This window comes from Sus scrofa, chromosome 12 (assembly GCF_000003025.6).
Source record: "Sus scrofa isolate TJ Tabasco breed Duroc chromosome 12, Sscrofa11.1, whole genome shotgun sequence".
In the NCBI taxonomy this organism is placed as follows: domain Eukaryota; kingdom Metazoa; phylum Chordata; class Mammalia; order Artiodactyla; family Suidae; genus Sus; species Sus scrofa.
In genome coordinates this window covers 31,569,524-31,690,018 of record NC_010454.4, presented here as the reverse complement: position 1 = coordinate 31,690,018, position 120,495 = coordinate 31,569,524, and the positions used below count along the sequence as shown (strand labels likewise).

The following is a 120,495-nucleotide window of genomic DNA, read 5'->3' as shown; positions in this document are numbered from 1 at the left end:
GACAATGCCCAGGCTGCCTATAGCCTTCCATCTCTCACCTCAACCCTGGGTGTGTCATCCATGAGGAGGTAACACCAAATAAGGTAAGTCTGTGCCCTCCAGCCACGGACATTCTCCTGGAGAGAAGGAGGAGGGAAATTAGCAATTATATTGCAACTTAATTGCAATGTTTGTATTGGATGCTATTATTGGAGGAGGGAGTGATTAACTCTGCCCAGGGGAGTCTGAAATCCTCCCTTTAGAGGCAGTTTCACCTGAGACTTGAAGGGTGAGTGAGGAATTACCAGGGAGCAGGAAGTGGGGAACAGTGGGGAGAGAGAGGGTGGGGGAAGGACAACATTTCAGGCATAAGAGCAGCATGCGCAGGGGCAGGTGACGGGAGAACTCCGGGCAGGTCTCAGGAACATGGGATGCACATGGGAAATGCTGTGTGGGATGTCTGGAGGGGGAGATGATACTCAAAAATAATAGTAACAGCTCATATGGACTGAGGACCTCTTATATATGATGTCTCGGGAGACGAGAGAGAGAGGGAGAGAGGGGGTTTCAATTACTTTGGATAACAAGGAAGATGATCCTATATGCATGTGGATTTTTCTACAGCAAACTGAATCCTGGAGGGGTTTCTTTGTTCCAATATTTCCAGGGTGCTTTTTCCTTTCTTTCAACCCCTCATGAGCATATAACATCATAGAATTCTTATGGGAGGCAAATACTCCATGGTTCATCGGAGTTAATTCCTGGATTACTATATGAAAATGGAAATAGCACATGGTGAAGTATGTTATAAGTTGGTCAGGTGGGTCATCCAACAATGGGGACTATTATCCCTTGCTGTTGACATAGATAATCAAGATCAGAGGGTATGGAGACCACCATTCAGGCAGCCAATTCTCTCAACAAAGAATAAGCCCCTCCTTCATGCCAGATACTGAGGCTACAGCAGTAAGCAAAACAGACACCAAACTCTGCCTGGTGGGACCGGCATTCATTCTCCTTGGGGGAACACAGACTATAAACAAAAATGTCTTAAGTAAGCACAGAGCATGGTACTTGGTGCTAATTGCTACAGAGCAAAGCCAATGAGAAAGAGGCATGGGGAGAGCTGAGGGCAGGGGTGGGCTTGCGCTCATAGATGGGGCTCTAAGAGCAGAGATTGAGTAAAGACCTAAGGGGCTCTGATTACTGTTGAGAATTTGTTTTTTTCCAGTGCCTTTTGGCTTTTTATTACTTCACCTAATGCTTTAATTACTCTTGTGAATGGCATAGAGAGTTTTATAAGAAAAGTGGATAACTTGATCAAGTCACAAAAATACAAATGAGATATAATTTCCCTGCATCTCAATCATGGTAGTGATGCCCATCAAATACATGCTTTGTAGAACATGATTGAGGGAGTTGATTAGAAACTGTGGTTGACTTCTATGTGAGTCTAAACTTTGTGGGCACTTGGAAACAGATCACATGTGGGCACAGAAGGAAGCCTGTCAGGTGCACTTTAAGTGAGGGGAGAACAGCCTGGCAGTGAGGTCAGGAAGGCTGACAAAGACTGTCTCCTTTGACCAAACTGGAGTCAGCCTCCCAGGCGCTCTTGCTGACTACCCCTGACCTTGGACTCCAACCTTGACTGGGGTAGTCCAGTTTTAGCAAGAATCCTGCTGGATCACATTAGTGGAAAATCCCTGGCCATTGATAGCTAATGAAATCAATTAGCTGGGTTTCCCCCTCTGGCTCAAGAGGTTAAGAACCCAATGCAGTGTCCATGAAGATGCAGATTCATTTCAGTGGCTTAAGAATCCAGCATTAACACAAGCTGCAGCATAGGTCGCAGATGCAGCTCAGATCCCTGTGTTGCTATGGCTGTGGTGTAGGCTGCCAGCTGCAACTCTGATTCCTTAGCCTGGGAACTTCCATATGCTGCAGGCACAGCCCTAAAATAGATAGATAGATAGATAGATAGATAGATAGATAGATAGATAGATAGATAGATAGATAAAATTCCTCATCCCTCACCATTAATATCTTGTAACCCAGCCCCTGGATGTTCCATCCACTGGCCCCCTACCCCCACCCATGCTGCCCCACTTGTCGATCTCATATTGAGTCAAATCTCTTTCTCCTCCTCCAAAGCCCACTGCAGCAGCCCCTGAATGAAGTCTCCCCTTTCACAAGTGTCATGGATGATTTCGTCTTTAGCAGGGGAACTAAGTGGTGAACACATAGGGTCTTAGAAGCCACAGTAAGGTCCACAGGTATGTGTGTGGGGTTGTTAGTGGAGGAATTCCTTGAGGGATCACCTTCATCTCTCAGGGTTAGAGAAATCTCAGCACTGGGTTCTGAATAATGAACTGAATCCTGGCTCCTAAATAGTGGAAAGGACTTGGCAAAGTCCCTAAGTTTTGGCTTTTTTTTTTTTTTTTTTGGCTGCGCCTGTGGCATATTGAAGACTCCCAGGCCAGGGACTGAATTCGAGTCACAGCTGTGACCTACACCACAGCTGCAGCAACACCAGATCCTTAACATGTTACACCACTATGGGAACTCCAGTTTGTTTCTCTTTTTTTCATTTTTTATTTCAAAGGAGTTTTATGGCATAATTCTGTTATTTGCTCCACAAATAATGTATATTTATAAATTAATACATGCACATAAACAAAATTATTTTAAATCACTTATCATCACCATCCAGAAGTAAACACTATTAAGATTTTGATGTTCCAGAGTACCTGTCCTGGCTCAGTGGTTAACAAATCTGACTAGGAACCATGAGGTTGTGGGTTCCATCCCTGGCCTCACTCAGTGGGTTAAGGATCCAGCGTTGCCGTGAGCTGTGGTGTAGGTCACAGACACAGCTTGGATCCCGTGTTGCTGTGGCTGTGATGTAGGCCAGTAGCTCCGATTCGACCCCTAGCCTTGGAACCTTCATATACTGCAGGTGTGGCCCTAGAAAAGACAAAAAAAAAAAAAAAAAAAAAGATTTTGATGTTCCAGACTTTTTGTGTGGTGTATGTATACACCACACCAAAAAAATCATATATTGATTTTATTTGCTTCCTTTTAATTTTTTAATTTTCTGAATATAAGAGTAATAAACTATTTTTTGGAGTTCCCGTTGTGGCTCAGTGGTTAACGAATCGGACTAGGAACCATGAGGTTGAGGGTTTGATCCCCGGCCTTGCTTAGTGGGTCAAGGATCCGGCATTGCCCTGAGCTGTGGTGTAGGTTGCAGACACGGCTCGGATCCCGTGTTGCTGTGGCTCTGGTGTAGGCTGGTGGCTACAGCTCCGATTCGACCCCCTTGCCTGGGAACCACCATATGCCACGGTGTGGCCCTAGAAAAGACAAAAAGACACACACACACACCCCCACCCACCCACACACACACACACAAAGAGTAATAAACTATTTTTTAAACTAGTTTTAAATATTTTTGAGTAATAGAAATTTTGGAAAATAGAGAAAGAATTTTTAATTTTTAATCACGTATAACCTTACTATCTTACTATGAACATATTTAGTATTTTAAGGTATTATTCTGTCTTACAGCTATAATTCTTGAAATTTTTTATTTTAAAATCTGAAAACATAAAAAAAGTAAAAATTCATCACTAATGTAATAACCCCTGTTAAAAAGTAGATGTTTACCCTTCCTCAACTATTTCCTGAGTTTATACAAATACTTTTTACAAAAAAAGTGGGATCATATTTTATATACTGTGTTTTCATTTATTTGGGGGGGTGTTTCTCTGTAAAATGCAGATTTTAATAATAAGATCAGCTTCAGAGGGTAGCAAAATACTATAGAAGTATTAATTTAAAAATGAGCACCAATCTTAGAGGTAAAAAAATGGGCCCTTATATTCCCAAGCAGCCTTGAACTAATTGTTTAGGAGAGGAGATATGCAACTAAGTCTTGCGGGAGCTGACCTCCCCCCAACCAGCTGCCCACTCCCACCTCTCCCTGGCTGACCTTTGCACTTGAAAAAGAAAGCCGTTTTGTGCAGGGCTTATCTCTCTTCTGCCCCTTGATGTAACCTGTTTGTGTGGAGGCCTCCTTTTGGTAGAAATCTACCCTGTGTCTGGCCCAATCTTATCTTTTCTCATCAGCTTTAGGAACTTGAGCCAGTGAGAGATAAAAGGCTGGCTCTTCACAGATCTGTTTAAGGGGCTGTGACCTGGCCAGTAGAGAGGAAAGAGAAGTGACCTGACTGGGACTTAATGTCCTCAGTTCAAAAGGGAGGATTATGCTGGCACCTCAAAGGCCTATGCTGATGTTATTTGTGTGAAGCATCTAACACAGGACCTGACCATCAATAGGTGTGGAATTCCACGTCCAAGTGGTCTTCCTCATCAGGTGCTCCAGAGATAGTGAAATAGCTCTCAGCTAGGAAACAGGGCAAAGAGATACAGGGAGATGGCCCTCTTTCCCAGCTCCTTTTGAAACAACTCAGATTGAGACTCAACCCAGCCAAACTTGAACCCACGCACCTGGTGTCAGGACTTCCTGAAGCTCAGGTTCTCTATGTCTCAGCACAGAAGGAATCTATGTCTCAGCACAGAAGGAATTCAGCCAGAGGCAAAGTGATAGGTAAGAAGGACGTTTACTGAGGGAGATGGACAGAGTGTGGGCCTCACAGGAGGCAGGAGGCCCCAAAACACGGCATGGTGAGTCTTTATGAGCTGGGTAATTTCACAGGCTAATAAGTGGGAGGATTATTCCAACTGTTAGGAGAAGGGGCAGGGATTTCCAGGAATTGGGCCACCCCCTACTTTTTGGCCTTTTATGGTCAGCCTTGGAACTGATATGGTGCCTGTGGAGATGTCTTTTCGCTGCTAATCTTCAATCATTTGGGCCTAATCAGTTCTATCCAGTTTATGTCATACCCACAAGAGCTAGGCCATTCTTTTAAAGGTTCTGCCCTGCCCGCCCCGCCCCCTCCTGTTTCATTTTATTTCATGTTAGAGAAGAACAGCCCTCCTGCTGGCTAAGGCTCTTCCTGAAGCCCATCAGTTACAGAGGCCTTGCTCTGCCAACCACGTCCCCTCATTTTTCGACCTTCATCATAATCTTCTCCCCCAGGAACTTGACAGCACTATCCATCCCCATCTGAAAACTGCCCTGGCCTCCCTGTCATGCTGCCTGTTGATTCCCCCTGCATTTCTGGCCTGTCTTTCTCAGCCTTCTTTCCTGGACCATCCTGATCTATTTGACCTGAAATATTGGTTTTGTGGGGTCCTCCTTGGCCTTCCTGCTTCCCCTCTTCCCCCTCTCATCCTATGTGACCCCACCGATGCCCATGGTGATGGCCTCTGGCCCCAACCTCTCTCTTGTCTTCCAATCCCCAAACCCATTTGCATTCTGGCTACTTCCACATGGATGTCCCATACACACCTCAGTCTTTTCAAAGCTAAACAAATCATCTTTCTCCCAAACCTGATTCTCCTTCTGTATTGTCTAAGTAAGCCAGCAGTCTGATTATCTACAGTCGCCTAAGCCAGGAACCTGGGATCACTCTAAACTCTCCCTCTCTTGATTCTGACCCCAATTCCATCAATCCCTGAGTCTCATGCCCTCTGCTCGGGTCCCTCTCCAACTCTCCCCTCCTTCATCAGCACTAGCTGAGTGATGGCCTTATCCATTCTCAGCAGGCTTAGGAGGTAGCTCCTGACTGGTCTCCCTGCACCCACTCTACTCCTTCAACCTCACATGTCTCTCTTCTCATCTCTACGTTTCTGCCAGAGCATCCTTTCCAAAATGAGAATCTGACTTGATTCTCTGAAGTCCATTCCCCATGTTCTTCAGGATAAGCCTAGTCTGGACCTGACATCTACTTACCTGGAATCATCTCCTCCCACTACAATAAGTACCCTCAAGCCAATCAGAGTGCTTGCTGTTCCCCAAATATGCCACTGCTGCATCATGCTGCCATACCTTTGCACATGCTGGGCCCACTTCCTAAAATGTTCTCCCACCCCCCACTTCATCTTGATTCATCTACATGAAAAATTCCTAGTCTTCAATCCAAGTTCAAGTGTTTCCTCCTCCTGAAAGTCTTCTCTGACTCTACTAAGCTTAGAAAGGGTCCCTCTTTCACAGCCTCCAAAGGCATTCCACTATGACAGTTATTGATCATGCCACATTGTACTCATCTGTTTCCCACAACAGACCTCAAGGAAGTTTTCTGATCTTTGTACACCTGACCCTTAAGAAGTTCTTGACCTGTAGGAGCTACCTAGAACATATAGGCTTAATTGAAATAGTGCATGAATGATTAAATGAAGACTTGATGGTCAGTGGCATTTGTTGAAAGAGCATCAGTAGCATTGAGAAGACAAGAAGCTGGGAGACCAGGCTGTCAGATGAGCCATCAGCAGGTGTACTGAAGCCTTTGTAAGTGAAAGCAAAGACAGGTGAGTCTTGAGCCAGACTTAAACTCCATATGACCTTCATTCCTCCACCTGGTATCTATCTGGGTCACCTCTCCCTTCCATTTTGCAAAGCTAAGCCTGAGAAAACAAATTTAAGAAGGTTAAAAAAATTGTATTATAGCAAAGTTAAATTAAAGTGATTCTACTCCTCGAGAAGATCTGCTCTTTGAGCTGATGATCTGCCCCTCAGTATGGATATTCAAGGACTGACCACATCTCTTTCTCAGGACATTCCACTTCCTGAAGGATCTGTGCAAATTGATAACACCTGGGGTGAAAGCTGTGTCCAACCAACCAAACCAATCAGGAGGCATCCAGCTTCAGAAGATCTGAGTCCCATCCCAGCCTGGTGGATCACTGAGGTCCTTTCAGCTTTAATTTGAGGGAAACAGAGAATGCCAGGGCCCTGGCTATAGTAACTCACACACTCAGGTGAGTTTAAGGAAAGCTCTAAGAATAATAATATCTCCCAGCTTAAGATGTCCTTTTTGGGAAAATTTCCAGTTGCCGTCATGGCTATCACTCTACCTTCCCTTTCACTTTTCTTGGGAGGCCCATTTGGTGGCAAATAGCATAATTCCTATGTTACAGTTGAAGAAAGTGAGCCTCTTAGGAGAGAAATAATATCTCAAGATCATACAGTGAAACGGACGTCCACCCAGGACCAACACTCAGGCAAAAATACCTTCTTAAAGACTGCTTCACCAAGTCTTCTATAAGCATCATCTGCTCTTTATTTAAGTCTGGGGAAAAAATTAACTTTGGGAAAAAAGAATAGAAGCATAATTAAAGGATCTGGCAGGAGAATATAAAACCCGGAGGGAACAACTCATTCCTTTGTGCCTTTTTTTTAGCTGCTTGAGCACGCGCATGATTTTTCTTACTTCTTATTCCCAAATGTTCTTTTTTCTTTTCTTTTTTTATAAGTCGGTTCTGAAAGCACTGAAGCCCAAACCCTTCAGCACCTGACTTCCTTGGGGCCTGACCTTCCCTTGCTTCTTTCTGCCAGGGACTGACCAAGCCATTCAATTCCATTCTTTTCATTTAAAAAAAAAATTTATTATGGAAAATTACATATGTATTCAAAAGTACACAGCAACTAGAGTTCCCTGGCAGCTCACTAGGTTAAGGATCTGGCATGGTCACTGCTATAGCTCAGGTCATTGCTATGGCTCAGGTTTGATCCCTGGCCCAGAAACTTCCGCATGCCATGAGCAAGGCCAAAAAAAAAAAAAAAAAAAAAAAAAAAAAAAAAAAAAACTGATTTAAAATAAAGTACACAGCAACCCAACTCTGAAACTTTTGACAACTCTTTCAACAAATAATGCAACACAAAAAAAGCCTTGGCCTACATATGTATTTTCATCTCATTAGCCATTTTTTGGTCAACTACACTGAGATAGCAGGTACTCAGGACTTGAAGGAAAGCATTTGCACCCAGCTTTTCCTCTTCTGAACTGCATGGCTTTTGGAAAGTCGCTCTGAGGCTTGGTTTCTTTACTTGCAAAATAGGAATCACCAACACCATAGAATGGCTGTGACAATGAAATGAGGTAATGTCTGGGAATATGTTTTGTAAGTTATAAAATACTCAAACTGTGAAGAACAATTATTAATCTTTCATGAGGCCCTTGGAACATTGCCATGAGAAGGTGTGGTTAATATCCTCAGAATGCAGACCGAGGTTTGTGGGGCAGGAGCACTGTCATGCCCACCCTCTGCTCAGACTTGGTCCTGAACCGTCATCTCATGCCATTTTGATTTTCACCCACTTGACTATCAACCTCGCTGCCCACTATTCTTTTCCTTCTTATTTCAAGGACAATTTGTCCATCAATCTGTCTTCCCAACTTTACCCAGGTGCCTCTGGTCAGCAGTTCTGTTCTTCCACCCTGTCTGTATCAACTCAGGCTGCCTTTGTTTAGAAAGATCTCTTCCAAGTGGCATCTGTGATCCTCTTATTCCAGTAACATCCTGATTGGCAGCACTTCACCCAGTAGTCAGGACCCAAGCAGGAAAGCATCCTGGGCTTAGGAAGGAGGCAGGAGAGCAAGAACCCTCTTGCTGGGTCAGGCTCTCTCCTGAGGGTCAAGGAAGGACCCCACACACACACACACTTAGAAGGTGGTTTAGGGACCAGTGGTGAACAAGATGAAATCCATGACCTCATGAAGCTTCTATTCCAGAGAGGGAGCTAACTATAAATGAACAAACACATGAATAAATAATAAGTAAAATTAAAAAACAAATAATAGTTCAAATTGTGAAAGAAATTATGCAGAGTGAGACTGCAAGACTCTCCAGCAAGAGACTGGAGGTAGGGATGGTTAATTAAGATGTCATGGTCAGGAGTTCCTGCTGTGGTGCACTGGGTTAAGAATCCAACTGCAGCAGTTTGGATCACTGCCTAGGCACAGGTTCAATCCCCAACCTGGTGCTGTGGGTTAAAGGATTCTGTGTTGCCATAGCTGCGGCATAGGTCACAGCTGTGGCTGGGATTCAATCCCTGGCCTGGGAACTTCCATATGCAGCTATACAATTAAAAAGAAAAAGACAGCATGGTCAGAGTCATGGGTTGTGGCTTTAGTTTTAGTTTTGCAAGCTGCAAGTGCTTTCCCTAGCCTACCTCATGGTGAACAAGGAAGCTAAGTGTTCCACTTGCTGCTGGCAGCCATCCCATACCCTAAAAGGAGCTAGTTATAGGATTAAGCCATTGCTATAGAAAACAGAAAAGAAAAAGGGAAAATTGTGTCCTTGATGCTGTGGTTAAGCTACTTATCTTTGAACCCTGAAGCCCACCTAACTCTGGACCTCCTAGGTAACTGAGCCAACAGCTTGTCCAGGCCATTTTGATTTGGATTTTCAATACCCGGCAACCAAAGGCATCATGACTGATAAATGCCTCTTGTGGGTTATAATCCTCACCCAAGCAGCTTATCCATCAAGCCACATACAACTCTTCCCATGAAGATTCTAACAAATCTGAGCTTCCACTCCTCTTCTTATACCTCCATGGATGCTATTACCCAGGTGGGGCATTCTTCACATGTCTCTCTCTCTCTTTCTTTTTTTTTTTTTTTTTTCTTTTTAGGGCCACACTTGTAGCATATGGAAGTTCCCAGGCCAGGGGTTGAATTGCAGCTACAGCTGCCAGCCACAGCCACAGCACTGCGGGATCCGAGCTGTGTCTCTGACCTACACTACAGCTCACAGCAATGCCTGATCCTTAATCCACTGAGTGAGGCCAGGGATCAAACCCATGTCCTCATGGATACTAGTCGGGTTCGTTTCCTCTGTGCCACAACAGAAACTCCTCAAGTGCCTCACATTTTAATGATACTTGACAAATGTCTGTAGAGCTGAAGTGAGTCAATAAGCTAGAGCACTACTTCAAAGACAAGATGTTCCAAAATAAAACTCTGCAGCCCTTTCTAGGTCACAGAAAGCTTTCACATACCTTACTCCATTACAAGCCCAGGGGCCGTCATTGTTGCTGGTTTGTGGATAAAGAACCAGAGGAGAAGGGTCAAGTCAAGGAGCATGGCACTTTGATACGCAAAGGTTTTCTGACACCCCATCTCTTTTCTGGATTCTGCAAATAAGCTGGTGGACAGAGTAGATATTCAGGAAGGACCAAAGAGATGTTCATGGGCTTATTGACCTCAGAGAGCAAAGGTCTGGAGACAATGGTGTGGAAAATGTGTTTATCCAGAATCAGTCGGGCACTGGAGGGACCACATATTTGAGACAGGAACACAGGAACTCTTTTCTGTGTTACTTCAGCCAAAGCTGACTGAGTCCCTCCTTATTCATGGGAAAGTATGATAAAGGCTTGGAGAGCACCTTCCTCCCACTCCACCCTTATAATACCAGCAATAAATTTACTGCACTTTTTTTCATTGTGCAATTCATCTTTTTTAAAAAGTTATTTCATTTCCAATGAAATCTTAATTTTAGAGTAACTTGAGATTTACAAAAAAGTTGTGACAGTCGCATTAAGTTCCTATATATTCCCCCACCCCACCTCTCCTTATTATTAATATATTACATTAGAATGGTATATTAAGGATTCCATCGTGGCTCAGTGGTTAATGAATCCAACTAGTATCCATGAGGACGCAGGTTCGATCCCTGGCCTCACTCAGTGGGTTAAGGGTCTGGTGTTGCCGTGAGCTATTGCGTGGCCCCAAAATGACAAAAAAAAAAAAAAAGTATATTAATCACAATTAATGAATCAAAATTGATAAGTTATTATTAACTCAAGTCCTTACATTCAGATTTCCCCAGTTTGTATTAGTGCCCTTTCTGCTCTAAGATCTCCCCCAAGATCCATTTAGTCTTCATGTCTCCTTAGGCTCCTCTTGGCTGTTACAGTTTCTTAGACTTTCCTTGTTTATCATGATCTTGACAGTTTTGAGGCAGACTAGACAGGTATTTGTGGAATGTTCCTCAGCTGAGGTTAGTCTGATGTTTCTCATGTGATTAGACATGTTTATGGGTTTTGAGAGCGAGACTGATGGGGGTGACATGCCTTTCTTATCATTTTATACAAGGAGTGCATGCTGTCAACACGACCTATCACTGCTGACGTTGACCTGGGCACCTGGCTGAGGCTCTACTGGTCAGCTTTCTCCACTGTCAAGTTGCCCTTTTCCCTCTCTTTCCATACTGTGCTGGTAGGAGGAAAGTCACTGTGCACAGCCCACCCTAAGGAGTGGGCAGTATGTCCCCTCCTTGAGGGCAGAATATCAACATCAGTCATCTGGAATTCTTCTGCAGGAAGATGCGGCTATTCTCAATCCCATTTACTTATTTATTCAGTCATTTATTTCTGTCAGGATAGACTCAAGGGTATAATCCAACATTACTTTGTTGCTTAGATTGTTTCAGCTTTGGCCACTGAGCTCTTTCCATTGGCTAACTGCACTTTTACCCCAAGTATATATACTCTGATGTCTTTTTTACCTGAGAGCAATGAAGCAAAGAACCAGAACAACTGCACCCTGCTCCATCTCGACCACAAATTTCTGTGTCATTTTGAGCAAAGCTCAGCTCGTTTCTCTGTTTCTTCACCTGTACAGTGAAGTAAACACCCTCCCCTCCCCTTTTATCTCTGCTGCACTTGCAAAGCTAAAATGAGGGAGTGGGTAGGAAAAGACTCTAGAAAATTACAAACAAAACATGCAGATACATCATTTTAAATTTCGGCTTCCCCTCCCTACTCACTCTGTTAAGCTTCACCACTGAAGCGCTCAATAAATAGTTTCTGAGTGAATGAATGAGCGAGCAAATGAAAGAATGCATGCACACTTCCTGAGCTAGAACAATAGGTGAGCAAAGGAGAGGATGGGGCTCAGCCCAGGTGTGCCAGGCAAACCTGTCACCTCCACCTCATCTGAGTTCAGAGCCAGCTTCTCAGGTGGGCATGTGACGTGCAGGCCTCGGGCTCGGGAGAGTGGGGATGTGTCAGACACATCCTGCCACGAAGGAGTTTACAATCTAGCAGGGGGCCAGGCATGCAAACTGTCTGCAGAGGATGTCATATATCTCACAGAGGCCAGAAATGCATTTCTTTTCTTTTCTTTGTTATTTCTGTAACTTGATTTCATCTCTATAAAAGCCTCTACTCCCCCCCCCCCACCACCACCTCACCCACTTCTAACTGAATTCTTAGTCGAGCATCCTGGGCCTTCCCAGTCAATCCCATGTGTTCCACTTTTCTTTCCTAGCACTTCCTGGGGCTGCGTGTGAGTAAGTGTCATATGCTGAGCGGGCATTAGAGGTTGGGCAGGCACCTGTTACCACTGTGCTGGCCTCTGCATGATCCTCAGGTGTGGTTACCTGTGGTGTGCTTACCTGACCATCTGCTTCATCATGATGCAGACAGCACCAGGCTCTTCTCTCATACTCTGACTTGGAGACCCAGGGAAATCTGGAATTCTCCCAAGCAGCTTTGGAGCCCAGGACACTGAGTGGCTGCTTCCAACTCTTTCTGCTCTCAACCTCTGACATAATCATCTCTATCTGCTGCTCTCATGACACAGGGTGGAAGGAACACCTTCATAGCTGCCTGAGTCTAGATCTAGGCAGGGCTCCCCTACTCCTGGATATTCATCGCATCCCCTTTGAAGCTGGCTCTGGGGAAGAGGGACCCTTCTCAGGTACACTCACCTGCTTTCTTGTTTTCCTTCCAACCCTCTAAACTTCTTCTTGGAAGACAGAGGTGGATAGAGGGAGCCTAGCTCAACAAGTATCTGTTAAATCATTGCAGCTCAACCTGGATTACGACGGCGATCTTGACAATGTGATTCTTGCTCGTTAGTCCCACCTTGAACTTCAGAGCCATCTTACGTAGCTGCCTGTATACAGAAAGAACTCAAAAGGATAAAAGGGAAAAGCCAGCCATAGTAATTGGGTAACACCCAAGAGCCAATGCGAGTGCAAATCTGCATCTTCCCTCTCTAGGAAGGGAATATGATGAAGAAAGAAGACAGGGTGGCAGTTGTCTTCATCCGTGCTTCCTCTGCACTTCACCCCTCACCTGCCTCTCCAGGCAGCATGAACTCCTGCATCGAGGGAGGCGTTTTCTCTCTTCTCTGCGTTAGTGACCTTCAGAGGTTAAACGATACTAGGACCTTAGGTTTGCTTAACTTGTCACAGTTTCCTGAGCATTTTACCTCCTTCAGTGCATTACGTTATCACATCCCCATTTTACAGATGAGGGCCCTGAGGTTCAGAGAGGTTAGGGGACTTGGCTGGGACAAGCCAGATAATGACAACAATCACCTTACAGTCTTCTGTGGAGGGTACATTCAAAGGTAGCCTCATGACCTTGGGAGAAGGAACAAATGGCAAGGCAGCAAGCCCATCACTTTCTTTCAGCTTCAGCGAAATTGCCTTGATGTAACAATTGCAAGAGCACTAACTTTTCAGTGATAGCCAACAGCTGCTTTTCAGGTCCCTGGAGGGGACTATGTGATAACAAAAGGGTGCAAACTTGGGTGTTAATCATTTGTTCATTCGATGACATTTGTGAATTGTCTATTAGTGCTTGGATGTTTGTTCTAGGTGTCAGGGATGAAAAAGATGAATAACAAGATTTAGGAATTCACTCCCTAGCAACAAGAGACACAAATACGTGAAATACGATCTTTGTGCAAGTCAGAGATTGTTCAGCTCAGAGAGGGATAAGTCCGTCCTGGGAGAGGAGGTGGGAGCCTTCATGGAGGAGGAGCCTCTTGGGCTGACTCAAAAAAATGAGTGGGTTTTGCCACTTGGAGAAGATGAGAGACAGGGCCATGGAGGGAGAGGAGGTGTGGGGTAAGGTCCTGAAGCATGAAATGATGCGAAGTATCTAAGGAAATGCACTTCCCTGTAACGAAGCGTTCTGTGCAGTGGGGACGGAAGGAGATAAGATTGGAGACCAGGGGGAAAAAGCCAAGTCCTTAGAGGTAGGGCTGCCCCAGAGGCGGGGCCAAAGGTCAGGAATTTTTTTTTTTTTTTTTTTTTTTTTTTGGTCTTTTTACCTTTTCTAGGGCTGCTTCCCACGGCAAATGGAGGTTCCCAGGCTAGGGGTCTAATCAGAGCTGTAGACACCAGCCTATGCCACAGCCACAGCAACATGGGATCCAAGCCACGTCTGCGACCCACACCACAGCTCACGGCACGGCAACGCGGGATCCTTAACCCACTGAGCAAGGGCAGGGATCGAACCCACAACCTCATGGTTCCTAGTCGGACTCGTTACCCACTGCACCATGAAGGGAACTCCAAGGTCAGGATTTTGTCCTCAGAGCCATGCTGTCGGACACGGTAGCACTACCACATGTGACTATAGAGCCTTTGAAATAGCGTAGCCTGACTGAGAAGTTGATTTTTAATTTTAATTCATTTAAATTTCAGAAGTAGTACACAATTCAGTTACTGGAAAATGGTTAGGCATGTTTGGAACAGTTTGGATAAGTACACCAATGCTTTCAGTACACGTAAATCTTATGAAATCTAAATCTAAGTCAAGTAGTTTTAACAAAAACTTAACACTGAGTTGAGGTACACTGTAAGTGTAAAAATATATGTGAGGTTTCAATTCTTTGGCATAAAAAAAGAATAAAATATCTCAATGATTTTTATCTCATTTACATGTTGAAATTATAATTTTGATCTATTGAGTTTAATAACATATTATTTAAATTAATTTCATTTTTTAATTAAAATTTTTCTAGTAGCCACATAAAACTTCCATATGAGCCTGCATTATATTTCTTTGGGGATAGTGATGCTCAGACACTGAGGGAATATTGAAAAATTTTATGTAGGGTAGAGACATAATCCGATTTGCACTTGGAGGGAACATTCTGGCAGGAAAGGAGAAGACGCTCAGAGGAATCAAAGGCTGGAGAAAGGGACACAGTTAGGAAATGACTGTAATAGTTCAGATGTGAGGCGAGGAGGTCCTGACTTAAGAGGTTCAGGGATGGAGTAATTAGAGACATAATAATGAAGGTCAATGTAGAGTGTTCATCACATCACCTGGAGGGCTTGTCCCAGCCCCAAAGATGCTGTTTCTGAATGAGGGTGGAGTCCAAGAATTTTTATTTCTTGGATTCTGTTGCTACTGGTGAGGAAGTCCTTACTCTGAGTATCTCTCCTCTATGGGACTTGGCCACCAGTGGGGTACAGGAAGAGAGGGAGAGGAAATGGGAGAATTCTGCGAACTTGCAGGTTCCTGCTGTGGCTGTCTGGGTAGACAGAGACTAAAAGAAGCGATGCTTATTTGGGACAAAACTGGGTGGGTTTTCAGTTTGGAGTATATTGAGTTTGATGTCCCTGAGGAACCCCCAGGAGGAGACATATCATCAGTCATTGGATAAATGGGTTGGAACTCAGGAAAGAGATTGAGCTGTCATTCAATGATTGGAAGTTAAAGCCCTAAGCATAAGTTGCCCAGAGAGACAGTAGGGAAGGAAAGAGAAAACCCAAGGGCAGATTCCTGTTGATGGAGCTATGTTTTGATCAAAATCATTAGTGATCAAGAAAGATAAGATAGACATGAATTTCCACTTGTCATTTTTTAACTGTACGCCTCTTGTGTTTGATCATGGTGACCCAGGCTTAGGTAACAGTTTCAATGGAGTTTAAAATTCTTTTTAAAATTGGAGTCAGAAGTTAGCTATGCTTCACCCTGACATTACAGGCATTAATCAAAACCTTTTGTTTATGAATCTGATCATTAATAAAGTAGTCTTGGCCAAGACTCTCCTAAGCTTCCGTTTCTTCGTCCACAAAATTAGGATGCTGATACGTCTCCCACAGAGTTTCTCAAAAACTAGGGATAATGTATGTCAAGGCACAGCACCTGACACACACAGGAGCATGTCAATATAGGTAATTACCATTATTGCCGCGAGACCACCTTCTAGATGAGGCTGCATCCCTAACCAAGCCTACTGGATAGGGGCCAAGGAAAGAGTCACAACCCATGGAATTCCAGCCAATGCCCAGAGTGATTTATAGTCTACCACATGAGCGAGCAATCTCAATCCTGGGTATATATTCAGACAAAACTACAATTCAAAAAGATACATGCACCTTTATGTTCATAGCAGTACCTTTCAAAATAGCCAAGGCATGGAAACAGCCCCTAATTGTCCATTGACGGAAGAATGAATTAAGATGATGTGGTACATACCTAAAATGGAATACTACTCAGCCATAAAAAAGGACAAAATAATGCCATTTGCAGTAACATGAATGCAGCTAGAGATTCTCATGTTACATGATATAAGTTAAAACGAGAAAGACAAGTACCATATGATATCACTCACTTGTGGAATCTAAAATATGGCACAAATCTACAGAAGACCTAGCTCACAGACATGGGAAGCAGACTTGTGGTTGCCAAGGGGAAGGGAAGAGGGAGTGAGATGGACTGGGAGTTTGGGGTTAATAGACACAAACTATTACTTTTAGAATGGATGGGCAATGAAGTTCTATGGTACAGCACAGGGAACTGTGTCCAATCTCGTGGGATAGAATACAATGGAGGATGATATGAGAAAAAGAATGTATCTATATGTATGACTGGGTCACTTTGCTGTACAGCAGAAATTGGCACAACACTATAAACCAACTATAATTTAAAAATTTAAAAATAAATTTTAAAAAGTCAACAATAGCAGTAATAATTTCAGTATTACAATTATTGCAACTTTGGCATTCAGAAGGAAATACAATTCCTTAGAGCAGTGTGTGTACATTGCTTCATTGTAACTTTATGACAATTGAAGTGGAAGGAAGGTAGCCTTCCTATGTGCTAGGCCAGCCAGATATATTATTACATTTAATTTATCAATTTAAGGCCCCAGTGAATTGCACTAAGTGTTTCTTAGCAAGAGGAGCTGAGTCCCTGTGGTCCCAACAAATGCCACTGCTGAGGCAATCAAAAGCTAGTTGTTGCAGGGGGCCTGTTATCATGTATTCAGAGCAGCAGAAGGCTGGACAGAGTTCTGACTTAACCATTGGGCAGACCAGACCTGTGTAGACAAGCACAGCCGTTCTTTTGGGCATTTAAACCATTTTCTCCATCATCCACTCCTGTGCTCATTTTGTTTGAACTCCCCAGCATTCCTTTGATTTGCCTGCTTTTCTTCCCCCAGACAAAACCCTTCTCAACCTGAGAGAGCAAGTTCTCTTCACGTTACCTTTAATCTGAATATCAATTTCAGCATCTTAACCAGAGAGCCTTACCTGGCCTAGCTGCTTTGATTGAGGTGTGGTCTGGAAAAAGCAAAATTGAATTTGTGGGACCTGGCTGACATTTCTCCTAGTCCTCCTGTACTTTCCTTTCAAGAGAATTCTCACCTCTCCCCAGGTCCTGGTGTGCTAATGAATTAGATACTCTCTTCTGTTTCTGCTGGGCACAAAATGAGGCCCAAATGCATTTCCTAATGGTTTGTTTTCCAGCTGGGCTGAACAGAATCAAAGCCCCAACTAGCAGCAAGGGCCCGCAAGGGCTAAAAGAACAGACGAAGCTATTTAAAATGCTAGAAAAATACAATGAAATGAAATTGGAGGCCAGTGGAATTCTCTGTAGTTATTTTATTGAGTAGGAGGATATTACGTTTATATAAATGTATAGCATTAACAAATTATGTCATAGTAAGTTACTTACCAAACAATCAGCAATGTTCATGCTGCTTAAAAAAAGTCTATCTATGCACCCCCCCATCCAATCAATCTTTTCCTCCTTCCTTCCCTCCCAACCCTCCACCCCGCCACCAAGAACTCCAACTAAGTCATCAGCAGACTCAGCTATATCCTCAAATTCTCTGAGTATTCCCACACCTCCTGGCCCTGGTTGAGACCCTAGGCAACTGTGTGTCCCTCCCTCTCCTGCCGCTCGGGGTCTGATGGGAAGAAAACTCCCATCTTGGGGACTATTGCTGCTTCCAACCTGTCTTCCCCTCCCCTCATGTAAAACAAACGAACACAAAAGCATACAACAACAACAGCAAACCCAGCTCCTCTGGAGCCCACACTGTCCCACACTACCTTCCTCTCCACACCCTCCATTGTCACCTTCCCTCATTCACTGGAGCTTTAGCTATGCCTCCTGGTATCCACACCCCTAGCTTACTAACTACACATGCAGGTAAGCTGCTCACCCACTCACGGACCTTCCTTAGCTGCTCCTCTGCCCATGATTCCAACACAGACTCTACCTCCAGGAACCTACAGATCTGATGTTTAGAACACATCTTCCTATCCTGCCAGGAATTCTTCAGCCTCCAGTCTATTAATTCAACTGCTTATTTATTTATTTTTTTTCTTTTTCCATCTGCCATCTCTTGACCTCACTTCAATCTTCAGGACTTAAGGTTCATGGTTCCTCAGTATCACCACTCCCCTGCCACTGCCTTTAACCCTATTACCCTTCTCACACACACCTTACAAACTGAACAGTTTCTATACGGGTCCCTCCAGGAATGGCTACAGAAAACCACAAAATAGATAGTTATCAGTTTAAGTGAATAACTGACTTCAGCTGGGCACATCATGAGGGCTGGGATTCCCACTCTCTCTGACCAGCTTGATCTCACTCCTTTTGTTCCTGCCTCAAATTTCCTGGGCTTATCTCTTACCTTTTACTTTACAGTTAAAATATAGGCCGGGAGTTTCCTTTGTGGCTCAGCAGAAACGAATCTGACTGTATCTATGAGGACATGGGTTCGATCCCTGGCTTTGGTCAGTGGGTGGGGGATCCAGTGTTGCCATGAGCTGTGGTGTAGGTCACAGATGCGGCTCAGATCCTGCCTTGCTGTGGCTGTGGCATAGGCCAGCAGCTGTAGCTCTGATTCTACCACTAGCCTGGGAACTTCCATATGCTGCATGTGTGGCCCTAGAAAGCAAACAAAATAAAATATAAAATAAAATAAAACAGGCCATCATGGAGGAAGTGCTCTTTCCCTGACCAGTCAGAACACCTGCTTGTCTGCATCCATCTCCTCTTTTCTGTCTGGTCCAGAGGAGCAAGTGCCTACTCCTGCTCCTCTGAAAGCCCACCTTCTCATGTGCCAGGCTTTTCTCTCAGAGGTCATGCCCCTTCTCTACGGCATGTCATTAACTGCCCCATCTTAACTGGGTCACATACAATCCCATCTACACATGAACATTGTGCAAGAGTTCCCACCTTAAAAATTTTACAAACAGGGAGTTCCCGTTGTGGCACAGTGGTTAACGAATCCGACTAGGAACCATGAGGTTGCGGGTTCGGTCCCTGCCCTTGCTCAGTGGGTTAACGATCCGGCGTTGCCGTGAGCTGTGGTGTAGGTTGCAGATGCGGCTCGGATCCCGCGTTGCTGTGGCTCTGGCGTAGGTCGGCGGCTACAGCTCCGATTAGACCCCTAGCCTGGGAACTTCCATATGCCACCGGAAGCGGCCCTAGAAAAGGCAAAAAGACAAAAAAAAAAAAAAAGAAAGAAAATTACAAACTAGCAAAACTCCATCCCCTTGAAGCCCCACCCTATTCTCTTTGCTCCTTGTGCCTCATTCAGACCACGCGTGTGTCTCCACTTCTCAGCACATTCAGACTCCCCTTCACTCTTGTCCCCATTCTGGTCTGCTTTCTCCCCTCACCACTCCAGAACAGCTCCTCTCCAAGGCCCAGCAACTTCTTGGTCCTCATCTCACTCTGACGGTTCCCGAAGGGGCAGCGTATCCCTCCGACTTGGCTGTGATCAAAGGGGAGTTCTGGGCATCTCTTTCCCTGGTTTCCTCTCTTAGGCTTCTGGCTGCTCTGCCGTTTTGCCTGTATCATGCGGACACCAGCCTCCTTGATGGCTCTCTGAAAAGATTTTCAACAATGCTCTTAGGCATGGAGTTCTCCGTGACTCCAAATAAACTCAGAGCCGTGGAGTTTTCATTCTTATGACCTGCCTTTCCCTCCAGGCAGAACCCCTCTACCACTGCACTGGAGCTGGGTCAGAGACCCTCTCTCCCCAGAGAGACATCCCGGCTTTAGAAGCAAGTTCTGCAAGAAGGGAAAGTGGAAACCCTTTGTTATCTCTGCATAGAATCTCTGCCCTGCAAGTGAGCTGGGGTAGGGGCAACCTAGGACCCTTGACTTTCCAAGCCTGGAGGAGAGCTTCCACCCCACAAGTGGGGGCTGGATGAGGAGAGGGAGACCGGGTCCTTTAGCATGCCTATCTGGAACAGAACTTCTGCAAAATGGGCCTGGGGACCGCAAAACTCCAGCATCCCTCTTCTGGGGTCAAACCACAGCCCCAGACTGGGATCTCAGGAGAGATGGAGCCCTTGGCTGCTCATGCCTGGGGTAAAGTTTCCATAACATGGAGCTGGTAGGGAGCGCGATAGAACAGAATTTCACTGTTTAATTGAGATACCGTAGATTTTTTTTTTGTATTTTTTTTTTCTTTTTTGCCACGCAGGCTGTATGTGGGAATTCCTGGGCCAGGGATTGAACCTATGCCGCACAGCAGCAACCAGAGCCACAGCAGTGAGAACATAGGAGCCTCAACCCGCTAGGCCATCAGAGAACTCCCTGAGATACCACAGATTTTCTTGAATGGATATTTCTCCTTTGCTCTGTGCCTTTAGGACACTCCAGAGACTTTCAATGATGACTATTTTAAATAATATTCCCAGTTATTTTGTTATTTTGCTGGAGAGAAAGCCTGCCAGAGTTCTCCATTATTCCAAAAATCTCTTAGTTCCCCTTTATATGCCCACTGTAATGTCTCTTGCACGTTTGCCTAGCCATCAGCAGCAGCACAAGCCCCGGTATAACTAACTTGGGTTCAAGTTTCTATTCTGCCACGTGTTAGCTGTGTTACTTAGAATGAGTTATTAAACCAGTGGCAGCAGGGGAGGGTGGTGAGGGTAAATGAACATCTGAGCATGACATTTGGCTCAAGAATTCCACACCCGCTCAACCATCACATCTTAGTAAGCACTGCATGGTGACAGATTGCCACAAGGGGGCACCAAGAGCCAGGTACAATGATGAAGCACTCCAGAGATTTAGTTAGGTCATCCCAACACGTCCATCTGTAGGCCAACCAGAAGAAGGTATTTTTCCAGACAACAGAGGATGGAAGTGTTATTTTGTCTGTTTATTTTATAAACGCTTTACCACTTTTTTCCTCTTTGGCTGTGCCCACAGAACGCGGAAATTCCTGGGCCGGGGATCAAACCCAAGCTACAGCACTGACAATGCCAGGTCCTTAACCTGCTGAGCCACCAGGGAACTCCCAGAAGTTGGAAGTTGAAGACACTTCCTAAACATCACCACACCGCTTTCCACAGAAGATAGAAATTCAGGACCTTCCTAAACATCACCAGGTCTCTTCCCTGTGGAAACTGAGCTGGGCACAAGGACACATGCCGTGAAGAGGAAGGTCTCTGCAAGTGACCACTACTGTGTTCAATGTCATGCTCTAAGGAGCTGGGAGGATGTAAAAGTTCCCGCAAGGACCAATCAGATGTGGTTAAGTTGGTATTTAGTTATAAAGTGCCAGCCATGCCTGAATGGGGGCATCACCCCTTTTCTTTTATTCTGATTGAAGAGGGCCCAGGGGCTCTGCTGGGGATATCATTTGTTCAGAGGATCATAAAAAGTCAACAGGTATTCTGGAACAGAGAGGAGGAACCTTAATGAAGAGGCACTTAGCATGATTTATTTGGAGTGGTGTGGTGGAAAAAAGCATGGCAAAAGTCAGGGATGCCCGGCAATGTTGCAGCAGGCCAGCGCGAAGCCAAACTCTGTGACAGCAAAAACTCTTAATAAAGATAAATTGTTAGAGAAACCCCAAATAGTTAAGAAAAATAAAAATGAAGCCATTGTTCTGGCTGAAACAGGAGTATGGAACCTGAGTCTTCACCCTCTATGCCTCTTTCTTACCTTCTTCCTGCCCCCAAAGGGTGAATTGGTTATAGTTTTTAAAATCGGAGTTCCTGTCATGGCGCAGTGGTTAGCGAATCCGACTAGGAACCATGAGGTTGCAGGTTCACTCCCTGGCCTTGCTCAGTGGGTTAAGGATCCTGCATTACTGTGGCTTGGTGTAGGCTGGCGGCTACAGCTCTGATTCTACCCCTAGCCTGGGAACCTCCATATGCTGCGGAGCAGCCCAAGAAATGGAAAAAAGACGAAAAAAAGATAAAATAAAATCATGGAATTCCTAAGTGGTTCAGTGAGTTAGGGATCCAGTGTTGTCCCTGCTGTGATGTGGATTCAATCCCTGACTCAGGAACTGCTGCATGCCATGGGCATCGCCAAAAAAATCAAATCACATGTTGGGAGAACCTTGGGTGTATCTCTGTGTAACACGATGTGAAAACTCCTGAAATGGTCCAAAGACCACAGTGAGTGGATGGAGACCCAGGATAAAGGATGCCTATAGGGATGAAGATGATGGGGCAGAAGGGTAAGCCAGCACTTACGCCAGCTGTCAGCAGCCTTGCTCATCCCAGCTGCTGCCTGTGCCCTTTGCCCCCTCCTCCTTGCCCCACTTCTGTTCCCCCTCATTCTGCCCATTGTCTTACACAAGGCTCAGGACTTGAGCCATTCTTTGGCATTCATCTTGGTTCTCATCCTCGGTTATAATTCACATTTGGCTTTCATTTCCGGGAGACAACCCCGCCTGCCCCAGCCTATACGTGGGAACCCTAGTGTGGACTTAGGAGGTCACTACTTTTGCCAGAATTTTCTAGCTCCTGTGAAAATTAGGAAAGCAAAATGAAAGGAGCCTATCAAGTGATTGTATATGGAGGCCGAAATGTGTATAGTATTACATACTGTAACTATTTATATATGGAGGATATGCCATGTAAGTACTATGCATAGTTCTATATACTATACACATTTATATACGGAGGCAGAACTACTATATACTATGTATGTAAAATACACTATATATACTATATGGTATATATTATGTATATGGAAGCAGAACTACTAAAGGAAGGGGAAGAAGAAAGAAGTGTTAGCAATAAGCTAGTATTTATTATTAAGTGGTGGTTATGTACCTGGCATATTGTGGGGTTTTTTGGGTTTTTTTGGTTTTTTTTGTTTTTTTGTTTTTTTCTGTCTTTTTGCCTTTTCCAGGGCTGCTCCCATGGCATATGAAGATTCCCAGGCTAGGGGTCGAATCAGAGCTATAGCCGCCGGCCTACACCAGAGCCACAGCAATGCGGGATCCGAGCCGAGTCTTCAACCTACACCACAGCTCATGGCAATGCCAGATCCTTAACCCACTGAGCAAAGCCAGGGATCAAACCTGAAACCTCATGGTTCCTAGTCGGATTCGTTAACCACTGAGCCATGACAGGAACTCCGACCTGGCATATTGTTAAGATCATATATATTTATATTTATACAAATATAAGAGAAGCAGATAGGACTGGGATAAGTTTAAATGCACAAAGCACAATGTTTTTGGTGAGAGTCAGGCATTTTTCCTGAGTAAATACTCCTCGGATTGTTGCAAGACTTTGGTTCATTTCTAGAGTTCTGAGAATGCTGATTCTGATCATTTTTGTTAGGGTTCTCATGGCTTTTGGAAGAGAAGATGTTCCGAAGTCTCTGCTCTGCTGTGTGCAAGCTGGGGCCCCAGCTGCAGGACTTTCTAAGCAACAATATCATGTTCTCACTCACACTTGGCTTTGTAGTCATCAAAACTTCAGTCTTTTGTCATGAGCTGTTGGCTACTTTTTCCTGTATTTAGTTGTTTCTAAGGAGGTTTAAGCCTTTTTTGTTTGTTTGTTTGTTTGTTTGTTTTGCCTCAACCCAATCCACAGCAGCAAAATGCCACATCCTTCACCCACCAGGCCACCAGAGAACTCCCATAGGAGGCTTCAGATTTTTCAGTTCGCTAATTACATTTCATTTTTCTTCACCGTTGTTGTTTCAGGATGTCAAAAATTGTGAATACTGCCTCAGTAAGTATGATTTTTGGTTTCGCTTAAGTCTCGGACAAGGTCACTGACTTAAGTCAGAGAACATACTAGCCCATTGTGGCTTCATTAGGTACCCCTCCAGCGGGATTTGCAAACTATTAAAATCTTTTGGAATCTTTATCTGTTTCCAGACTGTGCCTCTAGCATTCCAACGTCTACCAGTGAGGTAACTTTTTCTCAAAAGGGAAGTTGGTGAATTTTACATGATTGATTCATAGCAAAATTTCCCAACTCTCTTGCTTCACTGTTTCTTCACTGTACATACATCCTTTGTTTCCAAAGGAACGTCCTACTTAGTGAAGCATCAGGGAGCCAGCCATCAGTGCCCCTTTTTGAAAATTGAGGCAACCTTGGTCTGCCCTCAAGTTGCTAGCGCCTTTTTCATCTTTCTCCACAAATTTCTCAAAGGACAATGACAGCTGGGTGAGAATTAATCTGCCGGCTTCACAGCCTTGTTCCTGGTGAAGGAAATTCTGACCAGGAGGAGCATGGTCTGGGAAAAGCCAGCTCAGCTGCATAAGCTGGTTCCAGTGTAGGCAGCCCATCGATCCTTCCAGGTGTGGTGTCATGGGCAGTCACTGAAACCAGAATTCCACACTGCATGCAGAGGGCTGTGGTGGGGTTCAGAGCTGGCATTGATTGATTGATTGATTGATTGACTGTATGAGAGCACCTAATTAATGATTAGTGGACTAGTGGATGGAGGGAGGAGAATCCAGTATTCCCCACTCCCTAGGAGGGGCTGGTGAGAAGAGCATGGGATAATAAGCCCCAGTTACATGGACTGAAATTCAGGCTGCAGCTTCTGACTTAGTCCCCGGGCAGGAGCCCTGACTTGGGCAACTGTGTAGGCACGGGGACACCAGCCCTTTTGGTCCTCCTGCTGATGTGTCCCTTGCCTGTCTCACAAACAGCTCAAGGCAGGGTGTGGCGCCTCTATAATTCCAGTCGAGAGGGGCAGGAGAAGACAGGAGACCCCAGGGAACACTGCCTTTGAGGATTTGCCTGGTACAGTGGGAAGAGAGTTTAAGAGTTAATAGAGATTGTGGTGAAACCCTTGGAAAGTTACATAATAACTTTGTGTTTCAAATTTCTCATTTATAAAATAAAGATAATCTCACCTCTCTTGCAGGATGGTTATGAAAGAAAAATAGGTGCATTAAGCTCTGAAAACACAAGCGGCCCCAAAAATTTTATTTTGGGGAATTCTATTTTGTAGGTGGGTTGCTTTCTGGGAGGAATTTCCCACCTTTACTACCAGATGGCGCCTGTGAGCACTGCTGCCCTTTCCAAAGGCTTTCCTTCCCGCCCCTTGGGTGCTCAGGCTGGTATTTAAGATACATTATTGCACACAGACTTTGTGTTTTTGATCCATCTGCTCCATGAAGAACTGTGAAACTCAGAAACATGTACTTCTAGCCAGACACCCATTTCCCTACTAGGATTTGTCAGTTGATAAGCTTTTGTGATATAACCAGGCAGTTGGATATTCAAAAGGAAGTCCAACACTTAGTTAGGAACCTGGCTTTTTGTATGTTTATCTCTATTATAAATTAACGAATCCAGAAAGAGTACAGAAATTCAAAATTCAGGCATGTGGATTTGAATCTCAGGGAGCTGAGCAACTCTGGACAAACTGTCTGAGCCTCAGTTTCTTCATCTCTAAATTGGTTGTAATCATTATGGCTGCTTCACAGGATTGTTGTAAGGATAAATGAGATAATATACATAGGATATTCAACACAAAACCTAATACATAGTAAGCATGTGCCGAATGTAAGCAGTCATGACTGTCAAGGGCATGAGCTTTGAGGTCAGACAAATGTCCATCTGATGTCTAGTTTTGACTTAAATGTTGCATCATCTTAATAAATAAGTTATGTAAACTCTCTGAGCTCCACTTGCCTTGCAAGTTGCAAGATTATCATGAAAATTACAAAAATGTGTATACAATGCTTTTCACTTTTTATTTGCCTCATGACCCCATTTCGGGTCGGCTTTGAGTTTACCCACTCAACAAAAAATTAGCCCAATGACTTTTTTTAAGTAGGTAACAAAATCAGGGGGAAGGAAAACCAGGGATGGGAAAAATGAGGAAGAACATGAGACAAGGTTAGGATCTTCGATCTCATCGTAAGAGTCTGTGTAATTGCTAGTGCTGAGGCACAAATCTGGCTTTGAGCTTCTTAGCATCCGAGGCAGTAAAGACAGGAAATCTGGTTAGTGAAATGATTCAGAGCCAAGATGAATGCAGAGGAGTTCTGAAGAAGAAGCCCGGCTATTCCTAGATCTGAGACTGAAGAGCACATGGTGGATACACAATAGACACATAAATGTTAGCCGTCCTCATCTTCAGCTCAGAGGAAAGAGTGAGTCTAAGAATAAAAGCGACAGGGAAGGGGTAACATTTGAGCCAAATAAGACTGAACAGAATTTTCCAGGTGCCTGGAGGGCTGGAGAAGAGAGGGAGCCAGTCCATTAGGGGAGAGGGACAGTCTCCGGACCATCCTCACCCCTCAAGCACAGGGGTAGGGGGTTGGGGTGGGGCTGGGTGGGGGGATACAGCTCCCATCAGGTTGAGAGGCACCAGCAGGACTTGCCTGAGGAAGCTGGAGGCAGTCTTGTCCACGCAGCTGCTTTGGTTTAGAGTCTCTCCCTGCTGGACATCTGGTGTTTAATGACAATCCTCAGAGGGAAGCTAGTTGTCTTTTTTTTTAAGTGTTTTGTTCTCTTTTCCTGAGAACCCAGCCTTAAGGCTCTTGATGGAAGAACATGGTCAGAATGGTTACAGAAAATGTTCCTTTTTCCCTCCAGGTCTTCGCAGCGCTTATAACCTGAGAAGGGGATTCTGGGAGAATCTGTGACATAACACTGAGAAAGAGGGTTTTTTTAGGCTGTAAAGACCCAGAGAACTTTTGGGGAATCATACGTATTCCTCCTCTTCTGGTGTCTCACTCCCTCCTCTCTGCTTCTTTCTCTTCCTTCATTTCTTCCAACACATCCCCACCACAACCCCTGTCTCTTGGTGGGAGAGGGTCGGGGATGGGATAGACCTGGCAGAAGTGTGTTTCCTCCTGCTTCAACCAGGCAGAGGGGACAGGCTCTGAGGAGCATCCAAGTTCCTACATTCCCCTGCAACTTTGTCCTAAATAAACTTATATGTAGAGACAGAGCTTTGCTGCTTCGAAGTATTTGTGCTCAGGAGGTTGAAAATGAGCTCATTAGTGCTTCCAATTAGGTTTGGATTTCTGAACACACACTTGGTATTTTTGCCTTGCTCTAGAGACAGTTGAGGAGTCCCTCATTTTCAGGACTTAAATTCCCTTTGGGCTCTGCCTGGCCTGCCCAGAATAGGCGAGGTGATCATGCAGCCCAGGGAAGTAGTTCACTATCTCTGCAATCAGCCATGTTCTAAGAACCCTCCCCAGGGCCACTTCTGGGAATGGTTCTGATCGCTATCTTTGTACCCTCTGTGTGACATCTGTGGCAGAGTCTACATGCTCTACCCAGGCACAGTAGAAGGGCCGCGGATGGGAAAGTCAAGACATCTAGGCTTCCGGCTATGACTATCACAGACAGGTTTGGTGGCTTTGGATAAGTCACTTCTATTTTCTGGTCTTCCTTTTCCCCATCTGTTACAAAATTTGCATGTTGGGAATTCCCGCTGTGGAGCAGTGGATTAAGAATCTGGCATTGTCTCTGTACATGGGTCACTGATGAGGTGCAGGTTCAATCTCTGGCCCTGCACAGTGGGTTAAGGATCCAGCAGTGTCACAGCTATGGCATAGATCACAGCTGTGGCTCCAATCTGATCCCTGGCCTGGGAACTTCCCTATGCCACTGGTGCTGCCCAAAAAAAAAAAAAAAAATATATATATATATATATGTATATATATTAAAAAATGTTTACATGTGGATTTTTCTGAGGAAATTGTTCATGGCTGCCACTGTTTTCTCAAAGGCTCTGTGACCAACAATGGCTAAGATCTGGACTTGTCAATTCACAAATTCTTATCATCCAACTTGGAGCGAGTCTTCGGCTCTGTGCTTCTAGGAATATTGTACATTTACCTGTTCTGCAGTTTTTGCCAACTGTTTACTGTGTACCAGGTCCTTTGATAGGGTCCAAAGATGCAAAAGTAAATAAGATACCTTCCAAAGAGACTACTCTCCCATGAGAGTGCTCAGGAATGCAGAGGTATGTGGAACAGGAGCCCTGCTGTGCCCACGCTCTGCTCAGACTTAGTCCTGAACTGGTCACCTCACACCACGTTGCTTTTTAACTTGACTACCAACCTTGCTGCTGCCCACTACTTCTTTTCCTTCTTATTTCAAGAACAACTTGTCAGAGTTCCCACTGGATCTGCGGCATCACTCCAGCACTGGGACACAGGTTCGACCCCCAGCCTGCCACAGTGGGTTAAGGATCTGCAGTTGGTGTAGCTGTGGGCACAGGGTTGAAACTGTGGCTCAGATCTGATCCCTAGCCCGGGAACTCCATACACTGTGGGGTGGCTAAAAGAGAAAACAGAGAGAGAGAGTTTAAAGGACAATTTGTCCATCAATCTTGTCTTCCCAAATGTACCCGGTTTCCTCTGGTCAGCAGTTCTGCTTTCCCTCCAGTCTATACCAACTCAGGCTGTCTTTGTTTAGAAAGACCTCTTCCAAGTGGCACTGGTGAGCCTCTCATCCCAGTAATATCTCCTATGAGGGAGAATTGTGATGAGATGTCTGAAACTAAAGATGGAAATATACTCGGGGCTTTGAGGAAGTATGGGGAGCCTTCCTCCCCACTGCCAGAGGGACATGAAGGGCTGAAAAGAAAGAGCCCTTCAAGTGGAGGGTATGCCCCCAGCCAGCACCAAAGACCATGGGCTCCCACTGCCCATCTCTCCCAACACCCTCCACATGGGGTCTCTCTCCTTGTGCTGCCAGCAATCTTGTTGGCCTTGTGTGGAAATGGGGTGTCATCCCTACTGTGTATTCCTCAGACCTGCATCTCCTGGGGGAGAAGTCCAAGATCCTTCAGGAGCCCCAGACTCCCACCTGACCATCTTTTCCTGCCTTTCCCAGGGCCTCTTGGGCCCTGTCAGGTCCATCATTGCAGGAGAGTGAACCATACAGATGCTGAAAGGTATGAATCAGAGTGGCTCACTAATCTTGCTCAGGGGTTGACCTTAGCAGCTCCCAGTGACCTCATGGCTCTGCAAGAAGCACTATTCAACAGGGCATCTACTTAAAAGAAAGGCAGAAACATTTATACTGGCACATAGTGGGCCAGAGGGGCAGGTGCTACAACAGACCTGGTTCTTGTCCTAGTTCCCTGACTTACTTGGATCCGAGCTTCTACAACCCATTGCTGCCCTATAATCCTGCTACCATCATCTCAGCCCTCCACTGTTCCACTTAACATCCACATATGTTCCACTATAACTGATACTCCGTATGGCAGCCAGAGGGATATCTTTAAAAATATGTCAGAACATGCCACTCCCCTACTAAAGCTTTCCAAATATTTTCACTGCACTTGGAGTAGAATCCAAACTCTTCACCAAGCCCTGTGACACCTCCCATGACTGGCATCTGCCCACCTTTCTAGCTCTATCCTGGACCCCTTCCTCCTCACTCACCAAGCTCACTGACCTTCTGTCTCCACATTGCAGTTATGGCCTTTCTGCCTCAGGGCCTTTACACTTGCTGTTCTTGTTGACTGAATGACTATTTACCCCTCTTGGTATGTCTTCTTCCTTTTCCGATTCAGATCCCAGCTTAAAAGATACCTTTTTTTGTTAGACTTCTTCCCTGAGGCGCTATCTCACCTAAAGATTCCCTACCCTATTCAATCACAGCCTTTTCACTCTGCTTTCTTTTACTCTATTTGTTGTCATCTGAAATTATCTAGTTTATTTATTGTGTGTCTCCCCTGCTCCACTAATGAAGCCTGTCTGTCCCATTCATTGTATCTTCAGCATCTAGAATAGGGTAGGGCCCATAATAATAATCAAATACTTGTTGAATGATTGGATAAGTAATGATGATAAAGTCATTTAATATATTGGAGCACCCAGTCTTCAGCTAAACATCTGCTCTTTCATTATCTTCAGAAAATTCCCTGAGATATTACCATCACAGCCACTTTATAGTTGAGGAAATGGAAAGTCAGATGAGTTTAATAATTTGCCTAAAATCATACTGTGGCCTGGACATTTATCTCTTTCAAGATGCTAATAGACACTTGGGGGAGAGAGGCAGAGGAGAGAAATTCTCTCTATTCTTCCAAATTTTAAATCCCACATCATGTTACCCATTCATCAGAGAATGGAATAATGCACTGCCTGTCTGGTCCATCCAAAAGCAAGATCTGTGGCCAGAACTCAGTCCCAGGGGGTGACAGACCCTCTTCCCATACACAGCTCTTCTGCATCTGATTCATTCTGAAAACATGCCCACAACTTCCAGTTATTTATTTATTGATACATGTATTCATCACCTATATACTCTTCACAGGTACAATGGTAGACACCTGGCAGCTCCAGGGAGAAAAGGAACCTCTATTCATGCTAAGGTTTTATCGCTGGTCCTCCCTAGAAATGGATGATGCCTAATAGGGCCTGTGTACCTCTTTTGATTAAAAAAAATGCATAGAAAATGCTTATTAGCTGGGATTCTAGCTTGGAGTAGGCAATCAAGGAATATTAGTGATGATGAGAAGGTTATTAGAACCTGGACTTCTTTTCTCAGTCAGGTTGCCTACAAGGGGGGAGGGAATTCAAAATACCCTTGGACACTGTAAATCAACTATACTTCAATAAAAACTTTTTTAAATGGAAAGAAATTTTTTAATTTAAAAATGCCCTTGGACATTGTAAATCAACTATATTTCATTAAAACTTTAAAAAAATGAATGAATGAATAAATAGATAATAGATAAATAAATAAATAAATAAATAAATAAAAATGCCCTTGGCATTTTTTCCCTTCCAGAGCCATCCCATTAAAAACTCCAGCTCACATGACTCCCACTGCCTTTTCCTAAATCCACAGCCTGTACAAGAACTGCAAGTAATAAGCATAATTTAAATGCTGTGTCTTTCCTAATTAAAATCCTTCCAGAAGGGAATGCCAGAGTTATTTCAGTCCATGTGCCAGAAGAAGTTCCATTATATTAATCCAAGCTTTTAGACAGAGCCAGAGAGGAGACGTGTCCGTTTGCGCCCATGTGTGCGCACATGCGCACGCGTGCGCATGGAGCATGAGTTTGGGGCACTATCAAGAACGCGTAGTTGGCTCTGAATAGGTTGAAGGCTACCTATTTTGAAAGGGAGCTGTTGATGGAGCCACCAGGGACTGCTTTCAGGGTGCCTAAGGATGGTGAGTAACCCTGGGGTCTGCCCTGGCCCTTTTAGGTGCTTCTGAAGGAAGCCACTGGATGGATTTTCCAGGAGATGATCCTGTCCTGGCTCCCTCCGTAGGATGCTCCATGTGTTTGGCGGCTCTCCTAGAAAACACTGGTTGCCAGAGCAGCTGTGTCAGCCCAGCTCCCCCAGAAAAGAAGGGAAAGCAAGCGGGGTGCCGATTGCTAACCCAGGGTCCTCTTTCCAGGGGACAACGCCCAAGAGCAAACCACAGAGAAAACCAAATCCAGATAGAGAGGAGATGACAATGGAAAGTCAAGGCGGAAAGGGAGAGAGGGCAAGAAAACTCCGAAGGGCAAGGAGGTTTAACAGGTTTAAGAGGCATTCTCTCTGAGAACAGGTTTTGCTTAGCAAGCGCAGGAGTAGATCTCTGTGTGGGAGACAGTAGGCTGAAGGATGAAGACACTCTGGGGACACTTTTCATGTCCAGAGGATTCTTCTTGCCCTGAGCCCTCATTGTAAACTGCTAATATTTTTGAAATACTCCTCCATGTATTTTCTCTTATTGACAAAACCATTTCTTTCCCAGCAGCTCTTTGGCCATATGGCCCCTGGGAAGGAGAAGAAAGCCATGGAGTGGTGAAGAAGCAAGACCGGATGTTAAGGGAACCCCACACCCAGCAGGAAAGACATTTGCAGGCCTGAGAAGGGGGCTTAGAAGAGAGGGATGAGAAGGAAAGAAGGTGTGGGTATTTCTGCTTCTCAGCTCTGGTCAAATACAGGTGATCAGGGGTAAGAGGGCACAAAAGATATTTAGCAGGGGTTAGAAACACCCAGATGGAGAAATAGGGTGTCTTAGCCCAGGCGGGCCCAGCACACTGCAGCATGGCCCCAGGGCAGCAGGCTGAGGAAGGTGTCCTGGAGGTCCAACTGGTGGAGACTTGCACACTCTAGCTGGGTGCAAGATACACACCTGAGAGTTCCTGAGGGAGGCATAAGCAGAAATCCATGAAGGACTAAGCTAGATCTGGATGATGGAGAAGATGACTTATCTGGAGGTCAAGTAGGGGACCCTACACAGAGCTCCAAAGGACAAGGTGGGATTCCTTTCCCAGACAGTACCCAGGAACCAGACCAGGAAGGCCCACAAGTCAGCACCTACTACCATGACCAACATATAGAACTGTGACCACACCCTGTTTCTGTAGGATGTTTTTTGTTTGTTTGTTTTTGGTCACAAGCATTGCATGCACAAGTTCCCAGACCAGGGATTGAACCCTCACCACAGCCGCAACTCAAGCCACAGCAGTGATCCTTAACCCACTTAATTCTTATTGTAGGGCCTGCACCCAGACACAACCTGGAGAAAGGGGATAGATATTTTGAAGGAAATTGCTCTGGATATTTGTATTTTGAATTGATTCGATTCTTATCCTAAAGAGAACAAGTTGAATGGTGGAGTCTTTTAAATTGGAGAAGAAATTACTTTTAATTGGCCAATTAAGTTTTCTGGGGACTCAAAGATGAAATCAATTACAGATACTTTTGAGAGCTACATTTTTTTTTTGCACAATTGAATTGCCATGTAAAAATGTTGACCTCTGTCTAATGATGCTTTTACTCATCCTCAAATGGATGTAGAGCCATTTTCACGTGTTATCATTTTTGAACTTGACATCAAATCAAAGTAGATGTTTTATACCAACTTGACAGATGCAGAAAAGAGAGGGTCAGTGATGGCCGGAGCCTTGTTCAAGTTTACCAACAGCGAAGTCAGCCTCTTGCAGGTCCATTTCAGTACACACTGCAGAGTCTTTGTCTACTGTAGTGGTTCTCAGCTGGGGCCATTCTGGAGACAAACTTTGTTGTCAGACTGTGAGGAAGGATGCCACTGGCACCCAGTGGATGGAGGCAGGGGATGCTGTTGAACATTCAGTGATGCAGAGCACAGCCCAAGTTAAGAATGATCTGGTCCCAAATGCCTAGTGCCAAGATGGAGAAACTCTCCCACATACATTATAGGAGGTTGATTCCAATGGGGGGAATTGTGTCTCTCTTTTCACACTTGTGAAAATGGGACCCAGAGCCAAGGTGATTACCACTTAATAAGGAAGATGCAACTGATAAGCCTTAACTTGCCAAAGACATAGCCTCATTGGAGCCTCATTTCTAACATGCTATGGGGGCGGAGGAGGGGGGGGCGGTAAGTCAAATGTTTTGTGGGGTCCAGAGGAATTTGTGAGAACCCTGGGCAGGCTGGTGCCTGGGGTGTACTCAGAACAGATAATTGTCAGCTTCCTTTCCTCTGTGCAGTACACTTATTTTCAGTAACAGTCAAATGAAAACAAATAATGGCCAGGAAGCTGAAATTTTTTTAAATTGAGTGTCATATATATAATCATGTCAGTAATGAAAAATAAGTATAAAGAAAAGAAAAAAAGAGCAGTATAATAATACTTTCTATTTATACTATTGCATTTTCTTTCAAAGGAAAAAAAGTATACCTGTATATTCGTCTGTTGCAATAATGAATATTATAGATTCTGTGTTCATGCCTTGATTTCTAAAAATCTGTCAATGATTTTGTTAATATTAGTCTTATTTTTCAAAACTAGCCTTCTTTGCATATTCATGTTTGGTAGACAGTACAGCCAGTTTTGTCAAGCTATCTTTACTCGTTGTTGACCAAATAATTTTTTGGGGGTGGTGCATGCAGAAATTTCTAGGCCAGAGATTGAACCCAAACCACAGCAGTGACAGTGCCGGATCCTTAAGTGTTAGGCCATCAGGGAACTCCAAAAAATAAATTTTTTTCATCTTAATTTTGAAATTTTTTTTTCACATAAAGCAACAGGTTTACAAGTAGGAATTTTTTAATACCTACCTAAGGATGAGTTTGGCTGAGATACATAACATATCCCATTTCTCAATAAATTCTAGAATTTGCAATACTCCTTGTTTCTTTGTTTCTCTTCAGGATTTACTCTAGCAGCTTTCCAAAGTCTCCACAGTTGAAAATTTCCACTAAAATTCTTTCAACAGAAATCTTTCTAATTTCAGTGCATTTGGTAAAAATTTTGAAAAATGTTTCTTCCACAAAAACAGAAAATGACTGAGTAACAGAGAACATTGACATCGTTTTAAAAATCACTTCTGACAATGAACCCCTTACTGCCTACACTCAGGGCTCACCTGTCCTGTGCCCTCTTCTCCCCCTCAGCGCCCCCTCAGGCCTGCCCACTGCCCAGCCCTTGGTGGACACTTCCTGGAGGAGGTGAGTTCCTAGTTACGTTGTTAGAGGAGGCCTGGGTGCTTCATGGAATCAGTATTCCACCAGTAGGTCTTTTTTTTTTTCACTCTTTGTATAAAGAGTATGAAAATACAGGAGTTCCCATCATGGCTCAGTGATTCCAACCTGACTAGTATTTATGGGGACACGGGTTTGATCCCCGGCCTTGCTCAGTGGGTTAAGGATCTGGCGTTGCCATGAGCTGCGGTGTAGGTCACAGACGCGGCTTGGATCCCGCGTTGCTGTGGCTGTGGTGTAGGTTGGTGGCAGTAGTTCCGATTGGACCTCTAGCCTGGGAACCTCCCTATGCCGTGGGTGCCGCCCTAAAAAGACAGAAAGCCAAAAAAAAAAAAAAAAAAGTATGAAAAAAGAGAAACACATTAAAGAATAAGAATGACAAACTGCACTAGTTAGGATCATGTTTGGTTTTCCATCCATAACGTAGTCTCCGCCCTTGAAGAGACTGATGTCTTTGTGGACGGGCTACGTTGTAGACACATGTATTATTGCAGGAAGTTAGTCAAGAGAGGGACAGCGGGAGAGCTCGGGTTGGAAGTGGGGTGAAATTCAGCTTGGGGAGTGACTGGCCCAAGCAGAAGACTAGAGGAGATTTCACCAGAAAGTGACATTTCAGTTTTTTCCTGAATAATGAGTAGGGTCTGGATACTGAAAGTAGGATCTGCTAAGACCTCCATTTCTCCATCTGCAAACCAAGAGGCAGATCATCTTTGGCCCTCGGGTCCACCTCGGAAATAGCGCAGGAGGAGACAGGGCCCGGTCTGGGAGGCAGAGCCTTGCTATAATTGCACTTAGCTGTGTGTGACATTCAGCAAGTCACTTTCCTTCTCTAGACCACAAAAAAAAAAAAAAAACGAAAGGATTTACCGGATGAAATAGCTCAAAGGTATCCTCTGACTCAAACATTATTGTGCAATCCTCAAAGTGCCTTGGGGTGGATTTCTGAGAATGGAAACTGGGCTTCCTGGTCACATAGACACTTCGGTGAATGGATATTGCTTACGAGTTGGCTGTGGTGTTTTCAAGGTCACAGTCAGGGGCCAGGAACTTGGGGCTTATCCTGTCCCATCCACCTGCCTGGGGCCTTGAACCTTGTCCCCACTTCCCCTGTATCCAGCCCTCTCATCCCCTCTCCATCTCCAGCACACACGAGGGAAGGAAATAAGAAGGGAGAGAGGGTATGAGGGAGGGGGCCGAGAGAGACAGAGAGAAAGGAACCATCTCAGGGCACACATAGCTCAAATCCAGGCTTCCCACCAACAACTGAGATCAAGACAAGTCTCATCTTTTGGTTCACTCACCCCCTCTCCTTTTTAAATCACTTTTCCTCTATTTCTGAGATTCATCTTCATTCAAAAGAAAGAAAGGCCCTTTGGTCTTTTAAGGGTAGCTTTTCATGAGGCCTTTGTGTGTGTCCGTTTCCCTCTGTAGTTCTGGGGAGGCAGCAGGGGGCAAGGGCACTGAAAGAAGGGTGACAAGGTTTCTGGATGCTGCAATGCTGCCCAGGGAGGGAGGTGGGATGGGCAGGAGACGGTGGGGGTGGGGGGAAGAGGGGGGGTGTCTCTGGGCTGTCACAGAAGGCCTGTCAAAGTACTCATGTTCTGGCCTTCAAAGCTAGGAACAGAAAACTTAGGAAGAGGAGAATAAGGGGACAGGTGGGGAAGATGCATTTTGGGGAAAGGCAGTCCTATTTCATATGAAATCAACCAAGCCCAGGTTCTCTCTCACAAATCCTAATCTGATCTCAGAGGTAGAGGGTGAGAGAAGCACTGGGTACAGGGTGAGGAGTCAGCACCCTGTAAGAGGTATTTTTTTTTTTTTAATTTATTTGAAATTTGGAATTCCCATCATGGCTCAGCAGTAATGTATCTGACTAGCATCCACGCGGATGCAGATTCAATCCCTGGCCTCACTCAGTGGGTTAAGGATCTGGCGTTGCCGTGAGCTGTGGTGTAGGTCACAGATGCGGCTCGGATCCTGCGTTGCTGTGGCTGTGGTGTAGGCTGCCCGCTACAGCTCTGATTAGACCCCTAGCTTGGGAACTTCCATATGCCATGGGGGCAGCCCTAAAAAAAAGACAAAAAGACAAAAAAATAAAAAAATAAAAAAAAATCATTTGAAATTCATTAATTATAGCTGAGGAAGTTGGGGCATATTTGCAGGGCTTTGAGGAGACTCGAGATGGACGCGACGAGGTCAGTACACTCCCTTAGGGAACAGAGGAATGTCGAAGCCACTCTGTAGCTCAGGCTGCCCCTCCTCTTTGAACTTGAATGAGACTTGCTCTCGCCAGCCCCCAGTTTCCTTATTTATTCTATCCCGAGCACCTCACAGCGTTGTTGAAAGGGCCCAAATGAGAAAACAGATGAGGGACCATTCTGCGACGCAGTGGTGTCCAGACACATCCGGAGCCTCAGCACGTGGAAGGAAGTCATTTCCTTCCCTGAGTGTGTCTTCCTCATGTGACAGGTTCAGGAAGAGATCTGCCCTTTTCTCTCCTTCCTTTCACCCCCCTCTCAAGTCACAGGAGGCTGTGGGATAAAGGACAGAAGTGGAGACGTGAACTGGATTGGAGCTTGAACTCATGCTGGAAGCTACTTACTCCCCAGGAAAAACTGTATAATTCCCAGCTGGCTGGGGCCTGCGTGTTCACCCTGAGGGAGCATGGCTCTGATTCTTTACATCCTGAGAGTCATTTTCAAGAGTGGCTTTGGAGTTCCTAGGTAGACGTGGCTTAGTGCCATCATTTGGGGAGTAGGGTGCAGCTAGAAGAGCTTGAGCCATGTTAGTAAAGAGCATTCTGGTTTTACCTAAGTACATGCTATTGAGGGAAAGCTTTCAGAAGTTAGTAGTGATCATGGGATACAAAATTCCATGAAGCTCCACACCTTTTTGAAACAGGAGGGAAGGGGACAAGGGGACAACTTTTAAAAGAATGACAGAGCTGTTAAGAATATGACAAAAACTGATTAGAACCCACTAGGCCCAAGATGGCAGAGGGTGTGACTTCCGGTGGGCCTTGAGACTCATTCTACCATTCTAAGCTCACCGTAACACCTTAGCAGTTAAATGACACATCCACAGGCACCATGATGGTTCAGAGGCGGACCATAAAAGATTAAAAATGGGGTGGTGGCCCAAAGTGGGCAATTCCTGGAAACCCCCACTCCTTCCCCAAAATAGTTGGAATACTCCTCCCACTCATTAGTCTATGAAATTACTTAGCCCGTTAAAAACTCACCGTCCCACATTTTGGGCCATTTTCAAGGCTTTTGAGATGGACCACACTCTGTCTATGGAATGTGTTATCTTCCAGGCCACTCCTTTTAAGATGGCCCACACTCTCTCAATCTATTTCTTACCTATCACTTTGCTTCTTGCTGAATTCCTTCTGCATGGAGACATAAAGAACCTGAACTTCAGTAAGTCCTGAGTCCGGAAGCATGATTTTAACTAAAAGATGGTGGGTTCAAGTCTCAATCTGGGTTTTGGCTGGGTTAAAGTCCCAGTGCATGGGTTCAAGTCCCAATCAGAATTGTGCGGTTTCAAGTTGATCTTGGAGGGTAAAATTAAAGATTGATTGTGGTTCTTAGGGAGCATGTTAATGTCATAGCAGGAGCATTAGATTGGGAGTTTGCAAACTTAAGATAGAATCCAATCTCCACCAGCAAATATTTTATTTCTCATCTTAAAATAAGGGTAGTAGATGAGAGATTCTCCAAGACTCCTTTTTTAACCGATTCCTTCTCCTCTGATGTGTTGGAGTAAGCCTCTCCTTCCTCCAGCTTCTTTACCTCCTGCAAGGTCAAGGAAAGGGGGAGTCAGGCAATATGAGGGAAGAGACTAATTCTTGTTGAGTGTTCAGTATTCCAGGTTGCCAGGTGCTTCATATGTGTCATCTTGCCTAATGCAAATCATGTTAAGAAGGCATTAAATAACTCTGAGGTTCATAAAAATTAAATATAATTCTACTTAAAAAAAACTTCTCTGTGGTGAATGCTCAATGAATATTTGTTTATTAAATAAATGGAGGGAGTTCTCATTGTGACTCAGTGGAAATGAATCTAACTAGCATCCATGAGGACACAGGACCAATCCCTGGCCTCACTCAGTGGGTTAAAGATCCGGCATTGTTGTGAGCTATGGTGTAGGTTGCAGATGCAACTCAGATCTGGCATTGCTGTGGCTATGATGTAGGCTGGTGGCTACAGCTCTTATTTGACTCCTAACCTCGAAACCTCCCTATGCCCTGGGTGCAGCCCTAAAAAAACAGGGGGGAAAAAAAAGGATATCAGAGATGGGATTTGAACATAGGTTTAATTCAACTCCAAAGCCTTAGATTGTTAATTCACAATTTGCAATTGGAATTACCTGAGGAGTTCTTTAAACTACTGCTGCCTGGGTTCCATCTACCCCAGTAGATTCTGAAAACAATTGGTTTGAAGTATGGCCTGGGAATCAGGATAGTTTCAAAAGCTCCCCAGGTGATTAAAATGAGCATCAAGTTTGTGGGGTTTTTTTTATTGTTGTTGTTGTTTCGTCTTTTTGCCTTTTCTAGGGCTGCTCTCGCAGCATATGGAGGTTCCAGGCTAGGGGTCTAATCAGAGCTGTAGCTGCTGGCCTATGCCAGAGCCACAGCAACGTGGGATCTGAGCTGAGTCTGCAATCTGCACCACAGCTCACAGCAATGCCAGATCCTTAACCCACTGAGCAAGGCCAGGAATCAAACCCGCAATCTCATGGTTCCTAGTCAGATTCGTTAACCACTGAGCCACGACGGGAACTCCAGCAGCAAGTTTTAAGAGCCCCTGTCTTCAGCTGACTCGAGGGAGTGGCTTCTCTGGGGTTAGGTGTCCCTCCTAGTTCAGGCCACCATGGATGGAGCTGGGGCTCACAAACTATATCAGCCCACTTGGGACTATGCAGGGAAGGTGGGCAAGGATCAGCAACTCTGAACAGTAGAGGGCTTGGGGGTCCATACAGCTTGTACAAATCCTGGCATTACATTTCTCTGGTAGTAAACTCTGCTCCAGAGATTCTGATTTCAGAACTCTCATTTCAGAACCACTCAGAGGCATGGTTTCTTTAGGTGCAATGGGAAAGGTCTCAAGCGAGAATGTTTGAATTGTCATGAAATGGATATGATTTCAGAGAGAGAGCAGTGGGTGATGGCTTGGAGCAAGATTTTACTTCTCTGCTCAGGAAGTGAACCTGGGCAGCCTAGTTGAAAACCAAGAATCCTAGCCACTAGACCAGCTAGAGGCCAAAAGTAGAATTGCCCTGATTCTTGCCCCCGTTTAAAGCAAGAATGTTTCAAGGAGGCAAAGACTGTAAAAACAGGTACAAAGTTTATTGTTAGAAACACAGCACAACATGTGGGAGGCACAGAGAAGTCTATTTATCTAAGGCAGAAGCAAAGCAGTAATACACAGCCAAGGGAGGAGTGTGGGTGCCGGTGTCCCCCTCAGTGAGGCGCGCACCAGAGAGGTGCTTTAAATCACTTCTGTGGGGCAGTTCTTCCAGGTCTTTGCTTCTCTTTGGCCAATTATCTTGCTTTATCTTTCACACCTATTCAGACCCAGGGCCCTCCACAGTATGCCTGTGCATCTTCTGGCCAAGATGGATTCCAAAGCAAGGTATGGTGGGAAGGTTATCTAGACTTATTATGGTCTGACAGCCCCCTCCCTTTCTAACCCAGAGTGGTCTCTCTACACATGTGTAGTTGGGGGTCTGCTTGACCCAAAGATGGGAAGTATGTGACCTCTTGGTCCTTTGCCCAAGCAGGATTTAGCTTGTCTTTTGATCCTATCTTTGCTGGTGTTTAACAAGTTCACAGAAGACAAATACCAATTATTTGCCTTGTGCCTGTTGTTATTTCTATCTTGAAGTATAGATAGGTGGCTGTTTGTAAATGTCTATCCCAGAGTCCATCTATCTCCTGCCTCAGGAAGTGCAAACAAGAGGCTAGTTGTAAATGGCTGTCTTCGATCCGGTCTCTCTCCTGCTTCTGATATACCTTTAGAGAGATAGGATGGCAACTTCTCTGGTAACTTTCTTCAGACACTTCCTCATCTTTTGAAATATTCCTTAAAATCCATAAGATAGAAGTGGCCTCAAGCCTTCCTTTCTGAGCCTTGCCTTGGCTCCATATCCCAATCAGAGTGTGCTAAGGGTCACTGCAGTGCTGTTGAACCAAGGGCGTGAGGGAAAGAATCAACTTGGAGAGTTTTCTAAGTAAGACAGGCTGGTCTTCCACAATTCTTAGAGGGGTGCAGGCATGTGTGTCTTTACAAGCTCCACAGATGATTCTTCTCTTCATCCTTGGCTGTGACCCACTGATCAGCTAAGGTCATGTAAGTGAAATCTCAGAGATGCCCTTGACTCTTCTACCAAACCCTGTGACTCAAGCTTCCTAATCTACCCACCCAGCTCACCCCTAGAGTCTTATTTGGAGACTAATGTAGGGACCTCCCTCACCCTCCAACTCCTCCATCTTTCATATAGTTGACAGGGTAATCTTTCTAATAAGGACCTTGCTTATGCCACTGTCCTGATCAGGATAAAGTCCAGAGGCCTTGGAATGCTGTGCAGGGACACTCAGGGTCTGGCCACACTTCATTTTCCACCATGATCCTCCTCGGATCCTAAAATCCTTCAAGGCTGTCCCTCCTAGGAGGGTTCTGGTTTCTCTGACCTCTGTCCCGCTCTCTGAAATATCCCTCCTCATCTTTTCCTGACAAACTTCGGCTTTTCCTCATTCAGCTCAACCATCACCTTCCCTGTGGAGCCCTCCCACACCCATCCTGGCCCCTGTCAGAGAGTGAGGGAGGCTTGGGGCCACTTCTGTCTTATGGATTTTAAGGTATATTTCAACAGATGAAAGTACTCAAAGAAAGTTACCCAAAAAATGTGCTATTCAGAGTTTCCGTTGTGGCTCAGCAGTAATGAACCCGACTAGTATCCATGAGGATGCAGGTTTAATCCCTGGCTTCGCTCAGTGGGTTAAGGATCTGGTGTTGCTGTGAGCTGTGGCGTAGGTCGCAGACATGGCTCAGATCCTGTGTTGGTGTGATCTGTGGTGTAGGCCAGCAGCTGCAGCCCTGATTCAACCCCTAGCCTGGGAACTTCCATATGCTGCACGCCTGGCCCTAAAAAGACAGAAAGAAAAAGTTGCTGTTCTATCTCTGTGAATGTACATTCATTTGGTGACAAATCAAACTTCCTAATTTGAGACTTGGACATGCAATTGTGGGATATGTGTGCACAGGCAAATTTTAAGGGAATTTCTAGATCTTCAACTTCTATGTGTACTTTTTATTAAATTGACTTGTCCAAGAAAGTGCTCATTGATGCTCCTTCTCCTTTCCTTTCCTCCCTTTTCTAAATCATACAAATTCCAACTGGCTTTTTCAAATGGATCTTGGCAGGTATCAAATCACTTGGGTTTTTGTACCTCAGTGGCTATGCTAAGAAGAGCCATGTCATGCTTTATTAAAATGCCAATATTTAGAGCAGCTATTGCTCATTTGCAACTATTTATACTTGTGATAAAAAATTTTACATGTCCGCTTTATAATGTGTAATGTGGGTTCACGGTTTAAAAAGAATTTTAGGGAGTGAATTAAAAAATGGGAAGATCAGGAGTTCCCATCATGGCTCAGCAGAAATGAATCTGACTGGCATCCATAAGGATACAAGTTCGATCCCTGGCCTCGCTCAGTGGGCTTAGGATCCAGCATTGCCGTGAGCTGTGGTGTAGGCTGGCAGCTACAGCTCCTATTGGACCCCTAGCCTGGGAACCTCCATATGCCATGGGTGAAGCCCTAAAAAGACCCCCCCCAAAAAAAAGTAGGGGGAGATCAGTGCTCTAAGAGATGTTAGACCTCATTTCTAGGGAGGTATCTGAATATCTGGGGTGAAGGACAGGGGAGGGACCAAGTGGTAGGGAGAGAAAGTCTGGGCTGGGGGAGGGATGAAGACTAGTCAAGCTGACCTGGAGGTAGAGGCTGGTCCTCCTAGGGCAGCTGCACAGCTCTAGACACTGTTCAAATGAAGGAACAATTGAGACAAGATGTAGGCAGTAGTATTCTGGAGATCAGGCTCAACAGGCTGGGCCAAACCAGGTGGGAAATCTTCCCAGGATGCAGGCAAACCACAAAGTCCTGCATGTGAGAGATGATGAGCCTGGGTTCCAACCAGCAACAATCCTCCACTTCCCAGCATGGGGAAGAAGCTGGCATAGACAGGAAGACCTCAAATAAGGATGTTATAAAACCTCAGAAGGTTTCCCAACCAGGGTTGGCTGGCCACTGCAATAACCAACCCCAGGATCTTAAAAGTTTATTAGTATAGAGTAGGGTTTGCCTCCCTCATGTAACAGTTCAGTGACTCATGGATCTAAGTGCCTTCCTTCTTAGTCTCCACCTTATCATGGCATTTGCTGGAGGCAGAAGAAGAAGAGAGAAAGTTGGGTAGCAATGTTTGTGGGCCAGGCATGAGGTCACACTCAGGAGCATTCCTGCTCATAGTCCATCAGCCAGAATTCAGGTGTTTGGCCAAACTAAGGGCAAGGGGGCAAGAAAAGGTGGTCTAGGTGAATGTCAAGGAGGGAAGGGTTTGTCAAGCTGCTGACTTACTTCTCACCCTTGACATAGACCCTGGGGACCTTGGTCTGGCTCTACAAGTGATTAGCAGTAACTAAAATAGGGAGAAAGAGATAGAGATACAGATCCATATCTACACAGATATAGGTAGAGATATAGACATAGACATGGGTATAAGTACAGTTATAGGTGTAGGCATAAGACACAGACATAAGTACAGGTATAGACATAATCATAAACATAGATATAGGTATAGACATAGACATAGGTGTAGGTATAGTTATAGGTGTAGGCATTAGACCTACAGATAGGCATAGATAATAGACCTAGACACAGGCAGAGACATAGACCTAGACTATAGATATGGATATGGACATAGACATAGATATGGACAGGGACATGGACATAGATATGGACATGGACGTAGACATATTTATAGACATAGACATGGACATAGACACAGGTAGAGGTAGAGGTATAGATACATAGCTGGGATACTGGGGCAGGCCTGAAGGCAGAAGTTAATGGAAGACTCTTGGGAACCACCCATGACTTCTAATCTCTGTATGACTAAGGGCCTTCCCTCACACTGCAAGGATCAGCCTTTTAGTACTGTTCAGTACATTCCTTAATGGCCTCCAAGATCCCAACAATATCAGAGGCAACGGAGTTGGCTTGAAATTGGTGATGCTTCATGAATCTTATGTGTAGACAAATAAATCTCAGAAGCACAATTTGGCTTATAAAGGGGTCACACTCTCTCCCATTTACTCATTCATGAAACAGGGATGTTGCCAAAACATAGCAGTGGCTCTTGAATCAAGTGTTTGCAGAATAAAAATGTATCCACTAAAATATACTACGTATAGATTGACTCTCTGGTAACACTTTGCTGGTTAAAATCAAATCAAGCAATATTTATTAATAATAACTATTATTATTACAAAAAGCAAGTATTTGTTGAACTCCTGTTACACTTTGGGCATTGATCCAAGTGTTTTAACTGCATGTTCTCAATCCTAAAAATGACCCCATAAGGAGAGTAGTAGTAGGCCCATTTTGCAGATAAAACTCAGGGCAATTTGGAGAATTTTCTATGGTCACACAGATAGTAAGAGATGGGATTTAAGTCGAGGTTTGCCTGCGCCAGGCTCATCCTCCTACCACGGTAATTGCCTTTGCTGAGTCCCTAACTGAAGTCATGGAGTAGAGTACCACAGAACGCAAACTCTGGAATAAGGCTTCCCATCTGGGCTTAAATTCCGCTTACTTTGTTTCCATGAGCCTGTTTCTTTATCTGTAGACCAGGAAAAATATTAGAACCTATTTTAGAGTATAAAAATTAAGTGAGATGTGGCAGGTACAAGGTTTAGGACTTGGTAACTTAGCTTTTCCTATCATATCAGGGTTTGCAGGATGAAAAGAAGTCAGAGAGGGGCCTTTGGACCTAAGGCTCACTTACTCAAAGCCTAGAGAGGCAGAGGATGCTGACCAACTTCTTCACTCTGGCCTTTCTCCTCTGATAGGATCTTTACGTTTATTACCAAGAAGCCACAAAGGCAAGATTTCAATAATTCCCTCCCTGTTCCGGCTAAAGAGGCCCAAAGAGGCTGCTAAGCCAGTGATTTTCAAAGAGGGAATGGAATTCCTGTGCTTTGAAAAGCAGGCCTTTGTGGTTGGGTGGATCGTTATGTTTAAATGTGAATGGAAGAGCCATCCCAAGGGCAGCATGTGACAGACCCTGGAGGCTGAGGGCTTGTGAATGAGTGGGCAGTCAACACAGCTGGGCTTCACATGGGTTCCTGACGTCTTAAGAGTCAAAAGTCTCCAGGCATGGAGCAGCCGTCATTTCCTCTGAGATATCTGAAGAAGCCAAAATATAAAATCAGTTGCTCAAAGAGAATCTTAGGTTATGGTCATTCATTGGACCTAATCCTCTGAGAAAGGTAAAAGGTGTTTGTTGATGAAATAGAGCTGAAGCTTGACTTGTAGCTGCTTAAACTAGAAGGTGCCACCTGGATGGACATCACCCAACCTGTGGCCAAAGCTCTGATCTACTAGGGATGTCAGAGTTTGGACCACACCTGTGCTAGGAATCACCTGTTCCCTTGCCACCAGACACCTGCCCCTTCTTCCAAGCAGAATGGTTTCCTGAGGGAACCAATGGTCTGAATATTGAACTGGAAAGAGTGCTCCAGATACACATTCTACTCCCCAGGCCCCCATGGCAGTTATTTATTTATTGAGGGCCGATGATATGCCAGAGACTATGCATTTATTACATCATTAGTTTTCCCATCAACCTTCAGGGGTGGAGAGTCAACCTGCCTCTCACAGATAAGGAGATATGGGTTCGAAATTGCTTAGTAGCTGTTCAAGGTCACACACCGCTAAGTGACAGATGTGAGTTGCTAAAATCCTCACCAGAACTCCCTGTTCTCCTGCCAGAGATGCTGAGATCCTTGGCCTGGGCTGCGGCCATTGCAGCCAGGGTTTGGAGCTCCCCAGGTGACTCTAATGAGCCACCTGGGCAGGGAACCACCACACTACATCAGCCTTCCTATAAACTTTTTTCACTCCATCTTGCATCACAGATTCCTTTGGCAGGTGGGGAAGCTATGGATCTCCTCTACAGAAAAAAAGAAATGTTATACACGAAAAAATGCATACAGTTTCAGGTAATTATGAAAGTTCTGAAGGGTCCACATAGATCCACCAAGGGTCATGAACTCAAATTGAGTCAAGTCTGTAAATCCTTGGCTCCCATTATGTGGCCACGCATGGGAGTTAGCTGGGAGCCTTTAAACAATTCAGGTTTCCAGGCCCCATCCCAGATTTAACTTATTCAGAATCATTGGATCTGTAGTCTTGTAATATGTTTCCAGATGATTCCTACACATCTAACCAGAAAACAATCTTCAGACTGGTTTTTGGAACTACCGTTCTAAATGACGGCCATTTGCTGGATCAGAACTCATTTCTGTCACTTCTTCCAGCTACTTAACCCTCAGAACCTTCTACCTTCTCTTTCATAGGTGGAGATAACAACTGTCCCTATCTCATAGGGTTGACATGGGATTAAATAAAATATTCCATGCACAGTGTCTGGCACCTAAGTACTCAATGTTAATTTATCACTCATTATGTAATATTATTACTTTATTATTGATGTAATTAATCTCTGTAAATAGCCTCTTGGTGATAGAAATGGGAAGAGCATCTGATTTCCAGCAGACTGTCAACAAAAATACATGAAAGACAGGAAACAATTCAAAGTTTATTAAACATTAAGAATAACAGATAAAGGTTTGGACTAAACAGCATAAACACCACCAATACCATGGTGTACAATTAAACTGACCTCAAGTGAACCTGTACCTGTGTAACAGATGCAATCTTTGCAGTGTTGCCAAAGGATGAGGTGGTGGATTATCGATGTTTGGTAAGGTGCTCCAAAATGAAAAGATTTTATGTCTCAACTATTCACACACACACACACACACGCACACACACATTCCTCTACATACACTTGGCTCTCTGCAAAATGTACTGACTTTACTTGCCAAGTCTAATGCACCAAGATCAAGGACATGGCTTTGCTCATTGCAAAAATGACATTATTAATTATAAAGAAAACCTAGAGATCTTGGGCTCCCCAGTAGGGGCCTAGGAGGCTGCAGCAAGAAGCTGGCAGACTGAGAGCAGGAGTCTACCCCTTCTGGGATTGCTCTAATTAATGCTGAGAGAGTTTGAGTTACCCTAAAAGGAACATCAGGGGGAAAGTAGATAAACTCTATTTCATTTTACAGAATAACATTTGTTTTACTTTGGGGTGGTGGGGGCGGTGAGAGGGACTCTACTTAAAATTCTTGACTCTTCCGAAAACAGACCTAAGACCTTTCAAATGTATGTTTAGAATTATTTCAAGTTCCCTCACAAAACCAAGGGGTTGGGAGGAACCTCTGGGCCATCTGGTACAGCGTCCTCCCTACCCAATGCCAGAATTCTATCTGCACGCTCCTCAAATAGTCCTGCTTCAAGGGATGGTTTCGCCACAGCCTGTTGTATTTGAAGATGAAAGGCCTCTCACAAGTCTTGCCCACTGCGGGTTTTGAATGGTCAAAAGGTGGCCACTTTCTCGAGGCAGAAATGATGACTTAGAACCTTCTTCCATCCCTTACCTACATCCTCAAGGTAGCACAAACCGAGAACAGGCTGACCAATTTTTGCCTTTCTCTGCAAGTCTAGTCAAAAGAGAGGATGATATGACCTTGTCAGGAAGTCCTAGGCTGCTCATTCCAAATCATGTCTAAATGATGTTGGGCATAATATGATTTGGATTCATTTTTAATGGCCAAGCAATTAATCTCTGCAAGATGCTTATGATAAAAAGGTGAAAAATGACAACAGGACTCTTTTAATAGCTGCAGTCTACAGAACTCATTTGACCCTAGATGATCCAAGTCATTCCAAATTGGGTCATGGCTTCCCACGCCATTTAGCAGTACTGCTTTATTTACTAGTTAACTGCCCCGACAGACAGCAGTGAAAGCAGGGTGAGTGCTCATGTGCCTGGTGACAATGACCTACATAGAAGGCACCTGTGCAGACTCCAAAGGTTTTACATTTTTAAGACGAGGTAAGTTACTGAAACCTCCTCTGGCATGCCAAAGAATAAGTTTTACAATGCTCTTTTCCTTTCTTCTGTGGAAAACATTTATGATGCTCTTTTGATACAAACAGCCTAATTTCAGAAAGACCAATGTTCCAATACAGGGTTTGTTTTTGTTTTGTTTTTTTTCTTTCAGCCATCACTTTATATGTCAATGAATTTGGATGGTCTTTAGTACAATCCTTCAACACTTTCCCACTTAAAGATATTTGTTTCTGTTTTTGTGACTATTTGACCACTCTGCTGCCATTAGTCACTTTACCTATAAAAAGGCCAACTCCATGTCCACTTGGTTCCCTTTCTGAATACCATTTATCACTTCTCTTTAGGTTTGCCAAAGGTTTTGTTTGTTTATTGTTTACCTGAACAATGCATTCCAAGTCCAATATTCTCCCACCTCCCGCCATAATCTACAGCTTGGGATAAAATGGATACCTCATAGGAATATCTTACTATTCAGATTTCCCAAGACTATGACACCATGAGAGGAATGCTGCTGATGGAATGACAGTGAGACCACCGGGTCATTAAAGAATTACATCTTCTGGAGGCAGGAAACTAGAAAATCCCATGGATGAAAGGGTATTTTAATCTAGCAGAAAATGTTTTTTTGCAACAACAGCAGAATCTCTTGACACAAGTTAGAGAAATGAAAGAACAGTCGTCTTTAAGGTCAAAACATCTATTAAATTACAAACCATACACATAGCACCGATATTAACCTTATGCTGTGTAAGATGCACGTGCCCACAGAGGAGAACAGAATTGTTTGGGATGCTTACAGTGATATTCCATTCCAGGAACTCACAATTTTGAAGTGAACATTTTTGTGGCAGATGCTTTTCCTAAAAAACACTGCATCATCCAATAAATATTTGACTAACATCCATTTTGTGCTTTTGGGTTACGTTAACTGACTTCTTTCTGAGACCTAATAAGAAATAAGAAAGCCCCTTATATATTTTAGAGCAGAATTCGTCACAGCAAGCTTCGATACTGTCATAAAAATTTAATTGAAAGCGGAAAACATGCTGATGTGTTGGTGATAGGCTTAAAATATTAAAGACTTCAAAAACCCCCAAGCACTTCTTCTCTGTACAACGTTGATGAATATATATCTTTGCTATATAATTTTAAAACATGGAATAGTTTTCCTTTTCTCTTTGCTATATATAATATATGTCTTCCAAAATACATTGTCAGTATTTATATCTGAAAAATACTGTACAAAAAGAACTTCCTATAATTACTCTGTATAAACATTAGACATTTAATAATCTCTCCTTTTGGTCTACAGTAAACATTTAAATTGATTGGATTAACCACAGTTTGTGACACACCATCCCCTTCTGAGGTACACACCAGTGTCTTTTACATTCATTTTTCAGAAGTCCACTTTATAAGAGCACATACGTTCAAAAGCAAACAGAGAAGAAACATAAGCTCCAGAATAATTAATTTATGAAGCATTCAAAAATGACACCACTAGGAAAAAGGGTTTTACAAAACATCAACTTATTAACTTAACTGATTTTTTTTTAAGCAACCAGGTATAATTCACAAAAATATATATATTACAAAAAATGGGGAAAACTGAATCTTAAGTAATTGAATTGTATTGAATATCAAGAGGGATGTGGAAAAAAGTTAACTAGAAAATTGGGGGTTGGGAGTCTGGGACAGGGGAGAAAACAAAGCAAACACATCAATATCAAAGCTGTTCCAAGATGCATTTTTGGGCTGTATACTGCTAAGTTAACCCCTCGTTCTTAGACCTGGCATTTCCCTCTGCTTCCCTGTCCTGGGGATGTTCTGGGCATGCTCAAATGCATTACTGTAATTTTTGTTTTTTAAAAGACAGTGAAATTCTTAGGTAGGGAAAATATCCTACGTCCACTAGTAATACTCAGGCAGCATGCTCTAGCGTACAATAGGATTATTGCTTTAGGTAGAAACAGTGCAAAAACACACTCTGTGTTCTATAATAGTACTCTTACTTGCTGGGGTTGGTAGAGTTCAAAGGAAACTTAGTAGATAGCAGTAAGTAAATATGGGATCTAATAAATCTAAACAGCACTTTAAATTTGAAGACGATTATCACCAAAACGGAAAATATGAGGAAAGCAACTTAAAACTGAAGAGAGCTGCAGTGTAGTGCTAAGTTATTCTGTGCACCTTATTAGCTGGGTAACTTACAGGTTAAACAGAAACAAGAGCCTGTGGTCTTGAAAACCGACATATACTATTTCACCAGGGCCCTTCTTAGTGGACCCAAGCAGAGGGTCCTGGAAAACAGGTAAGAGCCAACATGAAGCCACGCTGAAAGGGCAGGAGTGGAGGAAGAGGAGGGGGCAGGAAACCCTTGAGAGGTCTCTGCAGTCCAGTAAAAACATGGCACCTTTCATTTTAGGAACTAAAAGACCATGAGGGCTATCAAAATGGCAAGTGCAAAGGAACGCACACACACAAACACACACACGCACACACATACACACGAGCACAAGCACATACTCACACACACCATTGACCACACATGAGCACAAGCACATACTCACACACACATACACACACCAAAATGTGAGTCCGTTGTGTTGATGCGTCTGGTAAAGTGCTGATGTCAGGAAGGTCGGTCGGGTGCGGTGCTATCAGCCAGGCAGCCACTGTCCGGGGCCGCGGACGCCCGCCTACAGGGGCCCGTGCCGGGCCTCGTACTTGGCCAGGATGTTCTTGCACTTGCCCAACTCTTTGCGCAGGTCGGCCACCTCCTGGCGCAGCGCCGAGTTCTCCTTCTCCAGGAAGGACGCGCGGATGGCGATCTGGTTCTCCTTGAGGCGCCGCGCGTCGCGCGAGCGCTTGGCCGCCATGTTGTTCTTCCGGCGGCGCGCCCAGTACTTGTCGTCCTGCTCGGGGCGGACCGACAGACCGCGGTTAGACCTCGGCCGCGCGCCGGCCCCGCCCCGGGCCTCGCCCCGCGCCGGCCCCGCCCGGAGCCCAGGGGTTGCGCCCGGAGCCCAGGGGTTGCGCCCGGAGCCCAGGGGTTGCGCCCGGAGCCCAGGGGTTGCGCCCGGAGCCCAGGGGGTTCCGTCCGCAGATCGCGCCCCCTCCCCGAGGCCCTGGCAAAACCCGGGGTAACTGGCGGGGGCACTCCCCCACCTCAGCCCCATGCTCCCTGGATGAGGCTGATGCCTTCTCTCTCTTTGCTGAAACTGTTTGGAACCCTTTTCTTCCCCACGCACGTGGCCACACATGCTTCCTGCTCTAAGTGGATCCATTATTGTTGGAAGGCCACTGGGCAAGATCAGCGATTTAAATGCCGCGCCATCTCTAGGCTCTCATCCTATTCCAGTCTTCATCACCTGCTCACTCCCACGCGCACAAAAGTTTTATGCAGCGTTGTTTGTAGTAGAACAAAATGGAGAAAAACTCCTATTTATCGGTAGGAACTTTAATAACTACATCATGGTAGACACAGAGAACTGTTAAAAATAACCATCCGGCTGAACTGGAAAGATGCTCGGGATGTGCCACTATGTGCGGGAAGCAGTAGGTGATTTGCAGGTATGCAAATTTCCTGTTTAACTGTTCTCTAGGCCTTCTTAGCCTGAGTGCTGTTTAATTGTGGTCAATGTGAAAGCAATCCCTCCTTGCCCCCCATGGCTGCTCCCCCTGCCACAAAGGGAAAACCTTCGTAGGAGTACTAAGGTATGTAAGCCTTCCTTTCATGGTACCACCTGATGAGTTTTGCAAGCTTCTTTCAGTAACTTGCAGCAATAAATTCCTGAATCCTAGCAAAGCTAATACCTGCAGTAATGTGACACCCAGAATAAGGGTGAATGACTGCGACCAGTTCTTACCCTCCCCCAGGGTTCCAAGGGGCATTTGGCACTGGAGGAGGTCACATGGGTTGGGGCCAAGGCCCAGAGAGAGCAAGGTCCAAGGTCAGTGATCTGCCCTATCCCTGCCTATTACCCTCCAACATTTGCCCAGCAAAAAGACAGGAAGTGTGAGATAGAAAGCATGTTCAGGCACCTTCTGCCTGCCCTTCACAAGCTGGTACTGTTCCCTTATTTATAAAGCACTCCCAGCTTGCTATACATATCATAATAATACATAACAAAGTGAAAAGCATGATCATAATAGCTGGTACCAGAATTCTCCATAGAGAGGAGGCTGTCCTTTGGAAAATACCTGGATAAGTAAGCTTGGGGCAAGATTTGTTGATTGTCCTTCAGAAAGGAAGCTGGGAAGCTGGAGGAAGGGGAGAGAGAGGCTAGGCCAGTTGGCTAGAGAGAAGCTGGGAGGGGCTAAGAGAGTGCAAGACTCCACAGGCTCATTAACAACAGTGAGACCTCCTGTTGTGATGGAAATTATGTTACTAAGCCCCAATTCCATCCCCTTAGTCAGTAAACCCACCATACTCAACAGTGTTCCCAGGAGTGTGGTTTCTAACTTGATTTGGAAGAGGGGCTGACTTAGGATGTATCAGAACCTGCACAGAGGGGCCAGGGAGTGAGGAGGTGGCCTGAGAACAAGACCCTGGGAAATTGGAGAAGCTGTGTGTTCGGGAGGGGATGAGGAAGGGGTACCACCACAGGCCATGGATCTGGTGGTTTGTGACCAGCTTTTAAGGGACAGAGGAGTCTTGGGGAATCAGCCTAACAGCCAATTTACGAGCTCTTCTCACTGGAATTCTAGGGTGCCTTCAATTCCTAGCCTCAGCTGTCTACCTGTGCAAGTGAGTTAGGAAAGGTGTGAAAAGGGGACCACCTCAGGTGAGAAGGGAGTTGGGAAAAGGAGTGGGGCAGAAGAGCAGAAGGTAGGAATGTTGAGAGAGGCACTGTCCCGGACTAGAAAAACCAGCTTCCCCTGCTTTGTTAGCAGATTGGGGCGGGGGCGGGGGACAGTATATTGACTGGGGCTCATATAGCACCTGTACCCTTCTCTGTCTTCCAGGCACAGATGCCACCTGGCTCCTGCAGTACCCCCACCTGGCAAAGACCCTCTCAGGCCAGTCCCATCCTCTTCTTGAGAGTCTTGTGTTTGATGCCACCTCCTCCCAGCAGGTCCCTCCTGGCATGTTAGCACTGAGGGTAGGAACACTGTCAGTAGCGGCTCACCTTAGAATCCCCAGGCCCTGACAAAGGACTGGCCAGACACCCGCAATTGAAACATATTTGTTAAGTGAATGGATGGGCGTTTGAAAGACACCACGGTGATTAAAGGGATAATCAGCCAGGAATCAGTATGCTCCACCTTCAGCCTCCCAGGAGGCGCCTGCTAGCCCAAAGGAATGGCTCCCAAGAGGAAGTTAAGGCAGCAGAAGGGAGGGCCATTTCACTGAGTTTGCCCATCCAGTGCTGGAGACCACACACATCTCCCACCCACCCCTTTTCAGCCTTCCTGCCAGAGGAGACACATGCTACGGCTCTGCTTCTTGCTTCGCCCATGCTCATGGTCTGGGGCCTGGGGCTTCACTCACAACTGAATGTCCCTGCCCGCTTCCCCCACTGGCATGTGAAAAGGCCAGGCCCAGCCATGGTGCCGGTAATAGGCATAACTCCAGCATGGACAGTTTTCATGTGGCCTCTTTGCTTCCAGGATTACCTGGGTCATTAAGTAAGCTTGCTCTGTGCTTTAAGTCGGCAAGTCTGGAGATCCTGTGCAGGTCTGGCTAGAAGTTCTATATATTACTCAGCAGCAACCCTTCAAACTTGCCTCCAGTCACAAGGAAACCCATGCTGAATGGGCTCCCTGGTTCAGTTTACGAGGCAGTTCTAAAATGCACACAGAATTGAGTGGCTAAGGACACAAGGTAAGAAAAGCATCCGTTGAAAGAAGATACTTAACTGCCAGGACCTAATCCCCATGGGCCCTTCTTATCCCATCTTAGTCTAACCATCAATTTCCTGATTAGCTTCAATTTTTCTCATGTTTTTATTCATTTTCCTATTTTGATTCTCAGGGTGACAGCTATTGGTTTGTCACCCAAAGGCCCCTCTCATAGCTCTTGTCAGCACTAACATGATGCAGTGACCTTTCTGGAAGCTAGCTGACCTGGAGCCAGGGTAAGCCCTACTCTAAACAGTGGTGCTCACCTTCCCTCTTCTGCATCTCTATTTCCTGGGCAAAATGACCATGGTGATCTAATGAATCTCTGAGGTCCCTTTTGATGTGGATATTTTATGATTTTGCATCTTAGGTATGTGGATGCAGCAGTGACTTAAATCTGCCAGGTAGGAGTTTCCATCAGGGCTCAGCGGAAATGAATCTGACTAGCAGCCATGAGGATGCAGATTTGATCCCTGGCCTCGATCAGTGGGCTTAGGATCTGACGTTGCCATGAGCTGTGGTATAGGTCTCAATACTGCTTGGATCTAATGTTGCTGTGGCTGTGGCGTAGGCCAGCAGCTACAGCTGCAATTTGACCCCTAGCCTGGGAACCTCCATACGCCACAGGTACGGCCCTAAAAAGACAAAAAAATAATAATAATAAATCTGCTGAGTACTTTTCCCACCAGTGCTCTTTGTAGATATGAAAAACAGAGGTAACTGGTCTAAATCAGTTCCAGGACAAAGTCCCAAACTCCCATTTTCCCAACAGGAGTATCTCTTCATGTAAACCACGTTCAGGTTTGAGAAATGGGGGTCACAAGTTAGAAACAATTTAATTATGTCTGCTTCCGATGCCTTAAATGCATATAATTGTATCTCTCATCCAAATGATTGGAAAGCAGCATAAACACAAAACATTCTAAGCGATGGCTCATCAAAAATGGTTCTATTTCAGTATTAGCAGGCATGGCATAATTTTAGAAAGAATTCTTCCTAAGGTATCATTAAATGTGTCAGATTAATTTTGTGTTAAGTTATATTTGGTTTCCTAAGGTAAATCTATTTTCCTATATCATGTGTCCCTTCAACACAACAGAGAAAAACCAACCCAATATTAACCTTTTGTTGAGATACTCAAGTGACCATGACTTGAGACACAGAGTGAACATTACTTATACGTAGTATCAGGAGACCCGCTGGCTTTCTTAAAGAATCCCACCCTGGCACCCAAGGTTGGCACTGTGGACAGAGGTCCTATCTCTGGCTCTTACTTTCTGAGGCCTACAGAGAAATGGCAGCAGTTCATTAGCTTTCAATTCTCAATGGGAAGGTGACTCTTGGAGGACTATGAGATCCAGATACCCTTCCCAAATAATCTTCTTTCTCTCTCCAACCCTGAAAGATCCTGGCTTGATTTTATTAGGCTCTCGTGGGTTTCCTTGCAGAGAGTAGTGGGCTGGCTTCCTTCATAGGCAGCAAAGCACTCCATTTTGTTGCTTTTCCTCATTTCCGTGCATTACCAAGATACGAAAGGCCCAAGATACGAAAGGCATACTTCAGAAGACACCCAGAGAGGAAGCAACCTGCCTAGTCACACGCCAAGAAATGGGATCAGAAATCACAAGTCCTGGAATTCCCACTGTGGTGCAACAGGATTGGCTGCATCTCTGCAGCGTTGCGACGTGGGTTCGATCCCCGGCCTGGCACGATGGGTTAAGGATCCAGTGTTGCCACACCTGTGGCACAGGCTGCCGCTGTGGCTGGGATCTGATTCTGACCAGGGAGCTCCACATGCCACGGGGGGGGGGGGGAAGGGGGCAAAAAAGAAAAAGGAAAAGAAATCGCAAGTCTTTGTTCACTAGCTTCTGTGATTTTCCTGGGGTCCCCCTTTTAACCTGCCTCTCTATCCCACTCTCCAGTTGCCCACAGCCTCATTACCAGTTCCAATTTACCTTCAGATCATCTGGGATGAAGACTTTGCGAGCTTTCTTAATCATGGGCTGTGGCTTCAGTTCTTCCTCAGAGAACTTGCGTTTGCGAGGGTCAAACATTTCCTGCCCGGGGATGCTGGAGAGGGCAAGGTCAGCTGGGTCTGGCTCATAGCCCACCGGGACCTGGATGGTGTCAGGATCAATGGGGCTCGGAGTATTGCGGTTGGCTGGCAACAGCTGGCCTGAAACGACACAGGAGTTTTAATTCATAAACACTCCATCCAGACCCAGGAGAGACCTCCTTGAGGATGCACTGGGATGAGTGGCAAGAGTTTTTAACTCACTTACATGCGGCCTTCATGAAATTTAACTTGTTCGTCCTCACCCATGTTCCTGAGACACAGCAGGCTGAATGGCTTTACTCAGACCAGGGGAAACAAGGACCCACATACACGTGTTCACAAACCAATTTAAAGAATATATGCAGAGTTCCCACTGTGGCACAGTGGGTTAAAAATCCGACTGTAGTGGCTCAAGTCGCTGTGGAGGCATGGGCTCAAATGCCCAGCCAATGAAGTGGGTTAAAGGATCTGGCATTGCTACGGCTGTGGCACAGGTCACAGCTGCAGCTCAGATTCAATCCTTGACCCAGGAATTTCCTTATGCTGTGGGTACAGCCATAAAAATTTTTTAAAAATGCATTCCTTCCTTCCTATAACATATTCACAAAACACCAACTATGTCCTAGATACTCTGCTTTTTACTTTTCAGGTACTTTCCAGATAAGTTGGGGAATCAGACCAAAACTGAAATACAGTGAAGGGATGGAAGCAAACTATATATGCTTCCAGAGTGTGGGGAATAGGATATAACAGGAAGGAGGGTAGGGGACATGTCCTAGAAAAGATGCTTCAAGAGATGTGGTCAGAGAGGTAAGCAGTCCTTGAATGTCACTGAGGGGAACATTCTGAGCACTGAAGTGACGAGCAGAGCTTAAGTGTGGAAAGAAGATTCAGGCAGTGTGGGGAGTAAATAAAGGGGGCAGGCCTGGAGATGGGGGCCGAGCTGTCCTGCTAAACCACATGTGCATACAAGAAATATTGTGCAAAAGAGAAAATACATGATGGAGACATCCACCTTCCACTTGAGGGTTCTGCAGAGCAAACCACGGAAACATGCACTGCAAAGCAAACCACTGCAAAGCAAACCACTGCAACATGTCCAGGTGGACTGCATGGCAGAATGTGTCTTACTGGTGAAGAGACCACAGTGCTTACACGCAGAGCTCTGAATCTTAACTTGTAGTTCCATCTGAATTTTAGAGTCACTCCTTTCACGCTCAAAGGATAAGCGAGAAGATTCGGCTCAGCTGGGTTCGGCCCACATCCTCCTCTTCCTCATGCCATGTGGGGTTCCAGGAGGTGCCCTTAGAACCTACCCCTGCTGAAGGGTGAGGCCATTGGCTTGCTTTCTGGCTAAGCTGTGAAACCATGCTCCGGAAGGGCCTAGTGGGGAGCTTGCAGAATGAATGTTCTGGGTGACCTTTTTGTTCCCACTCTGCTTTGAGCTCTCTTTGTATCCTGCCTGCCAAAGAGGAAGAGATGGGCCCCAAGGCTTTGGCAGAGGATGGGGATTTCTCATTAGCCAAGCCCAGTTCAGCTCCAGCTTCTGGAGGCTGCTGAGTTCTGTACTGGATGGTGTCAAGCTAGATTTGATCTTGGGCCTCTTGACATTGCCTCAGAAAATGAACCATATAAGAGTCAAATGAGGATTTTATTTCCCTTTAGAAACTCTCTTTGAACTTAATAATAAAGCTACTCCATGGCCTCTCACTCCCCACCTGTTCCTTCGTCCCCACCCTAAACACACTCACAGGCATATACACCCTCTCCTACCCTCTGGAAGCATCACTTAATTAATGTTTCCTGAACCTAATTGCTTAAAGTTACTTTGAGTTCCTCCTCAGTACTTCAGTATTCTGTTAATTATGTTGTATTTAAATGTTCTCCTTTATTGCTTTATAAATGTTAAGCTTTATACACACACACACACACACACACACACACACACCTCCTCTCCCAGACCACATGGTCCTTCATATTTTCTCTATTTTATTCCCACCCCTCTCCTTATGGTGGTGCCTATTTCAGAGCTCTGTTTCTACAAAGAATACTCCTCACTTAATGGTGGCCCTCTGAGATGCTGGGTACTGACATTCATTCTTGGACATTCTAACAGTAACACTGCACAGTTAGAACCTTTATCTGCATTCTTTCTCTCCAACCCTCTCTCCCAATGGAAGTAGGTCAGCCCTACCTGCGGATGGAGATAAACCTAACCAGACCACAGATGAGTCAGTGGCTTCCTCAGCATAAAGAAGCAACCAGCAAAGGACCTGAGAAACACAGCCACATCTCCTTTCTGTCAAGGTACCCTTGCACCATCCTGTTTGTCTATATTTTCTGTTGCATTAACTCTGCTGGACTCATCTCCACCCCCCCTTATTCCTAAATGTCAACAGTATCACTGAGTAACAGGGAGGTAGATCTTCATTATTTTGTCCTACCTCCTGTGGATCTGCAAAATTTTGAGAATTTTTAGATTAAGAATGCATCATTGCATTAATTTTTTTAAATTAGCAAAGATGTTCATTGCAAAATTTCAACAAATGCGAAATGTGTTTCCCCTGCTCCCAATCCATCTTGCTGCTCTTCCCAGAAGACACCACCCTTAACTGCTTGGTACAAACCTCTCAATTCTTGGTCTTCACACATAAATGATTTAGCCCAAATAGGATTATACTAACACATAGATCTTAAATTACTTTTTCAATATACCAGTATATCCTATGCAACTACCCATGTTAGTACAAACAGAACTACTCTGATCTTTTCAAAGAGTAAGTAGTATTCTATAGTTTGGATATATAATGCTTTACCTAATCATTCCCCAAAATGGATTTTTAGGTATGTAAGTACACTTATAGAAGAGATTTCTAGAAATGAAACTGCTTATGCAAAAGACATGTACATTTTATATTCCTAAATGCATCATAGCTAGTTATACTTGCATTAACATTTATGAGAGTGCATTTTTGCACAATTAAATATTCATTTATTTGTTAAATTTAATTAATTTATTTTGGGGCCATGTCTGCAGCCTATGCAAGTTCCCAGGACAGGGATCAAATCTGTACCACAGCAGCTACCTAGGCCAAGCAACAATGCCAGATTCACTACCAGCTGCACCAGAAGGGAACTCTGAATTTTTAAAATGTTGCCAATCCAATATACACAACTGTTACTATTATTTAATTTACATTTCCCTTGGTACTAGTGAGACTGAACATCTCACATGTCTCCTGGGTATTTATTTCTTCTCCAGTATACTGCCCTCTTTATATCATTTGCTCCTTTTTAAATGGATTTTGTTGTCTTACTCATTTGTTAGAACTGTTTATATAGACTATTGATATAATTTGTTCATCTGTTTTATTTGTAGAAAATATTTTCTCCCAGACTGTTTATTTTCTACCTTTGCTTATAGAGTTCTGCACTATTAGTAAGATCTTACCCCATAATACAGTAATAATATCTTGAAATTCTCTCCTTTATGGCTTCTAATTTCATACCTTCTCTATCCCCAAATAATACTAAATGTACACACATATACATACATACATATATGTATACATATTACCCTATACTTTTCTCTAATACAACTATAATTTATATTTTTAGGATTTTGAGTCACCTAAGATTTATTTTTGCATATAGTACAAGAGGCTTTATATATTTTCCAAATATCTTCATATAACAGTATTAGTAAGGTTTGATATTTGATAAGGCAAGTTCTACCCTCTTTATTGTTCTTTTCGGAAACCTTTCTTCAGTATTTTTATATCTTCTAGATGGATTTCAGAATACATTAAGTTATATTAAAAGTTATTAAGGGGATTTTTGAATGAAGATTGCATGAAAACCACAGGTTTATTTTGGGACAACTGGTACCTTTAAAATATTCAATGTAGAATGGCTCAGTGGTTAATGAATCTGACTAGGAACCATAACGTTGGGGGTTCGTCTTGGCTCAGTGGTTAACGAATCTGACTAGGAACCATGACGCTGGGGGTTCAAACCCTGGCCTTGCTCAGGTGTTGCCATGAGCTGTGGTGTAGGTTGCAGACACAGCTCAGATCCCATGTTGCTGTGACTTTGGCATAGGCCAGTGGCTAAGTTCCGATTAAACCCCTAGCCTGGGAACCTCCATATGCCGCATGAGTGGCCCTAGAAAAGGCAAAAAGACAAAAAAAGACCAAAAAAAAAAATTCAATATACCCATAGTATACTTCTCATTTTAATTTTTTGGACTTTTTCTTATATCTGTCAGTTAAGTTTTATAGTTTTCTTCACTTTACCCTTTCGCATTTTTTTTGCCAAGTTTATCCCTTGTGTTCTAATAGTTGTTGTTAGTGTGAATTTCCTGTTATACTAATTGGTGATTGCTGACATAGAAGATGTTACTCATTTTATTCCTTTTTGCGTTTTATGGGCACACCTGCAGTATACGGAAGTTCCCAGGCTAGGGGTCGAATCAGAGCTATAGCTGCTGGCTTACACCACAGCAACACAGGATCCGAGCCACGTGTGCGACCTACACCACAGGTCACAGCAACGCCAGATTCTAAACACACTGAGCAAGGCCAGGGATTGAACCTGTAACCTCATGGCTCCTAGTTGGATTCGTTTCCGCTGCACCAACAACGGGAACTCCATGTTACTCATTTTAAAAGCTGGGTTTATGTACAGCCTCTTTACTCCCTAATTAATTCTAATAGTTCTAACTTCTCTGAATTTTCTAGATAAATAATCTTTTCTGCCTCTAGAGATATGTGGCCAGCAGCTGCAGCTCCCATTTGACCCCTAGCAGGGAACTTCCATATGCCGAGGGCATGCCCATAAAAAGATAAAACCTCCCTGCATTAGCTCTGCAAGACCATGAGTAAAAGGGATGAGACTAGAGATCCCTGCTTGTCCCAGACTTTAATGAAACAAGTTTTTAAAGCTTCACATCCTTAAGGTTTGTTCCAGAATCCTTGTAGGTGAGAGTTTGACAAGCTAAGATAGTTCCAACCCTTCCAGCCCTATTGCACTGAGACCCCCCCTTTTTTTTAAACCAGAAATTATGTATTAAACTTCCTCAAATGCCTCCTTAGCATCTGTTAGGATGATCATGTGGGTTTTTTTTTTTTTCCCTCCTGTGTTTGTTAACTCTGAGCTTGGTATTTCTCCAAGGCTTTCTCTGAAAGATCTGGGGTGAATAAGATCAATTCTATAGTGTAGATTCTGCAGGTGGCTGGAACATTGTATTCTTCCATGAAAGCATCTTAATGAAAGTCACTTCCAGAAGGGCCAAGGAGGATTTCTGGTGGAAAGGGTGGAACAAAGGGCTTAAATCTGGAAGGAGATGAGAAGTGACCTTCAAACTCAAAATTGCCCTCCCTTTTGTCACAGAGTAGCCTGAACCTCCAGATAGCGTAACTGAAGATAGGATGTTTCTTATTCTTAGATACTTAGCAAGAATTTAGCACATGTTCGATAAGCTGACTGTCTAGAAGTCATCAAAGAATGGGGACAGCCACAGTTCAGCATCCCAACCTCAAGTTGATGGTTTATTTCCGGCTACATCAAAGCAAAAAATTGTAGCTACATTTATGACTTAACCCTCAAAACTAATTACGGCACTAATTCCTGATGTGCGCCCCATTCAGGATGTTAAACACAGCTGTGCTGTCAGGACAGAGCTCATACCCTAGTGTCCACCACTGACCAGCATTAGCCCGCAGATGAACATGATTTTCTATAAAGAATGCTGAGAAAACATTCAGGTTTTGATCAAAGGGTTGTCTATTAGAACTGATAGGTGAAATAATTCTTTGCGATCCAAAGCATAGTCCATGATCCTCCTCTTCTCCCCATCGCCGGTCTGTGGTTAGTTTGCTTAACAACCTGCTTGACCCCAGAGAGTCATAATTTGGGTTTGAAATAGCATCTCGGACTCTATTTGCATCCACTGCTTTCAGAAGAAAACCACCATCAGGGCTCACTTCACTGGAAAATGCCCTGCTTCTGAGGATCCTTACATTACAGGGAGCCAGTGAGCTTAGGAGACTGCAGTAGCACTCAAGCATTAATAAAGAGTGGCCATAGTAGATTAAGTGAAGGCTTCACTAGTACATCCCAAGGACACAGAATTCCTGGACTATGAGGCTGGTTAGCTGGTCGCTAGTCCGATGGCAGGAACCTGCTGTCCTGTCCGACAAGAGTTCTGCAAAGGCAGCAATGTCCCTCCCTCGCCTCACGTCCTGTTCTATGTGTCTCTGCAGTGCCGGGCGGAGGATATTCCCCCACCCTTTGAATCTGGGCTGGCCTTATGATGTGCACCAGCCAACAGAATGTGGCAGAAGTGACAAGAGTGTGAGTTCTGAGGCTGTGCCCATAGAGGCTCTGCGTGTTCCTGCTGCATCTCTGAAGCACTTCTGACACCACCAAAAATATGCTTGGTCGAGCCTCCTGGGGGTTAAAGGACATGTGGAACAGACCAGCCTGGTCAGCCCAAGTCCCCTGTTCCCAAGATGTGTGAGTCCAGCCACGATCAGCAAAGCCCTAGACCAACCTATGGCAATTTCAAACGAGTGAACAATAAACCCTCATTCATGTGTGCTACTGAGTATTTGTGATTGTCGGGTCAACCTGTGATGGCAATAGATGACTGACCTACAAGCTGAGCTACGCTATGCGAGGAGATGCTTGCACAAGAACATTAACATTATAGCAAGATTTTAAAATGTACAGGGTAGTGGTTAAGCTGTGAAGTGAGTCAGACCTGGGTTTGAATTCTGATTCCCTCAGCCATGTTATAAATATGGTGTTTGTGAATAAAGGACTGGCAAGAAATACTCACCATTTCCTAATAAGGTCTGCTGTAAGAATAGCAACTACTGGTGACTCCCCCCCCCCCTTTTTCAAATCTATCGCTTTGAGTTTCAATTTCTTCCACAGCTAATGGAAATTACCATGTTTGCTCCATAGGGTTGAGAAATGAATGAGACAAGGTATCTATAAAGTGCTTAACACAATGCGTAGTACCTGGAATGTAAGCATGATCTCCATATAAACACAAATATAAAATATAGATACCATGATTCCAGATATTTTTTAAAAAACTGAACAAAGAGCCCATGCCTCCTTGTCTGAGCCAGCATGATTCTCTGCTAAACTATGTCATATCCTTCTAACTACTCTCTGTCTCGTGTCCCTACAATGCATTGTCCACACAGCTACTGGGAAGCACGCTAAAAGCACATACCTCTGTGGGCAACCCCACCTCAAACCCTCCAAAGGCTTTCCACTGCCACAGGTGATACCACTCAAGGCTCCCCCTCACCCCGCATGGCCAGCCTCACCCCCTTTCTTCTGCTCCTCAGATGCCCCAAGAGGACCCCCCCAGGCCTGTGTCCTTAGTGTTCTCTCCACCTAAACATTTTCCCCCTGCGTTCTGCCTGCCTGGTCCTTCTGCACCCTTTAGACACCAGTTCAAATGCCACCTCCTCTAACCGTCTGACTTTCCTCTGGTTCAGCCCACCGCCTCTCAAACCACCCTATTTCATTTTCTTTGCAAAATTCATCTTCACCCCAAATGATCTTTTGTATTTGTTTGACACAATCTCCCTCCTCTTGCATGTAAGCTCCAAGGGACAGGGACCTTGTCTTCCCCACCTTCGAGAAGAGCCTGCATGGAAGAAGTGTTCAGTACTAACTACTGAGTAACCGGAAATCAACACCCCTGGTTCCGAAAAACGACCGTCTGGGACAACAGGGACTGCTTTTTTTTTTCAACTGATTATATTTTGCAAATTGTCTATAATGAGCATCTTTTACTTCAAATACAGACATAAAACATTATTTTAAAAATGGACTTTGCTTCACCTTGTGCATCTATAACTTTCAAGAGGCTGTGTTAAATGCTGCCAGGAGAAGGCCATTCAAGCCCCTAGAAAGGGGAAGAGGTGAAGAAAGAAAAGTCTTAGCCAAAGATTAAATTAGAAAGTGTCCTTCTCAACCCCAGCAGCTGGGAATCTGCCATAACCCTGATTCTTTTCAAGTGTCCTGAGCCTCGTTGAGCCATGGCTGATACAATAACTTCAAGGGAAAGATAAATCTCTCTCTCCTCCCCTTCTCTCTCTCTTTCTCTCTCTCTCTCTCTCTCTCTCACACACACACACACACACACACACACACACACACACACACACATCCTTTGTGACAAATCCAGACAAGGTACCCAGTAAGTGCTGCCCATGATTGCAGGATAAGTACACTGAAAGGTCTGCTATAAAGATGGCTTTGATCAAAGCAGCTCTTTTCCAACAACTTCCCCCCACACAGCAATAGGCTGTCAATGCAAATAGGGGTAAAGCACAATGCTGAGAAGCCAGCCCAATTCATTATGCAGAAACATTAGGAAGGGGTCTGTTACCATTTACTGAGATGACAAAAGAAATGGAGTCCCGTGAGCTGTTAGACTAGCCTCCCCAGTCCACTGAGTAACTGCTATTGTACGTGCTGAGCAGCCAGGAGGAGCTCCCGCCATCTCCCAGGCACTGCTCCTGTGTCACCTCACTCAATCCTCACAATAGCTATGTGAAGGTAGAGTCATGAGACCCCCCCCCATTTTCTAGATGTGGCAATAAAGGAATGGAAAAACACCATTTAACACAAGCTCAGAAATGCAAAATAATTTGCCCAAGGTTGCCCAACTAGTAGATGAAACAATATCACCTCCCAACTCTTCTGACTCTTTAAAACCCAAGTTCTTAAATTGTTTCGTCAAAGGAAAGCAAGGGACTCTGCTTCCTGATAGAGTCCAGTGTCAGGATCTGGGTCTCCTGGCCTCATGTACAATACCCATGGACCCATCAGCCTGCCCAATTTATGGATGAGGAAATGGAGGGTCAGAGGTGAAATCACCTGTACAAACTCACGCAGCCAGAAAGCTGGGGGAAAGCCAGTGGAGCATAGTGTCCCAGGGCCACTGCCCTTTCTACTCTGCTCCACTGTCCCCTCAAAGGGCAGCAGAGAAAGAAAGGGGGACTCCCTCCAGCTCCCTCCCCTCTGGTCTACCATGTTCCTGGGCAGCAGCTGGTTCCCCAAGAAGGCCTCCTGTCATGGACAAGAGCCCCAAGAATACCCAGGAAGGCAGCCACCCCATTCCCTTTCCCTCCCTCCCTCCTCTCCCCTCCCTCCCCTCCTTCACGATGTCAGTCCTCTTGAATGGTGAGCTTGTGCCAAGGGCACGCCTTCAATGACAAAGCAACTAATGACCCACAGAGCTAGGGGCCCTGTCAACACTGCATCTCACTCAGGCATCTTTAAAAGAGCTTCCAGACAGCCGGAGACCACACCTCATTTACACTGTTATGGGATGTGGCTGCAAAGGTCACGTCAGGGGGAGGCATGTTTTACTTCTACCCCCCTAAAGTGTTCGAATGCCAATTCCTACTGGGTCTGTGTTAGGGCAGAGACAGTTGGAACGCTGTTCCAGGCTTCTGGCCTTTGTCCCCCACTGTGACCTGTCCAGGGAGATGGCATGGTTCAGCAGAAAGCACAGACAGACTTGGACCCCCTGTGCCTTTGCCCCTGAACAGCTGTGTGGCCGGGGGCCAGTCACTCCACCACCCAGAGTCCTGCTCCCTCATCTGTCTGCTAGGGCTGTCTGGGATGGGCAGTACAGGGGGAGGCCCCTCGGAGACATGGAGTCCATGCGTCCCTCCCCAGGTCCCCCCCTCCACCTCCCCCGAGCTGTAGTCCAAGCAAAGCCTGTTGGATGTCGCCAAGTGTGACCCCATGTCCAGGACAAGCATGTTGCCCTGGGATCGTGCATCAGTACCCAAAATGGCCCTGACTTGACTTGGCAGCTCCTGACTTGGCAGGGCTGGACTGGATTAGCAAGGCCTCTCATTCCAAGGGTATTTATCATCGGGCGTCTTTGCCAGTGGAGTCAGCAAGAAACCTGCCTCCTTGAACCGACTAAGAGGTGACAGCAGAGGGGCTCAGAACCACGCCTGTTAGCATCAGTGACACAAGTCCAGGACAGGGGTCAGGGTACATGTGGGCTGCTTGCCCCTCCACCTCTTCTCCTGGGGCCAGAGCCTCTCCCCACTGGTGTTACAGCACCTTAGGGTGCAGAGAAGTAATGGGGTGGCCAGAAATGCACTCACAGTGCCAGAGATCAAGGCCTGTGTGAACTGCATCTCAGATCTTGCAACACTGACCACCCTGCCCCCCACAAAGGTGCATAGGGAGGGTCATGAATGGGAAACAAGAGGCACTGTCCTACCCCCACACACTCATGTCTCTGCCCCCAGTGCATCCCAAAGTCATGGAACACGGAGAAGAGCAGGCCCCCTGGTTTCCTTTGCACTTGTAGCAAATGGGTAAAGGCCTGGGAAATAGAAGGTTAATGCCCACCAACCATGCACTGGCCAGTGTTCAAATCTTGGCTTCAGCCATTCCTTCTGAAAGAGTTCCATCCCTCCCAAGGCCACCACAGTGACAGCAGCTGTAATCAAGAACGGCCACATCAAGCCTTTCTGCAACTACACAGGCTCGAGAACGAGCAATGAGAGACATATGGAGAGGATCAAGTGGGACCTAGAGTCCCATGGGTGTTCACCTCGCCCCTCCTCAGAGCCCCCCCACATGCACAGTGATGCTGTCAGCTTTCCACAGAGGAACAGGTGAGAGGGGCTCCTGCCTGCATTTACATGCTGCACCTGGACCTGGTTTAGGTGCACGATGCATGAGTATCTACAGCCTCGCCCTGCCTCCCGACTGCCCTGCCAAGTATACAGGTCCACTGGGTACCTTCTACCTATGGAGAAATTGGGCCACTAAGCAATTTACTGGGCTCCTCCTAGGATGGGGCTACCTTCTTACCCAGAAGAGGAACAAGCTCTCTATATACCTGCAGCCTATTTTCAGAGGCTCTTTCCATTTTTAATGACAACACACACCACTGGAATCAGCACCACTGAGGTCCCTGGAGTCTCTTTAATTGTCTGAGTTGGTGAAAATGTGCAGGCCTAGTCGTTTGAAACATGCAGTTTTCAAAGTGCTGCCACGGCGAGTTATTAAACTGACTCTTCTCCTTTGGGCCATGTGAGTTTTCTGTTTGGATTTGGAGGCGAGAGTGAAGCAAGGGACAAGGGAGGGGCGAGGCTTGATGATGCCCACTGTGAACCCCGGAACCCACTGCAAACAAATGGCTCCCCCTTTCCTGAGTGACACCCTTCCTCCTCTCCCAACCCCCAACCAATCCAAACAAACATAGGAAGAAAAACAGGATTGTTTTAAAGCCTGAGTTTCCGGATGAACATGAATAGGATTCAGGTGTGTCGGTGGTTCTGCGGCTTCTCAAGGAGATCCACAAAAATCTTTCCTGTGCAAGTTTCCAAGCTGAGCACCTAAAGGTAAACAAGCTTTTCCAAAGCCTCCTGCCTTGGCACCTAGCCAGTGCTCTCCGAAATCCTCTCGCCCCAAAGTTCACAGAAAGTCCTGCACTGGGCAGTGTGTGGCTGGTCACTGCCTCCTGCTCACTGTCGTCCCAAAGCTAACATGTTTAAGCCAAACTCATCCTTCAAGCTCCCAGGGACACCAGCCCCTCCTCCAGGTCTGCTCACGCCTGTGAACCATCTTGCCTCTTTTCTGTAAGGCTCTGAACTTTAGCCACACCCCCCTCATGCAGAAGGGAGAAATGAGCCATGGATCGGAATCCACAGACCCTGCCAGGAGCTGTTGGGGGAGGGCCTCCCTAGGCTTGGGTTTGACCACCTGTTATATGATGAGACGAGAGTCTGGACTGACAGCAAAAGTTCATTCTAGCTCTCGCAAGAAAGCACCCTTTAGTTCAGTGGAGGTTTTCCGTTGTGGCTCAGATCCTGGCCACAGGCCAGGGGCAGGCCACTCCTTTGAGGACTTGGACAAATTCAACACCTTCCTAACTGGTCTCTGCCTCCTGAAATCCTGTTTGAACACAGCTACCAGGTTCCTTTTCCTAGAACATCACCATGATCAAAGGTAGCCAGGGGCCTCCCACTGCCTCCCAATCTGAGCTCTCCGTCTGGAAGTCAAGGACTTCCTCATGCAGGCACTGCTGCTCCCACCAGCACTCTCTGCTCCAGCCACGCCGGTCAGCCTTGTCTCCTGGACATTGTTGCCTCTCATCCTCTCTACCTGTTCTACCACCACTCAAGGCCTAGGTGGTCTCCCTCCTGCTGACTATCCCAATGTTGGCGACAATGCCCAACTTCTCTCACATTGAATATCTATATGATGCTGCACTTCAGCGTATGCCGCCTAGAAGTTTTCTCAGGTGAAGTGACTTTGTAGCATTTAAGCCATTATCCATCCTCCAACTAGACTGGAAATCTTTTCAGGAAAAAGGCTTGCAAATGCCTTGCACAGAATGATGAACAAAGACCTGTTGATTAAAACATTCATTTTTTAATAGAAATTTATTGAGACCTGTTGATTAAAACATTCATTTTTTTTAATAGACATTTATTGAGACCTACTATGGACTAGGCTCTGAAAATATATAAGAAACCCCAGCCCCTGGGAGACGTGTCTGGAGGTAGAAACACATAAGCACCAGGTTTGGGGCACTAGTGCCAAGTGCTGCAGGAGAGCACTGCCCAGGGAACCCAAGGGTAGACTGCAAAGCCGGTCACTAATCCAGATCCTTGGAGGAAGTACAGGGAGGAAAGTCTTCTCAGAGAAAGGTGGCATCTTGAGAGATTCTCGGAATCAGCCATAAAAGTAAAGAGATAAGAGGTGATCAAGGCAGAGAAAACAGAAACTGAAGTCACGAAGGTGGGAGAGAACTCACGGGCCAGTTAGGGAATCGAAAGCAGTTGGTGTCGTTGGAGCTCAGAGGGCAAGGAGCAGGTGGAAGAGTTGAGACCCGACAAAGAGGGGCCCTCTGGGCGCAGACCTCCTTATCCTCAATGGACAGGTGAGTGGAGGATGTGGGGGGAGGAGAGCAGGAAATGGCAAGCATTCCCTCACATCAGTGGAAGAAGAGCAGATAGGTTCAAAAGTTGTGAACTGGGGGGATGGGGGCGGTGCTATGAGTCTATGCCAAGTCAGTAAGGGGAGAAAGAGGGTAAATATGGACCTTCGGGTTTCTGGCTCAAACAGCCAGAAAGGTGGTAAAAATTCACCGAAACAGGCAACATGGTGGAAAAGACAGCCTCTGACAGGGATCCATTGAGTCCGAGGCACCTCTGAACTCCAGATGAAGATGCTGGTGGACACAGCTATCAGCTTTACACACGAGTCCAGGCTTCAGAAAAGTAATCCAGCCTAACTAGAAGTACAGACTGCCCCCCTGGAGAGAATACAGAGCAAGAAGAGAACCACAGAAAAGGCCTTGGGGGACCAGTGACATTTTAGGGACAGGTAGATGAAGAGGACTCTGTGCATGATACTTCAGAGAGACCAGAAAGGCAGGAGGTAGGCTGGTTCTTGGACAAGCTGCTGAGATGGGACTGACGGCAGGAGGGTTCTCCTAGCTCCATTATCCACCCCTCCTGGGAAGTCACTGTGCCTCCCAATCAGGGAACTGCATCACCTGCATTGAACAAACTGGCACCAATGTGACCAGACAGCTTGGGTAACTTGCTCAAGGTCAAACAGCTCATAGGTTGGAAGAGACTGCATTCAAGCCAGGGCTGCTCTAAAGCCCGAACCTTCTTCCTGCACTTCCACCTGTGCATGCCCACCCACAAAATCAGTGCTGAAGGCTAGCAGCCAATGATTCCCATCATGCAGCCCTCACCTGGCCCTACCTGTGGCAGGAATCCTGGGGTGCTCCTCCGGACACGGGTGTCTTCCCTGCATTCTCCGTGGGAGGACTCGGAGGGGTGCTGAGTGACTCAGCCTAGCAGAGATGGCCCCTCTGCACCTGCTGCATCAACAGAATCAAGTCCCCGTGACATCTTTTCATTTGTTCACTCTTGGTCTGCAGAGTGTATGTTATGGGTGGGGGGTGGGGGTGGGGGCGGGGGTGGGGGGAGGATGATGAAAAATACCTGTAGATACCCCTCTAACCTACAACAGAGATTTCCATACCACAAGCTGTGTATACAACGCTGAACACAGACACTCTTTCTCCATGTTGGTTAATGATAATTCTGAAAGATTACTAAGTAAGTGTTGCTAGGCAATAGGAGCTGAGGTGGGGACTGGGGGTATGCTAAGTCAGGGATGTAGATTCTTGGGGAGGGGGGGAAATCAACTTAATTCCAAGGAGTGAGCTGGTAACTAAACAAAAGGGATTTCGTGTCCCCCAGCGTCTCCTGTGGGGTGAGATGAGCACTGCCAGCCTCTACAGCAGCCCCTTGGGCACTCAGCTTCATGAAAGTATTCGCTGCACAGGTCTTGTTATTGCCTGACGGGCATATACCTTTGTGATGAGGTTTCACGTGAAAAATGACATCATAAAGAAGTGACAGCTTGATCTTGGTCATCTGGGCAGAGGAAAAGGGGAGACTATAGAGCAACATACATCGTTTACAGCCATCTAGAATCTGAATCAACATTCCACGAGCATGCATCATGCCTCTGATTTTTACATCCAGGAGCAAGCCAAGACGTGAGAAAAGGCACACACTCAGGTTTTCTCAACTACATTCAAGTCCCACCCAAGGGAAAAGCTGACAAACAGCCACTGAATTTTTTAGTAATTAAAAAACAAAACAAAACAAAACGGAGGGGCTTACTAAATCCAGTTCCTATCACCACCTTGTTGATGGGGGACAAAGGGAGATGCATGCACATTTTCAAACGTATTTATAAGCCTGCAGTAAGTCAGCTCATAGTCATGCAGCTCCCTAACATACGCTAGAATAATATTCTAAACCAGACAATTTCTTAGAAATGTGTTGTTTCAGAAAAACTGGAATTTTCCAGCTTGCACTAAGATTAGCCAAGCTAAACCCATCTGGCTCCTGCCTAATGTAGAGAGCTCTGTATGGGACAAAAATCTGCCTTTCTCTTCCACAGGCACGAGGTGAGATCCGTGTGCCTCTCAGGTAAACAGAAACTAGATGCTAAGCCATTCTCAACATTTGCATGGGTCCTCGGGGGTGTGGTATGTGTTCTCCTTCAGTGTGGCCCTGGGCCCACCAAGACCACTCACGAGAAGGGAAGACCCAGCATAGACTGAGACCCAGGGTGTCCTGGCACCTCTGAGACCTTCTGCCATTCCAGCATGCCCACCCCCATGCCCCAACCAGCTCAGATTTCCTCATACAAACTCCTTAACAAAAGGCGGTTCTTACCTAATCACTAGAGTGAGATAAAGAGACCAGCTGAAATGATCTGTGGGCAACTGAGAGATGGGAGGGGCAGGGGTCAGGTTCCTCAAAGAGGAGAAGACAGATGTGCTGTGAGGTGAAGACAGTGGCCTTGAGGTTGGAGGGAGGTGTGGGGAGTGAAGCCTGGATATGGCTTCCTGATGCCACAGAGCAAGAGACACTGTGTCCTCTGCCAAACAGTTCAGTGGACAGTGACACGGAAGAGGATGGCAAGGCATGTCCTCAAGGGGAAGAATGAAAGCCCTGAAGGTGGGTGACTTTCTTCCGAAACAGGCTGTGAAGGAGGAATCACTCCCCAAGACGGAGAAGGCTTAGAACGGGTTTCCGAAAAGAAAGGTCCATTTTCTCACTCTCCATCCATTGAAGCTAACTAACCTAGAGACAGAAGGAGTTCCTGCTGTGGCTCAGCAGTTAACGAACCCGACTAGGATCCATGAGGATGCAGGTTTGATTCCTGGCCTTGCTCCGTGGGTTAAGGATCCAATGTTGCCGTGAGCTGTGGTGTAGATCAGATCGCATATGCAGCTCAGGATTCTGTGGTGCTGTGGCTGTGGTTACAGCTCTGATTTGACCCTGAGCCTGGGAACCTCCATAGGCCACAAGTGTGGCCCTTAAAAAAAAAAAAAAAAAGCTAGAGACAGGACACACTGCTACCTCGCAAAGCTGGCCAGCTGTGTACCAGCTGGCTTTTCATACTGAAATCAGAGAATGAGATTTTGTCTTTAATATCCATCAACTCTACCTCTTCTACTGGAATCTGGGCCACACCAAAAGGAATTAAACAGTTATTTCTTAAGAGTCTTTAAAGGTAAAATGGATTATAACCAAATCATTATAGGATAGTGAGGAAAGTATCAAACTACCTAAGTGTTAACATCTCTGACTCTTGCAATTTTAATCCTACTCAATATTAACAAATACGGATTTAATGTTTACATCACGCTAAATAAACATCTCTAGTTTAACAAGGAAATGGGTGGCTCTATTCCCCAGCTGGCCACAGTAAGGGCAGTCTTGTTTGGATCTGAAAGGGTGTGACTCAGACATCATCACCTAGGAGCAGGGCTCCAAATTTTACCCCCTCTAAGGCCATAGCTCCCAATCCTGGTTATGGACCAGATACACCTGTGCTTCTTTTCAAACATATCAATGCTAAGCACCCTCTTACCTCGATCAGAAGCTCTGAAAATGGGACCTGGGCTCTGTATTTTTGTTTGTTTTATTTTATTTATTTACTTATTTTAATGAAAGTGGAAATAGCTTTCTCATATACGTTTGGTGGGACTATAAACTAGTATGACTCTTTCAGAATTCACATACTTACATACATCTAGGGGTTTAAACTTTAGATTATGCTGAATGTATGGAGAATTGCAACCAAGGATAAAAACAAGCTAAAGATACTTGTTAAATAAATGATGGCATATCCAGAGGACAGGATTCCAGGTGGCTGGTAGATCTGTATGTACTAATATGGAAAGACAGTCAAAAGCTATTAAGTAATAAAGCAAGTTGCATAGTCTTATGTATACATGCACTATGTATAATATAGATACTACATATACTATTCTGTTTAGTAGTGCATATACATATATTTTCATACTTCTGTACACAATCTCTAACTATACAAATATATTTATACATGCATATGCTTATAAACACAGAGAAAATCTGGAAGAGTATGCAAGGAAGTGCTGACTGTTAAATCTGGGAGTGGGATATAGGAATGCAAGCTATTATAGTTATTTCATTTTACAATGGTCATATACTACTTTTGTAATCACGTATTTTTAAATAACTTGTTTTCAAAAAGCTCCAGTGGTGATTCGCATGTGAGGCCAAGGTTGAGAGCCAATGGTCTAGAGGAAATAGCCCCTGTGGAGATAAGCAGTTGCTTACACTAAAGCAAGGAAACCCACCACCCACACATATTCACACCATGTCATACCTCGGAGTTGCCAGAAGGTGGCGCCGCAGAGGCAATCACCTAGCTCTTCCGCCAAAACGACAAAACCAATTTTTCATTAACTCTTTTCGCTACTCTAATGACTATTTTATTTATGCTTAAAGCATTCTTTGCTGCTCCTTCCCTAAAGGGAGGTATACACACATTTATGCCATATGCGTTTTTCAAAGCAACGCTCAGATCATTCAATACATTCAAATACAACACTGGGGAGACGTTTTCCTGAAAGGTGTTGGTGCTGCTTGTTCAGACCGCCCCCTCCTCCTCCACATAGTTTCCCTGTCGTCTTGGCTCTAATTTATTCATCTCCTTGTCTTTTTCCAGGGTCAATTCCACAAAGGCAGGCAGCAGTCAGAATCTGTCTGTACCACGCGGCTCAGAACAGGCAGTGTGGGGCAGGGGGCAGCCCAGGGCAGGTACCACAAATTTTCCTGCCCTCCCACTAACACTAACTTTCTGGAAGTAGGTGTGTTGCCACAGCAACTGTCAAATCACATTAGTTATGCCGCCTCTAAGCTCCCAACTTTTTTAAACATACCTCGTCTGAGACACGTGGCTCGGCTGCCCTGGCATTGCAGAGCCTAGGTCCCTCACCAGGCAGGATAGTCTCCTCTGTGTAGAAGGGAGCTCATTACCCCTCCATGGATTAACCACCATGTTATGTTCTTTTTATTTTCCCCTGACACACCCTTTTTTATTCCAGTCCCATGTCCCTTAACACTATGATCTGAATTAATTCTTGAGCATATTTAATGGAATTTAACTTAGTATCAGTCAAAAAAAACTCAATGAGTCACATAAATGTATCCTTCTTACTGAATAATTTTTGCTCATTCTTCAAGACACAATTGGAGGAAGTTCCCTGGTGGCCTAGCAGTTAAGGATTAGGCATTGCCACTGCTGTAGTGCAGGTTTGATCCCTGGCCCAGGAACTTCTGCATGCCATGGGCACAGCCAAAAAAAAAAAAAAAAAAAAAAAAGCACAATTTGAGGATCATCTCTGATCTTCCGTCTGCATCTCATTCCGAGCTGGCTGACCACTCTGGCTTTCCTGGTTTCATCCTCTACATCCCCTATTACATTTCATTCACAATGACTTATCTCCTTGCAAATGATAAACTTCTCAAGTTCAAGGGACGAAACCTTCCTTGTCTTTGAATTCCCAACACCTAGTTTGGCGTCTGGTAAAGAGCTGGGCCTCAGTAAATGTCAGATAAGGAAAAGGATAAATGCATCCAAACAAGCGTCCAACTGCTGTGTTTCTCCATGAATTTTTACTATGTTATTAGATAACAGGGATAATGACATGATGACCAGGTATTAGGCTTGAAAGTAAGCTCCAAAGAATACATAACACAAATCCTTTTGAAGAAGGAGAACACAGAAAGTTCACTCCTGAGACTTTCATCCTCTTTTTCAGATCCAAGAAGAGCATGGAGAGAGAGCCTTCTCCATATGGAGAAGCAATGAAGCCCCGAAGAAGGAAGCCGTCACATTCCTGGAGTCCGCACCAGGCAGCCTGACATCTGGTCCACACTCCAGGAAAAGAGGCCACATCCTCACATGGAGATCTATTTTTGCATCCGAACTGCTGATGTTTCACTTGTACAACTTGCCTCACACACAGGAAGAGGAAGGGAACTAATATTTACCAAGTGCTGGTGGCATGCCCCATGCTGCTTCACACACACAGCCCCCAAGACTGCATGTTCCCCATGGTTTGGATCTGCAAGGAGCTCTCAGCAAGCACTTCTCTGAAAAGCACGTGAAGGTGAAGACTCCCTCCCTCCCTCCAGCTGATGGCAAGGTGAGAGCCGCTGCCCAGCACACCCACCTGGGCTTCTCAGGGCAGCTAAAGGCAAGGGGGCGGGGAACCAAGATTCTGCAGACTGATGGGTCTCTCTATTGCACTGGGGCAGATCAGTAAAGCATGGGCGCCAGGAGGATGATTCCTGCTGTCTCTGCCTTGCATGGATTGTGGGGCTGGCACTGAGGCAGTGCTTGGTCCTAATACCCTCTAGACTGTCCCTGACTCTTCCTAGATGGCTGTGTTTATCCTTTCAATGTTTCCCTTTTAAGATCATACTAGAAGGCACTGCAGATTTGAGAGTCATACAAAAGCACAGAAGCCATTTTTAAATTAAATCCTTCATGATTTAAAAGTCAAGCCTGTGTTCCGAAAACCAGCCTCCCTGGGCCCCAGCTACAGGCATGCATTTGACCTGATCTTGGGGCTCCTTTCATCTGTGTCCCTTGCACATCCAGGTTCCGATACACCTACATCCCTGTACTGACTGACACGGGTTTTCCAAGGTCCCAGGAGTTTGCCACCTTCATGAGGGAAAGTGCCTCCTACAGAGAAGCAGTGAAGCCAGCAGCTTGGCACACAGAGGCTGGCACGAAGGCGGGAGGTTGTACCTGCCAGCCCCTGTCTCCTAACTGGGCTCCTATCAGCATTTTACTCAGATCTCTGGGCCTTGGTGTTCTCATCTGTGAAAGGGTCACAATAATAGCACCTACCCAGTACGAATAATAGCAGTACCCAGAGGTTGTCCTGAGTTTAAACGAGGTAACACATGCAAACCTCCTAGCTTAGTGCCCAGGCTACAGGAAGCACTAGAAAAGGGTTAGGTGTCTCTGCATGGTTTCTTTTCTCTCCATCCGAGGGGAACTCTGTGTTCAGAGAAAAACTGCTGTACACTGTTGACTGCCTGACTCTCAGGATCTCACCAGGCAGATGGCACAATGGTGACTGGTTAACTGCCCGGTCCGGCTGCCACACAGAACCGGGACCCCCATGACACCTGTCTTCAGGCTGCACCACGCCCTTCCTTGAATGCTGGTTTTGTGTAGTTAGTTGTCTGTTTTTCTTTAGCACCCAGGGAAGAAGATCACTCTGCTGTGGCCTGTCCTGGGGTTTAGGGATCCTCCTCTTACATTCCCAAGGGAAACACCCAGAAACTGTGCCAAAGAGCTGCCTGCCCACCCTCTGTCAAAGTCTAACCAAGGGGAATGCGGTGTTCTGATGAACCAGCCTGGATTTCTTCTCTAACTAGACTAAAACCAGGCTTATTTATTAATACAAAGGGGCAGGAGGAATTCACACCTGAGAAAGCAGATTTGGAATTATTTCTGATCTGCCTTACAAATTTATACACAGCTCTTTTTTTATAAAAGTTCACCCAGATGCCAACTTAATCTATAATGTTTACATTCATAGACGAATATATAGATAAATTTAAATATTTATATGGTAAATATGTCAAATTGTTAATTCTGGATAATGGAAGAAAGGTGCTTGGTATGTATGTCTTAATATTTTAAATCTGAAAATACGCCTCAGTTGTTTGAATAATTTTCTGCACTATTCTTTCCAGAGCCTTTGCAATCTTACCCTGGTAGGAGGGAGGTTATTTTCCCCAACATTCTACATGGCAAAGTGAGACATGGTAAAATGAATAGCACCAGTGCATGTAGGAAGGGTCAGGCATCAATGGGTGTTGCCAGAAGCTTCACACTTGTTTCCCTGCGCACAGAGCGGGTAAGGGGCTTAGAATGCATTCTGCTCAGGGAGAATCCAGCCATCACTTGTTCCAGCTCTTGACTTTCTGCTGTGGGAGCAGTGAGCCAGGAGGATTCTCCCACCACCAGCAGACCCCTCAGTGGGGGCTGCAGGTGCCTCTGGTGTGGACGGAAAGGGGACCAAGGCCCCCTCTTCTCCAGGAGCACCACGTACATCTGAGTGACTCCAACCCGCTGGCTACCAAGGGTGAAAGCACCATTCCATAAACCAAATCCTATGCTTAAGAAAGGTATACCCTAACCTGCCACCCAGAGAGGCATCTTCCAGCATCTACGATCCAAAGAAATATAAGTTTTTTTTTTTTTTTTAATCTACACCCCTTTCCATTCCTCCCCTCCCCCAGCCCAACATGGAATTTCTCTACTTACTCACTTAAAATTCCAACCAAGAACCTGTTAGATGAGTTTTTTTTTTTTTTTTTTTTTTTTTTGTCTTTTGTCTTTTTGTTGTTGCTATTTCTTGGGGCGCTCCCGCGGCATATGGAGGTTCCCAGGCTAGGGGTTGAATCGGAGCTGTAGCCACTGGCCTACGCCAGAGCCACAGCAATGCGGGATCCGAGCCGCGTCTGCAACCTACACCACAGCTCACGGCAACGCCGGATCGTTAACCCACTGAGCAAGGGCAGGGACCGAACCCACAACCTCATGGTTCCTAGTCGGATTCGTTAACCACTGCGCCACGACGGGAACTCCCGTTAGATGAGTTTTAAGAACTCTCACAGGTGCTCTGGGACTACCGTACAGGCTGGAGCTGCTGACTTCCAATTGTGTCTCTCATTGAAGATGGAAAATTAGGAGTCAGTAACCACTCTGATGTGCAATCTCTCATCTGAAAACACTCTTTATCCTTGGCTATGAAACAACTGATCAAAAAAACAGCTAGATGTTGACATGGAAGAGCAGCTCGCTGAGGCCTCCTGGTGAGCCCTGGCCCTGGGACCACATCCACCCACAGGGGTCTGTCTGCAAGTCACCTCCTCGGAGACCAGCCTTGCTGAGCTCTGCCCCAAGGGGCTCATCAAGCTCTCCTGACCCTTTGCAGAGACTCGCCACGATGAACTGCACTCTGCTCTCCCACTGAAGGTAACGTGAGCACAAGGACTCTTTTAAATATAAGGAAAGTAATGTCTTTGTTATTTCAATCATTCAACAACGTTTACTGAGGAAACACTTTCACCAACTACAGTGTAAAGCTTGGGCTTAGGTGCTGGAGAGAAAAGCCCTGTCCCTGCCTCTGAGACACCTGCCAGCCGACGGCAGAGTCCATACAAGTGCTTTGGGGAAGATGAGGGTCAACACACCCTCACCTGTTTTATGCAAAAACAAAAAAAACAACCACCCTGCAGGATTCAAGTACTTGCACTAATACAAGAACAGGCCAGACTCAGGCCCAACCACTTCACCTACCGATTTTCAAAGTAGTCCCAAAAGAGTCAATTCTGAGTGACAAGTGTCCTGCCATGATAAGGCGCTAAGAAAAGCACTGTGCATTGCTTCAGTTAACTATAACATGAAATTACACTCCCCAAACACTTCCCCAAGCAAGAGCAGAGGGGAGAAGCCTCGAGGTGCTGTCCTGCTGAGTGGCAGGTGGCAGCTAGCCAAAGCTTATTCATTCACCTCCACCAATGCAGAAAGCGGAAGATCCACACGACAAACCTGCCACGGCCAGCAGATCAGACCGTCTCAGTCGCCGGCCATGACTTCTGACCATCAAAAAGAAAAGTGTGACTAAAGAATACCTGTCTTGTTTATAAGCGGAAGGGGAACAAAGCTTCAAATAAACTTCTGAACTTCAACCATTTCTCAACACTTTCAGGAGACCTCTCTGAAACTGCAGGACGACTTTTATCTTTCCAATTACCTTATCTGACCTCACCTGAAATGACGGATGTGATTGCAACAGTTTCATTCTGTGAAGTAGCACTCTTTCCACCCCCCACTGAGCTGAGGCCTCTGCAGCCCTACCAGAACTTATCATTTTTTTTTAAAGCTAATCACCTGCAGGTTTCTGAGACAAGTGGAATGGGTTTCTGCCACCTCCCTTCTGCAGAGTAAGCAAAAGCTTCACCAGGTGACTAGCAGGAGACTGCAACCTGGTCCCCCCACAGTTCTGGGCATCCTTCTCAACGGGGGAGGGAAGGTTTCCTGTGGGTGGCGCGTCCTATGAAGCAGAAACTGGCAAATGCATCTTGCTGAGAAAAATTTCTTTAAATCTTGATAAGTTGTCGCTTGGCTGGATGGGACTGATGGCAAAAGCAATATCCCAAAGCAGTGAACACTAGGTCAGAACAAGGCTTGGCACTTGGGAAATCCCCATGGAATTTATAGGTTGGCACAATGAGGAAGAGTTTGTTTTCAATTTTTGTGCTTCAAGATGGATCTATGTCATTGAGAAAAGAGGAGTCAGCATTATTCCAAAAAAATCTTTGTTTTCTAACTATTCCAATCTTTCCCAAAAAGGTTTTAAAATTTCAGAACCAAATTTCCTTTCAAAACCAAGTCAGGCTTAAGGCATCCACCTGTAAGAACTGATTATATTCAGGAACACCCAATTCCTCTTTTTGAAATTAGATATTTGTGTTATTAAAGGCAAAATGATCAGTTTGGCTCCTGAGTGAGATGGAGATGGGAGCAGAGGTGGAGAAGGGAGAGTATTACAAAATGGTAAAGTACAAGGGAGAAAAAAAAAAAAAAAAAAAAGGAAATAAAAATAGACCAGTAAGGGAAAACTGAATGGAAGAGGTTCCTTTGTTTATTTTAACAGTGTTTGCCATTCCAGGAGGCTTGGTGAAGTTCTTTCCTTCAATGCTTGGCCTTGGACCAGCATTTGAAAAGTCTTAGATCTCTGGAAAGGAAGATTTGGACAACAAAGTTGTTTTATCTGGGAGGGTAACTAGTTTACTCAAGGGTTCCAGGACTTTGGTTTTGATGTTATTACCTTGGCCTAAGTTTCTCTGTCCCAGGCAGTCCTGGCTGTGTTTACTGATTTAGGAAACAGGGAGCCTGGGGGTGGGGGAGGGCTTCTCTCTGGTGCTGCTGCCACACTCAGAAGATCCCCTGACTCCCTGGGCACCTTGAAGACAATAAATGCGGAGAAAAGTCAAGCATTTTTTTTTTAAAGGTCCCATCTCTCGACACTCATAAGAGGGAAATAACACTTCGCTAACTTACTCCCCAAATAGACACCGCCGTGGATGTTCTGCCAAGGAGTGATGCGAAAGTGTGTTCCAAAGTGAAATGTAAGCTTGGCCCGGTGCCCAGCTCTCGGCTGTATTCTGCACAGAGCGCTGCAGGCTGGCGAAGCAAAGGAGCACATTTCTCTCCATGTGACGGCGCGAGCCAGGCAGCCCAAGCAGATTTCTTTGTGTTAATAAAATGTGATCTCTAGACTGTACACACCAGCAGCCCTGGGGAAACATGAGCCAACGAGAAGGACCCAAGGAAACCCATGGCCCTGGCTGAGAAGGGACCGCAGGTGTCGGCAAACTTGGTTGTACTGAGGAAAGGCATCCAGGCCCGGCAGGTGCTGAAGGAACACAGGGTCAGAGGTGGAAGGCGGGTCAGGGCGCAGGTGAACACTGATTAAGACACAAAGACAAACACCATCCTGTGCCAAGGCTCGTTCTTTCTTCACAGGTCACAGGCGCAAGTCCTCCAGGGACACCTTCTCAAGATTTGGAGCTGACCCACGGTACAGATCACCCCAAGTAGGGCAGGAATTTGGCTCCTGGGTTAAACTGTGGGTACTCTGGTCTGGTGGAAGGTGTGGCAAACAGACATAATTCCAAGAGCTTGCATTCGTGGGCAGCTCCCACTCTATCACAACTGTGGCCTTGGCCTCCTCTGACACCAGGAGGGGGTCACTGCTCAGGGTCTCAAGCCTGTCCATTTACATCTTTGGGGCAGCAAAGTGGAGGGGGTGCGGTCATAGGCTGAGGAGGAAAGTGGGGACTAGTAGCTCTGCTCTCTGGGCCCCTTTCAACATATTAGATCCCATCATCCCCAGACTTTCCAAGTTACGGTGCTCTCCAGCCGTCTGGATCTTCCCAATCTGGAGAGTGTTAGGGCTGGAAGGTACGGGGGCGGGGGGGGGGCAGAGGCCGAGTGCCAGGTCGCCAGGAGCTTCTGAACCTCTCAGGGACTGGGCTGGAGACTGCAGGAGTTTAAGAGCCAGCGGGCTCCTCTGGCTGAAGGGAGTGGAAGGTCCTAGAAGACACTGCTCTTCCCCCCCCCCCCCGCCCCCCAGCGCAGCAGCAGCCCAGCCCTCAGGGTCCTTGACCATGGGGTATGCAATCAGCCATAGCCAGCTAATTACGGGCAGCTGAGTTGATGAGCACCTCCCAGGCCCAGGTGAGCCTTCACCTTGGTTAATCTGCAAACCGGTTAATCAGCCTCAGGATATTTGAGTTAATCGTGTGCACAGCTCAAGTGCAGTCACTGGAAACAGCAGGAAACTGCAGTAGCAGGGGATGGTAGGTCCACTCTCAGGGAACTCTTTGCTAGACTTTCCATTGACAATGTTTAACCTTGAGCCCACTTCACCCACTGCTCCAACCCCTCCTGCAACCTACCCCTTGTCATAGCGACCCAGGTGCCTGGGAGCACACAGTAAGTGCCCAACAAATGGCAACTATTATTAATCCACTGGTGTCGTTCATGGATTTAAAGTTAGGGGACTAGGAGGTCTCCAAGCCACCTGGCTAGCTAGGGGACACATACTGGGACAGCTGTGAAAAGTACGACACTCCCCCTCAAGGGTGCTTTACAGAAAGAAAAATCCGCAGAGTTCAAACATCACTAGGAAAGCAGATCGACAGTACAAAAACATAAAAAAGCACATTCCAAAACCGAAGAGAAATAAGCTTCAGAATGACTTGCATGGATAACTGAGGGTCATCCCCAATTTTAAGTAGACGAGTAAATTCTTCAATGCCCTCTTAAGGAAAGTGACAGAACTTGTGTTTTAAATGTCAGGCATCAGTGTGTGAAGTACGAGGGCCCAGACTCCTGGTCCTTTCAAGGCCGGGTTTCCAGGGAGTCCGCAGCATGATCACTGGCCACACAGCTTGCCAGGCTCTGTGGTTTGTGGCTGCCTCTGTTGAGTAGCAAGCACCCCTAGGATGTGCTCCACTGGAGTATCCGCAGGCACCTGACAGGGACTGTTGGCATCACCGCTTCCCTCGACCTCATAACTCCTGTCCTGGGACCACGGTGCAGAATCAACGGACTTCCCTCCCTCCATCTGGGAAGCCGACCAGGCTGCGTCTCCCACTGAGAGCAAAAGAGTGCATGCCAGGGGCTTGGAAAAACACTTTTCCAGGACACCGGAAACAGCACTGGCCTGACTCTTTGATCTTTTGCCCACTGGAGGGCCACTGTCCTGAAGGATCTTCTCAACCTGCTCTGTCAGGACAGCAAATACCTGGCACAAATAACGGTCCCAACTAAGCCCAGGGCAGACATTCCTCATCAATCACAGAACTCTTTCCACTGAGCCCAGACCACGTTTCGGTCTCTGAAATGACATTCCAGGCACCTACTAATCCACTGAAACTGGCTGAGGTGAAACCTACAGCACGGAGAGCTCCTTCAAACCGGAATCCAGCCACCCAGAGGTGCAAACCGAGAACATAGCTGGCCACTGCCCTTCTAGAAAAGCTGCATCAAAGCCAGTGCAGGGCCTTGGGGTTTTCCTTTTTTGCTTTTATAGAAATTTTATTGTCTGGCTAATAAAACACGCTTTTAGAAAAATCTAACCCTTGGAGCAATGATTCCAGCCAGATAACTTGCTTTCAGGGTTACTCTGGAAGGCTGAACACCAGAAAGAAGCCAGCAGTTCCCATTCAGAATGAAGACCACTTTTTAAGGAAGCAACCAGCTTTAATACTATTGCCTTCCCCTCCCTCCTGCCCCCACAACCTCGCAAAGGTGTCAAATGTCTTTTGCTTTTCAGTCTTAGTTTTTTGTTTCCTTTTTTTTTTTTTTTTTTTGGTCTTTTTGCCTTTTCTACGGCCACTACTGTGACATATGGACGTTCCCAGGCTAGGGGTTGAATCAGAGCTTTAGCCACCGGCCTACACCAGAGCCACAGCAACTCAGGATCCGAGCCTCATCTGCAACCTACACCACAGCTCATGGCAACACCAGATCCTTAACCCACTGAGCAAGGCCAAGGATCGAACCGAAACCTCATGGTTCCTAGTCGGATTCGTTAATCACTGAGCCACGACGGGAACTCCTTGTTTGTTTCCTTTTTATGGCCACACCTGTGGCCAGGCTAGGGGTTGAAGGGGAGCTACAGCTGAGGCCTACGCCACAGCCATGGCAACACCGGATCCGAGCCACATCTGCAACCTACACCGCCGCTCGTGGCAACACCAGATCTTTAACATGCTGAGCAAGGCCAGGGATGAAACCTGCATCTTCACAGAGACTACGCAGGGACCTAAACTTGTTGAGCCACAGTGGGAACGCCAACAATCTTAGTTTCTGAACTCTACCATCCTTTATGAGTGACAGAATATCAGACCTTTAATCCACTGGCTAGTGTGAGTGCAGTACCCCAAGTATCACCCCAAGAAGACTTACATTTTTTGCATCAAAATTTGAATATTAGTCTTCCAGTTCATAGTAGCCTTAGAATACAGGATCACAGAGCTAGCACAGCACCCACATTTGACAGATAAGAAAACTGAGGGCTTGAGAGATTCAGGGATATCTCCAGAGGTCCAGTCCAGAACCTAGACTGGTTGGTCCAAAATTGTGTGCTCTTTACAAATGGCCTACCTTGAGACTGCTATGTGTGTTCCCCTCTCGCCACCTAAAACACAACGGAAATAACAATGCTAACCCAGTTTATACTTTGATTTGACTTTGGTTTGGTCGATTTTCTAATTGGTTATCTTATAGCTATGACATATTTGTAAGTCAGAAAGACATAGACTATTCCCATCTTACATATGAAAAAATGAAGCCCAGAGAAGTTGACAACTTGCTTAAGATAATTAACAGCACAGCTGAGACTATACAGATACCAAAAGAAGCATCATAGGGCTTGCAAAGACTCAGCCCAGCAACTCAGAAACCTAAAAGTGAGATTCCAAAAATATGAACTCCAAGTACATTCTAGAAAGTGATGTGTATTTTATTTTAGGGCCGCACCTGCAGCATATGGAAGTTCCCAGCCAAGGCAACACCAAATCTGAGCCACTTCGGCAACCTACACCACACCTCATGGCAACCCTGGAGCCTCAGCCCATTGAGCGAGGCCAGGGATCAAACCAGCATCCTCATGGTTACTGGTCAGGTTCGTTACCACTGAACCAAAACAGGAACTCCTAGAAAGTGATATTTAAATAGCAGATTCTTACTCTGAGTTAAAATTTACTGAGTGACAGCTCCAGCAGGCACAGTCTCAGGTCTGTTCCCTGATTAGCCCATTTAATGTAATTTAACCCTCACAATGATCATATGAAATAGGCTGTTGTGTTGTAGTTGAGAAAAAGGGCTCAGAATTTAGGTGACTGGACCAGGGTGTCACGGCTTCGCAGGTGACCTCTGACAGCAAATCCAATTTAGTTTAGTGTCTAACAACCGTGTAGGGATGTTATTAGGACCATGTTTCTCCGAATGTCTTTCTCAAAGTTTGTTATTTCTGTCTTAAAATGATTTCATCCTACTCTCCATGGTTTTTGGCCACTGAGATAGGCCAACATTTATTTTTAAGCAGCTTGTAATCAGAATGGAAGGCCTACGATGAAAAGAGAAAACATGCTTTGGCAACGTATCCACAACATCCAATCCTCTTGGGAGCAGACTCAATTCAAGGAACCAATTTCATTTCTAATATGAGTTGATTTCCACAGCCTCTTACATTAAGGGCTTAGCAGCATCCGGGCTTTAACACACAGTGGTTATTGCTGTGACTTCATTTGAATTTATCACATTTAAACCTAGGAGCACTGTGCCCACTCATTATAAAAGCTCAGAAATATTTGGTTGGATGTAAAAACATGTGGAGGGAGCTTCAGCTGGAATCAAATATCCCTCTCAAGAGGGAACATCTTGCCTAATTTTGTTTTTGTTTTTGTTTTTGTCTTTTTGCCTTTTCTTGAGCCGTTCCTGCAGCATATGGAGGTTCCCAGGCTAGGGGTCGAATCGGAGCTGTAGCCACCGGCCTACACCAGAGCCACAGCAACGAGCCAAATCTGTGACCCACACCACAGCTCATGGCAACGCGGGATCCTTAACCCACTGAGCGAGGCCAGGGATCGAACCCGCAACCCCATGGTTCCTAGTTGGATTCGTTAACCACTGTGCCACAACGGGAACTCCCCTGTTTGTTTTTGGTTCTTTTGGGAATGCTTGAGGCATGTGGAAGTTCCCTGGCCAGGGACTGAATCCGCGACACAGCAGAAACAACACCAGCTCCTTAACCCACTGAGCCAACAGGAACGCCTATCCTGCCAGCTTTGATGCTGATGTGCTTTGTTATCCTTAAGACAGGACTGCTGTACCTTTAAAAGGTTAATCCCACCACACCCATATGAACAGTACAAAATGTACTCTATCAAAGCCCATGCCAAGAATGCCACTTCTCTAACCTGGTTGAAAAACAAAGTTGTAACAGGTTAATCCCAATTCTTAAATTAATCAACTTCTAGTTGCCCCTTGGTGTAAAAAGTACTTTCCCACTTTTCTTCCAAAAGAGTAGTCCCTCATGTTTCCATTTGATTTTTATAGAAAGGTTTATTTTTCTTCTCTGCTGACCCTCTGCCACTTTTTCATTTTATAGGGTGAATAAAGGAAGAGTTCCCTTGTGGTGCAGTGGGTTAAGAATCTAACTGCAGCAGCTCAGGTCGCTGCTGAGGCACAGATTCAATCCCCTGTCCAGCGCAGTGGGTTAAGGATCCAGCATCACCGCAGCTGAGGCGTAGGTCACAGCTGGTGCTTGGATTCAATCCCTGGCCTGGGAACTTTCCATGTGCCACAGGTGCAGTCATAAAATTCAAAAAAAAAATAAAATAAAAAAGTGTTTGAGAGAGTTACACCAGGGGAGCAGAAGGCCAGGGGGTTCATTATCATTGGAAACCCATGGCCCTGCCTCCCCCACGCGAGGCATACTGCTAGTCCTCCACTTCACACACAAAGCCACCACCAAAGAGGAAAAAGAAGAAACCCCAGTCACAAATCCTATAGCTTACTGGAAAGGCTTAAGAGCACTAACCGAAACAAATTAAGTCCCATTTCCCCCTTTACCCGCTCAAGGTCTTCCAGGCACAGACTCGGAGGATGGCAAAGAGTATGAAGATGAAAGACACGGCTCTGGCCCTCAGAGCTATCCAAGGAAGCCGGCATGTACACCCTCACAGAGGCAAAAGCAGGATTTTCAGGTGAGGTCTATCTTTTCACAGATGAAAATACCTAGGACACTCACCTGCTCTGCCTCTTCATTCCCCTTTCTTCCCTACAAGGCCCGAAAAGGTGGGGAGCAGTTCCTGGCCATCTTTTTTTTTCTTCCAACAAGAGGCCTTCACATATTTATTACTGAGGCAAAGTGCAGAAACACACACACACAGGGGACCCGTTTCCTGATACACCCAACTGTGGCTGTGACGTTTTCAGAGTGACATGGTCAGATGCAAGTGACTGTCACATGGCATAAATACATGTGTCACCTCATGTGCGGAGGCTCCCTACAAACCCAGCTTGGTTCACCTCCAATGTCTTCTTTTCGAATTGTACCTGATTTTACCAGTTTTCATTCGAATCCATTGGGGGATGGGACGATGTTGCATTTGTTTCTTGGCCAGGAATCACTTGATCCTGAAAGTCTTGTGAGAAGACAGGGCAAGGAACTAATTCAACCGCACACAGGATGGCAGAGAAGAGAGTCTGGAAGGTGCCGTCGGGGGTGGGGCTTGGGGAGGTCTGGCCATCTTTGCTACAGCACAAGATTCATTTCTACTTAAGCGTCCTTAAGATGACATTGGGGGTAGGAAAAGAGGAAAACAGTAATCAGAGAATACAAATAAAAACGGTGGAAGCTTCCATTCACATACTGACCCCTGTTCTAAGTGCTTTCCATACAGCAGCTCACTGAGTCCTCCAGAAACTGGCTGGAGCAGGGATTACCATACCCACGTACAAAGCAGAAAACAAAGGCAGGAGGCAGAGAGCTGGTCAACGCAGAGCCAAGATCTAAGCCAAGGCTGGGATTTTAACCACATCATGGTGCCCTGTTGCTGAAGGGAAGGGAGGGGAAAAATGAGAAGAGGCTGCTCTAGTGGGTGATTATTTCATTAGAAGCATGAGTTCAATCCCCTGCCTGAGGAACTTCCGTACGCTGCAGGTACAGCCATTAAAAAAAAAAAAAAAAAAAGCAGTATTATTCTAACTAGATATAAGATTTCCATCTAGTTTTCTCTAGTAAAAGCTCCATAATCCCCTTCAGCGATACTAGCTAAGCCTATAGCACAATGACTCCATTCTAAAGTGAATTAAGTCTTCTGATCAATCCTTTGGGCAGATGGAGTTTGACTGCCACCTTCCTTGGAACTCTTCCTATCTTGGGGTACTGAGATCTCTGTTCTGGATAATCTGATTACTGCCTATCTAGATGATCTTGTTCATCTGGTTTATAGCCTTGATTCCCATTGGTCAGGGCCTGGTGGCTTCTTTCCCCAAACAAACCTTCACTTTCCCATTCAATTCCATTCAAGAGGCATTTATTGTGCATGAATGGACAGCCTCACTTAACTCTTTCCATTAAGTGCAGAAACACAGAGCAGCAGTGAGACTTTCCTTCTCCACTGTCCACGCTTGGGTTCCACAGCAAGGACATCAACGCAGACTGTTTCCCAGAGCTCATTACAAAAGAAAGCACTGCTCTTTCCCAAAGAGTTTCTGCCAAGGCACTTACTGCTGCTGATCCATTTATGCAATCCCACTTTCTAAGAGAACATTTTGTCACAGAAGATTTAGTGTGCAGCTCCCTGGAGCATCTTCCTGTAGCGTGCACCCATTGTTTTGAAGGCATCTAGGGTCTCCCACACAAGATCTTTTGGTTTAATTAGCCACAAGCCAGCTCTCATGACAAGACCCCAAATGCCAAAGCATCCTTCCAAAAATCATTAGTGGGGGAAAAAAAAAATCCTAGATGAAACTTCTAAAAACAAAACTTTTAGGAAATATGTGACAGTGGAACTGTGCAATTATTTAGGACAGAAAGTGAGACTGGATTCCCATTCTGAGCTGGGTGGTTAGAGAGCTGAGACAGTAACAATACTTGTTAAAGTCAGAAAAGAAGGAAAACAAACATTTTAGGAATTTTCACATTAAGTCATGGAGTGTGTATCCACCAGAAGCCAATTTAGCAGGAACACGTACTGTATAGTTTTCCCCCAACAGACGCTTGATGCTGCCAACACTCCTGTAATTGTCTGCTGTACAGAGCTGGAGGTGAAACTGCACACGCTGAGTGTTATTTTTTACTTAAGTGGACCCGTTTGGGTTATGGCAACTCCTCCCGCTTTCTGTAATCTTGGCTCAATACCAGAGAACACTTCAGAGAGACCTGAGTGAATTACTTCATGCAGGTGCCCTTCAGCAGCCCCCATGACTCCCCCAGAGGCTGTTTCCTCCCTCAGGTCCCTCTCCTCCAGCAGCAACCCCAACACAACACCCCTCCCTCGGTCGCCCCAGATCTCAGCATGATGCACGGCAAATTCCGGGTCCAGGGAAGAAGGGAGACTGACACAAGGTCAGGACTCAAGAATACAAAACTGTAATAAGGACTCCTTTGTCTCTAAGAAGCAAAATTAATAAGCTGGCCAAACACTTGGCTAAATGTTTTCAGTCTGATATTACTGTTGCAGGTAACCCTTATAATCAAGTACCATTTGTATCACTGAAGCAGTAACACCTTTCTTCTTTCTCTCTCTTACATACGCATATATATACAAGTACCTAAAAAAAAAAAAAAAAAAAAGACTCATAGAAATAGGTCTAACATACCTGTTTGCAAACCCAATAAGCTTTATAACATAGAGGCATTTTAAAGACATGAATGCTCATGGATTGGGTTTACAAAAATCTATTTTTTTACTCCTATGAGACCAGGCCTGCTTTTGAACTTGTAAATTCTGAACCATTCAAATCCCTCAAGCTGCTTTCTTGCCAGAGCATTTCCCCCAATCACCAAAATGACGGGCTGTGTAACTGAAACTTAAACCCTGTGTTTTTGAATTACTTTCTCTAGATCATTAGAACATTGTGTTTTGAAAAGCTGTTTGATGTTCAAGGGAGAGTATTTATTTTCAAAATAACAATCATAAGGAAGTCCCGGTTGCCAGAGGAAACTATTGTGAAGTATCTAAAAATGTTTCAAATCCAACCTTGAACCCAAGAGGAAATGTCCACATGCCATTTCCCTGCTCAAAAACCTTCAATGGCTCCCCACTGCCTCCTGGATAGAGTTCAAGCTTGGTAGCCTGGCATTCACGAGGCTGCCAGCCTGGCTGGCACCTGCTCCCTAGATGCATCTCCCTGCCTCCTTGATGTGAATTTTCTGCACTGGCCAAACTGGATCAACACCTTGTTTCCCAAACCCCGGTGGGCATTGCTGCCTTCACACTCTGCTGCACCACTGCCGCTCACTCACAGTTCTGGCTCCTCCACCTCTCCCTCTGAGGCCCCAAAGAAGGTCCAATGCTCCAGACTGGGGCAGCTCCCTGTGAGGCTCAGCAGTCCATAGGGTCTGCACTTGCTCCCTTATTCATTTTCAAATGTTTTACTGTCTTGCTTACCCTTTCACCCTCCTCTTTTCAATAGATACTGGAGGCCTCTCGGTACGCATCATCTGGCACTGAGAACATGCTAGCTTGTCCTGTCACTCATCCTTTCACCCAAAGTTCTAGCGGCTCTACTAAATTGCCATCTCCTTGAGACCAGCTGCCAAACCATACCCTTGTCTTGTCTTCCCCAGGGGGCAGTAATGCCCAGTGGGATGCTATTTCTGGGGACTGTCCACAGTGCTTCCAGCCCCTACAGCTTCCTCTGCTGCTTTCTCATCTTCATATCATCAACTCAAGGAAAGGGACTGATCTGGGGTAAGACTTGGCCTACCACGGGCCAGATGCCATGCTGGCCCCTCATGCTCATTAGAAAGCTCACATCAACCCACCAAAGTGTTACTTTGAAGATGAGAAAGTGAAGGGGCAGAAAGAGTGAAGATCTATTCATCAAAGGACCATTTGGAGGAAGGAGGAATTATTATTCTGGAAAGTCTTGCTTGAAGGCACAAAAATGAACTAGACTTTTCTCCTCTCCTAGCACCTAACATGGCTGTATGGTTTCTTTACCTCCAAGGTCCTGTATTTCCTTAAAGTATAATTATTGTCTATTAGGAAAATTCAATAGTAACATCAATTGATTTACTAGCCATATATGGCATGGAGAAATCCTCTATTCCATAACTTCTTTGAAGTGCATTTAGTTTCCTTTCTTTCTCTCTCTCTCTCTCTCCCTTCCTCCCTCCCTTTCTTTCTTTCTCTCTCTCTCATCTCCCTCTCTCGGCTGTAGCATGCAGGTGCTTGATATGGGATCTCAGTTCCCAGACGAGGGACTGAACTCAGCTGCAGTGGTGAAAGCACTGAGTCCTAACCACTAGATCAACAGGGAACTCCCCTTGTTTGAATTTTCTGATCTCATCCATGAGCAAGCAGCATTGAATAAAGATTATAGTTAGCCACTCGAGGTTACTTAAAACTCAGAGGTGAAGAGAAGGGTGAGCAAGACTTGGCAGAGAAACAGAGAAGAACTTCCAATTCCAGAGGCCTGAACTGGCCAGGAAGGGAAAAGCATGGAGGCTGCCCGGGAGTCTGACACAAGCTCCTCCTATAAAAAATGAGATCAGATGGGAGTGAGGACATCACTTACAGCGGCAGATCCTGGGTGCTTACTGTGTGCCAGACACTGTGCCAAGTATTCTCCAAGCATCAGGTCGTATGAATTTCAACAATCCTAGGAGGCAGGTCCAGTGATTACTCCCAAGTTCCAGATGGGAAATCCACAGCTCAGATCATTTAAAGGACCTGCCCAAGATCATGAGCAAGCATGGCAGACACAGCTGTGTTTGTCTTTCGGCTCTTATGCCCTACAACACTGCTTCACTGCCTGGATGGACAGCTCATTCTGACGGACGTGTGAATGGCAGTCAGGAGACATCTAGGTCTGAAGATCTTTTAAGTTTATTGCAAAACAATGGTTTAGTGGTTTCAGATTAGGACATTTGCTGAGGGAACACCAAATATCATAATAAAGATATTAGACGGGACCAAAATTCTCAACCATTCCCATCAGAGAATCAAATGCAGGCCCTGTTCCTCCTCATCCATCTCCCATGTATTCTTTTCCGATATGTTTTCCATCTTAATACTTCCCCTACCACCTTCCCTCTTCCCTCCATTTTCTCTGCTGAGACATAAAAAATGATTCCTGGGTAAAAGTGATTAGTGCTGGTCGGAACAGAGGTTCCTGAGAAACCTAATCCATCACTGCTGTCTCTCACCCTCCGGCTCTCTGCATTAGGATGTTATCACGGCTCCTTTCTTCCCACCTCCCCCACCCCCTTCCTTCTTCTCTACCTAGTTCTGTCTTTATATTGCTATTTTTCTAGTCTGGTAGACACAGTGCTGAACTGAAAAGCCTCTGCCAAGCTCCTTGGCAGCAGCCGGCCTGCAGGAATCCTGCCCACCGCAGCAGCGCAGAGAAGACAGCACCTCTGGGCAGACAGGGAGGGGAGGGGCCCGCATTTGGGGTCTGGCTAGAACACAGGCAGGCCAGGTTTCCCTGGCATATCAACTGCCCTCCGAAGCTGGGCTTTCTCATCATGCCAGGGTCAGGATTACAATTTCTCGCTGGCGCTTGCTAGAGCTCGCCTGGGAAGGGAGGCAAGAGTGGGGGCGGGAGGGTGGCAGGCAGCCAGCACGCCACCCAGCGCTGGGCGAGCTCCACAGGGCACAGCCACGTGCCTGGAGCACACGGTCACACAGGCGGGCAGCCAGGGGTGCTGGGGCTTGCACAAGAGCTGGGGGCTGGGGGCGGCGGGGGGGGGTGTGTGTGCTGTTTCCACGCTGAAAGAATAGGAGGTTGCTAAGCCAGAAGTGCCGCTACTGGGGCTAACATCACAGAAGTGGCTTGTACTAGCTCAGAATGAAGGAGAAAAGTCAAGCTGGCTACACAGAACAGGGTTTGGGCATGCTGGCAAAGAAAAACAAAAGCATGCACATCCTATTTTTGCAGAGGGAAGAGCACTGGATGAAACAAATCCCTAAACGGAGACTGCGGCTGGGGATAAGCCCTTCCTTTCCCTACTCACACGCCATGACATTATTCTAGTTTCGGAGTCTGAGTGTACATGTACCACACACCCTGCTAGAACTCCACAGGAGGGGGACTATTTATAGTGCCCCTTCTATTCATGAGTAAAGAGAGACTTAAAGAGGTCAAAAAACTGACACAAAGTTACACAGCAAGCCAATGCGTGTCCAGGAGGTGGACCCAAGCCCCTGGGTCTTAACCACCAAGGCACACTTGCTGTCCACACCTATCTGGGAATACCCCTTCCCAGAAGGCTAGGATCGGCTGTCCTGGGAATGCTACACATGACAAAGTCAAGAGAACAAGGCAAGCCTGTCCTCCACAGACTATGGTGGAGAAGACAGACCTCTGCAAGAAACAGAACCAAAAAAGTCCTGCCTGCCTCCTAAACAGAGCTATCCCAGGAGGAGTTCCCATCATGGCTCAGTGGTTAACGAACCCGGCTAGGATCCATGAGGATGCAGGTTCAATCCCTGGCCTCACTCAGGGGGTTAAGGATCCGGCATTGCCGCGAGCTGTGGTGTAGGTCAAAGATGCAGCTCAGATCCCTCATTGCTGTGCCTATGGCGTAGGCTGGCAGCTGTAGCTCCAATTCGACCCCTAGCCTGGGAACCTCCATGTGCCATGGGTGCGGCCCTAGGAAAGACAAAAGGCAAAAAAAAAAAAAAAAGCTATCCCTGCCCGAACCGCCCCACCATCCCCACCCCCCAACTCTGTGACCTCCTTGATCCTGATGAAGGAAAAGCACTTCCAAGATACCTGAGGCACAGTGCACCTCACGGCACTCCCAATCTGCAGACATACCAACATGCTAGATGGGAAAATAGAGGAACTGCTTGCCCTTAAGGGAAGGGAGAAACTAGAGCTTTATCTCATGATGTTGGAAAAAGCAAGTGAATCCTGTTGCCTCAGCAGGACTTCCCATAATCCCAAAACCACCAGCACAGAACTCCCCTTCATCATTGTTCAGATCCACGGCCAGCATTTTCCTTCCCTGTCATAACCTCATGACAAGGGAAGGTCAGTAAAAACAGAACATAGGTTTCACCCTACGAAGGTGCAATGGCTTCTCCCCTACCTCCCCACTCTGCTTGGGCCACCCACTCATGCCCCCCTCTCCCCAACACCACCACATGGAAGAGTTTTCACTTCGCTCCGTAACCAGCTCTCGTCACAGCCTAGTCTCTGTGCTCAGAACTGGAAAGAGAGGCTTCTCAATTCTCAGTTGAATACGGGTCTAACAGTGGTAGGACACCCCCAAGCTATTCAAAGAAAAACCACCAGAGGAAACAATTTCAAATCTGGCTTTACAAGCATGTGATTTAAAAATAACTCTGCCTTTGTCTGCTATAGATGACTTTCCCTAAAGGGACTGCTGTCCTTAAAGCAATCGCTCAATTCTCAGAGCAAACTGATTATTTTCCTAGGACCCAGCACATACCTCCAGCAAAGCACTCTTGGGTACCACCTCTGACAGTATCTGACAAGCAAACGTCAAAGCGGTCAGGATGATTCCTGCCATCTCTGCGGCACCTCCGGGGACTGCACAGCCTGTGCAGGTGGCTCTAGCATCCAGGCACCAGCACTCTTCCTTTAGTACGACGTCAGCTCAGAAAGCTCAGCAATAACCTCACAGCCATAGGAGGTGTCAATGGATCCCTGTGTTATTTCTTCAAGGAAAACTGTATTTAGATATTTAATTTATTCTTTGATCAGACAGCTACACAGAGGAATAAGGATGGGTGTATAAAACAAGAAAGGAGCTGGAAGCCAGTCGGGGTAAATGGTAAGAGAATCCACAAAACTGCTCACCTGGGGTACGCCTAGAAGTGCATCATCTGTCACCTTAGGGCTTCATTTCCATTCAACTACACAAGTAGCAGTAATGGCACAATGCTACAGAGTGTAACTCAAAAGACGCATGCCGAGCAGAGAGCAGAAGACAAATGTTTAGGAAAACTGCTTTGCAATTATCTGCTGATTAGCCTGACGCCTTAGTTTTATCAACTAACAGTGTATAACTATGTTCTTATTAACATTATATTTCTTCTTGGCAACTTAAGGTCTCCTGACTTTCTCCAAAGTTTTGCCATAAAATGTTACAGAAGTAGAAAAGCATCCATGTGTGTGACAGGATGCCGAATTAAGCCCAGATTTTGCAGTTCAAGTTGAAAGTCTAGAGCAGTAGTTCTCAGCAGGAGTGATTCTGCCCACAGGGGACGTGTGGCAGTGACTGGAGACATTTTTATTTGTCACAGGGTAGAGTGTAGGACCAAACATCCTACAGTGCACAGGACAGTCCCTATGACAAAGACTCACCTGAAACGCTAACAGCGCCAAAGCTGAGAAATCTTGCTTGAGACTGAAATTCTACAATTCCCGGAATGTTCACAGCTACGTCTGTGCTCCGCCCTTCTGAGGACTTATTTTCCTCGAGATTAACTTGGTGGTTCTATTCTGGTCACCTCTGCGATTACGCAGAATAATCAAAAAAAGTTCTCCTTTTTCAGGTTTGCTTGTAATAGAGCATCCATCCATTCCACATTCCCTAGCATCTTACCTCACAGCGTAATCTTTATAATGGTCAGCACTGTGAGAACAGCAGTGCCACGTTAGCTGCATTTGGTATTTTAAGAAGAGCTCTAACTTCTCTTCCCTGTTTTTCAGGAGTATCATTGAGTTTAAATGAACTGAAGATTACGTTGAAGTATGTTTCTATTATGAAAAAAAGACGTTTAAATGAAGAGCTTATTTCTAGATCCCAGGGCCCTCTTTAACTCTATAACCTAAGAAAATGATATCCATTGAAACTCAGGAGTCCTCTGCTGTGGACTGCAAACCGGACTGGGGTATCACAAATTTCTGAAAGTCAGTGATTAACACTGATTCTAATGAGCTCTAACAAATGACTTTTAAGGAAGCTTCAAGCTCTAAAAACTTGATTCTTAATTTTCAGGAAGAACCCAGGTGGGAACACAACATTTGCATGCCTCTTGGGGAAAAAAATAAAACAGTATTTCCAACATGGCACACATCCTGTACTCAAAAGAAGACTGAGACATACTTGTCAACTGAGTGTAAGAGTTAGGCTTAGAATACCTCAAGCCAAAAGCTAGTGGTCAAAATCTCCTCACATTTCTCTCCAGAATAAGGGGTTATACACTGCACACTTAATTACTCTATGAAGATAAACAATGATCATAACTGCTTTCATTAAAAAACACTCAGTGCTAGTCACTTGCCCCTTTCTACTTTATCTATAGTTTCCACAAATAACCCAGTCAAGTAGACATCACACCCTCCTACACAAAGGGAAACTGAGGCCCCAAGAGGTTGGGTCACTTTGCAAGTCACATGGCGAGGAAGTGGTCATCTCATCCTGCAGAGCACCACGGCCTTCTCACTGGGGCGCTGTCCCCTTCCTCCTGGCTGTTTTCTCACTCTGAATAGTTATTTATTTTGTCGTCTGTTCCTTGGAAGAAACTGGGACAATGGCCCTGTACCTTCTAAGGGACAAGGGCTCCGGGCCACATACAGGAGGGTTTCCCCAAGCTTCTGCAGCCTCCCGAGGTGGTCAGAGGCCAAGACGAAATTCCATTCCAGCCAGAAGCCTTGATGTCATCATTCAAAGTGAGTTTTGGGGAAGGGGCAGCACCAAGAAATTTGAGGGGAGCGCTTTAACTCCAAGACTAACATTTCAAGGCAGCGACATCCTCTTCCTCCTCTGCGCCATTTCCTTTCATTTCAATCTCGCTCTGCGTGGCACAGAAATTCTATACGAGTTGAGGACACGGAGTTCAGGAATGATCTCTAGCACAAGTCTCCCATTGTCCTGCTTTCTGTCCTCCCTGCAGCTAAGGCCCCTGGCTCGGCGACCTTCCTGACAATTTATCCGGCTGAATCTTTGTTCCTGGTTACCAGTGCACATGAAATGGCCTTTCTTCCTGTTCATTTTGTACTACAGGTGCAAAAGGCACCAAGACAGAGCCACCTCCACTCATGTTTATATCTGAGCATTTAACAGTGGGTTTTGAAACACTGCTCATTTCAGGTAATGTTTTTGTGTAATGTTTCAACACCATTTAAAGCTAGCCTTGTGGGTTTTGATAAAAGTGGATTACATGTGGTGGACAGATGAAAATGAAAAGAAAAAAAAGGAAGGACAATTTGGTGTACAGGAATAGTGAAGAAAGAATGATAGGCTCTAATGCTCAAGAAGCCTAAGCCAGGCGGAATATGAGAGATGCTTCTAGATTCAGTTCCTCAATCAGTGACAACACAAGGTGAAATGGATGAAAAAGCTATCTGCCCAACACCCCTGACTTGCATTTGTTTTCTTTAGGCCAGAAAACAGGAACAGAGGTAAAGCACAGCCTTACAGAGAGTCTCCCAAATCAATCAGCAAAATCTTATTATCTGTGTATTTGGGAAATGAGGGAAAGAGACAGAAGGTGAGATAGATGGCTTCATTAGCTAAGTCATTAGCTGTAGGTTGGTTGCAGTTCTTGAGTCAGCTGCATTAGAATCCCCTAGGGAGCTGGTTGAAAACGCATATTCCTAGGCTTCACCCAGATCTGAAAAATCAGAATTTCTGGGGGTAGGTCCATAGAATTTGCCTTCGGCTAACTCTCTAGGTGACACACTCATTGAAGTGGGACAACCACTACTGTGGCTGAAATACAAGACTCCACTTTTAAGGTATGCTAAAAGCACCCCTGATTGTTAAGGCGACTGTGTCACCCACATCCTGTGACCATTATTTATTTATTTATTTATTTATTTTTGGCTGTGCCCACTGCATATGGAAGTTCCCAGCCAAGGGACTGAACCCGCACCACAGCAGTGACCCAAGGCCCTGCAATGACGTCAGATCCTTAACCCACTGTGCCATAAAAGAACTCATGTCACCCCCATCCTGCCCCACCTTTCCCCCTCCTCCCCATTTGAAGGGAGAACCTTTTGAGAGTTTACCTGGTCTGATGGGGCTCTGCATGCAGGTCGGGGACGGGATGCCAGGGTGAATGGGTGCAGAGGCCCGGCTGCTGAGGTCCATGACGGAGGGTGCAGCCGAGGAAGCTGGCTGCAGCCCAGGAGGGTGAGGGCTGTGGTCATGCTGAGATGGGCTGGGGGGAATGCCATTTTCCGACAAAAACTCCTCCAGGTCCATGTATTCCAACTGGAAAGTATCTCCGTCATAGGGAAGGGTTTTGTCCCATAAGGTGGGTCCCAAGAATGCAGACTGGGGGACCGTCGGGCTATTACTCTCATCATCCAGCTTCTTTTCCTTGTCTTTATCTTTACTAAATGCTGCAAAAAAAAAAGGGGGGGGTGGGTGGGAAGATTGGACTTTAAAAAATAAAATAAAAAAGTGTCCCTTTTTTGTCACCCCTCCTGGCTTCTGCTACAAAACTACTTTCCACACACACCAGGGCTCTTCTCTGGCTGCTGGCTTTGTGGCTCTAGAGTTAAAAGTTCAGGCAGGACATGGATCTCTGCCTGTTTTTCAACATCTTCCTATTTACTTTGGAAAGAAAGCACTAGTCCTTGGGACAGGGTTAGAGACCTATCTAGCATATAAACAAGACAGCACAGGCTTCAGTGCATTATTTGAGAAGACAAATAATAATTGAAATCTATAGAGGGAAGAAAACACCTGCAATTACATACAACTGCTGTGATTTATAAGAAAACAGCCAATAACCAGGCATGATTTATCTTCCAGGAAATTCATTACAGTAACAATATGAGGTCATTCAGACTTAGAAAGCCAGTACATGGCTAATTCTTTTTTTATATGTAATTTTTAAAGTTTCATTGAAGTATAGCTAATTTACAAGGCTGTGATAATTTCTGCTGTACAACAAAATGACCTAGTCATACACATACACATATGCATTCTCTCTGATTCTTTCCCCCCATAAATTATCACAGAATACTGGGAATACTCTGTGCTATACAGCAGGTCCCTTTTAGCCAACTGTTCTATATACTTCAGTGTGCATTGCATTGGTGACTCTAATTTTGGTAAAACAAGGACTCTCTTCCCTTGAGTACCTATGATATACCTTGTTCTTTCCACATATTTCCTCCCTCCAAACATCTCATAGTAAACTTGCAAATATTGACTATCCCCATTCACAATGAAGAAATGGAGGCTTTAAGACTTACAGGAGCTTAACAAATGTCTCAGATTGCAGAGAGGAGAGCCGAAAACTTCCTAGTCCACATGTTTTTCCTTCTAAAGTCACTGCAGTACATTGTATTTTAACAACAGAGCTTTTTTGTTTTGCTTTGCTTTTATTTTATTAAAAAAATTCTTCTTAATTTTTTCTGGCTGCACCTGCAGCATGTGGAAGTTCCCAGGCCAGGGATCGAACCTGCTCCACAGCAGTGACTAGAGCCACTGCAGTGACAATGCCAGATCCTTAGCTGCCATAATGAAACTCCTTGTTTTGCTTTTAAATACAAAGTGTTTTCTTCCTCCCACCTCCAAAAAGCTCAAGTATGATCCAACTCAAAACATACACAACCTGTCAAAAAGCACAGCTACCAGAAAAGGTGGTTCCTCTATCTACCTGTGATGGAGGTGTGCAGCTATTTTCTACCTAGATGTGTCGTTCACCCAATTACATCTTTCTTTACATTTTAATAAATTATACTTGATTTACAATATTGCAGTAATTTCTGTGGCCCAACAAAGTGATTCAGTTATACATATACACATATCCATTTTTTAAAATTCTTTCCTCATGCAGGTTATTACAGAAGATTGAATAGAGTTCTCTGTGCTATACAGCAGGTCCCCACGGACCATCCATTCCATATACAATAGTGTGCTTAAACCAGTTACAAACCCCCATTGGATCTTCAACCAGTAATCTGGATTTGGACAAGTCTAGTACTCAGGCGTGGGTAGAATCTGGGATTAAGGAATTTGGCTTCTGAGTTTCTTCCTTAGGGAAACACAGCCTCCACCGCCATCCATTCTAATCCTCCACAGTCTCATCTCCTGAGAGTCTGACTTCAAAACACCCACAGATACACAAGCCTGCAGACAGCACCTTCCCCCCAAGTGCTACTCCATAAAGGAGAGTCAAGAGGGAGCTATGTTCTGCAGACTGCGAACCAAACCCCTCAACTCTTCCAATGCAACAGGTTGTCCCTGCTAGGAAAGAAGATGCGAGTCCTCCAGAGCTACTTGTAACCAGATTATGTTTCAAGACCACACTGTGAGCCTCACGATTTGCATCTGCTATTGTAATATGGAAGGCATGAAACCCATCAGCCCCAAAGACAAATCCCGGTAGCATCAGCTCGATTCGGAGCCTCCTCACACGACTCCAGCCAAGGTTGCCTGCGGAAGGTTTGTGACTTACCAAGAAAAGAGCTCAAGCCAAAGGAGGCTCCTGCGCGGTTACACGTGAGCCTGCTCTGCTCTCCCCTCCCACCAGGAAAAGTGCACAGGGAAGGTGACAGCGTTGGAGGCAGTGCGCTGAAGCCGCCCAGAGACCACTCCCCCACCCCCCCACCCCCACCCCCACCCCCGGCCAGCCCCAGCCACCATCCTCCTTTCTGAAGCACCCTGCCCGACCTCACCTCGGGAGTTCCAAACAACTACTAACAGCAGCAATAAGCACGATTCCAATACCAAGGCTCCGCATTAGGGCTCCCCCCTCCCCTGGCTCGAGCCCCCACCCGAGTGGAAGCCTTCCCTCTGGTTTCTCTCCGCAGCCGGCGAAGCTCTGCCCTCGCAGGCAGTTTCACTCTGTGTGCGGCTGAGCCTCAATCTAGGGAACCCTGACCTGTCAAGTTCTATCTCCCACCTGAGCCTCCCGAGCTGGACGCGGGGAGGCCGGGCCGGTCTCCAACGCTATTTTAAACGCGGTTCGGAGAGGGGGTCCCCCCTCTTTGAGAAGGAGGGGTGGGGTGATGGGTGAGCTCTTCAATTTCATCAAAGCAGGGCGGGGGTGCCGGCGGCAGGGATGGAAGGGACGGATGCTCCAGCGGGGGTGCCCGGCCCAGGAGCGTAGTTCTTTCCCAGAGTGGGGCAGCCAGGAGGGCAGCGCTCACCGTCTTCGTGATGAAGGGGGAGCTTCAGCGGGTTCTCCAGCAAGGACCTGAGCACGCCGTAGGGAGGTGGGATAAAGGTGGGATTCAGGGGGAGCGGTCGGGACATTTTCTCCATCGCGATGCACTCGAATCTTTTTCTTAAAAAAAAAATAACAAAAAACCCAGCCGCCCCCCAAAATGTTGCTGAGCTTTTTCCTCCGTCCTTTGCCAAAAGTACTCGCTTTCGAGGCGGTGGAGAAAGGGGAAGAAAAAAAAAATACTTGTGTCTTTATAAATACATCTACGTAAAAATATAAAAACAAAAAACTTTCAGGTTCCCAGTGCAGATGATCCCTGGAGAGCGCGCCAAGTGGCCGCGGGCTCCTGGGCGACGCGCAGGATGCTCTCACCTGCCTCGAACCTCTCGTCTTGCAAAATGTTCAAAATTGCGAAAAAGGCAGGAAAAAAAAAAAATGCAGACAGCTGCAGAGAGCGGAAGGAACCGCGCCGTCCCGGCCCGGTTGCGCGAGCTCGGAGGCCGCGCGCCTTCCCACCCCACCCCCCTCCCCGCGCCGGCGGCCGCTGCTCCCCAGCGCGCAGCGGCCCCGCAGCGCCCGGCTCAGCGCATCCGGCCGCCCATGTGCCGCGGCCTGACAAGAGTGACGTCAGGGCCCGCACCGCGCGCCGATAGGCGTGCGGGGGCGGGGCCCACGCGGCCCCGCCCGCCCCGCCGCCGCGTGTTTAGCGTCGTCGCGCGCGCAGATTTTCTGGGACTGTGCAGCGCTGGCAAGCTGCAAAAGGACGGGCACCGGGCGCCAGGTCTCCTGGCCACCGACCCGGGCTGCGAATCTAACTTTTTCAGAGTGAAAAGAGGAATGAGAGATTTATCGCTGTACTTTTTAATCTAGGAGTAGTCTAGGGAGTTTTAAAAATATCCAGATGCCCAGGCCACAACCTAGATCAATTAAATCAGACTCTGGGCTGACATCCAAACAATATTAGGGTTTTGTTGTTGTTGTTGTTGTTGTTTTATTTTATTTTATTGCCTTTTTGCCGTTTCTTGGGCTGCTCCCCCGCATATGGAGGTTCCCAGGCTAGGGGTCGAATCGGAGCTGTAGCCGCTGGCCTACGCCACAGCCACAGCAACGCAGGATCCGAGCCGCGTCTGCGACCTACACCACAGCTCATGGCAACGCCGGATCCTTGACCCACTGAGCAAGGCCAGGGATCGAACCCACAACCTCAGTGTTCCTAGTTGGATTCGTTAACCACTGAGCCACGACTGGAACTCCCAGTATTAGTTTTTAAAGCTCCCAGGGTGGTTCCTCTGGGCAGCCAAGTTTGAGAATGATGGGTTTAGATTGAACTGAAGGTAAATACTTATAAATATTGCTCTTGGCCCCAGGCGAGCTTAGCACCCTCTCTCTTGCCCCACCTCTACAAGCACCGAAAAATAAGCACTTGTTACAAGTTCTAATTAGATACAAAAAGTAGAGGGGGGAGCGACAGAGGAGCGCTGTGAACTGTTTCCCACGCTTTCAAGGGATGCATGTTAAATAAAGGCAAGAGAGACACACACTGAAAGGTATTTAAGGAATATTTGCTCTAGGAGAGCGCATAGGGCTGTGCCTGGGTTACAGTAAGGTCTGCGTGGTAATTAAGATAATTTATAAGGTATTCCTTCAAGTGGTATTGGCATTCAAGGCCATCCCAGCTGCTGAGCTTCACATTTTGCCAGTTTGCTCCAGTCGCACCAGTGGTCGCTGAGCGCTGCGTGCACACCCACACCGGTGTGGGTTGGTTGGGAGCGCTCGCATCCTGGCCTGGAGAGCTCCCTGCAGGCTTCAGGGTCTTCCCCTCCCTCCCAGTCTCCTCTCTAAGATTAGAGTAGCGTGATTTGGGGAAAGGTGGCATAGTTTATTGGGAGGTTCCCAAAGTAAGAATCTACTGCAGACATCCAGTTTTGTTTTGTTTTTGTTTTTGTTTTTTAATCTTCAAATAAAGGCAAATAAGATCAGAGAATTTATCCAACATCGTCTGGACAGAGCCAGCACTTGGACCAAAACCTTCTAACGGAAGTCCAGCGTGTCTTGGATGAATATATGTCCCCTAGGTCGTTCCTTCAGTATTAGTTCAAAACAACTTGTGTAAAGCTCTGAATACTATGAGAAGATAAATCAGACCAGAGGGATCAGGTCGATGGGAGCTTACAGACTAGCTGGGGACACGCCATATGTAACCAGTGTGAAAAGGGATGTTCTAAGGGAAACAGAAAGAGTACAGAAGAGGTTTGGAGGATAGAGAGAAGGGAAAGGAACCTGCAAGTTTCCTGAAAACAGAACATTAAAGATATATAGTATTTGTTTGTACATGCAGAAATGAGGGATGAGGATAGGAAAAGGGGAATTCCAGAAGGGAATGACATAGGTGAAGATATGGAGAGAAGAAATTGACAATTTGAGAAAGCATTTGTATTTCTCTTGGGTAAACAAGTAGAAATGGAATTGGTTTCATTGGGTAGATGTAGGTTTTACTTTATGAGAAAGTGCCAATTTTCCAAAGTAGGTGACTTAACTCTATTTTTCAGCAGCAGTTGAGAATTCTGGTTGCTTTGGATTCTCACCAACATTCGATGGTGTCAGTTTTTAAACTAAAGTGAGTGCTTTCAATTTGAATTTGAATTTTCCTGATGACACACATTGTTAAGCTCTTTTTCATGTGCTTATTAGTCATTTGTACATCTTTCTTTGCAAAGTGTCTGTACAAGTCCCTTGCCCGTTTTAAAATTGGGTTATCTTTCCTATTGTTGAATCTTAGGAGTTCTTTATATACTTTGGATGCAGATCTTTTGAATATGTGTTGTGTTTTCTTCCAATCTGTGGCTTGCCTATTAATTTTCTTAACATTGTCTTTCCATGAGCAAAAGTTTTTAAATTTAGTGAAATTCAATTTACCAATTTTTTTTCATGGTTATTACTTTCTGTGAACTAAGAAACATGAGTCTTGGTAATATTTTGCTCTAAAGCTTTTATAGTTTGAGCTTTCCCTTTTAGGTCTATGACCCATCTCTAATTTTTGTTTAAAGCATTGAGATAGGGGTTGAGGTTTATTTTTTTCTCATGGGACTATCTGTTGTAGAAGAAACTGTTGAAAAAACTTTCATTTCTTCCTTGAATGAATGACTTTGGTGAATTTGTTGAAAATTATTTGACTGTGTTTGTAGGTGACCAAAAAACCTCTGACCCCAAGGGAAAATGGGTGCTTTATCTCTGGGGACAGAATAATGCTATTTCTAAGTTTCTTAGGCTCTGATTCATTTCAAGCAACAGAACAAAGTTCATCAAAGTTCATTGCTAAAATGAATGGCTCACTTTTGATGGCTCATTTAGCTTGTTTCAAAACCTTCTACCAATTGTCCATGTTAACTTTAATAAGAGCCTAGAGGCAGAGGCAATGGCCAGTTTGCTTTTTATGTATATGAGCAAATAATTAAGTCTATTGAATGCTTTTGGTTACAGCTATGAATATTTTCAGTGCTCTTGTCCTAACCTGCATGTGCTTGGGGGGAAAAAAAGCTCAAAACTAAACCTCTGTTGCAAAAATCCAAACAAATAAATACTGTAAGGAGAACATTTGACAAGTCAGTGGAAAACTCTTCAGCTGTCTCTTCAAAGAGGGAAGGAGAGCAGAGGCTCCTGGGGTATGGAACTGTCCTAAAAATAGATATGACCATGGAAGAGGGGAGTTCCCTGATGGTCTAGTGGCTAGGATTTGGCACTTTCACCACTGTGGCCGGGGTTCAATCCCTGGTCTGGAAACTGAGATCCAACCTCAAGGCACTGTACCATCAAACCTCTGCATGCTATGGCCAAAAAAGACAAAAAAAAAAAAGGAGAGAAGAAGGAGAAGAAACGACCATAGAAAAAAGGTTTCTCAGAATCAACTTCTTAAAAGATGCCAGCACAGCCCTACTAGGTCCTGAAACTCTGGAAATCAACCTTCTGCCCCGCCAGTGGTTTCCAACCTGTCTGTCATCTCAGAAGTTTGCACAGGGAGGTTGGGCAAGGAAGTCATTCACAGCCTGGGGTGGGGAGTGGGGGGTGGGGGAGCGGAGGTGATGCAGCCATCTTCGCCCTTGCAGATCTGCAGAAAGGTCTTTGCGGAATAAGTAGTGTCTGTGATTTAGATTCCCAATGGATATGAAATCTTGTTGAGCACACAATGCCTGCCACTCTACCCTACCAGGGCCTGGGAGCCTGGGGTGGATAGGGCAAGCACTGTGGTCATGAAAGTCTTTCTGTGTCAGTGAGCCAAACCTCCAGATGAACCTGTTTATCTTGTTGCCAGAAAGGACGCTTTATCTAGGGAATTAATTCAGAAGTGAAAGATCACATGGGAGTTCAGCTAGACCCACCTAAACCAGCTTGTCCTTCTCTCCTTCCTGAAATCTCTAACCCACCTAAAACACCAAAAAAATGGAAAATTATATTTAATTAGCTTAACCACTGGAGACCCTCAAATCCATTCACTTGGAGCAGGAACATGCAAACCCAAATCAACACGTGTTGGGAAGGCTAAGCTGTCCTCCAAACAATGACTCGTGCTAAGAACCATGGCTGGGCTTCCTACCTCAGCTTTGGGTCCTGCCATGCTTCGTAAATGTGAGTGAGAAAGACTCAGACAGATGGGTGTAAGAGGTAGGTAGTAAGCCAGGCACATGTGTGTTTATTGAAAGCCAGAGGTTTTATGCATGTGTGATAGGAAGGAAGGTGAAGAAAAATTGTGTTCAAGAAGAGAGAAAATATATATGTTGCAAAGGGAGAGAAAAAAATCAATGCAGTGTGTTGCAGCAGAATAAGCACAGTTTGGGGCAAGATATACCCTGGTCTGTTACTGAGACATACCTCGGTATCTGTTACTCTTCCTACTAAAATAATAAAACAACAACATGGAGAGGAAAATGCTCATTTCTTATGTGCTTAATTGTGTTCTGACTCAGCAGTAAACTTTTTCTTGCTTTTTAGGGCCGCACCTGTAGCATATGGAGGTTCCCAGTCTAGGGGTTGAATCAGAGCTACAACTGCTGGCCTACACCACAGCCGCCAGCAAGGCGGGATCCAAGCCACGTCTGCAACCTACACCATGGCTCACAGCAAGGCCAGATCCTTAACCCACTGAGCAAGGCCAGGGATCAAACACGTGTCCTCATGGATCCTAGTCGGGTTCGTTAAGTAATGAGCCATGAAGGGAACTCCAGCAGTAAACACTTTTTAATATATTCTCTCACTTTTTACTTACAACAACAGCATGGAGTATGGAGCGTTATTACCCCTATTTTACAGATGAGGACAGTAAGGTCCAGTCAATTAGAGACCGGCCATGGTCCTATGACATGTAGAAGCTGTGAGTTAAAAGCGCTTCTGCTTGGAGTTGTCTAATGGTGCAGTGGGTTAAGGATCCAGCATTGATGCTGCTGTATATCAGGTCACAACAGTGGCAAGAGCCCTGGAACTTAGGCATGCCTTGAGCAGGTGGCCACAACCAACCAACAACCAACCAACCAAACAAACCAAAACAAAACAAACTAGCCCTCTGCTTGTTTCCAGAGCTTGTGCTCAGAACCTCCATACAGAAAATGAATGACAGTCTGACCATCCAGTAAACTCACTGGGCTTACAACTCGTTCAAATTCTGCCTCTGTCCTGTGACCTTGGATAACCTCTCGGATCTTCATTTTCATTGTGTAAAATATAAACTAAAGCCTCTGTTTCCCAGCTCACAGAGTCGCTAGGAGAACTAAATGAGATAATGCATATGGAGGTACTTGGTAAATTGTGAGGGACTAAACAAATGTGAGAACTTGTTAATTGGGGCATTTTTGCATTTACTGGTTTTTCTGATCCTTAGCAGGAACACTCTCACTTGTGAGTCTGCATATCTGTTTATTTAGTCCGTGATATTAGCTGCTCCTTTTCATCCAAACACACATGTCCTTTTTTCTTCTCACCCTTTTCTCTGTCTCATCAGGGTTGCCACCTTCTATTGCTCGAGGGTCCAAAAGACATACAAGTTTGAAGTTCAATGAAAGACTCAAATATAGCAGATCCCAAATAGCCCTTCAGCCTGTGTAGGGAAGGGATGCCCATTTCCCATATCTTACTAAGGGGTGAGGAATAGTAATGTGGGGGTCAACTGGCTGTGAAAATTTCAAATCTAGCAAATATAACTGAAGTCAGAGATGATTGAGCTACAGAGGTAATAACTCAGACCCTAGTCTTCAGTTTGTTCAGGATTCCAGGGTTGATCAGACTCAGCAAAACCGACCAGCATTCACCACACTCCAAGCCGAATGTTCAGCTCTTTTATGTGCATGGAGAATGCAAGTCCAGATGTCCTGAGGTGATGAGAGTTTAGTGTTAGGCTAAATGGGCAGAGAGGAAGACCATAAAACTCTGCTAAGGACACGCATGCTTTCATGGACCAAGGACCTCCTGGTCCACTGCACCCCGCAGACCTGGAGAGAACTCTCCTCACACTGGGTGCAGGACCAGCCTCCTTCCTTTCATTCTGTCTTCACCCCAAGACAAAGGTTGATAGTAGACATTGTCACCATTCGAGTGTTTTTTGCACTGGGCCAAGTTTCTCGTGAGCTGTCTCATAAATGACTGGCCAACCTGATGCCTACATATGGGTGTCTTTGCTGGGACACTGAGAATCAATTCAACTGCTAGAGGCCAAGGCAGCTGGTTTAACTCAAACATATGCTCAAACCATGTGCCACCAGATTCACTTGGCATGGCTTTCCTTTGGAAAGGAGCTCTGGGCATGCCAGATACGTTGAGCTTCAGGCAATACTTAAAAATTCGTGTCAGCTGGACCGTGTGTTCCCTGCCCTCTCCATGGGACCATTCACGCTGAGCATGGGAGCAGAAGGGCAAGTGAGTTACGTGGCCTTAATGACACCAGGCAGTGCCAGCCGGGTGCACACAGTCTGGCTCGGACTTCTTTCCCATTGAATAAGTGTGAGGATGCAGACATTCCCATCACAGGGGCCCAGAGCCAGGGTAGAAGAAGAAGGAGAAAGGGGTTTGCTTGGTTGGAGGTGGTGTTAGGTCTTCCCACACTGACAGACATGCTCTAGGCTTGCTTTTTCCTACTCATTATGTCTCAGAGTTTTCACATCTGCTGGTCTTTGCCCAAAGCTGGAGGCAGCCTTCCTGGCTCTTTGGACTCCACTGCCACTAGGTTTCAGCCACATAACTCCCCATCTGTTACTCTGTGTGTGTGTGTGTGTGTGTGTGTGTGTGTGTGTGTGTGTGCGCGCGCGCGCGCGCATGTGGCAGGAAACATGAAGATTGAGGAGCTTTCAGCGAGCCTGCCTTCCTGCTTCTGCAGGTCTTCTTCTCCTCGATGCAGAAAACACTGATGGAGGGCTCTTCGGGGCTGACTGCCATGCTGACAATTAAAGCAGGGGAGTATGGGGTTCCCTGCAGTCAGGTGGGGAGACAGCCACTTAACCAGACACCTGTCCCTGTGATCCATACAACTGAGGGAGAAAAAGGGAGTGTGAAGAGGGAGGTGACTGCCTCTATCTGAAGGGCTTAGGAAGTCTTCAAACTTTGGGAAGGTTTTGTAGGTAGAATAGGAGTAGATTAAGGAGGTGAAGAATGGGAGAGGCATGCTAGGGACAAGGTACACAGGGATGGAATAGCATAGCCAGAGCTAAGGGTTTTTCAGTTTCCAAAATGCAAAGTTTACAAAAGAATGATACCATGATCTAAACCATGACAAGTACTATTTGCAGAGCACTGACCCAGCCTGGCTCTGTGCTAAATATTTTGCATCATCACAGTCCATCTTCAGAACAACACTAGGAGATGGGCACTAATTTTTTTTTTTTTTTCTCTTTTGGGGCCAAACCTGTGGAAGTTCCCAGGCAAGGGGTTGAAGGGTTGAATTGGAGCTGTAGTTGCCAGCCTACACCACAGTCATGGCAACACCAGATCCAAACTGCATTTTTGACCTGCGCCACAGCTTGTATCACTGTCGCATCCTTAACCCACAGAGCAAGGCCAGGAATCAGGGATCGAACCCACATCCTCACACTATGTTGGGTCCATCGAGCTACAATTTGATCGCCTCAACCTCCTTCTTTAAGTATTAATTTTTAGCAGTTTTCCTGTCAGAGGGTAGCCCCTTTGTTTCGAGGTTCTGGGTTCAACTTCTGCACATAAATGCTAACTAAATACAAGATAGTGGACGAATTAAACTCACACCTTTTTGAGCTTCAGTATTTGATCAAAACTAAAATTGATAGTCTAATAAACTGCCTTCAGTGTGTGAGGATTACATCCTATCTCTACCTAGAACTATATTTCCATGAAGAGAGAAGAATTTGCAATGAAGTAATCACATTCTTTCCTCTCTCCCCTCAAGGATGATAGCGCAATCCATGGCCATGCAAGGGTTCTTTTGGTGACAGAGATGGTGAATTTTCCTGTGTTTTATGTTCTTTCAGGTGATGATCAGACAGGTGTGGCCACAAGAAGGGACAAGGAGAGGCTCAGGAAAACAAGTTTATTATACTTGCAGGTCCTAGAAACAGGAGGCACAGCACCCCTGGCACCCCAGTGCCATGTGGAGAAGAACCAGGAGTGAGTCAGGAGGCAGAGGGCCTGGACCGAGGGGAGAACTGCGGCCATGGCCTTTCTTGGAGTTTCTAGGAGAAAAGCAAGGGGAGGAAGGATAAACAGTCTATGATTGGCTAGTTTAATAACATCAGTGGGTCCAGGCTACAGCGATAGTTCCTAGTCGCCTGGTACCTTGCCCCGGAACAATTTAGGCAAAGGAGCTCTGGGGCATGTACAGGCCAGATAGAGGAGATTTGGTTTTGGGTTGGTTAGTTTTTATATCAAATGTATGCCCCCAGCTGAGTCCTTTGCTATCTCTAAGTATTATCTGCCCCCAAGAGGGGCAGTATCCCCTGAGCCAGAAAGGTTTTTAAGATGCCAAATCACCATAATACATAGAAAATAGAAACAATATGGCCAGGCTAGCACAATTTTTTTGTCTCAGCCAAATAAGCTTGGATGCCCTCATCCTCAGGAAGTTCCAAATATCTGAGAATCTAATTCTCTTTGCAACATAACCTGAATCACGCTCCCCTTTCCTCCTACTCTCAAATAAACGAATTCTTCCCCCTTTTATACTTCCTCCTTCCCCCACCAGTACCAGTTTATCCAGTCACCAAGTTAGAAGCTCCAGACTTGACCCTTCTTTCTTCCTCACCCCCCAATTTGACTCTTTGAAAACTAAATACAATTATTTATAATCAAAAGCAGCTTCTATTTGTTTCTCAGAAATATCCCCTCTCTCTATCCTCAATGCTGCTGCCTTGGTTAAGACTTACTTCAGCTCTCCCTCAGAGGAAAGCCTCTTTCCTTACTGCTGTCCTTATACTTCCCCTCTTCACTCCCACCCCAAATAGTCTTCCAGCAAAGTTATCTTCCAAAAGCCTGATTGGGTTTTGTTGTGTGTTGTTTCACTTATGAGCCCTTAGTGTCTCCACACCACCTGCAGAATGAAACTCAACCTTTTTACCATGCTGCTTGGACCCTACCCTCCAGACTCATTCTAGCTCCTGCTCTATTCCCACTCCCACTGCCCTCCAGCTGTACCCCAGCCCCACCAGCAGGGGACAGCATCCAGTGCTGGGGTGGGAGGCTCTGGAGCAATTTGGAGCTCAAATCCTGGTCCCACTACTCATTAGGTGGATGATTTGGGGCAAGTCGTTAAGCTTCTTGGTGCTTTGGTTTCCCCAACCATAAGATGAGAATAGCTCTTGTACCAATGTCACAGGCAAGGACTAAATGCATAAAAACACAGGAAGAACTTTAGACCTGAGCCTGGCACAACGTATGAGCTCCATAAATATGGCAGCCATACTTTCACACTTCCTGCTCACTTCCTTTCCTCACTTAACGAACACTCTCTTGACCTTCAGGGCCCTGTTGCCACTCCCTGCTGAAGGCTTCCTGATGCCCCCAGAAACACTTCATCCTCCTTTGTGCTCCCGAAACTCTTGCTTCCGCGTCCGTCTCCCCCTCTCCTCCTCGAGGGTGTGGTTCTTTTCCCTTGGTGTACATCACCGTACCCAACACTGTACATGCCAAGAAAAGACACCCAACAACCGTCTGAAGGCATAAATATATAGATTTCATGGAGGCAACACCAAAATTTAGAGGCATCTGCCTGCGACGTCCAAGCGTACTGCTCAGTTTACCTAACCACTGTTTTCACATTTCAACCATTCCTACTGGCCTACCTTGGGAGGTGTGGAAAGATCATTTACAAAGGTCGGTTGAACCTGCCCGCTTTGATCCACATCTGAGTGTTAGTCGTGTTTGTTATCAGTGCTTCCCAGATTCTCCATTACCTCTCCAGCTTGGTTTCTGTTTACCTGCTGAGACCAAGCTCTGACTGTTCAGCCGTCCTTCCTCATTCATTTCTGCCCACACTGAATCAGAAGGGTTTCCCATCCAATGAGACCTGCCACCTGATCTTCAGGTTTATGGCTCCCATTGCTACACAGATAGTGTTTAAGTAATTATAAGTCTCCAATAACTAGTAATCTGGATATCTCTTACCTCTGCCGAATAATCCTGGGTTCGGTGCTAAGAAAACGGCAGGCAGCCTATGTGATTTCCTTTTCCATTAAAAAAAAAAAACAACAAAAAACAAAAAACAAAAAAAAAAAACCTGGAGTTCCCGTCATGGCTCAGTGGTAACGAACCTGACTAGGATCCATTAGGATGCAGGTTCAATCTCTGCCTTGCTCAGTGGATTAAGGATCTGGCATTGCTGCAAGCTGTGGTGTAGGTTGCAGATGTGGCTCAGATCCCAAGTTGCTGTGGCTGTGGTGTAGGCTGGCAGCTACAGCTCTGATTCAACCCCTAGCCTGGTAATTCTGTACGCCTCAGGTGTGGCCCTAACACAAAAAGACAAAAAAAAAAACCTGGAAAAATGGGTCCACTTCAGCCCCAAAAGACAGAAATCACACTCCATTGTTCTTTATCAGCAGCTGTCAAGCTTTATGCGCCAACATTTAGAGGAGTTCGTTAGAATGCAGATTCCTGGGTCTGCTGCTAAGGCTTCTAGTTAAGGACTGTGGAGTAGGGTCTAAGTATCTGCTTTTTCTTGGTGGGGGGGGGGGCGGGGGTTGTGTGGCATGAAGAAGTTCCTGGGCCAGGGATTGAATCCTCACCACAGGAGTGACCCAAGCTGCAGCAGTGACAACACCAAATCCCCCATCCCCTGAGCCCCCAGGGAACTCCCTAAGTATCTTCTTTTTTATCAAGACGTATCATTTCCTAGGACTGTCCTAACAAGTTACCACAAACTTGCTGTCTGAAAACAAAAGGAATTTTGGAGGCCAAACTGAAGGTGTTGGTAGAGTCAGGGTCCCTCCAAAGGCGCTTGAGGGGAAACCTTCCTTGCGTCGTCCTGCTTCTGGGGTCCCAGGCATTCCTTGTCTTGCAGCTGCATCCCTCCAGTCTTTGCCTTCACCTTCACATGGCCTTTGCCTCCGATGTGTGTCTCACAGATACCTCTTCTTTCACTTGTAAGGATACCAGTCACTGGATTTGGAACCCATCCTAAATAGGGAAGGATTTCATCCAGAGACCCTAAATTTAATTTCATCTCCAAAGATGCTATTTCTGCAACTGGGGTTAGGACTTGGGACATATCTTCTCAGTGGGACCAAATTCAACCCACGACAGAAAGTTATTCGGATGCACAGGGTTCTGGGGGTTTTACTGTAAAAGCACTTCCCCAGATCCTGGATCTGTTTTAGAACGTATTTATTTATTTATTTATTTATTTATTTATTTATTTATTTTGTCTTTTGAGGGCTGCACTGCGGCATATGGACATTCCCAGGCTAGGGGTCTAATTGGAGCTGTTGCTGCCGGCCCACGCCACAGTCACAGCAACACCAGATCCGAGCCACGTCGCCAATGTACACCACAGCTCATGGCAATGCCGGATCTTTAACCCACTAAGTGAGGCCAGGGATCAAACCCAAAACCTCATGGTTCCTAGTCAGATTCATTTCCACTGAGCCCTGATGGGAACTCCATGTTTTAGAGCTTATCTTTATACTAGTTTTCATGATATCGAGACAGTTCTACACCAGAATACTAATATGTTGAAAAAATAAGAAACGAAAGAGAGAACGCTCTGCCCCTGGGGAGAGCATTTCTTCCTTCCCATGTTGCCACTGTGGACGAGAGGAAAGGGGAAGACATGCTGAAGAGCTGGCTCCCCTCTTCTGCTCGGTATTGCTCCCTCCACGCCCCTCTCCTCCCCTTCTCTCTCCCTCTCTCTCCTCTGAAATTCTGGGTCTTTTCCTTCCTAGCCACCAAAATAAGACTTTGGCTCTAAAAGCATAGTTTTAGACTCAGACTCTGCCTCTTCAACCATATGCCCTGAGCCTACTGCTGGAAATACAGATATTAAAGGCATCGATGAATGAATAAACACACAGAAGAATGGAAGTATTTCCTCTTCTTTCAACTCACTCGAGGTTTTGTATGTGGAACCTTGAAAAAAAAAATCAGCCTTTCCTCCTGGTAATCCTTATCCTGGTTTTCTCCTCCTTATGTCTTATCAGCATGGTTTTATCATTGAGATAAAATTCCTCCTCTTTCTCTTCCTGTATGTTAGTCACCTTCCCCATCCTGTTTCAAACCAAAGAACTCTTTGAAAGCAAGGATCTGCAATAATACCTGCCTTTTCAGCAAAAAGTATGGCTGTCTTAATTCCATGTTTGCAATCTGCCTTGTCTACAAGAGCCCCGTCTCTCTTACCATATGTTTATTTCCTGTACACCTAATCCATCAACTATCGGTTACAAATCCTTTAGCTAGTGCCCCCTCTTTAGACAAGACATATTTTACCTTTCATACAGTCCTCAATCCCTTCCAGGTCTTAGAAACTTTCCAGAAGCTGTGACCCTCCTTGACATTAGGATCAGGCCAACCACACTGTTTTCCATCCCCAAACTCTGTCTCCCCTTTCTAAGCCCCTTCTCAGTCACTCTCCTGAAAGCAAAACCGGGCAGGAGCACCTCTTCACTGGTGTCCGCCTCTCTCATCCTGGTACCCCTGCTCTTCATTCTCCCCTCAGTGAAATGAATGAACCCACTCCATGCAACAACGGGTTTAGTCTCACAAATACAACATGGATGGAACCAAGGATCAGACCAGAAGAAGATGCATCAAGTATAAAGTTTCTAGGGATCTAGAATCCAGTAGAGTAGCCATTACTCTTGGAGGAATGAGTGGGGGACTGATGAATGTTTAACATTGGCTCTCAGGGAGTTCCCGTCGTGGCGCAGTGGTTAACGAATCCGACTAGGAACCATGAGGTTGCGGGTTCGATCCCTGCCCTTGCTCAGTGGGTTAAGGATCCAGCATTGCCGTGAGCTGTGGTGTAGGTCAAAGACGCGGCTTGGATCCTGCATTGCTGTGGCTCTGGTGTAGGCCGGTGGCTACAGCTCCGATTCGACCCCTAGCCTGGGAACCTCCATATGCCGCGGGAGTGGCCCAAAGAAATAGCAAAAAGACAAAACAAACAAACAAAAAAAAAAACATTGGCTCTCAGAAAAAGAAAGCCTTGATTTATAGTGTTGGCTGATTTCCCTGGTGTAAATATTCCTATCATGGCCAATTTCAAGCTGTTAATGTGATGTCGCTTAATGCAAAGTTGGGAAATGCTGTTTTGTAGCACAACATTATGTGGGATTTCCACTGGACAGATGTGAAAAACTTCAAGAGTGTAATAATAAAATGTAGTAGAATGCTTAGGAAGTGGAGAATTTGAAACATTTATTACCTTTTTCTGTACGCCAAGTGATCTGTCCAGCACCTCACTCACATACAATTTTGAAAGCCCCTACAGCTACTATCTTCTAAGATACAGGATTGAAATGACTTCCAATGTCCAACTACCCTCTTGGTTCCACTAATCATGAACCTCCTAGTCTATCGATATTTATTCAGCTTATCAACAAATATTTAGTGAGCTATGTTCCAGGCACCTTTTCCCCTTTTGACAGCTCTATTGAAGTATAATTGACATACAGTAAACTACACATGATTAAGTATACAATCCAAGTTTTGCTCTCTGTAGACACCCGCAAAACCAGCACCACAATCAAGATAATGAACACATCCACCACCCCAAAACTTTCCTGATCCCTGTGTGACGCCTCTCCCCTTCCCTCCCTGCCACCCTCCATCTCCAGGCCATACAGATCTGCTTCTGTCTCTATACATTCATTTGCATTTTATAGGATTTCTTACCTTGCTTTTAATATAATTTTTTGAATTAGAGGACTGTGTGTGTGTGTATACACACACATATACATACATTATAATGCATGTATATATACACATACATATATACATATATTATAATGTGCATATACACACATACATATATTATAATGGCTATGTTTCATAACAGTTCATAAATGCCTGAAAATTTGATCCCCATCACTCACAAGCTGCCAGGAGTCAGCTTCAGCACAAGTCAGGGGTGGCTAAGGAATGAAAGGGGATGTGAGGGGAGATTCTGGGCTCCAAGGAATGTTCTACTTCTTGATCTGAGTTCTACTTAAATAGAGATCTTCACACTGTTAAAATTTATTAGCCAAACACTTACAATATGTAGACTTTTCTGAGCTTATTTTAGTCTTCGATAAAATTTACCCATAAAAGGCACAAGAATTTTAAACATTCAAGGTGGAGTTCCCGCTGTGGCACACTGGAATCAGTGACATCTCAGGAGTTCTGGGAGGCAGGTTCAATCCCTGGCCCAACACAGTGGGTTAAGGATCTGGTGTTGCTGTGGCTGCAGCTTAGGTGACAACTATGGCTCATATCTGATCCCTGGCCTGGGAACTCCATGTGCTGGGGGGCAGCCAAAAAAAAAGAGGAAAAAAAAAAAAAAGGTAGGGTTGTTGGATCATTTTTCTTCCCTATTTAAAAATCCTTCTCTGGCTTTCTGCTACATTTCAGCTAAAACCTAAGCTCATTTCTAACACCTCTAAAGCCCTGGCCTACAGATTCTGGCCCCCGATTCTATTTCCAGCTTCATTTACTCGAGCCTCCAATACTCAAAACTCTTCAGTTCTTTCCAGCCTTCATGCGCTTGCACACACTATTCCCTCTGCCCAGAGCACTTCCTGCCACAAATGTGTAATGGTTTGTTTATTCTTTTGTGTATGGCCTGGGCCCCCTTCTAAACTATAAGATCTCTGAGGCCTGGTACCATGTGTCTTGTTGCTCAGTGTGACCTGGGCACAATATCAGGCTCCTAGAAGGTACTCAATACATATTTAGCGAATGAAGCCATGAATCCTTGACTTCCTTGGGGCCTTTGGGAAGCCGTGGCCCAGGGGGGTGTGTGGCTGCAAGGAATGAGAGCAGAGGCGCTGGCCCAATATATGGATCGGGAAGCAGTGCTCTGGTCTTTCCTACCCTAGCTGCAGGTTCCACAAGAGTCCAAGACCACCCAGCTCAAACCCAGCACCCCACTGTTTGCAGACATGGACACTGAGCCCACAGAGCCCCAGAGTCCTGAGAATCCCTTTTCCTCAGCCCCATCCAGAGCTCATATCTCCTCATCACACTGTCAGAAATTAAGAGTAGGGACAGGGTGTGGAGGGAGAGTTTTTAACAAACACAAGTTGGCTTCTCAACTTCCTCGTTCAGCATTCATGCACAAATAGCCAAATCTCTTAAGCCTGTTTTCTCATCAATAAAATGGTGATCATAATGACGATTTATTGGGCTCTTGCTCTTGTGTGTAAAGCACTGATCACATGATTGGTATTAGGGAGAAACTTTATTGGTTGCCTTTTTCTCTCTGTAATGGCAGCAGCTGGTCAGGGCAGAGCAAGACAGGACCTTTCTTGACTATGCCATGGATTTCCTAATCAGGGCCTCAGACTACTGCCCAATTTAATTAATGCCCTGTCAGTGGGTTGATATTCACTTAAGTGTGTTAAGAAAAGAGCTGGTACCACAACACGGTGCTAACACATCAAGCTTCTGCCATTGAATGTCTAAAGACTTCATTCCTGCAGGCACTCTGAGAAGTGTGAGAAAACTAAGGCTCAGATTGGACCAAGAGCTAGCTATGACCATTACAAGGCATGAAACCAAAAATGCCTCACTTCCCCAAAGAATAGGAACTTTTTTAAGGTCAAAAATATAGGAAGACATCTCCTGCCAAATGTTGTAGTGATGCACTCCTCGTAAGAACAACTTTTCTAATTATTGGTATTTAGTTTCCCATTAAAATGTAGTCACACTGATCTTAGGGTTTCCAGACACTAAAATGATGTACTGAATACGGCAGGGGGAGGAGCAGGGCATTAGTATATTTTTAGTACATACTTTGCTCCAAACACTGTGCGAGGTGTTAGCCTCCCTATGAGTTAGGTGTACTTGTCTTCATACTAAGAGTTTCAGATTTGGAGTTCCCGTTGTGGCACAGCAGAAACAAATCTGACTAGGAAATGTGAGATTTCGGGTTCGATCCCTGGCCTTGCTCGGTGGGTTAAGGATCTGGCATTGCCGTGAGCTGTGATGTAGGTCTCAGACACGACTTGGATCTGGCCTTGTTGTGGCTGTGGCCGGCAGCTGTAGCTCCTAGCCTGGGACCCTCCATGTGCCACAGGTGCAGCTCTTAAAAGGAAAAAAAAAAAAGAACTTCAGATTTAAGTGTGAAAGGAAATATACCAGTTAGGTGGGAACTAACATGCTCTAACAAAGGGATCCAACCATGTAGAGGTTCCAACAGGTTAGAAGTGTGTTTCTCTCTCACATAACTGTGCACAGGTAGGAGCCCAAGATCAGGAGGTAGCTGTACCCCTTCAAGGCAGTGCTTCCATCTCTGCACTCATGATGGCTGCTACTCTGCTGTCATTGTGCTTGCATCCCAGACAGCAAAGTCAGGGAAAGGCAAAGTGATCCAGAAGTACTGCACATCATTTCTGCTCACAGCCCTAAACAGCAATGCTTTCAATAATATAGAAGTTTACTTCTCTCGTAACTAGTCTGAAGTTTAGCAGTCCAGGGGCCTCCACAGTGTCAGGAACCATTCTTCTTCTTGTTATTCCCTATACCTTGCCATCTTCTACATCAGAGAAGGTCGCTCACCATGGCATGGTACCCATGCCAGACAACAGAGCCAAGGGAAAGGAGAAGGAAAAGACAACTCTTTTCTTCCTAAGGACACAATCTAGAAATTGTTCACATCAATTCTGCTCATATCTTATTGGCCAGAATTTGGTCACGTGGCAAAAACTTGCTGCAAGGGAAGGTGGGAAATGTGCCTAGCTAAAGGTAGGTAATTTTATCAGTAGAGGAAGAAGAAATAAATGATTTCTGGTAGAAATGAATTCTTTCCATCATAGAAAGTCATCATAAGGATTTGTGCAAGGCAGTGACCCAATCTGACTGATTCCTCAGCAGTTGCTATGGCTGCTACAGGAAAACACCTTCAAGGGGGTCTGCCCAAGTGTGGAAGCAGAGACACCCATTGAGACATAGAGATAGCTTGGTCTAGGAGAGTAGCAGCTGAGGTGGGGAGAAGTGAGCTGATTCAAGATATATTTTGGGGGTTCCCACTGTGGCAGAACGGAATCAGCATCCTGAGGGCTGGATGTGAAGTGAGACAAAGAAAGAGGAGTTGAGGATCTTTGGATAAATGGCTTCTTCAGGTTGTTCAGGGGTCAGCTCAAACACTGAAGTTATCCTTGATCCACTGCTTCCTGGCAGTCATGCTGCCACCTCATCCTGGTTCTTCTTCCTAAACATATCTCCATCTGAAAAGATCTTGTTTAGTTTTGTTTGTTTAATTATTTTCTCCTCCCACTAAAGTGTATGCTCCATGGAGTGGAAACTACATCCATCCTGTTCATATCTCTACTGTTGGCAACCTGACACATAGTAATATGAAGAGCAGCAACTTGATACTTGTTGAAAGGATGAATGAGTTAAAATAGATAGTTGGTGTATCTGAAGATAACAGAATAAAAAGAAAATTTAAATGATATAACAAGAAAATGCAATGATGGAAGCCAAAGAGCTACACAATGAAGGGTCTATGGTTTTTTAAAAAAATGATTAAATATTGACCAATGTTATCACATAATCTTTGGGAAGTTGTTATTCTAAAGTCTACAATCTACAAATGCCCTAGCAGAAGAGTCAGGTTACTTTAAAAGAAATATTCAAACCTCCCTTTGGCCTAGCAGATGACAAAAAAAATAACAACGTTTTTTAAAAAAGCAATCCCAGAATTCTCATTGTGGTTCAATGGTTATGGATCCAACATTGTCACTGCTGCAGCTCTGATCACTGTTATGAACTGGGTTTGATCCCTGGCCTGAAAACCTCCACATGTCCTGAGTGTGGCCAAAAAAAAAAAAAAAGTCCTAGAGACATAAGGGGGAAAAGCAGTGACCCAAGAATTTGAAAATGATCAAACCATCATTCTCCACTCCAAAACTACTGGAACTAATAAATGAATTCAGCAAAGTTGCAGAGTATAAGATTAATATACAGAAATCTGTTGAATTTTTCTATACAGTAATAATGAAATATCAGAAAGAAAAAGTAAAAAAAATTCCATTTAAAATTGCATTTAAAAATACCTAGGAATAAACTTAACCAAGAGGTGAAAAACCTATATGCTGAAAACTATAAAACATTGATCAAGGTAATTGAGATGATTCAAAGAAATGGAAAGATATCCCAGGTTCTTGGATTGGAACAATCAATATCATTAAAATGGCTATACTACCCAAAGTAATCTACAGATTTAATGCAATGCCTGTCAAAATAGCCAGAACATTTTTCACAGACCTAGAACAAATAATCATAAAATTGAGATGAAACCATAAAGGACCCAGAATTGCCAAAGCAACCCTGAGGAAAAAGAACAAAATGGAGGTATAGCACTCCTAGACTTCAGACTATATCACAAAGCTATAGTAATCAAAACGATATGGTATTGGCACAGAAACAGACACAAAGATCAATGGAAAAGAATAGAGTGCCCAGAAATAAACCCATGCATCAACAGCCAATTAATCTATGAGGAAAGAGGCAAGAATGTATAATAGTGAAAAAAACAGTCTCTTCAACAAGTGGTTCTGGGAAAGCAGGAAAGCTACATGTAAAACAATGAAATTAGAACATTCCTCCACACCAAATGTAAAAGTAAACTAAAAATGGCTTGAAGGCTTAAAGATAAGACATGAAACCACAGAACTACTAGAAGAGAACATAGGCAAAACATTTTTGGACAAAAATCATGGTAGTATTTTCTTGGCTAAGTCTCCCAAGACAAAATAAATAAAAGCAAAAATCAACAAATGGGACTTAATTAAACTTAAAAGCTTTTGCAGAGTGAAGTAAACCATCAACAAAATAAAAATACAACCTACAGGATGGGAGAAAATATTTGCAAGTAATGCAACTGACAAGGGCTTAATACAAAAAGTATACAAATACCTCATACAACTCAATATCAAAAAAACCCCAAACAATCCAATTGAAAAATGGACAGAAGACGTGAATAGTTATTTTCCCAAAAAGACATACAGATGACTAACAGGACCCTGAAAAGATGCTCAACGTCACTAAGTTTTATAGAAATGCATTTCAAAACTATAATAAGCTATCACCTCACACCAGTCAGTATAGTTATCATCAAAAAAAGTCTACAAATAACAAATGTTGGGGAGAATGTAGAGAAAAGGGAACTTTTGTACACTGTTGGTGGGAATGTAAATTGGTGCAGCCACTATGAAAAACAACATGGAGATTAAAAAACTGAAAATAGAATTACCATAAGATTCAGCAATTCCACCCCGGCTATATATCTAGAAAAAAAAAATGAAAACACTAATTTGAAAAGATATGCACACCAATGTTCTTATCAGCACTATTTATAATTGCCAAGACATGGAAGCCACCCAAGTGCTTCAAGAGAAAATTGAATTAAGAAGATGTGATATATACATATATATACTGGAATATTACTCAGCCAGAAAAAAAGAATAAAAGATTGCCATTTGCAGCAACATTCATGGACCTGGAGAATATTATGTTTAGCAAAAGAAGTCAGAGGAAGACAAATACTACATATCACTTATATGCAGCGTCTAAAAAATAACACAAATGAGTGTACAAAAACAGATTCACAGACACAGAAAACAAACTTCTGGTTACCAAAGGAGAGAGAGAAGGGGAGAGATAAATTAGTAGCTTGAGATTTATAGATAGAAACCACTACATGTAAAAGTGATGAGCAACAAGAATAAACTGTATAGCATAAGGAATTATACAGATTATCTTGTAATAACCTATAATAGAATATAATCTGCAAAAATA

General features: G+C 45.3%; 1 protein-coding gene, 1 long non-coding RNA gene and 1 pseudogene across 5 annotated transcripts; 1 reads left to right on the top strand and 2 right to left on the bottom strand.

Moving 5' to 3' along the window:
* On the bottom strand, window positions 46,424-100,682 carry HLF (HLF, PAR bZIP transcription factor). 4 transcript variants are annotated; one of them, XM_021067249.1, is made up of 4 exons: window positions 100,043-100,682; window positions 96,944-97,279; window positions 55,623-55,843; window positions 46,424-50,741 (listed from the first exon to the last, which is right to left on the bottom strand). In XM_021067249.1, exons 1-4 carry the CDS (start codon window positions 100,155-100,157, stop codon window positions 50,523-50,525), a joined length of 891 nt encoding a protein of 296 aa, XP_020922908.1. In that variant the 5' UTR covers window positions 100,158-100,682; the 3' UTR covers window positions 46,424-50,522. The 4 variants fall into 4 exon arrangements, with proteins under 4 accessions (XP_020922908.1, XP_020922909.1, XP_020922910.1 ...); XM_021067250.1 differs by having other exon boundaries at window positions 46,424-50,738; XM_021067251.1 differs by lacking the exon at window positions 100,043-100,682 and adding an exon at window positions 99,349-99,469.
* Window positions 66,912-75,173, top strand: LOC110256029. Its single transcript, XR_002337187.1, has 2 exons — window positions 66,912-68,675; window positions 74,427-75,173. It is a non-coding gene; the product is annotated as an uncharacterized LOC110256029 (long non-coding RNA).
* Window positions 85,864-93,494, bottom strand: LOC100736688 (annotated as a pseudogene).

Bases quoted from the DNA above. Each gene is read 5' to 3' on its own strand.
- HLF (XM_021067249.1), bottom strand. From the start codon at position 100,157: ATGGAGAAAATGTCCCGACCGCTCCCCCTGAATCCCACCTTTATCCCA. The intron at 97,280-100,042 runs GTGAGCGCTGCC...TTTTTTTTGCAG, and splicing joins CCCCCTTCATCACGAAGACG to CATTTAGTAAAGATAAAGAC. The intron at 50,742-55,622 runs GTAAATTGGAAC...GTCCGCCCCGAG, and splicing joins TCATCCCAGATGATCTGAAG to CAGGACGACAAGTACTGGGC.